This window comes from Heloderma suspectum, chromosome 10 (assembly GCF_057233095.1).
Source record: "Heloderma suspectum isolate Gila_16-S chromosome 10, 16-S_ref, whole genome shotgun sequence".
NCBI lineage: Eukaryota > Metazoa > Chordata > Lepidosauria > Squamata > Helodermatidae > Heloderma > Heloderma suspectum.
This window is the reverse complement of record NC_139467.1, coordinates 24,775,918-24,899,590: the sequence shown is the minus strand read 5'-3', so window position 1 is coordinate 24,899,590 and position 123,673 is coordinate 24,775,918. Positions and strand designations below refer to the sequence as shown.

The window sequence follows — 123,673 nt, the reverse complement described above, 5'->3', positions numbered from 1 at the left end:
ATCCTGGTGGTACCTAAGATTTTAGAAGTCTAGTCCATCATGGACCAAAATAGGGCCTGTAGTGTCATAGGACATACCCTCTGAACTCCTTACTACTACAAATTAGACAGGCACTGGGGTTTGGGCGCCTCCTGAAAATATATTTATTTACTATTTATATTTACTTACTATGTTTTGAATCTGTCCAATAGCTAGGTGGATTACAATCAGTTAAAAGACTACAATGTCATACAAATAGTTCAAAATATAAACAACAATACAAATATTTAAAAGAATAAAATACAATGCAATGCAAAACAACAAACAGCTCAGGAACTGATAAAACTGCCCTAAAAAATCTATGTCTCGTAAATGCCTGGGAGAAAAGAAAGATCTTTTTCTGGCACCAAAAAGATAACAAAATAGGTGCCACATAAACCTCTTTGGGGAGGTTGTTCCATAACTGGGATGCCACCACTGAGAAGGCCCTTTTTCTGATAGCCAGCTGTCTAGCTTCCTTTGGTAGGGGCACCCAGAGGAGGGCCTCCAAAGATGACCTAAGGGTCTGAGCAGGTAGATTCAGGGGGAGACATTCCTTTAGACATTCTGGTCCCAAGCCATTTAGGGCTTTAAAGGTCAACAGCAATGGACTGGAACCCAGTGCAGCTGTTGAAGCACTGGCATCAATCACATAATCACATTGGCCAGTCCCAGTTAGTAACCTAGCAGCTTTTTTGACCTAACTGAAGTTTCCGAACCATCTTCAAAGGTAGTCCTTCACCAACAGGCATTTCCAGGAATGTAATCTTGTCCTTTGTATGATGACTGTCTTTGGTACACCATTTAGAAATTTCTTTAAATGGAAGTGATTCATAAATATCATCTAATAAATAAATAAAGCAAGCAAGCACCCCCCCCCCCTAGTTTCAAATGCTTCCTGAAATTTGTAGATCACCACACACACTCACATACACACACACGGGGTCTGATGACCTCCAGTTAAGAATCCCTGGTCTCTCCAATGATGAAAATATCATCCTGATTTATTGTTGGGGAGAGACATCTAAGATGGGGAGTCAGCCATTTGGGTTTTCTTGGCTGGAGGAAGATATTTATTTTGGTCTGTTCTGGAAGTCAACATGGAGTAAACATGTGCAAATGAGCCTGCCACTTGAACGTGAGTGGAAAATAAAAGCAATTAAAAGCATCTGGGAAATTCCATAACCCCTTAGGTATCTTGGTGATCTTTGGGGACTGTGCAAGGCCTTCTTCCATTATCTCAGCTGCTCTGCCACAGCTGTTGGGAATAATGTGTAACCATGCTCTATCACTCCTTCATGGATCACTGCCTTGTTGTGGCGAAGGGGCTTGCATAACTCAGTGAAGCCATAAGCTATGCCATGCAGGGCCACCCAAGACGGACAGGTCATGGCAGAGAGTTCTGACAAAATGTGGTCCACTGGAGAAGGAAATGGCAACCCACTCCAGTATTCTGGCCAAGAAAACCCCATGGAACGTATCACAAGGCTAAAAGAGATGACGCCGGAAGATGAGCCCCTCAGGTCAGAAGGTGTCCAGTATACTACTGGGGAAGAGCAGAGGGTATTTCCAAGTAGTGCCAGAAAGAGTGAAGCGGGTGGGCCAAAGCCGAAAGGACACTCAGCTGTGGATGTGTCTGGTGGTGAAAAGAAAATCTGATGCTGTAAAGAACAATATTGTTTAGGAACCTGGAATGTCAGATCAATGAATCAAGGTAAGCTGGAGGTGGTCAAACATGAGATGGCAAGACTGAACATCAACATCTTGGCAATCAGCGAACTAAAATGGACAAGCATGGGCAAATTTAATTCAGGTGACCATCATATCTACTACTGTGGGCAAGAATCCCTTAGAAGAAATGGAGTAGCACTCATAGTCAACAAAAGGGTGGGAAAAGCAGTACTGGGGTACAATCTCAAAAATGATAAAATGATCTCAGTACGAATCCAAGGCAAACCATTCAACATCACAGTAATTCAAGTCTATGCCCCAACCACTGAGGCCGAAGAAGCTGAGGTTGATCAGTTCTGTGAAGACCTACAACACCTTCTAGAACTAACACCAAAAAATATGTCCTCTTCATCACAGGGGATTGGAATGCTAAAGTAGGAAGTCAAGAAATCACCGGGATAACAGGCAAGCATGGCCTTGGTGTACAAAATGAAGCAGGACAAAGGCTAATAGAGTTTTGCCAAAAGAACACGCTGATCATAGCAAACACGCTTTTCCAACAGCACAAGAGGTGACTCTACACATGGACATCACCAGATGGTCAATATCGAAATCAGATTGATTATGTCCTTTGCAGCCAAAGATGGAGAAGCTCTATACAGTCAGCAAAAACAAGACCTGGAGCTGACTGTGGCTCAGATCATGAGCTTCTTGTTGCAAAATTTTGGCTTAAATTGAAGAACGTAGGGAAGACCACTAAACCATTCAGGTATGACCTAAATCATATCTCTTATGAATATACAGTGGAGGTGATGAATAGATTTAAGGCATTAGACCTGATAGACAGAGTGCCTGAGGAACTATGGACAGAGGTCCGTAACATTGTTCAGGAGGCAGCAACTCAATCCATCCCAAAGAAAAAGAAATGCAAGTAAGCCAAGTGGCTGTCTGATGAGGCTTTACAAGTAGCTGAGGAAAGAAGGGAAGTGAAAAGCAAGGGAGAAAGGGCAAGATATATCCAACTGAATGCAGAGTTCCAGAGAATAGCAAGGAGAGACAAGAAGGCCTTCTTAAATGAACAATGCAAAGAAATCGAGGAAAACAACAGAATGGGAAAGACTAGAGATCTTGCCAAGAAAATCAGAGATCTCAAGGGAACGTTTTGTGCAAAGACGGGCATGATAAAGGACAAAGAAGGCAGGGACCTAACAGAAGCAGATGAAATTAAGAAGAGGTGGAAAGAATACACAGAAGAACTATACAGGAAAGATCTTAATGTCCTTGATAGCCATGAGAGTGCAGTCACTGAACTTGAGCCAGACATCCTCGAGAGTGAAGTCAAGTGGGACTTAAGAAGCATTACTAACAACAAAGCTAGTGGAGATGACAGTATTCCAGCTGAGCTATTTAAAATCCTAAAAGATGATGCTGTTAAAGTGCTGCACTCAATATGCCAACAAATTTGGAACAATCAACAGTGGCCACAAGACTGGAAAAGGTCAGTTTACCTTCCAGTTCCAAAGAAGGGCAATGACAAAGAATGTTCAAACTACCGTACAATTGCGCTCATTTCACATGTCAGCAAGGTTATGCTCAAAATCCTACAAGCTAGGCTTCAGCAGTATGCGAACCAAGAACTACCGGAAGTACAAGCTGGGTTTCGAAGAGGCAGAGGAACTAGAGATCAAATCGCCAACTTTCGCTGGATCATGGAGAAAGCAAGAGAATTCCAGAAAAACGTCTATTTCTGCTTCACTGACTACGCTAAAGCCTTTGATTGTGTGGATCACAACAAACTGTGGCAAATTCTTAAAGAGATGGGAGTACCAGACCACCTTACCTGTCTCCTGAGAAATCTGTACAAGGGTCAAGAAGCAACAGTAAGAACCAGACATGGAACAACCGATTGGTTCAAAATTGGGAAAGGAGTACGACAAGGCTGCATATTGTCGCCCTGCTTATTTAACTTATATGCAGAGTACATCATGAGAAACGCCGGGTTGGATGAATCACAGGTCGGAACTAAGATTGCTGGGAGAATTATCAACAACCTCAGATACGCAGATGATACCACCCTAATGGCAGAAAGCGAAGAGGATCTAAAGAGCCTCTTGTTGAGGGTGAAAGAGGAGAGTGCAAAAGCTGGTTTGAAACTCAACATTAAAAAAATGAAGATCATGGCATCTGGCCCCATCACTTCCTGGCATATAGAAGGGGAAGAAATGGAAGCAATGACAGATTTTATTTTCTTGGGCTCCAAGATCACTGCAGGCGGTGACTGTAGCCGTGAAATTAAAAGACGCTTGCTCCTTGGGAGGAAAGCTATGGCAAACCTACACAGCATAGAGAGAAGCAGAGACATCACCTTGCCGACAAAGGTCCGTCTAATCAAAGCTATGGTTTTCCCAGTAGTAATGTATGGCTGTGAGAGCTGGACTATAAGGAAGGCTGAGCACCGAAGAATTGATGCTTTTGAACTGAGGTGCTGGAGAAGACTCTTACGAGTCCCCTGGACTGCAAGGAGGTCAAATCAGTCCATCCTAAAGGAAATCAACCCTGAGTGCTCATTGGAAGGACAGATACTGAAGCTGAAGCTCAAATATTTTGGCCACCTAATGCGAAGACAAAACTCTCTGGAAAAGACCCTGATGCTGGGAAAGACTGAAGGCAAAAGGAGAAGGGGACGGCAGAGGATGAGATGGCTAGATAGCATCACCAATGCAATGAATATGGACTAGAGCACGCTCCAGGAGAGAGCGCAGGACAGGAAGGCCTGGCGTGCTATGGTCCATGGGGTCACAAAGAGTCGGACACAACTGAACGACTGAACAACAACAACATGCTCTATCAAGCTGGATAAGCAATGAATGGGGTTGTTGTGGGAGAGTCACAGGGCGGGGGGGATAAGAAGAGTGGATTCTGCCTTAAAAGCAACACCCCAGACATCCAATACAACAGCTACGAGATGCTAGTAGAGGAGACCCACACCAATATTGACACAGGCGAGGGGGCGGAGGTCACGAGAACAAGGGGTCATGTCAAAAGAGATTCACTGAGTCACACTGAGGCAGTAAGAGCTCATACATTTCCAAGATCATGAAAGAGATAGATGGAGAAATCACGAACCATTAGTGGACTGAGTGAATACAAAGTGAGGCCTTGTTTTAACTTACTTGCTCTGCATTTGTTGGGGTGGGTGGGGCTTAGAGCTGAACCAAAGAAGACAATTTTCAGCTCAGATATGAGGAGGCATTGAAATTCCTAAAGGGGGGGGGGATTTCATTAAATATTCTCTGGTAGAGGGAATTCTCCAACAGATTCTTGAGGGAAGGGCTCATAATTAACAACAATGGAAGCACAACTTCTTCCTTCCTTTCCCTAACTTCTTTTTGCTGCCACGACAAGTGGCAGCCATGGGGACAGCAGACCTCCCATACCATTGGCCCAGCCAACATTTTGTATCCCCCAGAATGCCCCAGACATAATGCCATTCCAAGGGATTGTGGGAGGAAATGGTAGCTGCGATGACCATCAGCAAAACCTAGGCATCCAGGTTCAGGGCTGAATCCAGGAGTACAACCAACCTGAGTTTTCAAGGGGAGTATAACCCCATCCAACACTTGCTGAATCCCTGTTGCTTGATCTGCCTTTCAACTGTCTGGACTAAGCTTCAATTGGTTTGCCCTTGTCCAGTCCATTACTGACATCGGACACTGGTTTATAACTTGAACAGCTTTCTTGGAGAGAAAACATAGAGCTAGGTGTCATCAGCAATGAATCCTAAAACTCCAGGGTGACTCTCCCAGCAGCTTCATCTCTATGTTTAACAGCTTGAGGGACAAGATGGAGCCTTGAGAGATGCCATAGACTAATGGTCACAGAAATGAACTGGAGTCCTCCAGTACCAGTTTCAGAAACTGCACTTCCAAGAAGGAGCAGAGCCACTTTCAAACAATATCTCCAAGTCCCAACCCAGCCAGGCAGTGCAGAAGGATACCATGGCTGATGGCATCAAAAGCTGTTGAGAGGTCCAGCAGAAAAAACAGGGACACATGCCTCCTGTCAAGAGATCAGTTTTCTTTTTGAGATTTAGCTGCCTGTAGAAACTCCATCTTGTGAAGCTGGGTCTGCACGCACTTGTCAAATCACCTGTGTGTGTGTTATTGTGTGTTGTTTTAGTCTCCAGGCCTTCAAGGTCAGAACTGAACACTTGCCAAGTTAGGCTGAATGACTTCAGCAGGGTGCTGTAAGAGCTTTTCGCCCTCCCCTCTCCTCCCTGAAGCCTGAAGAAATTATTCAGTCAGCCAGGGATTGGCTAAGGAGGCTCACCCCGCATTTGTCAAGCTAGAGCAGCTAATGCTGATCTTTGGCTTCATTTTGGTCTTCACTCTTGTCTTCATCTTCATGCTCTAACAAGCTTATATGGGCTTGTGAGCCTTTGGATACAGGATTGTGCCTTGTCCTCTTGGGAGACCCATGGTTAGGTAACATTTGAGCTGTGCACAAATGGCCTCTTGAAATTCTCCACCTTACTTGTGGACAGAGAAATTTGGAAGACAATTTCACTAAATTTCTTCATGGGGAAGAGAAATTCTCAACAGTTTCTCACAGGTAGGGCTCCCCATTGGCAGGGCTTGTAGCACAGCCTCTTTCTCCCCCCCCCCAGGGTTTTGGAGGTTTCTGTGCTGCAACAGCATCAACTATCTTGGCAGGCTGGCCCCCAGTTTGCATCATCCACTGCAATGCAGGTGAGGGCAATGTTGTGTCCAGCTCCAGGGATGAGGTGGAGTTAGTGCTCTGCCAAAATCTGTCCTCCAATTTCCTGAAAGTTTTCTCCCCACATGAAAGAGGCTTCCATGGTTCTGCCTCATTCAGGATATTTTATAGTTTATTTTGTGGTGTTTTTGAGCTCCCCTAATCACAGCTAGTCTCCCAGGCTGCCTGCACCTCCTGATGTGCAAAAGCCCTAACAGAGGGATTACCTCATGGTGCCTTAAACCGGGCTTTAGTTGAAGTGTGGGAAGCTGAGGAGGCTGCAGGCTGCTGGAGAGATGATTGTACAATGAAAAACAGGACACTTGTGCTCATTCCTCAGCCACCTCCTAAGTAAGGTAGGCCCAAGAAACCCAACCCCAACCCATGAAAATTTCTCCAAAATTTCTTCACTATTGAATTTCTTTTCAAAAGCAATTTCTCTTCTATCAAATTGAATGAGAATGGTTGAAAAAAATGTGGGAGAAATTTTTGGCACAGCACTAGGTATGATATAGGGTAAAAGCTAGTTATTGTTCTGTTGTTTTCACCTGGAACATTGTTCCAAAGGCTTTCTTTGGTTCTTGTACACCTTTTTATCCCTTTCCCTGTGTAAATAAACTCAGTCTCTGCCTCTAGAGTTGTGTGTGCTTTCTTTGAGGTAAACCTCAGTACTAAAGCCTTCTGCTCCTGTTTAACGTTTCAGGCTTGGGCTTGAAATAGAGGGTGCCAGCTTGGGCCCTTATTTCTGAACCCGAAGTGTGTCATAAGAGGTCTGACAGTCCCCTGGCTCCAGCTGAGTTGGATGTAAGGGGCAGCGGCAGTCTGCCTGGGCAATTGTTTGTCCTTGCCTACACTGCAGGGAGTTTGGGCAAGCCCTCTCTCTCTTTCCTCTTCCCATCTGGTTCGTGGTGTAGATCATCCACCAAGGCAACCAAAGCAGTCTCTGTCCCATAATCAAGTTCAATATTTTGCATTTCCAGATCACAGGATCAGGTGTCAGTTGATGGGAAGTCCTCTGCTAGCGATCCTGTGATAGTCAAAGCAGACATCGCTGGGCTTGAAGGGCCAATAGTCTGACCAGGTATAGTGGCGTTCTAACAGGCCACCTTTGAACTGGGACATAAGGTGCTGTCAAGAATTCGTCTCTCTGAGGTAGAGCCCATCGTTTGCATGCAGGAGGTCCCAGGTTCAGTGCCTGGCATCTCCAGCCAAAAGGATCCAGGAGCAGGTGAAAGGAAAGACCCTTCCCTGCCTAAGATGCTGGAAAGCCACTGCCAGCTGAAACAGCATATACAGAGCTAGATGAACCTGGAATCTGACCAGGTACCAGGCAGCTCCCTACGTTTGCCTCTAAGGACTGTGTCCCTCCCCATGGAGCTACCTGCTCACTTAGGTCACCTTCTGCAACCCTTCTTCATATACCTGGTGGAGGCTGGTGGCTCTGATTTTGGTGGGCCTGTGAATCCATTCTGGGTTTTAGTCAGAACCAGCCAGAACTCTCAAGGAATTATCCAAGGTTCTGAATCTATTTTGTGGATTGGGTTCAGCACTTTGGATAGCTCCTTTGGCATCCTGGCTGGTTCTGACTGAGTGGCGATGCAAGACCAGGCTTTCTCAGTGATAGAGCTTAAGCTGTGGAACTCCCTTCCTAGGCGAGCCTGCCTGGTTCCTTCATCAAGGCCATTCAGACAGCAGGTTAAGGCTACTAGGGCACCATCCTATGCATGTTTAGACAGAATGAAGTCCTACAACTCCCAACATTCCCCAGCCCGCCATGCTCTTTCTGTCTTGGCATTCATAGGGTTGTGCCCTTACCCTCCCTTAAGACTATAATGGGCAGCCCACCTCACTGGTCCAGCTTTAGTTTTACTCACAGTAGACCCATTGAAAACAATGGGACTAAAGTTATTCATGACTACGTTGAGACCCACTGATTTTGTGACTTAACTTAGACATGAATAACTTTAGTCCCATTGGTTTCAGTGGGTCTACTCTCAGTGTGACTAAAGCCGGATCCAGCCCAGTGAGGCATTCCTGTGACCTACCTGGCTCTCATTTCCACTGGATATTGCTTGATTTTTGCAATGTTCTCCTCATTGGTTTAGACTGAGACTCAGTTCATCACACTTCAGTCCCCTGGAAAATCAATATGAAAAGCTACATAGTGTCTAACTTGAGTCTCATCAGTTCTGATGAGATCCAAGGGCGGCCGACTTAGTCTGCAGTCCAAACTTAGTCTGGACTGCAGACCAAACATAGACTGCAGTCCAGCCCAACGCATTTTTAACTGTATTGTTTTTCTGTCTCTGTTTTTCTACTTCACCGTTGACAGAACTGCCTTCTGGATCCTGATGGACAGACAAGCAAGGAGTAAATGTTTTAAATGAACAAGTAAATAAATAAGGACAATCCCTTGTCGATTTCTGCAAGGCAAGGCAGCGTACAGTCAGAATTGGATTTCCCATGCTCTGGGTTTTGTTTTGCTGGCTGTGCGTATTTGCATGAGGCCCACATGAGAGTCACACTGCATTTTTCATAAGCTGCCAACCTGATTTCACGGGGGCTTAGAGGCATGATCTCCCAGGAGTGTCCCCTGAGCATCTTGATGCTTGGGATGTGCTAATGTTTGCTTTGTATTTCTCCATTAGCAGATCTCTGGGCAATGACATCCATGCAGCCTTCCATCTGTCAAACGTCTGTGGTGTGGAGGTGTCTGCTGCGCATCCCCCCCTCCCCGCCCACCACCCCTGCTTCTCCCTCCAGCAGTGGGATGGAATATCACTTCTGTTTGACATGGGCTTAATTTTGTGAGCTGCCAGACAGGAAAAGCCAAGCTCGCGACCAGCATGTCTAGTACCCGTCTCCTGCGGTAGATCCTCTGGGACGAATGTTGATAGACTGTCCAGTTTCTTCTCAGGCCTTTAGAGAGTTCAGTGTGGATTTGTCAATCCAGTAGTTGAAGGAAACATTTTTATTTCTATTTTTGGTCACAGTTTAATTTCCATGTCGCTCAAGAGGGTTGTCACTTGGCTTGTTTCAAAGGAGCCAGATTTTGACAGGGTGTGTGAGTTAAGGAGTGGGGGCTGAGGAGGCAGGGCGGAGAGACAAAAACATTGCCATCTGTCTAGATTCCCCCCCCCTTTGGCTCAGCCTCAGTACTAGACAATAGGCAATTTTCAATGTGACTTTGCATCCGTCGTGGATGGCTGAGATGCTGCGAACAAGTCATTGAACCAAACTATACACTAAATACATGATCATCTTTAACCTGCCTGGTTTGTCTTTCTTTCTTTTTTTTATGAATAGCAGCCACAGAGGAGAAGGGGAAAGTGGTGTAGTTGTAAACTGTGAAGTGCAGGCATTCATCATGACAATCTCCATAGCCACACCCTGAAGGAGAGTCTGAAAATGTAGGCAGCTGTGCAGTTCCAGCAGTTTTATCTCCACCAGGAGTAGGTCTTTTGTAAAGCTAATGGGTCTTAATTGCCCATTCAAGACCAAGCCACCCCAAAATACTTTGCACTACAATAGAGATAGCTCACGACTATATATTGTTGCTGGGAAATCCCCCCACACACACACACACACCCATCCCCAGGTACTGGAGGATCACAGCTAAGCTCAGAGCAAACACAGAAGTTGAGTTGGGGTTGGCAGATTGGGGTCAGCAGCCCTTTAAATGAAAATGCGCTGGTGCTGCACCCCTATGAGCCCTGGTTCCACTATACCACTGGGGGGAAATCAGGGTCGGGACCATGCAGCCTGGGGAGGGAGGTTAACTCTGCCTTGTATCCTGAAGCTATTTGTTGTGGATATCAGCGCCATTAGAAGTTTTGCTCTTACAGCATATAGCAGCTTTGGGGGAGCTGTTTTCTTCAAGGCCATTCATTGCGTGTGTGTGTGTGTGTGTGTGTGTGTATGGCAGTGGCGTGGGGGAGAGGGTTAAATCCCACTCACTGTGCGGGCTCCTTCACACTGGGCTTTTATCCTGCGATTGAGATGGCTCCTTCATGGAAGTTTTCGGGCTCTTTGCATGGTGCCACAATCATCCAAGGCATCTCCTGCACTAAATGCCCTTTGTTCTGCTTTTAAATAGATCGCAGATAATGAACTATCAAATTACCCCGTTGTTTCCTGCTTCAGCTCCCTCCATGAAAAGAGTTAAAGCAGCAAGAAGAGGAGTGAGATCAATGAAAGATATTGGAAGACTCAGATAAGAGGAAAAGGAGGGAGAAAGGGGAGAGGGGAAAGGAAGCACATGTAAAAGGGAGTTGTTGTGATGCTGCATTTAAAATGGAAGCAGAAAGCCCTGTTTTAAATGCAGGATTTTAGGCTGGTATAGAGATGCCCTGCATGCATCATGGTCCCAATCTCAGCCCATCCTTCCCCCTCCCCTTGGTTTATTATGTAAAACACACACACATTAAATGTCATCACACATTCTCCCAGTGGAGGCTGGTGGCTCTGATATCAGTGGGGCAGTGAATCTGCTCCGGGTTTCCGTCAGAACTAGTCAGAACTCTCCAGGAGCTATCCAACATTTAATTTGGCCCCTGGAGAGGTGGAGATCCAAGGTGTTGATACACTCCCTGAATTAATTCCCAGAAAACTAAATTCACTTCCTAGAACTTCAAAACTCACTTCTGAACTTCAAAAACATTCCCAGAAAACATTCCCACTTTAGAATCAAGATAAACATTTAACCTTAATTTTGAATGCCAAAATAAGAGTCTTTGTCAGATAGGAACGCATCAAATATTCTCTTGTTCCAGTTTTTCACTGTAAAAATGTCTGATTCAGCAATGTTCAGAGGTACAAGATAGAGTAAAAACTGGCCAAAAGATTCACAGTACTGATCACCTTACCATGTTTTGCTAGTTCATCGTACCTTGCTGTGCCACCTCCAGTTTTTTGAGGGCACTCCTCCCTCAGTGAGTCTATCTTCCCACCACCATTGTCACCAGCTGCTCTTCCTCCTCCTCCTCTTCCTCATCATTGTTTCAACTTGCTTGCTTGACAGGCAGAGATCCAGTGAGCAAGTAGGTGGTGGCATCTGCTCCTCTTCCTTCTCATCTCCACGGTTGTCTGGGCCAGAGCTAGAGACAGGGGAACAAGTGGGCTGGAACTGTGAAGAGAAGGAGCAAGTCAAGGGGGCTCTTGTCAGTGGGCCCCTGCTGGGGTGTGGGTCCTCAGCGGGTGCCCGACTATGCCTAACCTTCACACTGGCCCTGGTGCCATGTCACTGGAGCTACTACTGGTTGCACTGACAACATAGAAGGGATATGCTCTGCCTTCATCATTGTGGAGCTAATGGGAAGGATGCTGACCTGGACACAGATTAGCCCTTTTCCAAGCCATGGTTTCCAGATGTTGCTAGTCTGCAACCCTAGTCATCCCCAGCCACTGGCCAGCCTGGCCGGGAGTGATGCAAACTGTCATCCAACAACATCTGGAAAGGGCTGCCCTACCACTTCCCTGGGCATTCCCCACATTCAGAGTTAACAAGCAACCATGTCAAAGTATTTGTTAGGTCAGGAGGCCTCTTGGCTGGAGGGGAGATGAGGCTGACGGAGCTGAATGGCCAAACAAGCTCCAAAGGGCAAGAGCAATTGATTGGTCTGAGTTTTCCTGATGGATGGATAGAGCTTCTCCCCTGCGAGCATTTTCTCTGTGATGATTGAACACAGCAGGCCAGACAGAGAAGCGGCTTCATCTTCCTCTTGCAAGATGAGTGGGTAGAAGAAGCGAGTTGGGATGCTACCCCTTTTTAATAGACAGGGATGTTTTAATTGCTGCACAACTGGTTAAAATGTAACCATTGCAGTCCTTGCCTTTTTGCACCAGTTGCAATGTTGACCATCACTATGTTTCTATGGCAGGAAAACCCACATGTCACCCAACCGTTGAAGAAAAACAATAACTATGTAGTGTAATTGAACATGGATACATGGGAAAGAGATCTCCAGATGACAAGATTAGAAAAGAAATGGAAGCGGATGTGGAAAATGCCCCCCCCCCAAATACTTAAAATAAGTGAGACACTGAGTCAGTGAGACACAACTCTCTCTCTCTCTCTTTCTCTCAATAGATAGATAGATATGTATGTGTACATGTGTGAGTGCATGCGTGTGTGTCTGTCTGTCTATAATTAGGAATTTGCATGAGATTGAGATAAAGCCCAAAGCCCTAGCTGAATTGGGAGCCATGCAGAGTGGCTGGGTTCAGACAACACAATAACCTACACTCAAGGGTTGAGTGTGGGTTATCGTTGAACTGTGGGTTGTTGTTGAAACATGGGTTGTCATTAAATTTTTACTCATTGGTATCATCCCCCATGGACAGTGGTGCAGCTAGATAATTTTAGACCCTGGACTCAACAGTCTTACAGGGAGCCCTTACATGGCCATGTGTATTATTTCAGTTCTGAAGCACACAACAAACATTTCTCCACTCCCCGTCTTCAACCATCCCATGCTTTACAACTGCTTCGACATTCCTGATCTTTTCGCAGCAACAAAACAAACAAACAAAAAACCTGTTTGCCAGCTGTGATAAAAAAAGAAATACTGGCTGGGTTCAGGCAACACAATAACCCATACTCAAGGGTTGAGTATGGGTTGTGTGTGGGTTGTTGTTGAACCATGGGTTGTTGTTGAAATGTGAGTTATTGTGTTGTCTGAATGTAGCTGTGAAAAGAAACCATGATTTTTTTAACCACAAACAACCTACAGTTCACAACCCAACAACAAAGCATGGGTTCTATTCATGGGTCATTCATGGTTAACACCATGGTTTTAGTAGTGTTTCTGGGTTCAGACAACATGATAACCCATGTTTCAACAACAATCCACAGTTCAATGATAACCCACACTCAACCCATACTCAACACTTTAGTGTAGGTTATTGTGTTGTCTGAACCCAGTCACTCTGTGCATGGGTCCCAATTCTGATAGGTCCTTGGGCTTTATCTGAATTTCATGCACATTCCTAATTGTAGACACACACACACACACACACACACTTTTCTATCTATCTATCTATCTATCTATCTATCTATCTATCTATCTATCGAAAGAGAGTGTGGATGGATAGATAGATAGATAGATAGATAGATAGATAGATGATAGATAGATGTGTCTCACTGATTGAATGACTCACTCACAGAAGCATCAATATTCCTGAGGTATTGCTTGATGCACTGGAGCCCTGAAATTTGGTACATGTGTATTCCAAGAACAACACCTTTTTTTTAGTAGGAAGACAACTGAGGAAGACATTGTTGGCTTCAAATTATTCCTTCTCCTGGTGGTGTTCTTTTGCCCAGGAAATGTGCTTGACGATCAGCAGAACCTGTTCTTTCCTGCTGCTTTCCTTTTAAAAAATGTATCTGCAGAGCAAAAAGTTCATCTGAAGAGGCCTAGCAGAACACCAGTAATGGCACTGGGGGACACAGAAGGCACATCGCTGCATTGTTGTGATCCATGGGGAAGCACATCATGGCCCAGGTACCGATGTTTTTACAAGCAGAAGGAGCTCATCTTCCATGACCTGTGGCTTTCCAGGCCTGGATTTCCTTGGCCTTGTTTTTCTGACTTGTTTTTCTTTTCAATATAAAATATGGGCCAGAAAAAGGGATCCCACAAAGTCTGAAGTCAGTGACTCAAAAAAGTTGGGAGTTACCAAATAGGTAAGGAGGGAAAAGGCAGGTGGTATGCATATTTCTCCAAGAGAATGTTCTCCTCCAACCATAAAGGGAGCCTGTGGCACACAACCACCATCCATGGCAGCAATTCACGTACTGTGCACATGGGAACACTAGTGTGCTGAGAGAGACCCACTAATGTGCCATGAGAAACAAAGTAATAAAGTCATGGATGGCTCCTGTGAGCCCAAAGTTCCCCTCCACAGAAGCAGGCCATGCAACCCACTGCATGGGCCTAGAGTTTGCCCATGAATTATCTGGCCTCTTTGCAAAATGTAGCAGCCAGAGTGTTGGCTGGGGTCAGCTTTGCAGAACATATTACTCCAAAGGGATGTGCTCTGCATCGGCTTCCGGTGCATTCTGGGCACAATTCAAGGTGTTGGTGAATACCTATAAACCCCTAAATGGCTTGGGACTAATTTGCTTGAAGGACCATACTCTACTCCATTGTTTCTCAACCTTTTTGTATCTTCTATCCCACCAATCACTCCATCAAAGAAGCTGGGTCCCACCATGATAGAAACACAGAGCCCACTTTTTCTGAGAAGGACATTTATATGTTTACAGGCATTCTGTTACTATAATTATAATTTACGGTAAGTTTAGAGGACATAAAAAATTGCAATAGTATTTTTGGGAGTAAATGTTATTGCTATAGCTTTAAAACACAAGCAAAAATAATGATTCAATTAGTAATTAAAAATGTAGTACCTGTTCATGGCAGGTACTGTCAGCAGGAGATGGCATGTCACAGGTGGACACAGGGATTGAAGGAGAGTGAATTCATAATTGTTATGAAAACCACACATCTATAGGACCACCTAGTCTACTTCTGTGTACCTGGCTCTATCCATTCTCCCTTGCTGGTCCTTACTCTTGGAATTCTCATCCAAGGTATTTGCAGAATGTTGATCCAATTACTGTTTTGAAATCTCAGTTAAAAAAAAAATTTCTCTTTTCCAAAGCAACTGGAATTTTAGTTTAGATTTTATTATTGTTGGTAATGTTGACTATTCAGTTTTGTAGTGTTTCCCTGTGCCTGTCTGCTGCATTCCCTTCCCCTCCTTTTGGATTTATTTTGTAATTTTATTAGAATGTACTCCTTTGTGGCAGGGATTTCCTGTTTTATTGTTTTATTCTGTACAGGGCCATGTGCACTGATGGCGCTATATAAATAAATAATAATAATAATAATAACACCAGTTGAGAACTCTATAACTCAGCACACTAGGGCTGGCCCAGGACATTTTGTAGCTGGAGGTGGAACAGCAAATAGTGCGCGAGCGCGCACATGCACACACACACACATTGCTGGTTTGCATGACTGAACAGTCCACCATGGCTTACTTAAGCCCTGGTGGGCTGCAGTGCATGTCAGTGCATACATGAGGCCATTTTGAATATTCAATGCCCGCTGAGGCTTCTCATGTCATGCAAACCCAGGCGCTGGGGGTTGTGTGAGGGTTAAACAACCCGCACATAACCCAAGAACAGACCATTGTTTAACCCTCGCATAACTCCCACCTCCTGGGTTCACATGACACTACAAGCTGGGCGTTGAATATGCAAATTCTGCTTGCCACATGCTGCTATGCGCCACAGCCCACCGTGGCTTAAATAAGCCATGGTGGGCTATTTGGGTGGTGCAAACCAGGTCAGTCAGTCAAAGTGTATGGTAACCAAGGGCAGGCCAATTATTTTGGCACTTGAGGCAGAAAATTGCACAAGTGTCCCTCTCCCCTGCATAAAAATGCAACCCTAGACAATTAAATAACCAATAATTTCATTGGCACTTTCATGACACTTAAAATTGGCTGCCTCACTCTGCCTAATGGTAGGGCCAGCTCAGAATTTAAGCCTTGCTCCAGGTCCATTTGCCTTCAGAGGGTTGGCAGCCTAGGACGTCTGACAGGGCCTTCTCAGTAGTGGCACCAAGGGCATGGAACCTCCTCTCTCCAGCAGCTGATGACCATGGTGGTGAAAAGGTAGACCCACTGAGAGAGGGGGCCATTGAGGGTAACTTGCCCAATCGAGCGTGTCTTGAGCGTGTCTTGCTGAAAAACACAAAGCTGGCACTGATCCCGAAGAGCAACTCCTCTAGCAATTCATGCTAACAATACATTGTTTATGGAAATTGCTTTTAGCTTATTAAATTGTTTTAAATTGTGTATGTTAAAAAAAAAAAATCAGACTATGTTTTATCATAATGTTGTATTATGCAATGTTTTATAATGTTGTTGTTTGCATTTTTTGTGAATTGTTGTGAACTGCCCAGAGACCTTCAGCTATTATATCCAGAAATAATAATAATAATAATAATAATAATAATAATAATAATAAAATTTTGCCGAAGGTTCTCCAAAAGCTAAGTACTGGGACAAAACAGGGACAGTGATATCCCCAAAGATGGAGCCAGCAACTAGGGATGGTTTCTGGTAAATGGACAGTTGGAAGGTATTCAATCTGTGTATTGCCAGCAGCTGCCCAGATGCCTTTGAAGGAGGCACATCGTAAGACGTGAACTGGGCACGCAGTGACTGAGCCACAGTCACAGCTTTTATCCTCTTGGAGAGGCAAGGAGATAAAAGGCTTCCTCTTCAAGGAACATCTCTCTGCAACACACGGGCAGTTTATGTAGATCCCTGAGCAGATTTCATTTATAGGGGAGTAGCTCTTAAGCAAATGTCTCCTTTGAAAGCATAAAGCTGTTTAAGAAAACAATTTTCTCTGCTCTGGGATTACACCCAGAACACTTTGCTGCTGTAATGCCCTGGAGATTTGCTGGGCTGCTGTTTCAGATGACTGCCGAGACATATCTTTGCTCCCACAGACTGCCTGCTCTTCACTTCACTCCAAGCTCAAGTGAGAGGAAGCCACACTGGAAATGAAGGCACCACGGAAGAGGGTGCCCATTCTTCCGAGGAGCTGGTGGTCCTCCTAGAAGGGTTTGATAAAATAGAGACACTGGGAAGAAAGCCTTTGAGATCTGAAGTGATAAGCAAAATCATCTAATCCTGCATTTATCCACTCCTCATACCACTTCCCCCAATGGCCCCCGCTCCAGAAGACTCAAGGGCATGAACACATATGATGGTGTTTGGGAAAGCAGTGTCAAAAATAACTGCCCAGACTGAAATTTGCCATTACTTTCCGAAACACCCTTATGGCTGAAATAACGGAGGTGTGGTTTTTCTGTTTTGTTTTGGTGATGTATACTATAGAACAGCCTCCTCCAACGTGGTGCCCTCCAGATGTGTTGACTACATGTCCCATCAGCCCCAGCCAGCATGGCTGACACCCACTGTAGCTGGGGATTATGGGAGTTGCCATTCAGCATGAAGGGCACGAGGTTGGGGAAGGCGGAAATTCCATAATGGTTAAAAGCAGGAGGCCTTTTGACACTGAGTTCAACAGGGTGTAGATTTGCAGTCACAATCACTATGAGGGACATTGTGAGGCCCTGAATCCATTCCTCTGTGTCCCGAATGTCAGCCAGCTGCTGCTGTGTTGCTCAAGGCTCCCAGACGCTTTTTCTTTTGCCAGGCACGCTGTAGCCAGTAGCTGGCCTGCCACCACCAGACAGAGTCTGGGTCACGTGGGGAGAGGCCTTATAAGAGCCTCCCCAAATCTTGCCAGAAGTCTTGTGAGATTTGGAGCGAGACTTGGGAGGCCTATATATAAGGCCTCTCCTGACGTAGCCCAGACTCAGTTAGTGGGCGGCCGCTGCCAGGGTGGGTGGTCCAGCTGTTGGCTTGCCCAACTTGGTGCCAGACAAGGAGTACCTGGCTAGACAGCGTAGTGGTAGCTGCTTGGAGCTCTAGATCTTTTGAGTAACTAGCAGTGACCTTGCTCACAAACATGGCCAAAGTCAGCCCAAGACATTTTGCTGTCTGAGACAAAGGAAAAGATAGTGTTCTCCCCCATTCCATATATAGCTGCCAACTGGACCGGCAGTTGAATCTTACTTCAACAATAGGGATGTGCGTCACCAGGAAATCCGGTCCTTTTGGGGCTCATCGGATTTTAGTGGCACCACCGACTCGGCCTGCATTTGCGAGCTGAGCTGCAGGTTTCTTCTGGAAATCCAGGAACTTTTCCAGGTGTTTGGTTTTTTCTTAAATAGCATAAATAGCAATGTGCATGATTTGTGCAAATTTCAACTGAAATTTGCACAAATTATGCATATTGCACTGGCAATTTGCACAAATTGCTATCTATGTGAATACGCCCCCCCTAATCCGCAAACTGGTCCGATTCGATGCAGATGGAGGTGGGCCAGCTAGCAGGAAAATTAGATGAATTCTGGAGGGTGGGTCGAGCTGATGAAAGCTCAGAGAGCTCCACCCCCTGGAGGGATTCCGCCAGCGTCCCTGTTCAACACTGGCAATGGGACAATGCACCTATGGTCAGCCCCCATATTGTGGACTGATTTCCCCTTGGAGATCCGACACACCTATGGTTCAGGCTGCTCTGCTGACTAGTAAAAACTATTCTTGCAAGCGCTCCTGGGCACTGATTTGAGCACTGACTTTAATTCTGAATATTTTGTTGTATGTTTTAACATTGTTTTATTGTATCCATTTTATTTTGTAAACAGCCTTGCTATCTTTTATTATGAAAGGTGGGCTATCAATAACTTTAAGAAAGGAGGATAAATCGGGCAGTCGGAGGTTTTGGGATAGATCTTCACTGACTGGGTGCAACCTGGACTGTGGCAGAGAGTCCTTCTGCTGAAGCTGTTTCTCCTGCTCAGCAGTTAATTACCCCGGCGGTCCCTGTCCAGGTGATTTAATTAATAAGATCCACACTGTTCACATTTTATTGTTTAGTTGTTATGTTTTTATATTGGGTAATTACTTGTAAAGGCAGCTGCCTTGCAAGGGCACCCTAGCAAATGAAGGATCCTGTCTCAAGGGCTTCTTTCCAATGGCACGGCTAATAAAGCTGAATGCGGCTACAGGCAGAGCTTATATTTCATGTGAGCTTTTACTCCCGCCTCAGAGTGTATAAAGGGATTGGCAAGGACACACAGGCTGAATATTCTTGAGGATAAAAATAGGTGGTATAAAATTATCAGCCATTCCCTCCTTGTCTAACTACCAGGGTGGGCAGCTTTTTTTTTTCTGTTGAGGGCAGCATTCCATCACGGTAATCTGTGGGTGGCTGCATACTGGCAGTGGGAGGAGTGAAAGAAAGTGGTGGGTAGGGGCACCCCTTCTCTCTCCCTCACTCTGTTTCTGCCACCTCTTTCTTTCTCTCTCTCTCTCTCTCTCTCTCTTTCTTTCTCTCTCTCTCTCTGCCTCTCGTTCTCTCTCTCTTTATGCGCCATCCCTTCTTTCTCTTTCTCTGCCACCTCTCTCTCTGCCACCCCTTCTTTGTGTGTGTGTGCGCACGCACCACCCTTCTCTCTCTCTCTCTCTCTCTCTGCCACCCCTTCTCTCTCTTTCTCTCTGCCACCTCCCCCTCCCTCTCTGCCACTCCCTTCTCTGTGTGTCTCTCGCTCTCACTCTCTGACATCCTCTTCTGTCTCTCTCTGGCATCCCCTGGCCTTCCTTCTCTCTCTCTTCCTCCCCAGTCAGTGGGCTGCCAGAGAAGGGACACGTCACTCTTGCCAGAGGTCTGAAATGATCACTTGCAGAGAGCTTTTGAAATTACACCAAGGATCAAATTAAATTGGGCCAAGGACTGCGTGCAGCCATAAAACTGCAGGTTTTCCACCCTTGCTCTATCACAAACACCCACTGTGATCTGAGTGGAGCAGACTTTGAGCATAGATGCTCTCCAACATTTCAGAAACAAAAATATGGACATGCTTATGCGCCTGCCTGAGCCCCTTCCATGCTGTTGCATATGGCTGAAGGCTCTGATCCATTTCCTGCATTTTGTATTCATGTACTTGACAATAGCCTGACTTCTATTGATTTAAAAGCTCATGTATTAAAAAAGAAATCCTACACATGAATAGCAAAGTAAACTGCTGAGTGTCAATCCTTTTGTAGCCAAAATGGCACTATCCACAAATGGGGAGGGGGGATCAGCAAGCTTGGGGAAAACCCCAAGGTTTGAAGAAGTACAAAAAAACCTTTAGGAAATAAACCCCTAAGGAGTGGGGAACCTCCCAAACAATCCATAGAGGACTGAGCATGCTCAGTGGGCACAGAATGCTGACTTATTGTTGTGGGTTGCGGGGTGGGAATGGAATGGAAAACCACGGAAGTGGAATGGAATGGAATAGTGTCGAAGAGGGCATGGCTTGTTGGAATTCTAAAGAGGAAGACTCCATCCCGCAAGATTTTGTTGCAGATCTCATTGGTCATGAATGGACAATATTGTATCACAGCTAGTATTGTTGTTGTTGTTATATTTATATCCCACCTTTCCCCCAATACTGGGACACAAGGCAGCTTTACAACATTAAAACTTGTACAATTAATACCTATAAATAGAAGTATAAATAGAAGTATACAAAAGTTAAACGTATAATTAAATCATCAATAATATTAAAATTGTATAAAATATCAAAACATTAAAAGACAACAAGAAATATAGTATCCATCCGTCCTATTCTCACAGGTCCAGACTAGCTATCCTCAAAGGCCTGCCAGAACAAGAAAGTTTTTACATGCCTGTGAAAACAAATCAAGGAGGGTGCCACTCTCGCCTCCCTGGGAAGGGAGTTCCAGAGCCTTGGGGCAGCCACTGACAAGGCCCTCTCCAGCGTTCCCACCAGATGGGAGGATGTGATGGTGGTGGGACAGCTATACCTCCAGAGCTGTTGTGTGAGAAACAGCAGTGTGGTGCATGGTGGCATTGTGCACCTATTCTGTATTGTATGTTCCTTCTTAACGGATTTCTTTCTGGTAAGAAAAGAGATGGAAAAAGCAGTGGAAAAACATGGGAAGGTTCATACAACTGAAAGACAGTGGCATCAAGAGGAAAACACACACACATGCAGGCTTCTGTAAAATTCCATGTTTGAGGCAGGACAAAAACCTTGTCTCCAAACACCCTTAGTGTTCATGTGAGTGCTTTTAGAAACATGAGCACTGGAAACAAGATGAGTCCTCTGCTCCAGAGATGTAAGTTCTAGAGATCCTGGAGAGGAAGCTGAACCCCAAAGGATGACATGCTGTTCTTAAACCATGCACAATTCAAAGCGCCTGCCATTCACTATAAAGCCCTGAATGGCTTACAACCAGGCAACTAAAGGCACAATTCTATGAGTGTTTAGACAGCAAAAAGTCCCACAACTCCCAACATTCCCCAGCCAGCCATGGCTGGCTGGGGAATGCTGGGAGTTGTGGGACTTTTTGCTGTCTAACCATGCATAGGATTGCATCCTTAAAGAACCATCTTCTTCCGCGGGAGCCTGCTCAACCCCTTTTTGTTAACCTGAAACCCTTCCCCACCATCTAAATTTAGGAGATGGTGACCAGGGAGGGACTTCTCACAGCAGCACCTCAAATTTGGAATGTCTTCCCGCAGGAGGCTCACCAGGCATCAAGTTGGCTCCAGCCAACTTTTTAAAAAATTGCCCAGGCATTCCAACAAGTTGTAGTGGGTCTTCGTGTTGTTTATAATGCTGTTGAATTTTAGTGTGTGTTTTAATTATTTAGTTTTATTTATTCATTATATTTCTATACTACCCAACAGCCAAAGCTCTCTGTTGTTGTTGTGCTGTTGCTGTGGCTTCTTTGATTTCATTGGGTTTAAACACACACACACACACACACACACACCATTTTCTTGTATTTGTTTTTAAATCATACGCCACCCTCTGAGGACATTACTGAAGGGCAGTGTATAAATAGAAGAAATAAAAAATAAATAATAATAAGACTGAGCACTGCATAGTGCCTTAATGTTCATGCACGCACATTTTAGATTTCATGACAGCTTTTATATATAGTGATACCTTCACTGCTCGTTGTTGGGGGCAGGGGGTGGGATTGCATTTTATTATTTTAGCTTGGTGTTATCCACCCAGAGAACTTTTCTTAATGGGTGGGTTTAAAATAAAGTAAATAAATAAATAACATTTAGACAAACTTAACAACCTTTAGTGACATCATGATTATATTAACAGCAATCTCAATTCTCTGAGTGCTGATCATTATGGGACCAAAATAGCACCATTCACACACAAGAGAGAGAGAGAGCAGTAGCCTCAGGGGAACCCCCAAATTTGCAGAAGTACAAAAAATCTTCAGGGAGCAAAAACCTGCAGGGGGTGGATAGAACTCCAAAATAGCCTAAGGAAGACAAGGATACTCAGTGGACTCTGACTACTACTTGTTGGGGGGAGAGGATGGAAAACCGGGGCGGGGGGAGATGAATGGAATGGAGTGTCTGGAATTCTGAAGCACTTCACTTTGCAACATTTTGTTGCAGGTCAAACATTTTAAGTTTTAAAAAATCAATCGTCTGTCTGTCAATAAACATGTAGACAGGGGTGATCCAGTAGACTTCCAAAAGGCTTTTCACGAAGTCCCTCACCAAAGACTCCTGAGCAAACTTAGCAGTCATGGAATAAGAGGCCAGGTCCTCTTATGGATCAGTAACTGGTTAAAGAACAGAAAGCAGAGAGTAGGAAGAAATGGTAAATTCTCCCAACGAAGGGAAGTAAATAGTGGGGTCCCACAGGGATCTGTGTTAGGACCAATGCTTTTCAACCTGTTCATAAATGATCTGGAATTAGGAGTGAGCAGTGAAGTGGCCAAGTTTGCGGATGACACCAAATTATTTAAGGTGGTTAAAACAAAAAGGGATTGTGAAGAGCTCCAAAAGGATCTCTCCAAACTGGGAGAATGGGCATCTAAATGGCAAATGCGGTTCAATGTAGGCAAGTGTAAAGTGATGCATGTTGGGGCATAAAATCCCTATTTTAAGTATAGCCTGATGGGATTTGAGCTAGCGGTGATCGAGCAGGAAAAAGATCTTGCGGTTGTGGTGGACAGCTCAATGAAGATGTCAATCCAGTGTGCAGCCACTGTAAAAAAGGCAATCTCCATGTTAGGCATAATTAGAAAAGGAATTGAGAATAAACTGCCAATATCATACTGCCCCATACAAATCGATGGTGTGGCTACATTTGGAATACTGTGTCCAGTTCTGGTCATCACACCTAAAAAAAAGATATCGTAGAGCTGGGAAAAGTGCAGAAAGGGGCAACTAAAATGATCAAGGGGCAGAATCATCTCCTTATGACAGAAGGTTACAAAAGCTGGGATTGTTTTGCTTAGAAAAAAATGGAGGATAAGGGGAGACATGATAGAGGTGTACAAAATTATGCATAGTGTGGAGAATGTGGATAGGGAGACATTTTTCTCCATCTCTCAAAATACAAGAACCTGGGGGTATCCCATGAAGCTGATTGGTGGGAGATTCAGGACAGAGAAAAGGACTTCTTCTCACAGCACATAGTCAAACTATGGAATTTGCTACCACAAGATGTAGTGATGGCCACCAATTTGGATGGCTTTAAAAGGGGGTTGGACAAATTGCTGGAGGAAAAGGCTATGAATGGCTGCTAGTCCTGATGGCTATGTGCTACTTCCAGTACCAGAGGCAATGAGCCTATGTGCACCCATTGCTGTGGAACATGGGTAGGAGGGTGTTGTTGCGCTCAAGCCCTGCTTGTGGGTGCCTGGTCGACAGCTGGTTGGCCACTGTGTGAACAGAATGCTGTACTAGATGGACCCTTGGTCTGATCCAGCAGGGCTCTTCTTATGTTCTTATCTATCATCATGATCATCATCATCTGGATCATTGTTTGCAAGTAGTTCCTAGAAATACGCAACCCTCTTTGTCTTTCAGAGCCACCTGAACTCATACAGCCCACACACTGGTCTATCACCTCTGGGAGAATTAGGCCGCTGTCTCCCTGGCACAGCCATGCAAATCCAAGCGCAGAAAGGCATAGCCTCATGCAAATGTGCCTCAAGCTAGTTTTGTTCCCCTTAGTTACCAATATTCCTTACTAACATGAAAATCTTCTGTAGAGCCACAATGCTTCGGCATATCTAGGTGACACTGTCATCTCTGATCAGCATCCACCAGATCCTCTTGTCTTTTTCACTCATTAGTCTGCAGCTGAAGCAGGCATCTTTAGAAAGCATGCTACTTGCCAGTGATTAACAAGCAGGGTCCCTCCCTACACTCCCTGCTCTTATTTCCCTTAGGATGTTTCTTATGGGGGATGGACAAGACAGCATCCACGTGGCTGCCATGAATGCATGATGCAAATATCCTTTTTTATGCAGTGGGTGCCTGTTCACTGTAAGGGGAAGAGTGGGTTGGGACCAGAGCTGCAGGCATTTTAGTATGTTAAACCCTCTCAGCAATTAAAAGCCCTTGGTCCCAATTCAGTTCTAGTCACATACAAGTCACATATGACAACCATTGGGCTCAGATGGAAATGCAGATCTCTATTGAAAGACAGAAACCAGAGTCATCAACCAGCCCTTGATGAGCATCACATGCCCTCCACCATTTCACAGGCAAGAACAGGGACACACCTGTGGCCTATTTTCAGACCAAATTTTTATTACATTTCTATACTGCCCCATAGATGAAGCTCTCTGTGTGGTTTACAAACGTTAAAACATTAAAGTATCACGACCTAAGGCTTTCCCCATCAACACCACACATTGCTGAAGGCTCTACTCTACCTGCTTTGTGATGTATTTATTTACTTGGCCACGCTGTCTGAGAATGATGGGGCCATAGCTCAGTGCACATGCTTTGCAAGCAGAAAGTCCCAGGTTCAATCCTCAGCATCCCCAAGTAGGGCAGTAAATACTCTTGCCTGAAATCCTGGAAAGCCGCTGCCAGTCAGTGCTGGTAAGACAGGTCAAGATGGGCCAAGTATATGGCAGCGTCCTATGTTCCTACAATATGAGCCACTATCCAATACATCTGGAGCGTACCAGGTTGGGGAAGTCTGGATGAAAGGTTCATCACATAGAAAGCAGCAATTTAACAGTACCCAATGTCATGAATTAGTACAGGAGTGGGAAGAAGCCACATATCCAGAGGTTTTGGACTTCCAACTTCCAGCGTTCCTATTGACCATGCTTGGCAGCGGCTTCTGCAAGCTGTAGTCTAAAACAGAGATCTACCTTCTGCCGCTCTAGTCTTCACCTTTCTCCTGAATCTCACCTGGTCCATCAGCCCCAACAGCCTTTTATTTACAGGCATACATGCTGCAGCCAATCCCTGAGAAAAAACAGATTCTAGATTTGAGGTGTGTATAAAAGTAACTCACACACTCAATGTGGCGAGAATCCTTTTACTCGCTATCTAAAGACAGGAATGTTTCTGTCACTGACCGAAGAGACAGTTTGGTAGAAACCTTTCAAAAAACTAGACTAATCGGCTCCTACATTTTCACAATTAGAAGCAACTTGTAAGTCTTAGAGGGTTAAAGAAAATGCTTCCTGAGGGTAGTGAATTCAAAACAAAGCCAGATGGTTTCCCCACACATTCTGATGGCTCAATCTGGCCTGCAACTCACCATCAGGTATACACTAAGACAGATTTGTCAGTTGTCATCCATAAGCTGGTAGAACAAATAGCTATCTTATTTCAATATACCAGAGCTCTTACACTCAATTCCATGAATGTTTCAGACACTTTTGCCTCCATTGATCTACATTTGTTCATTTCTCTCTCTACCTCCTTCCCACCTGCCCAGTTTGTCAAGTTTATCTGATTTGTTGGCAAAGTGGAAGAACAACTATTTTCTGCAAATGTGTTTTGTGTTTTTGACACCTCATTTGTAACTGTACAAGCACAGCAAGTTCCCTAGCGTATTTTCCCAAAGTTAGCTTTCCAAATAGATGTTTATATAAGTTTATTCTCTCAAAGGGAAAAGGAAGCTCTGATTTTTTTAAAAATTCAAAGTAGTCTCATAAAACAAAAAAAGTCCTACCCTTCAAAACAATTTAAGAAATTGATGTAGTTTACCCAAACAGAACCAATTCACCTTCTAAGTAAAACTATGTGAGGTTCCATGAATACAGCATGTACTGAAAACACACACTTTATCACCATCCCTCCTCAGTGCCTCAGTGAAGCAATATTTAAGTAAGTGAGGCACATCCACTTTCGGACACAGAAGAGCTTCGGTAATTCAATGGACATGTGAAGTTATCCTTTGGATCAACAAAATTTACAAATATCAGGGGTGCACACTAGCTACAGGAAACAGCCCAATTTGGCTCAAAGTGATTTGTAGGCTGCCTGACTTGACTCTGGGCCAAATTTGAATCTAGATTCAGAAATCTGAAGCTTCGTATCTTCTACATCTATTAATTATTCAAATTTGTATGCTGCTTTCCACAGAAGTATCAAAGCAGTGAACATAAAATGTAATACAATCAGAACAATGGAAATCAAACTACAGCCTTTTTGCTGTTGGACAGAACTGAATGAAATTCACAAGCATAATAGCCCCTTGTGAGGGGATGAAACCTTTGAAATTGCAGACTACCAAGTGCAGGGGCTTTTGTACTTGATACCTTTAACATTTTGATTTAGAAAAAAGTAAACTGCCAGTAGCTTTTAAAATTTCTTGGTACAGCTGGACAAAAACTACAGGCTTAGTTGCCCTTTCTGAGGGGATGAAATCTGCCAAGTGTCAGATGAATAGGTTCAGGAACTTTGTGCAAGAGCAGGCTTTACAATTTTGGGTTATTTTGGGTTGGGAAGGATGCAGCTACACCCCTATGTTTGTTGAGGGCATTTATTATGAAAATGCAGTACAACATAGAGGTATACCTAGACAAGAGACAACTTACAAAATTTCAGACTGATAGGTGCAGGGGCTTGGGAGTTATGATGAATGAAACAGTTTAATGCTTTTTCTTTTCTGATTAATTGGCACCAAAGTCACAGAACTGCAATAGGACAAGCATGGAGGTGGACCATACAGTGGCATACGGACTTGACCATCCAGCACTTTTCTAGCCATTACCCAATGCTACACCCTCCTATGTCCCACAGACTTTAAAAAAAAAAACCTTTAAAAAAGTACCTGCTTATAGAAGAGAACCAGTCCCGTAATATATTACTTCAACATCCCTGTCCCAAAACAGCCTTAATAGAACCATCTACTGTGATTAGAAGCTAGAGCCATCAGTGCCCTGCCATTTTCCTTTCAGGGAGAAATGTATACATTTTTACAAAAACACTGTGTCTGGATCTCTGTGTCCCTTCAAATCAAAAACCAAGTTTCAGGATGGTGCAGATACAGAGGAGCCCTGCTTCAACTTCTCCAGAATCAGCTCAATTCTATTCAGGATTTACTCAAATTCTAAGTACAGTGTTAAGAAAATACAACCCTGATTACCCTTTAAGAAATATGGCCAGTATACCACTGCTCTCTGAGTTACTTATTTCATACTGTTTGTGCAATTGACAATTCCTCCCCACTCCTTTGTGTAACCTTCACCCCCACCACCCCCGTTTTCTTTGTTGACATGCTCTCATGCAATGGAAAAAAAGCGTATGTAGCAATAAATTTCACCCACGCAGTTTTTACAAGGTATTACATTTTTTTTCAGTATAAAAATGACAAACCAACTTGATGCAAAGCATACAATATTAAACATCCCTCCTCCATTTACAATTGTCAAATGATTTCAGTAATGAACCAAAAGCACATTTTGCAGCTAAAACAAGACATCTGTACATCCATCTCAAACCCTAATGACTCTAGACCGCAAGCTTTTTTAATCTTCTGTATACGTGGTCAAGACTTCAGCAAGGGATCCTCTAAAACAGATGGTTAATATTTAACTCTGTATGTGAGGGGGCATTGTTGCAGTCTCTTTATCTTCCATTGTACAGAGCAATTCAAATTGGTTAGAACGAATCCAGTTCTGCAAATCCAAGCGCTAAACATCACAGCCATCTTCTGCTCATCCTCATTGGATCTCTCCCATATACAGTCTTTTGTCACTAGATGCAGAAAGTACTGATGGAAAGAAATAAACTTACTTTAACAAAACTGGAAGGATTAATTTAGACATATTGTTCTCTCTCTCGTTTCCAAAAATCACTTCATAACCAAACTGACTCCCTCACAAGCATTTCTCGGCTAACTAGCAGATAAATGCTGCATGTTCCTACCAAAGATACCTAATTTTTCTAACTATAATGAAAAAATGTTGTATTACCCTTCTGGCAGTTGGATTGATAATTTTAATTTTAACATTATTGCCACTGTTAGAGATATGTATTCTCTAACAGCAGCAATACCATGGCTTTCTTTGAAAAACAAGATGCTAGCACTCTTAATACTGGACATTAACTACTAGGGGATGTAGCCCGCACTAAAGAATATTTTCCACCAAAGAAATAGAGCCAACCAGGCAGTCCCCTCAATTCACAGAAGCTACTTTCAATCAGATCTAAACTGTACCTTTGAAAGCACACAGCTCCAGTGATTGTATTTATTTATCTGCAACATTTGTATACTGCTCCACATCTAAACAGATTCCAGAGTGGTGAACAACAAGAGATAAAGGAAGCCAACTGAGATTTTAGGTGAGGAGGGGAAACTTCTAGCAGTGGACTGCTCTGGCCACAATCCTATGAATGCTTATTTGGGAGTTAAGTCCTGCTGAACTAAGTGGGATTTACTTTTGAGTAAACATATGTAGGCTTGTGTTCCATCTGTGGAAACACAAGGAAGGGAAATATGTTGATTTGAACAGAGCTCACCCTACTGTAGCATAAGGAATTGGTATGGTGACTATTCTGGGGGTGGGCAGGCATTAATGTGTCTTGTAAGAACAAACAGAACTGTGAAAGTCTTCAGCTTACAGCCACTCATTTGGTCACCTGGGGTAAACAAGAACCTTCCCCAAGCACCTAGATAAGGAGACCTTTGTAAACTAGGAGAATTGTCTCTGTTCCACTGAGGTCTTCAATGTGCCATGCATAACTTACATGAGAGCGTATGCACTGATGGGTAAGTAGCTGAGGAGAACTTATTTTCAAAACTGCATTGACCTAGGCCAGGGGTGGGCAATTTGTGGGCTTCCAGATTTTTTGGCCTCAAACTTCCATGATCCCTCACCATTGGCTGTGCTGGCTAGGGATGATGGGAGTTTTAAGCCAAAACATCTGGAGAGCCACATGTTGCCCCCCTCTAACCTAGGCACTGAATTGTCTTTCTGCCCAACAGGAAAAGGGCAGGAGCTTGGGCTAGATTGGCAGTTTAACCTTTTGAGAACAAGAACCCACTGTTAGCCACAAACTGCAACATGGGCCCCACTTTTTTTTTTTTTTAACTGTATGTGCCCTTCTTCCTTTTTCCCTCCCTCTGTTTTTCTCCTTCACTTTCTGTGTCTTCATACCTCTTTGTTTCCTATTCTGTCCTTTTCTCATCCCTTAAGAAAAACGTAAATAAGCAAAAAGGAAATGGTAGTTGTGGTTTCTGGTGTGACCCATCTGGGCCGGGGGGGACGGGGGATGGACGATGACCCAGTTGCAGGTCACAACCAATCAGCTGAAGATCTAGATGTTCCATGCACACCGAGTCCTGTTCCACTGTCCTTCCCATTCTGATTCTGTAATTTGTATTTTGTGGATTTTTCTTTGGGAGGTTACTTAAACACAGTTTAATTGAATCCTTACAATATCCTACATTGGAAATGTGGATTGAAGGTGATGCGTATCAGGTGAGCAGAAAAGGTTGTCCAGGAGGACTTGGCTGCTACAGCAATAATGGACAAGGACTTTTTGGAAGTTGTAAAACCTTGAGAAACCCAGGAGAAGACACATGTTCCCAGCAGCCTCCCTCAAAAAAAGGAGCACAGCCAGTAAGGAAAGAAGGGAAGGCAAGACACCCCCCTCCCCCCAATTACATTGGAGATACAGTGTTGGTCTGGCAAGCACAAGGTATTTTTATTATCAATATTATTTTTGAGGAAATGCAAGCATGTTCTTAAATCTGCTTCCATCCCACAAACGAGCCAAAGGTTCTCTGGAAAGGAGGGTTGCAACTTACTTGGGTTCAATTAAATTTCCTCCCCAGGTACATTTTATTTATGCTGCTTTCATTCTATGGCATTATTACAAAGGTAAACAGTACAATCAAAAGGACCAAATAGGAGGGGCGGGGGAGGGAGAGGAGAGAGACACCTTCAGGGTTAGTTAACAGATCCTGTTAATAATGAAGATGTCACAGAAGTCAAGTTCTCCACTTAAAAAGCACACACTTTCACATTTCCCAACAATTCAAAAAAGACTTACTAATTGGTTCCTCTGGATGAAAAGCTATTTCATTTATTGAACCAGCATGGCCTGGCAGCTTGTAGAGGATTCTTCTGGAGGTTGTATCCCACACATAAACAAACCTGTATGATACAAACATGAATGAAAGCCTTCCAAACAGAATACACGATAAGTAAAAAAGCAACTCCTATTTGACCCAGTTCAGGATTTGCTGCTGGGTAAGTCAAAGTTTTGAGCTGCTGGGTAAGTCAAGAAATTCAGTTCAGTTTTATTTGTATAAACCAAGACAAGCACAGAGTCCTTCTGTTATATCTCGATCTGTGTTTCATAGCACCCTGTTATATTACAATTGAAAGTTAACATGCGGACAGCATGACCTTAGTTTGACATCACCTGCAGCTGACTTTAGGTAAGTGAAAACCAACAACTTGATAGAAATCCTGGATTTGGAGTCACTGGGTCTGAATGTACTGTTGCAATATTGCCCCAGGTGAACAGGTGGTTATTCACTTTATGACCTACAGATCAGAAGACTGTTATGCATATTATGACTCACAAAGCAAAACTGCGCGTAGCTTGAAAAAACTGACTTGCATAATTTAGTGATACTTCGGAGTATAGATGTTCATAAGAAATTAGTTTTCTGCCATGAGTCACACACACAGCATGGATTAATCAGGCATGTGTGTTGGTTCCAGTGAACATTTGTGAACATAACAATTTCCAAGAAGGTTCTGCAATTTCTGTCAGTTTAATAGCAGCATATTCTGTATCCTGGCTTTCAATGAGGACAAAGCTACTTTAGCTCTCTACATTACAGCTGGCATCCCACAAGAAAGGATGAGCAAGATTTCGAGGAACTGATTTCGTAAAACCTCTACAGGGTATAAGACACTAAGTATTTCTGCTCCATGTAAAAGATGGGCAACAACTCTCCCAATGAAGATTTAGTCTAACTAAACTTCCCCTTTCCTCTGTGATAATTTAATAGCAGCCTAAGGGAAGAAGAGGAGTGGCAACACTGAGAACAATCCTGACCATTTCAAAAAGGGGCAGAGATATACCTGCTAAAGTGATGCAATGCCCTATTTGTGTACAGTGGATCCAATATTTAAGAGCCAGGAGATAGGTGCTCAATCTCTCCCTTTTTCTTTCCAAAGATAAAAGCAGTTGTGAGGCCCCCAAACCAGGCTGGAGCATGTGTGTGTAACCACTGCCCCTGATCTGAACTCCCCACCCCACCCTCATCAGATATTAGCCCTGTGGGGCAAAAACACACTGACACCATATGAATACTTACGTTTTTCTGTACAGGGCAAACAGCGGTGGGAAGGGGTGGAGGGAGAAATGGGAATGGATCAGGGGGAAATGATGTGGTGGGGAGGGTTAATGCCCCCGCCCCCATCTCACAGTAGAACAGAGCCGATCCAGGCTCCCTGTGGCTGCTTTTACCTTGTGCAGAAATGTGAGACACCTAATCACAGATTTGCAGAGATTCTATCAAGTTTGGCCCTACCTTTCAGGAGTAATACAAGGTTTAACTAGTGCATTTAAAACTGATTCATGGTTTTAAAGGTGAAGACAATGAACTTGAAATAGAACATGTTTACCTGTCTGCAGATCCAGCAGCTATTTTACTTCCATCTGGTGACCAGGAGCATCGCAGAAGATTCTAACGAACAAGAAAACAACATGTCACCATTCCAGGCACATCTTCATTTCCGTTTTTGTTTGAAATACATCACCAAGGCTGTAGATATTAACAACAGAGCAGTAATGGTTTTTCCTTTGAAAGCTTAGTCTACAGCTATATACTGCATTTTATTGCCAGAAATATCCAGTATCTTGTTAGCTTACGTGAAATAGATTGTGAATGTCAAGATACTTAATTTATAGACAATTAGAGCTGCACTTCGGGGGTGGGGGGGATTGTGTTGCAGCAGCTCTAATTGGAATTTCACCTCACACATTAATCTCAGGCACAGCCCTTGTTAAAGGGTTTGGGGCCATTTGAAATTTTAAAAGCCATTTACTTACGGATTAATATTCTGCTGCCATCCATAAACAGGAAGCAGTTCAGATAACACCGCACTCACCTTCTCAAAATTATGCACATTCCCTTGGAGTATCTTTACACATCTCTCCTTAGGGGCAAAGGGCCGAACATCCCAGATACGAACTAGAACAAAGTCCATACAAGCAGTTAAGAATCAAAGTAACTAGACAGATATGAGCCCATAATACAGGTTAAACTGCTAGAACTGTTATCTTAATAGAAAAAATAAATAAATAAATCACCCAACCACAGGTTACAGCTGCTGGATTATCTTCTCCATTCTTATCAATTACCAAAATTATGCTGTGATAACTTCAGGACAAATACTCAGACACTACCACACAAGGCGATACTCCATCTCAAGATTATCAGACCACTTGCAAGAGGCAGGAATGTCAAGTCATTACTTTGCAAATGTTGTGACAAAGGCCTTGAGGAAGGGAGCCCAACCATACAGTGATCATTTCACTTTAATGTCTTGAGGGGGAATTGGTGGAACACTTTTATACTGGCAAAGTGAAGAACATAAGCGCAGCCCTGCTGGATCAGACCAAGAGTCTATCCAGTTTGGTATCCTGTTTCCAGCAGTGGCCAGCAAGATGCCTCCAGGAAACCCACAAGCAGGCCATGAAGACAACAGCTCTTCCTTGTTGCTTCCCAGCAACTGGTATTCACTTGCATACTGCCTCTTGAACACGGAGGTTCTGTATAGATATTGCCATAACAGACAAATTCATGGTGAATAGGTTTATTAATGGCTAATTCCTTTGAAAGCCATTTAAGCAAGTAGCCATCACCCCCTGGCAATGGATTCCATAAATTAATTATGCATTATTTGAAGAAGTAGTTTGTCCTGAATCTACTGCTTTTGCTTCCATTGGCTAAGCCTGAGTTCTAATATTATGAGAGAAGGATAAAACCTCTGTCCACTTTGCCCATTCCATTCATAACTGCATAAATGTCTAGCACAGTCATCCCCAATCTAGGTTCTCCAGCTGTGGGCCACAGCCCCTTCGTTCCCAGCCAGTATGGCCAATGAGGGATGATGGAAGTTGTAGTCCAACATCTGTGGATCCTAAGTTGGGAAATGCTGTATCTCTCCAATGTAGCCATTTTTGTTAAAAACTAAAAATAACAAACACTTTGAGCCATTTCTCATATGGAAGGAACTTACAAAAATAGGAAGCTGTCTTAAACCAAGTCAGAGCATTGGTCCATCTAACCCAGTATTGTTGACACTGACTGGCAACATCTCTCCAGGGTTTCAGGCAGGATTCTTTCCTAGCCCTACCTGGGGATGCCAGAGATCGAACCTGGGACTTTCTCCACATAAAGCTCTACCACTGAGCTACAGCTTTAGCATCCTGATCATTTTTGTTGCCCTTTTCTGCACCATTTCCAGTTTTACAGTAACCTTTTTGAGATGGAGGCAACCAGAATGACACACAACATTATAGATGTAGCTACACTATGAACTTCAGCCTCATACAAGCAGCTTCTAGACTGTGGCATGACTGCAAATTCTCACAAAGAAAACTTCCTCCATTATCCTCAACACATAAATCAAATTATTCAGAATCTAGAAGCAGGGCCCCAAAACAACATGTTGCAGTGTATCCCTAATGCAGATATGTTATTTGAGCTTGTGGCTGAACCCCCGCACCCCTCCAAAATCAGCATCAAAGACAGGAGTCCCTTCTCTAACTTGGTTTTCATGAAGTGCATTTTTAAAAGTTTTTCAACATTTAAAAGTGCAGTCAGCACGCAAGTTAACAGAGCATTAAGCTTCTGAATGCAACTGAGTGCTTGATTTGCGCCCGTCCTGTACCTTTAAGCACCCGTCCTGTACCTTTAAGGGTTTCCCCCCCTTAGCACAGCTTGGCATTCCCCTAAATCTGCTGATACCTTCTTCTTATGCATGGGTGCTGCAGTTTTGGCTACCTAAGACTGGGCACTCTCCCCAGTGTGGAAGCAGAAAATAAGATATTGCATTATGGTGGTGGCAATGACGTCTCCAATCCTGATTGACTGAGCTGGTACAGTGGCAAAGAATGTTCAAAGAACGTACCCAAAGACTAAGAAACTTTTCATCAAATGCACCAAGTTCTGACACACTGGCCACTAACTAGCAATGGCTAACTAGCAAGGGCCTTCTCAGTAGCTGCTCGCAGGCTGTGGTACTCCCTGCCAAGGAAGGCTAGGTTGGCTCCCTCTCTTCTGTCCTTCCGCCAGGAGGCAAAGACGATTTTATTCAAGCAGGCCTTTGGAGTGTAAGATCTGCTTGATTGGGTGCTGTTTTTATTTTGTTTTTGTTATGTTTTGATTGTGTTTTTAATGCATTTGTTTTCTTATTGTCTCAATGAAGTTTTTATGTTTGTCTTTTCATTCCTATGATCATTAGCCACCTTGAGCGCCATTTTCTTGGTAAAAAGGTGGGGTACAAATCAAATGAATAAATAAACTGCTGAAATCATAATTCCTGGTATACATTTTGCTTCTCTTGAAATCAAGGAAAAAGAAGTTACCTGTATTATCCATTGCATTGGAAAGCAAGTAAGAGCCTTCTGAACTGAGGCTGAGACCTGTGACAGAATCTGCATGTCCTCTCATTGTATAAGTTAGCTTGTTCTGACGAAGGTCCCATACCTTTAAAGATACATGAACACATGCCTGGTGTGTCACACTTTAAAGACAAGGAACTGAAAAGGCAATTAGCAAGAACAAAATAGGATCATTGAAGTTTTTATAAGGAGCTTAGCCCACACCTCTGTTCTATGGATGTAGATTTGTTTGTTGGTGATACGGTGCGCTATATTTAGCTTCCAGTATAGATTAGGTAGTGAGATATTAGCAATATTGTGCTTGTGAAACAACCATCACTTGTTCAAGAATTAATGCCAATACCACACACACTGGACAGAAGTTGTAGGGAGACAGGCTAAATGGAACATTCAGAAAGACATTTAGCCTATACTAGGTCTTAGAAAAGACTAAAATCCCAGAATCTGTTTGCATTACCCTTTTAATGCAAGGAGAAGACACAGAACATGGCCCTCTTGAGCCTTCTATTCTCATACGTGGCTCATGTTCCTGGCAAGGAGAGAACTGGCACTGCCCTCTCATCCTCACAGCAGAAACTTATTTTTCTTTCTCAGAGAAAACTAGGAAGACATCACACCATCTACTCTTCTTTCTACCTCTCTCTGGTGCTGGCTAAGGGAGCAGTCCTTTGTTCCCTAGACAGCATCTGGGTGACATATGATTTTTCAGTTTCCTGGCTCCAAGCTCAAAGACAGGGCTCTGAGATTGGAGTCCAGATACTGTGCTTCTGGCCCCCTCCTCCTCATAGCCAGCACAGAGAGAACTGCCAAATGCCTGTCCGCACTCAGTAAACAGAGCATGCAGATGGTGGAAAGGGAGCGTGCCTGGGGACGGGAAAGGGAGGAGGCTGGGGTGGCTGGCTTACACCTTTTCCTATTGCCACTGCCCCAGCCTTGTTCCCTCCCGCTCCCCAAAGCCTCTGCTAGACAGGCGAAATTGACCGTCTAACTAAAATGCAGAGAAGGACGCTCGAGGCACCTCCTACTCTGCATAGGAAACTTGTAAATCTCTGAGTTTGGGGGCTTATGAGTACCCAGGGCGCAACCCATAGGATTTCGCCCTAAGTGTTTTAGGAAGAGAGCAGAATAATTGTTATGAATCAGTTTTAAAGTATGTGGACTTCCTGTGGTTATTAGATCAAGTCAATGTACCTTGATATCATTGTCTATGCCTCCAGATATTATCTGATCACTGGTATCATTGAAGGTCACTGCTAATACTTGATAGGTATTCTGAAATGTCTGAACAGCAGCTTTTTTCCTGATGTCCCATAGCTGGAAGGAAAGAAAAAGTTTCAGGTTCTCGTTTTTACGCCCTGCAAATATTTTGACAGCATCAATAGTACAGCAATAGCAAGTCACTATCAAGATTGTAGCCCCCTTCATGTATTAACTGCAGGAAGAGTATTAACGTATAGGAACATCTCTGTCCCCTAGGTCACGAAGCTTCCTTGTCCCCCCCACAATGCCCAATGCCTATGGGTGTCTGACAAGTGTCTGACACTTGTAGGCTTCCACAGATGCTGGAACCCTGTCTACATTCAATGTGTAGATGTCAGGAGTCGGGGCAAGGAGGCCACACAACATCAGGGGCAGGGCCAGCAGCATGGGGTCTCATTGCCCCTTTCTTGTATTAATCACGGAGAGGGAGTCCACACATAGAAAGGACTTACAATTACTCCAGTTTGCAACTGTCAAGAGAACTTAGCCATGATTAAAAAAAAGAGAGCAAGGACTCTAAAAGAAAAGGCTGCAAGTCACTTAAAGTTACGACTATCCATTTCTATACCACCACCCCCATCAGCAACCAGCACCAGGCAAATGTAAAAGGAGTGTCTGGGACATAATCGGTTAAGACGGAAGTGTGTGTGTGTGTGTGTCTATCTAATGCATTCCTCCTCTGACCCCAATGGAAAGCATTAGTAAAAACAAAGGCAAATTAAGTATGGTTGTGGGCTCATAGGATTGCTGCTGCTGAAATTCCAAGATACACACGTTTCCATGAAAAGCTACAGCAGCAGCTTTCTTAAACATGGTTTGGCTTAGAATAAGCACCCAGTGCGTGCGTGCGTATGCATGTTTATATGGAGGTAGGGGTGGCAGCACCCTTCAGGAGGCCCAGGGGCTTCCAGTAAGTAGCCAACTCATTCAGCACTACCATAATGTTGTCAGATATGCAAGCAGCAGTACAGCAACACTTAGAAAAGCATAACAGGTTTCAACTCAAAAGGGATATGGAATACTCCTTTTCACAACAGGATACATGTTTAACTGAGCTCTGCACTCTGAGGGAGAAACATCTAGAAAGACAACTGCTTATTGATCATGTAAACTTGTCCTCATTTTCGACTGTTACTTTGCAAGAGAATAATATAAACACTGACCTTTACTGTCCCATCATCACTGCCTGTACAGACCAACTGAGGCCCACGTCTTGCTGGGTAACAGGAGTTCACAAATGACGTGTGTCCTTTGAGTCTTTTCACTCTCTCTCCAGTCTCACTATCCCACACTGCTACTGTTTTATCCGTGGAGGCAGAGAATAGCATGCTAGGAGAAAAGACAAGTTTTATGAAGCCTAAACGCTGGTACTTCACACATATTAAAACGTAGTCAACACTACAAAATGGCCAACCAGGTAACAGACAGATACTAGAGATGAAGACAAAAGCTGACAGTCAGCACCTATCAGCTGTCAGCGTTGCCCAAACTTTGCCAGAGTGTTTGGGAAGCCAACTTGATATCGCCTGCAGTGATGGAGGAGGGGAAGACAGAAATACTGCTTTTGTCACTACCATAGATTGAAGCCTTAGTCTAGTTATGCTTAATCATTTCAAAAGAAGCAACATGTGGCTTTTGTGGAGTATGCGGTGTATGCGGAATGGAGCCTAAAGACAGCTGAAAGCTTTGAGAAGATAATCCCAGAGCAGCAGCACTTTGTCTTTTACCCCTATCCCCTAAAGGATAGCAGTTGGGCTTCAGAATGTGTGTTTCCCTTCTATCAACAGGCTTGCAAATCTGCTTGCTCCTAATTTCCCCAAAGCAGATACAGAGACAGTTATATCTTGTGTCACCATCTTTAACACCAATTTACAAAACCTGCTACGAGTCTCTAGGCCAGAGCTTTCCAAACTGTGTGCCGCGACACATTAATGTGTCGGCGGCAGTGTGTAGGTGTGTCGCGCGAAATGCAGAAAATTGTGTGGAAGGGCACCGCGCAGCTCCCTTACTCGCGTTTGCTTCCCTTGGCCCCTCCCCCGGAACTTCCTAAAGCAGCTAATGTTAAAGCAGCTAAGGCTTAGCTGCTTTAAAATTAGCTGCTTTAGGATCATGTGGCGTCTTGACATGGGACGCATGTGATTGGTGGTGTTGGAGCAGTACAGCGAGGTAGAGGTGCGGGGCGAAGAGAGGGGAAGGGAGGCGCCACCCTGGGGGGAGAGCTTGGCCGACGCCAGCGTGGAGAAGTGGCAGCGGCCACCAGCCCTGCAAGATTTTGAGCGCACCCTTCGCAGACTTCTGCACCGTGCTTCTGTGCGGCCAGGCCAGAGTAGCGCGCAGGTGGAAACGCTGCCAGGGACTGCACCAAGCAGGCCGTCCACCATCTTGGCCAGTCAGAACGGAGGCCAGAAGCCTCAGAATCAGTGTGCTCCCAATCACCCGGCTGTCACCCAGTCAACCCACCTGCTGCTGGCTGAAGGGAGGCCACTCCCCCAAACCCAATGTGGCAAACAGCAAGCCACCCACCACCTGGCACTTATAATTTGTTTTCTGCCATTTATTTTAATTTTTACTCTGCTGTAATTGTGGATTAACCACCTACCGGCAGTGTACCACTGGAGAATGCTGGAACTGGACTCTGGACATAGGCACTGCAAATATTTACAGCAATATAGCCTTGTAGTGAGACATATATATTTACACCATTTTTGTTGGACTTTTGCTTCTCTCCTTCATGTGTTTTTGCAGCTGAGCTCCTACCTGGGCCTATGTGTCCTAATATGTATTGTAAATACTTTAGTTAATTTTGTTTATTTTTCACATTTTCTTGCACATATTTACATATTGTTACTCATAAATGACAACAATGTATGTTATTATCTTACAAATCATATATTTTAAAAAATATAAATGAAAGGTTTTCATGAGATATGTTCTATCCCCATACATTTTGTTATTACAATTTATGTATGTGTCCATATGGCTTATAACGGGTTAGTTTAACCTCCAGTTTGCTAGTAAAACTGAATTACCGTGTCACGAAATGATGCATGTCTAAAAAGTGTGTCACCAACATGAAAAGTTTGGAAAGCTCTGCTCTAGGCATGCAGCTATATGCAACTCATTCTCATGGATCACTCTGTTCTACCAAAGTAGCCCTGCCCAAGCCCCGTAAAGACTGTTGCAACCCCTGGCATGATACTCAAGGAGCTGTTTGGAAGGAAGTAAGAAAAGCAACAGGGAGCCATGGTGCAGAGCATATAGCTATAATGAGAAGCTAGTCTCATTTGCCTACTTTCCTATGCAATTTTGTTTCTCAAACCATATAGAGTTCACTTCTTGCACATGCTTTCAAAATATGTTGTCAATTATTTTGTCACCACCAATTAAAACATGAAAAGCATCAGTAACAAAAGTTTCAGTAGTATGTTTTGAATGACCACAAAATTGCCACTAATCAGAGAGAAAAAAATCAACAAAACAATGAGGTTGTTTTTTTTGAAGTACTAACCTGCCATCAGTGTTGTAATGTAGTTCCATAACTGCTCCGCTATGCCCTTTCAGAGTGGCATAATTATCACAGTCACCATACACATTCCATAGCACTGGAATCAAAATGATATCAAGAATAAATACTGAAGACATCATTGCATTTCACTGAAAAAACTGTAATGCATCAAATGCCCTTTTCAAACCTAAGTCTTTATAAGTGGCACTGGAAGTCTTTAAGTAGGTGTGATCATGAGAAACAGATGGCAAAAAAAATGTTCTCTCTCTCTCTCTCTCTCTCACACACACACACACACAATATTAACCTGGGGAAAATTTCCTTCTTGGCTTACAGGATTACAACAGTGTTGTACAGTGAACAACAACTACAACAGTGAAGAAAGCCCATTCATAATCTCCTCAAAGAAACTGTATTGTATTATGAACACACAGAACCCTGTGGTTTATCAGCTAAATGCCACACAGATGTGGGGGTAACCCCTTCTTGACCCAGCAGACCATAAACAGCATACCTGGATAAAAATCCTACAAGCATATTTGACATAAAGTTATGAACAGGTTACTGATGTCCACAACTTCCTTAGGTTTTCCATACTAAACTTGTTAATGGCATTTAGAGCCATGGATTACTGTATACACTGCTGTTTTCTTATCCGAAATCCTCCTTTTCTCTTAACCTCTTTGATAGTCTCATCAGAGCCCAGTTGTCACAAACTTTTTCATTCTTTTATCATTTAAGCTGTTGTTCCTTGCAACCATTCAACATACTTTGACAGCACAAGTGAATGTACTGGACATGATGTGCCATATGTGGCACTAACACAGGGTTGAATCCCGACTAAGTTAGCTCACTTAGCTGCCACTGAAATCAATGGGACTTCACTTAGTCATTACTAGCTTTTCACAACTGATTTAATGGGATCTAGGTGCAATTAACTTATTCTGGATCTAACCCACTGCTTTGTACAAGGAGGTTAATATCTATAGCATTAAACTAAGCTGATAACATATTGGATAACAGATAGAAGCACAGAATAAACCAACACAAAGCCAGAGTTTTAATATTAAACTAGGGCTGTAAACGTTAACTGATTAACATAACCGATTAAAAATCTTTAATCAATGAAAAAGCCATCCCCAATTAATCAAGCCACATATTTTTAAAAGGTTACTTTTTCTTTAATAGAAATCCTTCTAAGAACAATAGGTGACAGGTACCATCTGAGAAGAGGCATGCCACTTCACTCGCACCTAGGAAGGAATGCTTCTTTACAAGCACCATTTAAAAAGCATGCCTTTTTTCTTCAAATGTATGGATTTGGTCATATGCAGTTTGCTTAAAATTTGATGATTTTTTTAAAATCAGGTGATAATCCTAATTTAAACCAGAATATTAGCCATACCAAGGATTTAGCCATATTTAAGAGTAGACCCATTTAAATCAATGGGACTTAAATTACTTATGACTAACGCATGGGACTTAAGTGAGTCATGACTAACTTAAGCACCATGATTTCAATGAATTTACTTTAAGTATGACTAAATCTGGATCCAACCCAATATGTTTTAAAGAGTTCGTAATGCAGACTTACGTATCAATCTGTCAAATCCAGCTGATGCTAAGGTGGCTCCACTGGGATGAAACTTGCAACAGTAGACTTCTCCTTCATGCCCTGAAAGCAACATTATGGGTGCCTGGAGGGAGGAACATCTCGGAGGGCCCTAAAATATGAAAAAATGCAAATAACCAAGAAGATATAAGTGAGCATGCAACTGTACATGCAGAGAAAAATATTCCTTTTCTTAAACAGATGAGAACAACCCATCAGTGTTTCTTGAAGTGAACTACAGGCGTTTAATTTAATGCCTTCGAAAAAAACAATAGGCATTGACCATTCCAAATCATTTAGACATGATTAAATATTATTTCTAAAGGCTGTAACACAAGTCAATTGCTGCTTCAATGGGTGTAATACCCCCCTTTCAACTAATAACCCATGTGATATAAAAACTCAGAACCAATAGCGTAAGGACTTTCATCTTACACTTACTGCTCAGTGGCCATTCTTGCAGCCCTGTTGTGTTATTAACCTTGTCCCACGATTAACAGTCACCCCCCACCCACCCCATTTATACTTGGCACAGTTTGCAGTACTCGCTGGCTAGCTTGAGTGCTAGTAAAGGGAGAAACAGATGGGAGAAAGAAAAGATATAGTCTGATGCTTTTATGCATGTTTATTTAGACAGAATTGGGCTAGCTAGCTTGTCTTCCTCACAGGTCAACACATACTTACTCTACGAGGCCAGGGGTGGGGCATCTTTTTCAGCCTAAGCACCAAAATCAATTTCAGAGATGTTCTCAGGGGATGCATTCCAGTGGTGGGCGTGTCCAAAGGTGAAAAGGGATGCATGTTTTAGCTTAAAGCTAAATTCCAGCATATTTTAGCTTAAAGCTCTTACTGCTGGTATATAAGCCTTAGGAGAGGCATTTGAACCTTTTGGAACAAGGAAAAACCTGCACAAAAGCTGGGAAGCCAGCAAATGATCAATGGTCAGCGGAAAGGGGGCAGAACCAGAGAAAGGTGGCATGGCCTTCTGGAGAACCCCAGGAGAGTACAATTTGGCCCTTGAGCCTGAGGTTACCCATCCCTCTGGTAGGCAATACATTAAGGGAAAAACATCAATTCCAAGATACATAGAAAGCTGGCCAAGAAGAGCACTGCTGTTTTTAAACTAAAACTCCTAAGACAATAAAAACGCCTTCACGTGGCATCAAGCCTACATCAGAGCAGGCACCAGGAAGCCTTTCTGGGGAGAACCATTCTAAAGCTGGGGCACCACCACTGGGGCAGCCTTCTTGCCAATAGCCACCCACTGCACTTTAGATTGTCATACAGTTTTAGGGAGCAATCCTATGGGGATAGGTGGCTGCCTCCGAACTCAGAGGCGACTGCCTATCCCATGCGCAGCAGGAGGAACGTGCAGGGGATCATCCCCTCCACATTCCAGCCACCCTCCGTTCGCAGCTAAGTGGCCGATTTTGGCTGTCTAGCCACGGGACACTGGAGCGCGGGGTGGGGAGGCCGGACGGCACATAAGAAATGTCGCAGCGGCGCTTCTGCACTCCGTGCCCCCGGGAACGCCACCTTTTGCCCCGCTCCATGCTGCTCTTACAACCGCGGGGACGATCCGCACCACCTACGAGGCAGTGGGGGAGGGGAGGCGGTTCCTGGAAACCGACCGATCCGACGGCCGTGTAGCCGCTGTCTCGCAGCCACAGGATTGCGCCCTTGACTTTTTTTTTTCCTTATTGAAAGCTGCCTTGAATAGAAAACAGACAAGCAAGGCTGAAGTTAAATAAGGATGATGACGGAAGATTACATACAGGAACGTAACTAGAATTAGAGCCATGGAAATGATTAGAATAATGTGTGGGCTTAAAAAAAAAAGAGCAGAACGTTATGTGAGTCAGAGAGAAGGGCCTAGAAAACAAGCACGGGACCGGGGCCAGACAGCGACCGTGGCCCGGCCCCCAGCTCTACCAGCAGCGCCGAGGAAGCGCTCACCGCCTGCAGTAAGGCGCCCGAAGGCTGCTGCCCGGCCCCAGGGCCCGGCCCCAAGATAAGCTCGTGCCGGGGCTTCTTAGCCGCGGACGCCGCCGCTACCAAAGCCATATCCGGGCCGGGAGCCTTCCGTTTCTGCGGGTCGATCATCGTTTCCCTCAGAAGCGCCTCAGGAGAAGCATCCGCGAAGGCCTCGAACGGCAGCCCGAGGAGGACCACGCTCTCTTCTTCCTCATTGGCCGCTCAACCCCCACAGCCCGCCCCCTCGCAACGCCGATTGGCGGACGCCCGCCCGACGAACTGCGGCAAGATAGCGGCGACGGCGTCGCGCTCTTCCAGTACGGAGCAATCTGATTGGTGAAGGCTGGCGTTCGACCCTGCGTTGATGCTGCGTGCCGATTGGCGGAAAGGAAAGGAGAGTGGCGGTGCGGTGTCGCGGAGCGTGGCGGGTAAATAAGGCGGTGGTTGCTGTGAGGATCTTTTTTCTACAAAGAAATAATTGTTAGTGATATAGAGTGGAGGGGGCACTTGTGACCCTTCGGATTTTTTGGCCTACAGCTCCCATGATTCCTCACCGTTGGCTGTGCTGCCTAGGGCTGATGGGAGTTGTAGGCCAGAAGTCTGGAGGGCCACAAGTTGCGCACCCCTGCCTTAAGTTATGGCAGTAGGAAAACGGTCGGTGGGTGGGTGCGTGGGGGGAGGCTAGCGGGGATGGAAAAGGGAGGCTAAGGCCCCAATCCCGTGTGTGTGTACTCTGAGGCAAGGCCCACTGAGTTCAATGGACCTTACTCAGAGGAAAAATGTAAGATTGGAGCCCGGGCATTGCTCCTATACGTGTCTACTCCGAAATAAGCAGTTCATACTGCATCCTCTGCACAATAACTGAGTGCAATAACTGAGGATTTCAATGTGTAAAACAAATAGGGTTTCTACAAACCTGCACTTGGGGTTTGGGAGAATTATTAAGCATTTAAGATATTAGCGTGATGATAATGACTCGAAAAAAAGAAGCTAAAAACATCCTTCTGGGTGCTGCCTGTATTTGGATATTAGTCCTAATGTGTTTCAGTTAGTGTTGTTTGATTGTATTTCAGTGGAAAAAAATTGTTGCCGAGGGATAACGCAAACTGTACCGAAGAAAAGCTGGCCAGGAGACATGTGTGAACTTCTCGTAAACTGCACAGCTTAGGGCAATGGAAGTACTTCCAGAACTCTATGATGTTTTCCAAGGAGAGGTATGTGCTGAAACTGTTAATTTTCAGTGATAGGAGAGAAAGTGTTTTGCTTTTTAATTTGACAATTGGCAAAATGTCACTAATAAGGCTGCAATCCTAAACACACATTTTAGCGAGTAAGCCCGACCGAACATAGTGGGACTTACTTCTGAGTAAATATGCATAGGATTGCACTGTAAGAGAACCGTGAGCCTGCCATCTATTTATTCCTAAGTAATTCCATTATGTACTTTGCAGCCAAAGATGGAGAAGCTCTATACAGTCAGTAAAAACAAGACCTGGAGCTGACTGTGGCTCAGATCATGAGCTGCTTCTTGCAAAATTTCGGCTTAAATTGAAGAACGTAGGGAAAAACACTAAACCATTCAGGTATGACCTAAATCATATCCCTTATGAATATACAGTGGAGGTGACAAATAGATTTAAGGGATTAGACCTGATAGACAGAGTGCCTGAGGAACTATGGACGGAGGTCTGTAACATTGTTCAGGAGGCAGCGACTAAATCCATCCCAAAGAAAAAGAAATGCAAGAAAGCAAAGTGGCTGTCTGATGAGGCTTTACAAGTAGCTGAGGAAAGAAGGGAAGAGAAAAGCAAGGGAGAAGGGGGAAGATATATCCAAATGAATGCAGATTTCCAGAGAATAGCAAGGAGAGACAAGAAGGCCTTCTTAAATGAACAATGCAAAGAAATCGAGGAAAACAATAGAATGGGAAAGACTAGAGATCTTGTCAAGAAAATGGGAGATCTCAAGGGAACGTTTTGTGCAAAGACGGGCATGATAAAGGACAAAGAAGGCAGGGACCTAACAGAAGCAGGTGAGATTAAGAAGAGGTGGAAAGAATACACAGAAGAACTATACGGGAAAGATCTGAGTGTCCCTGATAGCCATGATAGTGCGGTCACTGAACTTGAGCCGGACATCCTCGAGAGTGAAGTCAAGTGGGCCTTAGGAAGCATTACTAACAACAAAGCTAGTGGAGATGACAGTATTCCAGCTGAGCTATTTAAAATCCTAAAAGATGATGCTGTTAAAGCGCTGCACTCAATATGCCAACACATTTGGAACACTCAACAGTGGCCACAAGACTGGAAAAGGTCAGTTTACAGTCCAATTCCAAAGAAGGGCAATGCCAAAGAATGTTCAAACTACCGTACAATTGCGCTCATTTCAAATGCCAGCAAGGTTATGCTCAAAATCCTACAAACTAGGCTTCAGTAGCATGTGAACCAAGAACTACTGGAAGTACAAGCTGGGTTTCGAAGAGGCAGAGGAACTAGAGATCAAATCGCCAACATTCGCTGGATCATGGAGAAAGCAAGAGAATTCCAGAAAAACGTCTCTTTCTGCTTCATTGACTACACTAAAGCCTTTGATTGTGTGGATCACAACAAACTGTGGCAAATTCTTAAAGTGATGGGAGTACCAGACCACCTTACCTGTCTCCTTAGAAACCTGTATGAGGGTCAAGAAGCAACAGTAAGAACCGGACATGGAACAACCGATTGGTACAAAATTGGGAAAGGTGTATGACAAGGCTGTATATTGTCACCCTGCTTATTTAACTTAAACGCAGAGTACATCATGAGAAACGCCGGGTTGGATGAATCACAGGTTGGAATTAAGATTGCCGGAGGAATTATCAACAACCTCAGATACGCAGATGATACCACCCTAATGGCAGAAAGTGAAGAGGATCTAAAAAGCCTCTTGTTGAGGGTGAAAGAGGAGAGTGCAAAAGCTGGTTTGAAACTCAACATTAAAAAAACGAAGATCATGGCATCTGGCCCCATCACCTCTTGGCATATAGAAGGGGAAGAAATTGAAGCAGTGACAGATTTTATTTTCTTGGGCTACAGATTTTATTTTCTTGGTGACTGTAGCCATGAAATTAAAAGACGCTTGCTCCTTGGCAGGAAAGCTATGGCAAACCTAGACAGCATAGTGAGAAGCAGAGACATCACTTTGCCAACAAAGATTTGTATAATCAAAGCTATGGTTTTCCCAGCAGCAACGAATGGCTGTGAGAGCTGAACTATAAGGAAAGCTGAGCGCCAAAGAATTGATGCTTTCGAACTGTGGTGCTGGAGAAGACTCTTATGAGTCCCCTGGACTGCAAGGAGGTCAAATCAGTCAATCCTAAAGGAAATCAACCCTGACTGCTCATTGGAAGGACAGATACTGAAACTGAAGCTCAAATATTTTGGCCACCTTATGTGAAGAGAAAACTCCCTGGAAAAGACCCTGATGCTGGGAAAGATTGAAGGCAAAAAGAGAAGGGGACGGCAGAGGATGAGATGGCTAGATAGCATCACCGATGCAATGAATATGAACTTGAGCACACTCCGGGAGAGAGCGGAGGACAGGAAGGCCTGGCGTGCTATGGTCCATGGGGTCACGAAGAGTCGGACACGACTGAACGACTGAACAACAACAACAAATTCCATAGGCTTGAATTTATTATATCTGAAATAAGTACTGTACCTTTAGGGCATTGTCCTATTGATTGCAAGCTTGTTGATTGTAAGTCCCCAAACTTGGAGGCTTGCAATCATCCTATGCAGGGCAGGAGGAGTGGTGGAGGCGATGTTTGCCTCTACATCTTCCTGCCCTGCATTTTTCACTAAATGAGCTTTTTTGCGAAGGCAGGGAGGGAAGGGCAGAGTGGCAGAGGCTCAGGATAGCTCATATCCTGGCCTCTCTGGTGTCCTCCCCTCCCCTCCCCACGAAACACTTCCCCCGCCCCCAAAGTTATGTTCCTGACCTCAGAAGCCAGCTGTCATGGTTATTTCCGCATGGGCTGTGAGGGGATGGGGAGGGGTGTTGGATCTCCAATTTCCACTTCTGAGGTTGGATGCTGTCTCCAACCTCAGAGGGGGGAATCCAAACTATCCTATGGCCCCTCAGATGCTGTCTAGGGGTCGTAGGAGTGCTCCCTATGCTTCCTAGAGAAATATTCAACTTTCAAATACTGCAGCAGCTATTGTTCGTTGGATTCTGGGTATCTAACAGAGATGAATAGAATTTATTCTATTTATTGAGTCCAATAGAATTTATTCCCAGGTAAGTGTGTATAGGATTGCAGCATTAATAGTGAGAGCAGACAATACTGGACTAGATGGGAGCTTCCTATATTACTATGGGGAAGTACTGCAATGAATGTCAGTTTTTTGTATCAATAATAGTATTTTTTTCTTTGTAGGTTGCTTCTGTGACAGAATATGGAGCATTTATAAAAATTCCAGGAACGAGGAAACAAGGTTTGGTTCTTTATCAAATGAGTTATATGGTGGTTTGGTTTGCATTGCTTTACTAATATGGTAAATGATTGGAAAAGGCTTTTTAAAATGGTTAGCAATCAAAATTGGTAAATCTCTTCATAAAGCATTGGTACTCAGTGTTATCTCATTTTAGGAGACGTCAGAAATTTCTTTTTTGCTGATCTCATCCGTCAGAGAAGACTACTTAGCAAATTATTTCCTCTCATATTTCTTCTTAGGCCTTGTACACAAAAGTCACATGTCGAACTGCCGGGTGGACAAACCTTCAGAGATGGTAGATGCTGGAGAAAAAGTATGGGTGAAACTTATAGGAAAAGAGGTAAAATTGTTGCTGAGAGTCTGAGAAATAAGGATTTCACAGTCACAACAAATTGTAAGAATGTGTTTATTGAGACAGAATTACACCATAGTCCTACACTTGTTTACTTGGAAGTAAGTCCCATAGATTCCAATAAAACTATCATGCAAAGCATGCAGGCTAAATCCTCTTGTGAGCCCTACTAATCCATGGGGGATTTTAAATGTACATATGATTGAACTATGTTCCAGATCTTTGAATGGTACTGCTTAGAGTAAACATATTATTAAAAGACTTTTCAAATGGAAGGTTCCAAAATGCAATTTTTGGTTGGATATAATAAACTGTTTACTCAGTGAGGAGTTAACCTTGACCGCCTCCTTCTAGTCTTTTGTGGCATTTGGTACATCCACAAAAAGGGCAAATTATTAGGAAAATGTGTTTATGACTTAGTGACCACCTTGGTGAACTTTGCAGGGAGTAACTTCATGTACAACTAGTACAACCTTCCCCAAACTGGCACCCTCCAAATGTTGGACTGCAACCCCCATTATCCCCAGCTAGCATAGCCAATGGTTTGTGAACAGCTGTTTAAGAGGGCCTTGAAAAACCTTTTATTTGGATTATCTTTTGACTGTTGAATATGCCAGTTAGAGCTGCAGCTATTCAGAATTGTTATTAAACTATTTTATTTACAACCACTGCTGTTTTGGTGACTTTATAATTTCTGTCTCATTAATTTTGCTGGTCCTCATCTTAGAAATATTTTATTGAAAATGTGTATACAATGTTATATAAACAAATAAATAATAAAAAAACAAGAAAGGAATCACCAGATGGTGCCATTTCACTGCCTAACAAGGTTCTTTCCCCCCACCCCCCAAATCCACATTGCTTTCCACCATCTTAAAAATTATAATTATATATATATATATATATGGTTTGTGGTGATGATTCCTCTGGGGAAGCTGTAAATGCAGCTAGGCTTCCTCTTTGCAAATATATTTTTTCTTGTTATATTGCTGCCTTCTAGATTTGAGCTGCAATTTCTTCAAAAATATTCACTCTGTCTTACCCTGACAGTAAGCTGTTTGGATCTACTCTGCCAGCCCATATGCTTTGCAGATGTGAGGGCAGCAGTCAAGAAAGACTTCTTTGCCACTGGTATAGGAGGATGGTATCATTAGGCCCGTGGAAAGCCCAGGGTTTGCAGAAGTACAAAGGAATACTTAGGAAGGAGACCTATAGTGACAAAACAGGAGAAGATGATGTTCCTGGGAGTTTCTGTGGTAATTAAAAACTTCTATGCTGCAAGTAAATGTGACAATCAGCAAAATTAGTGTGAATGACCAATAGAGTTCTGTAATGGCTTGGTTTTGATATCTCTGCAAGGCATACCTAACTTAGGGGGTCCATGATCACAAGAGGGAAGTAGGAGTTCTTCTTTTTAAATGGTAGAAATGTAGTGTGGGATCGTCAATTTATTCGGAAAAGCCCTGTGGCTGTCACAAAGGCTAAGACTGGGTCTCTCCATGGTTTATATGGTCACATTCCACAAAATAAGGTCTGAAAGGCCCCAACACAACTTTTGGGACCAGCGTGGATAACTCAGCCAGGGTGTTGGCAGTGTATCAGGCAGTTGCAATTCTGTCCTGGACTTCTGCTGCCAACAAGTGCGTTCCATGCTGGATGAAATGGGCACTGGATCTCTTCTGTAGGGTTACTGCAACTCTGTACCACCATTATTATAGCCAAGGGTCCTTAGATGCTGCACAGAATATCCAACCTGAGACATCTGAACAAACATTGGCCCAGAACCTTAGCTAGCCAAGTTCTGTAAGAATGCTAGATATCCAGAGTCTTATCATAGATGGCTGGTGTTGTATTTATACTAATATTGTATTAATGGTGAAAGATAAAATGAGAGAGGTGCTGCCAGCTGGGGTATCCTCTCCTTTCTTTCCTGCGGTACTTTATCTTGCTTATCAGAACCCTGCTGTTGGTTGAGACCTGAGAATTGCACCAAAACCTAGAATCTTGTTTTTCAGAAGAAAGATGACAAGTTGAAACTGTCTCTTTCCATGAAAGTTGTTAACCAAGGAACTGGAAAGGACTTGGACCCCAACAATGTTGCTCTCGAGTAAGTGGAATTCGTTGCACTCTCAAAAATAATAACAAGAAAACAGTTTCTGCATGCCTTTTATTCTTTCTCTTTTTTCCTCTGTTCCAAAAGAACAGTGTGGATAGTAGTAAGAGGCACTTGGGTTTTCCTAACGCTGCTCTCATAAGGAAAAACATCTGAGCTTTTTGTCCCTCTTAGGTTGTGTTGAAAAGACTGAGAATATATTGAGATAAATACCTGTGTTATGCCTCGTTTTCTCTCCTGGTAGAAGGTATATTACTATATTTGTGATGAGACTTCATAGAATTTCCAGGGTGTTTCCAAGTCTGGAACAAACTAAACTCACCTTTAACCTGCTGAGTGGTAAATGAACTAGTGAACTGTTTTCAGAAAAACCATTGTTAATCCCAGCACAGCAAACTGTATTACAGTGAGACTGTAAACAGTCAGCATTCTATACCCATACAGCATGCTCGGTCCTCATTGAGTTGTTTGGGGAATTCCCTGCACCCTTTGAATTTTTTTCCCCTCAAGATTTTTCTGATTTTTCTGCAAACCACAGGATCCGCACTGAGGGAATGAGTTTGCTGTTTATGTGTAGGATGGTTTGGTACACAAAGCAGTGTGGCCCAATATCCATTTTCTGACAGTGAAAGTGATAGAGAAACTCTAGCAGAGCATAAGCCTATCCTGAGAAGTTGGTGATAGTATGAATTTTCTCCTCTTTCCTCCAAATCAACAAGAAATCAGTTGAAGTCATAGAGAATGTTTGCAGGATATTCAGTGCAACATTACAAATCACAACTATGGCTATAGGAGCCACCTTTAATACCTGACTTACTAAGAGTCACTTAGAGAGAAATCCTATGGCCTGTAGACAGCGTCTGGGGGGCCATAGGGTAGTTTGGATTCCTGGATCCAAATTCTGACCTTGGACCCAGGAGTCCGAGCTCCCCTCCCCTTCGCAGCTGGCACAGAGAGAGCCGCACCGGTCACAAAGGCGACCTTGGAAAGGAGGCAGTTCTGCAGGTGGGGACTGGGGAGGCTGCCTTACAAAGATTCCTCCAGCCTCCACAGCCTCCTTCCTGCCCACTCTTCCGAGCCCCGGCTAGATGGATGAAAAAACCTGTCTAGGAAAATGCAGAGTGAGAGGAGCACGGAGGCAAAGATCACCTCTGCACTCCTCCCACTCTGCATAGGATGCCCGTCACCCTCTGAGTTTGGAGGCTGACGGGCATCCTGATAGGATTGTGGCCTTCGAATTTGCCATTGGCTTGAGTGGATCCAGGGTTTTCCCCTACTGATACAAATGGTGGTGTCTGTGATTGAAAATTCTTGTGTCCGCCCACAGTCAAGATGCACGGAAGAAGCGCTCATTCAAAGACTACACCAGCCAGAAGATCACTCTAGAAGCTGTCCTGAACACAGTTTGCAAAAAGTGTGGTTGCCCAGGTATGTGGAGATCAAATTCCTGTTTTTAAAAATTATATTGTGTTACTGTGTTTATGTTGGAAATCTTTACCGTCACATTTTCAAGCTTAACTGTGCAGCTGTGAAGGTTAGAAATATTTGGTCTCTTTAAAGCAGAAGTTGGAATTGGGCTACTTCTTTCTGACTTGACAAAACATTTTGCGTTACGAAGCAGTTGAGTTCATAATCAAAAGCCTAGTCGTCCCACTTGATGGCAACTTCCAGGGTTTTTTAAAATCAACATATTTAGGCCATAAACATATTGAGGTCCTGGATCATAAATCCCATTTTCAGTGGATGTGGAAACCAGCATTTTACAATCTCTGTCTAAATCTAATGTGATAATTCACACATCAGTCATTGTCTCAGATATATTGTGATGATCCAGATCTTGCAGTATATTAAACAAGAACTGATTTGCTGAAGATTACAACCATAATCCAGTGCATTAGGACACAACTCTTGGCTCATCTGTGGCACTGGCCGTGTTGGAAGTGGCACACAAGCCCTTGCAGTTACTTCTAACATGTTAGTGAGAATGTCGTACTCTAGCATCCACTGTGATGCTGTGGAAAATGCTGGGGCTCAGACCTTAGCTAGATCATGGTGCCAGACTTACAGGAAGCAGCAAGTTTGCGTGCTGCCCCAGTGTGGCCAGTGCTGCACACAAGCTTTTTCTGCAACATCAGAGTCTGAGGAGGAGGAGGACTTGTCAAGTAGCAGGAGCTGAAGATTGCTTCTGGCATCTGGCTCCCATGATGCAAGCTGGGTTTACAGGTGGTAGAAAGGTTGAAGACCACTGTGTTATGTTACTTTAAAATGTTTAAGTGAAATATTCATCCTGGACAAATGTATTATTGTAATGGGGTTGGGCAGGGTGGCCTTACCAACCCAGAATATTGCCTTAACTTTGTTTTATAAATACTGTGTTGAAGGTCATTTTGCAAAAGATTGCTTCATGCAGCCAGGAGGGACCAAGTACACCCTTATACCAGAGGAAGAAGAAATCCCTCCAGAAGATGAAAAGAAAGCATGTCAATCGGGGGATTCTGTAAAGAAGAGAAAAAAGGTAAAACATGGGCTTGTTAAAAAGTGACATGGCAAGTGTGACTTGACAGACCTGAGCCCTCAGTCCCAACCTCTTTGTTTTCTGCGTTCACCCTACCTTTCCTCCTTCAGTCCCCAACACAAGGCAAAGTTCAGCCACCACGAGTCCTTCTCCTACCCTGCAACTAACTGAAAACACCTGCTGTCCAATCAGAATGGAAGTGGCTGTGTATAGCAAAGGGTCAGCAAGGAACAGAAACCAAGCAGATTCGCCACACAGGCTGGGGAGCTTATTTTAGTTGCTTTAATATATAATAAGCAATCAGGAATGGAGGGGTGTAGATAGTATGGTGGGCTTTCATGGCAGGCCTCTGGAGGCATCATGTCAGTGACCTCAGGTTTAACATTTGGATAACATGCTAAATTGTGGTTAATCTATAATAAAAGAGGATGTGTCTGTCAGCACCACAGCTCCAAGACCGTGAAGTCTAGATACCTGAAACTTGGCATGCATACTAAGAGGATCTGATGGGTTTGCACCTCAGGGTTATTTTGTTGTTGGAACACAATAATTAGTTTTAATTTATTTAAATGTGTCCATGCGTTTGAAGCATGCAGTACCATCTTCAGTCACCAGGTGGCAGACTTCCCTAGCCAGCGCATAGCTTTGTAATCCAGACAATTTGAAGCTAGGGGGAGTAGTTGGAGGGACAGTTATACGCTGGGAGTTGTAGGACATTTTTTCTGTCTAAACATGCATAGGATTTTGCCTTTAAAGAATAAATCTTGTTTGGTAAATATTTTTATCCTGATTCTAAGCTGTCTTGGATATTCTATAGCAAGGTAGGATAAAAATGTTGGCAATATATAATCAAATAAAAAACTCCCCATTTTTTGGTCTTTGGGATGCACAACACCCGGCATATTGTCAGTTGATACTGCTTTAGCATCTTGGGAGAAAGAGGAAGCACTGTAACAGATTTCTGTTTAGCTAGCTGAAGAACCTATTTACATATTAGAGCCTTACCTTGTCTAGAGGACAAAATGTAGAGCAAAATTAAACACTGCTGTGCAAGTTAATAGCTAGATTTTATGACACCAAGGCAATAGGCTATATTGCACCATGAACTATGTTATATTGCAAGCAGTTGTCTCTGTTTCGGGGGGGGGGGGGAGCATTGTTGTTGCAAAATGCAGCTTAATCCATAAGTAAGTATCAGAGAAGTATTTTCTGAGACTCTCTGACAGGAAAACCTCTGTTGGCTCTCTTTTAACAGGAAAAAAAGAAACACAAGAAACACAAGAGCAAAATCTCTTCTGAATTGGGGGGTTCTGACAGTGGTGATTCAGACGGTGGTGTTCAACCAGCCAGGAAGAAGGCAAAACAGACTGAAAAAGCCAGTACATCCCAGAAGAGGAAGAAGAAGAAGCACCATAAGAAGAAGCACAAGGAATGAGAAGGAGATGGTAGACAGCAGGCCCTGCTAATGCAGCATATTCCTCCCACCCCTCTGGCCTCCTGTAATCAGTTGGAGAAAAGAACAGCTGAGTTAGCATGACTTGCACTAAGTCAAAAGGTTTTTCCTTCTTTGCAGCGTCGTGCCCTGTGAATTTTTACAAGCCCCCCCCCCCCCGCTTTTCTCCCACAAAGAAGGAAAGAAGGAGCCAGCTGCAGTTTGGTGTTTCTTGGCCCAGATGTTGCACTCATGCGTGTGAAACTCTTCTCATTCTCTCGTTCCGTTTCTTCTGGGCAAGGTGCCAAGACTGCAGCCAGTCCCTTTGGAACAATCCTGAGCTATCTGCCAGAAGTGTGCATGCCATCCACAATCAGTGCAGTTTCCTTAGACAGGATGACAGCCATGCATTGATTCAGCATCTGACAGTTATTCTCTGCACACTAGCAGAAGGAGCAGTGGACACATCTGATATGGGCTGATTGGTGCAGAACAAATCATCCTACCACATCTCATTGTCCCATTTGTCTGTAGTGTTGAAGAAGGGAAAATTCGTCCACCAGTGGTACTCTTGGATTCAAAAATGGAAAGTGAGCCAGGTGGTTAACTTAAGTTAGGAAATAAAGGGTTTCCCCCATGATTTAATCCATTTATTTTGGTCATGAGGACAGGTGGTTAATTCAAAGGAGGCTTTCTAACTGTCTTTTCCTCTTCCAATTGGATACAAAATATTCTTTAGGGCATAGTTATTTACAGATTTGCTTCACTTCTGTATTAAACTCATCTCTACATGATTGGTTTGTTTATTTATTACAGTTATATCCTGTGTTTCTGCCATCATGCGAGGCAGCATACATATGATTCTCAGGTGGTCTTCCTTCAAGGCACTGCCCCAGGCCTGCTTAGTTTCAGTAAGGTTGCTGTATCCTGTGTGTTCAGATTGTGCCTTTGGACTAATACTGGCTCTCAGCAACGCAACAGATTCTACCATTGTTTTGAGTGGCCAAGAGCTATAGTTTGCCCAAGGACGTATTCATGCCTGTACTGTGATCAAATGCTCTTCTAAGCTTTCTTGAAAACAATTGCAATACCATATTTTCTCCCTCTGACATTGACACAAGGAGATCTGGGCATAATCTTATAATGTGCCATGTTGTTAGCACCTGCAGCACAGATTGGAAAACAACCCTAGGGATGAGTGGCAAGCAGCCTAACCCTGGGAGCCTACAATTTTTAAGCAGGGCTGAGTACTGTGCCCAAACAACAACAAAAATTTAAATTCTGCACTAAAAGTGAATTATTTTTGCTTGTTATTTTAGAGTCTTGTCTGCTTCTGACTGGGATGGGCAAGAAGGCATGCAGGATAAGAGTTCCCTACTTGTTGGCCCCTGGAAATTGTATTTAGCAGTCCTTCTGGGATACACTAAACATTGCTCAAATGCTGTTTGTTTTATTTCTAGCCTGCCTTTTGATCCAGAAGGGGATCCCCAAGGCAGCTTACATAGAGTACACTACAGTACTACCAGGCAGAGCTTGGCCTACCTGTAGGCGGAGTGAGGCGGCTACCTCAGGCACCAGATTCTGCGTTTCGTGAAAGGGCAGCCAAGTTGTTAGTTATTTGTTGTCTTTTTACTGTTAGGGGTGCGATTTGCTGCTCACCTCAGGCAACAGAATGTCCTTGCCTGGCTTTGATATTGGGACTTCTTATATCCCCCCAGCACATAGTTTACTGCTGGGATAGCATATCCTCCCTCCACCCCTCCCATATTACAAGTCTTTTTATTGTCCAAGGGCAGAGAGGGAGGACACAAGCTCAGCAGCTGTTCAATTGCATGTTAAGTCAATCTTCATAAACATCCTCTCACATCCATTGCGGAAAGGCAAAACCCATGATTACGAACATCAGGTCTAAACTAAATCTGGCTTCCTCACTCTTCGTGGGGGGAAAATCCATCTAAAAAAAGAGTCCCTGATGTCACAGGGAGCAGAGCACATTTACGCTTCTTTTGATTCAAGTGCCAATGCTCCAGAAGGAAAGCGCAAACTTCGGCATCTATAGAATACACTCCAGGTTTGCGTGACAAGAGATGTAAGTGTGGTGGACCACCGCCAGCAACAGTTCTTCAGGAAATTTGTTGTGGAAGTAGGCCTCCAATTCTACCTTGGTGAGAGAGATGCTGGGAATGTGTTGAGGCAGGTTACACAAGATCAAGAAAACTGACCCAGATCTGGGCATGGGGTGGTTCCTTCAGTGCAGAAAGCACTTCTGCTTTCTGCAGGAGCGTTCCATTGAAAAGTCATCGATGGGAATCATTCAGGCCTTTCGCAGTTAGGAATTGCTACAGACTGACTAGGAAGTCTTGGCCAAAGCATCAGTAGGATGCTGCTCCAACAAGTGCGCTAAGCAAATGGTGCTAGGCATGTAAAGCCAGAGATCTTGTGATAGTCTCAGGAATGATGGGATGCTTTTTTGGGCATTTCTTCCTGGCTGCTTTTCCTAGTTGGATGGAGAATTAAAACTGACATACTGTAAATTTCCATTTGGTTTCAAGTGATAGAAAAGCAGGCAGTCCCACACCCAATCGTTTGTTACTGGGGAAACCCACTCTGCTCACTGATTCTTGCAGGATCCACTGTGGTTATTCGTTGACATGGCTTGTGGGCAGCTGCTTGATTTCTTCTCATGAATTTAAACCCTTTGGCCTTTTTTCTAGGCCAGTTTATATTTTTTTAAAAATAGTCAAAATACAGATCTAGAAGCATAAAAACCAACCACTGCAGCAGCAAAAAAACAATTACAATTTAAAAAGCCTGGGGGAATAAGCATACCAGTCCTGCTGCTTAAAGATAAAATTTTGGCACCAGGCAAGCCACTCTGGAAAGGGAATTCCACATGTGGGGTGCCACCACTGAGGAGCCCTACTTCCTTTGGCTGCCACTTGCCCCACCTCGTGGTGGGGTCTCCCAGAAGGCCACCTCCAAAAATCACCTCAGTGCATGGGCAGGCTGTGATAGGAGCAAGTGATCTTTCAGGAAGTACCTGGGTCACAATAAAAGTAGCAAGTGCTCAAAAGTGGACCAAATGCCAACGAAGTTCTTTATGTATTGGCCAAGTATGCTCCCAACAACCAATCCGAGTTAATAAGTAGTTGCTACTAATTAAGGTTCTTTGGGGGCTGTCTCCCTTATTGTCGCCTCTGTCTCTCCTCTCCCACCCCTCCACGCACCCCTGCTCTCTGACCATGAGATTGTCTCCAAGTGCTGTTGAGGTTTCTTAAGAGTTTCACAGTTTCCAAGAAACTGAAGTGCCGACTCAATCTGTTAGGACAGGGCTGCTCCTGATTTCGGATGATTTTAAGCCCTACCTTTGACATAGGAGCACATGAGTTAACCCATTCCTACCATCCCATCACTAAAACAGCATGGGAATTCTGCTTAAATCCTTTTTAAAAAAACCCAAAAACAAAATAAATGAAGAGTGGGATTCTCCGGAAGGTTAATGCAGTGATTAATAAAACATTCAATGCTTTTTCTGTGCTTGTGTAGAATTGCAGAATAGACGCAGCACCAAGATTAAAAGCTTGGCCCTCCTCCATGCAATGAATGAGCTTTGCTTTGTAGGAACAAAAAGGAGTCAGCTGCAAAGCAGACACTGCTGTATTGTCTTAGCAGGCTGCTTTGTCTTGTCACATGTAACACATTTGAACTTGCTGTCTGCTACTAGCTGTGTGCTCTTTTGACTTCTGATATTCAGAGTTAAAATTCCATGGATGTGGGGATATATAATTGTTTTGTAGGTGTGTCCAAGTATCCAACACACCAGGGTTTTCTTTACTGGGGTCTCCAGATGAATAATACTTGGGGCAGAAGCACAAATCATTTGACCACAGCCTAATATTCTCCAATACAAGCCTACAGCTGGTGTGTTTCAAAGCTGTACATATAATTGGTGTTGATGCATTTGCAGAGATTGGGTAGAGGTTTTGCACGGCCTGCATTATGTTGGCTGACGTTACTCTCTAGTCAGCTGTATTGACATAGATTTTTAATCAGTTAATGTTCTGGCTGTTATCTTCTAAACAATTAACGACTCCAGGTCTTGATAATTATATACATTGGGGTTTCGTTCCTTCTGATTTCTGAGCCTTGCTTATGTTGCTGTGCTGTTGGACACCAGCTAATTTCAGTAGAAAAAGCAGTCCAGGTTTTCATAACTGGATCAGCTATCCTAACACAAAGAAAGATTTGCTTGTGGGCAGTGTTCCAACTAGGATTGGAGCTTGGGGCCAAAGTCCAGGGGCCCACAGGCCAGGGGAGCCCCAAAAGACCACCCAGAGAACAGTAGGTTATGAGGGCATCAGAAGCAAATTCTATTTTTTTCCTGTAGTCATGAGCTTTTCTACACAAGGCATCTATTGTGCGATCATTCCCTACTCACAGTTGATTACAGGTTCTTTAAATTATATCATGACCCTCCACTTTCATGTCTGTTTTTAAATAGCACTTTTGACAAGTTGTTTTTAGGGCAGGGAAAATACAGTATTATTTGTGAAAGTGAAAGGAAACACTTTTCCACTGTGTAATTGCATTATTCCACTATACCGCAGTGCCAGCTAGAGATTATGTAATGGAAAAGCAGGAAAGGAAATGCTCATTGTGTAGTTCTCGGATCTTAATTCTGCAACAAAACCAAAAGTGGATACAGCAGATTAACAGCATCATGTAGAAAAGCTCTCGGTCTCCAATGTGGTGCCCGCCGGGCTCCCCACCCCTCTTGATTTTTGTCTTGTTTTGCATTTTTGGAATGAATTATTTTTTGACTGAGCTGCTTTCTAGCACCATCTTTAACCACAAAAAAGCATTTGTGTGTGTTAGAGCTCAGACTCCACCTCTGCCTTGTACTTAGTTTCTTGGGAAAATTATTTTCTTGTAGTCTCACCAGCTTGCCTTCTGGGAAAGGAGTGTTTTGTGACCGGCCATACCCCACCTCCCATGGCAGCCATTTGATGAATGGGCAAGCTCCACCTCCATGGCAGCCATTTTTGTGATAGCACCCATGAAACTTTCAAAATTCCAAACATGTCCCCCAACCTAAAAATGGTTGGAGACCCCTGTCTTATTGCAACAGATGCCCATATGCCCTATGCTGTGTTTTATAGGGCTTTATGCTGACAAACTATATCTGGTTGTGGCATTACTGACAGCAGTGCAAATAGGCAGTTTTTGCCACCTCCACTGAAAGTGGAATCTGATCCCAGGCAAGCTAATGTCCTACAGCCTCCATCTCCCATGAGCACAAGGTAAACATGCTCTCAAAGGGAAAGTTAGATGGTTCTTTTGCTGATGTACTTATATCATATTTAAAAATAAAAACCAGATTAGATGGCCAACCCACCTGCAAAGGCCTTATCTATGGGTTGCCCAGCAATGCCACTGCAATTCAACTCCACCCTGATTGGGTGCAGCTCTCAGATGAGACTTTTACAGCTTTACCTGGAAATGGCAAGGGCTGACTCTGGGACCTCTTGCATGAAAAGCATGTGCTCTGCCACTCACGTTACGGCCCTTCAGATGCAATAATGATTAGTCAATTTGATTTGCTCTGCATAGAGATCAAATTCCAAATAGCATTTGTGCCAGTGTATCCCTTCAGATTCTTGTTTTCTAGAGATCAAGAACTGGGGAAGCCTGCAACAAGATATGTTTTCTAAAACATGCCAGTGCTGTCTGCTAATCTTCAGGATCTCCTTAATGAGAGAAGTATACTTGAAGCTGCAAGCAATTATAGATAGTGGTGTCCTGAATTCATTCTCCAACACAACGCTTCTCTTCTCCTCGAATTAGCAGTATCACATTCTAACAGATGCTGGAATTAGGCCTTAGAGGTGATGTAGCAGCCTCACGTGTCCATCGCCTTGTCTTTGCTGTAATGTGCAATAATGTGAAATGTATGAAGCGATATAATAAGTATCATCTTTATCCTTCTTGTTTTGAATAACTCTGGGAACTGGAAGGCAGGAGGAATCACACAGCCGATTTTTTTTTTAAACCCCAAGAAGTATGGTGTGTACCTTAATTTCTGAAGACAGCTACACCTCCAGCCAGTAAAGCATTAACTATGCTACCTCAATTCAAGAAAAACCAGTGGGAATGCCTAGGGGTATGAACTATAAGAACAAATCCCACCTCCCAGTTTTAAATGGCTGGTGCTCAGTCATCTTTCATCTGATTGCTCTAAAACTTGGATAACTAGTGTCACTCACCCAAGAGACTTTCTGATGGGACAAATAGACTGCAGAATGGATTTTTGACATAATGCAACATGCCTTACTATAGAGCTGGGCTCTCATGGCTCAGAGTCGAATGCTGGGTTTGCACATAACACTAACACATAGTATGGGTGTTCAATTCTGGGCTGTTGTGTGCAAATCCAGCGGAGCTAGCAAGCCATGGTTTGTTAACCACAAATTGCCCAGAAAGAGAACCTGTGGTTTGTTGTTGGGTTGAGAATTCTGGGTTGTTTAAACCATAGTTTGTCATTATGTGTGAACCTAGAACTGTGGGTTGTTCATGGGCTGTTTTGGCAGGCTACAGAGGCAGCAGGGCAAGAGTGATGAAAAAAAATCCCTCTAGCTGCTCTATGTGCTAGTACTACAGCACCACAAAAGCATTTGGGGTACAGGAAGAAAGTGGGCAAAGGAGGAGGGAAACAACTAACTAAAGGATTGAGAACACAAACCATGCTTTGTTAGCTTCTCTGCCAGTCAAACCCTGGCAGCAACAAAACATGGGTTAAATAAACCATGGGTTAGTGCTATATGCAAACCAGGTTGTTATCAACTGTGTTGTCTTGATTTTATAAACAAAATGTAACAGCAGCAAATTGTGGGTTAATTTTGAATATTCTACCCCCAATTGAGCCAAACCTGGAAACTATAGGTTAATTATGGATTCAATAACCTACAGTTAACTACTAATTGTAGGTTAACTGTGGGTTGTTTAACTCATGATTAACCTATAGTGTCCAGGTTTGGATGTCACACAGCAACCCCCAATAGGACAAATTGGGGGTTGAACATTGAAAAAGCCTGCAAGATATGCCCAGCATACACCATGGCAAACTGTAGGTTAATTAACTCGGGATTCTGTGCAAACAGCCTCTTTGTCAAGTTTTGTCGGAATGCAAAACACAACTGTAGAGTTGATCCCATGCCCCAATAGTACAGTTACTATCACTGTCTAACCTGCAGACAAGGGTGAGGCTATTGAATACCCCTGCTTTACACATCAGTGAAGCAGATAAGCAAATCAGAGACCCAGCATTTTAACCACCTTCAGCATCGGAGCCAGTGTGGTGTAGTGGCTACAGTGCTAGACTGGGAGTCTGGAGATCCGGGTTCTAGTCCCCACTCAGCCATGGAAGCTCACTGGGTGACTTTGGGCCAGTCACAGACTCTCAGCCCAACCCACCCCACAGGGTTGTTGTTGTGAGGATAAAATGGAGAAGGATTACAAGGTGTACATACAAGGTGTACACCACCTTGAGTTCCTTGGAGGAAAAAAGGTGGGATAAAAATGTAATAAATAAAAATAAATAAATAAATAAATAAAAAAGGTGGTATATTTTTAAAAATAAACATTGCCCATTAGTCATGCCATCAACAACAGGCCCATCAAAACACAAACAGGCAGACCATTATGTGACAACTGCTTCACTTTATTTTCTGCATTGTTCCCCCCCCCCAAACTTCCTTCTTCAGTATTTAAAAAAAAAAAAGCCAAACCCAAAGATCAGGGTGACTGGCAGTTGTGAAGAGAGCTCAAGTTGGATACTGAATGGGTTCAAAAGGTGCAATAATTATACAAAAACACTGGGACGGGGGAACACCATGCAGGCAATTTGGCAATGAATTTGGCATTGGATGATCAGTTGTAGAAAACAGGTGGAAGCTCTATCCTGCTTTTTGGTAGGTACGAGTGCAGATCACATCACCCATTGTCAGAGTCTGAAAAGGCAAACAGACATGAGCATACATAAAGCTGTCAACCGGTTAAAAAAAGAAATCATAGTTAATTATATAAGGGTTAGGGCACAGTCCTATGCAAGTTTAGACAGAGAAAAGTTTTACAGTTCCCAGCATTCCCCAGCCAGCATGGTTGTCTGGGGGATGCTTGGAGTTGTAGGACTTCTTTTCTTTCTAAACATGCATAGGATTGCACCCTTAGTTGATTACATCTGTATAAACTTATCTGGAGATGGGGAATAGTATTTAGGGGGGAAGCATACTTTGTTTTTAAATGCTGCATGTATCTGTTGCAATAGGCATCATGTTAGCAGACACCCCTTACTTATTTACAGCATTTTTACCCCACTCTTCAGCCAAAAACAGCTCCCAAAGTGGTTTACATAGACTAATAATAACTCACTTGCTGCCCTCAGGCTTACAATGTAAAAGACACGACACAAAACGAAAAGGGATTGGGTGGGAGAAGAGGCAAAAAAAGCAAGCTGTGGGTACCAGTTCTTTGTTTCAAAGTCCTCATAGCTGTTATTTCTGGCAAGGAAGGGCAAAACAAGCTCCTTCTCCTGTTCTTTCTCTGGATGACGGATAAGGCTAGATTGGTCTCCCCTTTGCCATGATGTTTATCCTGGGAGGTAGAGAGTGCTGCTTCCCAGTGGTTCTTGGTTCTCTGGGTGATGGATAAGACCAGAGTCTGCTGTCCCAGGGAACTGACAATTGGAGCTTTGCCATTACATGGGAGGGAATGCCTCTTAAGATAGTTACTTGTATCAAAAACAATTTAAGAAAGTAACCATCTTCTGCCTGATTAAGTGGGAGAACCTCTTCTAGTTAAAGTGTTTTTCATCATTCCCTCCATCTCCAATCTTCAGGTGCAAGGACCATTGCTGATGTAGCAGAAACAGCATCCTGAGTTTGTAAAAGTATAAGAAGTCTTTTAGGAAAGATACTGTCAGGGTGGAAACTGAGCCGACAGAACCCCAAAGAAGTTCTGATTCTGAGGAGGATCAGCAATCCGTGGGAGAGGAGCCAGCTCATCCCTCACAGGCACAGCACCTGGCAGAGATTCCTCCTGCCAGCATTCCTGAGATAGTGATCGTAGCAGTGAGAAAGTGCGGGAGGGGGGCTTGCTAGATGCTCGATGCAGACGCAGGGAGCAATGAGCGATGGAGGGCATGGAAAGACTTCTGGCGGCCTTTCCCCTCTGCAAGGGTGGGGGACCTATTAAAATGGTCCGCCCCCGGAGATTAATGGATTCTGATGGATTCCAGAGGGCTCTGGGGGATTTTCCTGCTGGTATGGCTGGTGCTCCTGTCGAAGCCCAGGTCGCTCTGTGGAATGCAGAGATGACTCGGGCGGTTGACACGATCGCACCCAAGCGCCCTCTCCCTCTGAGCAGAGCCCAGCCAGCTCCTTGGTATACACCTGAGCTGAGGGCAATGAAGCAAGAGGGGAGACGGCTAGAACGCAGGTGGAGGAAAACTTGTGCTGAGTCTGACCGAACACAGGTAAGAGCCCACTATCGAGCCTACTCTGTGGCGGTGAGGGTGGCAAAGAGGCAGTTCTTTTTCACCAGCATTGCATCTTCTCAGTGTCGTCCGGCGGAGCTTTTCCGAGTGGTTCGCGGCCTGTTACATTCTGGGCCAGGGAGAGAGACGGTGGAACCCTCGGTAGCACGCTGTGACGAGTTTGCGCGGCACTTTGAGGATAAAGTCGCTCAGATTCGTCATGAATTGGACACCACCATTAATGCAGTTCCATTGGTAGAGGTGTTCAGAGCACCGTCTGGTCCAGTTTTATTGGATGAGTTTCAGTTACTGAGGCCTGAGGATGCGGACAAGGTGCTTGGCCAAGTCTTGCCCTTCATGGCTTATTAAATCAAACAAGGAGGGGTTGTCCGGCTGGGTCCAGGAGGTTGTAAATTCCTCCTTGAGAGAGGGAGTGGTGCCTGCCGCTTTAAAAGAGGCAGTAATTAGACCACTCCTGAAAAAGCCTAACCTGGACCCAGAGGATGTTAACAATTATAGGCCAGTGGCCAACATCCCCTTCCTGGGCAAGGTGCTTGAGCAGGTGGTTGTAGGACAGCTCCAGGCACTCTTGAATGAAACGGATTATCTAGATCCATTTCAATCGGGCTTCAGGCCTGGTTTTGGAACGGAAACTGCCTTGGTCGCCCTGTGGGATGACCTCTGCCGGGATAGGGACAGGGGGAGTGCGACCCTGTTGATTCTCCTGGACCTCTCAGCGGCTTTCGATACCATCGACCATGGTATCCTTCTGGATAGGTTGTCTGGGTTGGGAGTTGGAGGCAGTGCACTACAGTGGTTCTGCTCCTACTTGGATGGTCGATTCCAGAAGGTGGTGCTGGGGGATTATTGCTCTGTGCCATGGCAATTGTGCCATGGGGTTCCACAGGGCTCTATTTTATCCCCCATGCTGTTTAACATCTACATGAAACCGCTGGGGGAGGTTATCCGGAGGTGTGGGCTGAGGTGCCATCAATATGCGGATGACACCCAGCTCTACCTCTCTTTCTCATCAAAACCAGGTGAGGCAGTGGCTGTTCTGAACCAGTGCCTGGGCACGGTAATGGACTGGATGAGGGCCAATAAACTGAAACTCAATCCAGACAAGACGGAGGTACTGTTAGTGGGCGGTTCGTCTGCCCGGCTAGGTGATATTCAACCTGTTCTGGAGGGGGTTGCACTCCCCCTAAAGGATCAGGTTCGTAGTTTGGGGGTGCTCTTGGATCCAGAACTGTCACTTGAGGCACAGGGGAACTCAGTGGCACGGAGCACTTTTTATCAGCTTAGGCTGGTATACCAACTACGCCCTTATCTGGACAGAGATAGCCTAGCTACAGTTATCCATGCTCTGATAACTTCTCGTCTGGATTACTGCAATGCGTTATACGTGGGGCTGCCTTTGAAAACGGTCCGGAAGCTTCAGCTGGTCCAAAATAGGGCAGCAAGATTGTTAACAGGGACTGGCCTGCGAGCTCATATTACGCCAGTACTTTTCCAGCTGCACTGGCTGCCAGTCCATTTCCGGGCCCGATTCAAAGTGCTGGTGTTAACATTCAAAGCCCTTAACGGCTTGGGGCCAGGTTACTTGAAGGATCGCCTCCTCCCATATGTGCCTGCCCGGACCTTAAGATCATCATCAGCGGCCCTTCTCCGTGAGTCCCTGCCAAAGGAAGTGAGGCGGGTGGCTACTAGGAGGAGGGCTTTTTCTGTTGTGGCACCCCGGCTCTGGAATGAGCTCCCTAGTGAGGTTCGCCTGGCGCCTACATTGTACTCCTTTCGGCGCCAGGTGAAGACCTTTTTATTTTCCCAGGCATTTTAGCTTTCTAAATTTTTATCTTTGCTGTTTTAAATCTGTATTTTAAACTCCTGTACTGCTGCTAGGTTTTATTGTGGTTGTATTGTTATATTGTGGTTTTAATGTTCTATATATTTTAAATTGTTTTATTGTGTGTTGTTTGGTTTTAGTTTTTGTGAAACGCCCAGAGAGCTTCGGCTATTGGGCGGTATAGAAATAAATAAATAAATAAATAAATAAAGGAGGCGTAGCGCCCGTTTGGTGCGCAATCAACGGCCGCCTCCCGCGGACCCAAGGGAAAGAGGGAGGATCTTTCCCTAGCCCATAAGTTCAGGGCTTCCCGTGATTCTCCTTCAAACGGGGACCAACTGCCTACTCGGAGCATAGGCTACTCTGCTGTTCATTGCTTAGTCACTGGTGATTAGCATCTGAAAGAGTCATTAAGTTGTAAAAGGATTAAAGCCTTGAAAAGAACCCTTTCATCTGTGTCTTGAGTAGGCTATTGGAGTGTACTGAAAGAGGCTGCTAGGGTGGTCCTGACAGATACACTAAGAAGGGGACCCCCTAAACAGCCTAAAGACTACCTAGTGGCTATGGAACATCAATGGACTGTTGGGAAGAAGAAAAAATGGAAAACTGGGTGGGAGTATGGAATGGATTATCCTAGAAGAGGGCACAGGCAACTGACTGGGACAGTGAACAGAACTAGTCTGTACTGCAACATTTTGTTGATTGCTGTAACTGGTCAATCTACTCAATGCCAGAGCACTAATCACAGAAGAAAGTAAAGGAAGAATTCAGAATTCCCACTTAATCCAAGTGGCTTGCTCATTCTCCAGACACATGTTGGTGTGACTGAGATGGCTGGTTTCTGTTTGCGACCGATTTCCTAGCAGTTTTCTCCTCAAATTTTTAACTTGCCCATATAGGCCACAGGTTTCAGTAAACAGAAATGTACTTTGACCGTCTTACCAAAATTAGTTTTCCATCCTTCAGTTCTCGGACAAGTGAGGTCTCCTTTCCATTCCATTTCTGCACATGAACAAGTTTCCCTCCATCTAGCGTCACAAGGGACTAGAAAAAGAAATCACCAAGCTCATTAGATAGCCCCAGAATTGGAGATTATAACAGTTGGACTGCCTTGCCCCCAGCTCCAACACATCAACAGCCATGTGGGAAAGAAAATGGAGTGAGGGAGGCAGGAGTAAGCACAAGGAACATCCAGGCCTGCTGTGGTTGGACTGCCCCACACCCTAGGAAATGAAAGGGAAAGCAGCTCCATTCCATCAGCCCTGGGCCTATCTTCATGGGTAATTTGCTGTGGATCAGGACCATTTGGCCAGTCTGCAGCCACCCTGGAGTTTACCTGTGAGGAAGCTGCATTTTTGCAGAGTACTTTTACTCCATTTTTTTTTCTTTAATTCAGCTTCCCAGCGGTTCAGCTGCTGTGTGCCCATTCCTCCTCTTTAAATTCAGTATGATCAGGCGTTCCTAGGAGTGTGTCTTTCACCTGGCTGTGCCCTTGGTGACCTAGGTAGCTAGAGTAACTAGCCTGCCTTTCCAACTCATCAAACCGCTAGAGCGCTCTTCTGTGCCTTCAGCATGTACTTCCATGCTGTACTTCCTTTTTGCCAGTGGGAGTAACTAGCCTCCATTGCCCAGCTCATCCCCCTTGAGAGCCTTCTCTGATGCTTGTGTAACCTTGCTGCTTCTCTGCATAGAGGCAAAGGGCTGGCTGGAATTACCTCCCTCTGCTAGTGCTGCTGCCGCCTCTGCCCACCTCCTCTTCCTCTCCTCCCTTTCCTGTATTCTTTAGTTTTCACTGTATCGCCCTATCAATACAGCAAAATAACGGGGCTGCGGGCTTCCGCTCCTGGACACCTCCTGTCTAGACAGCTAGTACTTGAAACAGTGCAGCACTGATTTTCTCAATGGGATGATGACGCTACAGATTCTCAATGGGGGGGAAAGCAGGCTACAGAGGCTGCAGACTGAGAGTGGGGCCCCATCTACACAAGCCTTTTACTCTGGGGTGGCTGTGAGTTGAGGTCCCGTGGCACAGACGACACAATCACCACTTCTCAGCCATCCATGGTTTTCTCCTGGAAAATGCAGATTTCCAAGGAGGCATTTTGCTGCGATGTTTTTCGTTTGCTGTGGGTTTCCCCATGGTTGCGAGCCGTCTGTCCCTTCCCCAAACAGACTTCACATTTTGCAGTGGGCATGTCATAGGTGTGTGTAGTGCTTTCATCACTCTGTGACACCCCTTTACTCCCCCCCTCCTTTCGCAGCTGCGCAGTTACAGAGGCACAGGGAGGCGTTTCCATCTATTTAATCACACTTTCGCACATTTCTGCAGCTTCGTATCTTCGCAATGGTTGCCTTTGGACTCAGTGTCCAAGGGCTGGGGGGGGGGCATAGGAGAGGACCAGGTTTGGCCACCATTTCGGAGCGATGGGTAGGCACATACTGCTCATGCTTGTGAGTGTGAACCATTGCGAGGGTCTCAGGCTGGGGAACTGACAAACAGCGTGGAAATGAAGGAGCAAAGAACACCCACTTTTTACCTAACAAAGGATGGAAAGACAGAACAGAACCCCTAAAATAGCCTCTGAAGAGTCACACCCCCATGCTCACGAGACTGCAAAGCTGTGCATTAAAGTATAATGGCAAAAAAGAGGGGTGTGGCAGAGTCTGTTAGGGAAGCCCACAGTAAATCATGAGTGTATCCCAACAGAAGCTAATTCAAAGCTGAAACGCTGCACAGTTGTGATGGGGTGAAAGGTGAAAGTGGAGCCATGTAGATGGGACCCTGGTAACCCAATTGCAAGGAGAGAGTAGGCATGGTTAGGCACCTGCCCAGGGCCCACACCCAGCAGAGGCCCACTGACAAGAGCCCCCTGGATTTGATCCTCCTCTTCACCCTTGAAACCTGCTTGTTCACCGACCTCTTGCTCTGGCCCAGACAACGGCAGTGATGAGATAGAAGAGCCATTGATGCGGCACCGTACCATCTCGCTGGCTCTCTGCCTGTTAAGCAGACAAGTGGTAGTGACGAGGAGGACCAATAACAGTGGATGGCAATGGTGGTGAGGAGGTAGATTTACCGAGGGAGGGGGCCTATTGAGGATGCCTTGCCCAAGGACCCTCAAAAATCTGGAACTTGCACTGGAGAGGGTGTTACAGCTTTGGTTCAGCACCCTCTTCTCAAAGTGGTCCACCATTTGTTGATTGGGGCCCCTGATGTACCCTCCAGCCTCTGGCAACCTAAAATAGGGATATGCTTCTAGTACCCCAATACTCTTGGCAAGGGATCATTGCACAAGCTCCATCTCAGCTATTCTGCATTGCTGATGGCTCAGCACCACCTTCTCTGTGCAATATTCTTTTATTCAGCAATTACCTGTCTTCCACCAATTTTTGAAAGCAAGGCTAGGGAGAGACCCGTACTCATTGGCAGGTTCCCTTTTGTGCCAATGTCTGCTTTTCTCCTGTGCCAAATAGCTGGCTTCCGAGTGGAAGAGGGCGGCGGGGATGTTGTCAGGACCATGGCATGGGAGGAAACAGTTTGTTGCTCTTCCTGGGTACCTGTAGGGATTGGGCCCAGCACCTTTGTGGAGGCAACCCAAACAGGCATGAAGGATTCAGAGTCAAAGGGGGAAGCAGCGGAAGGGTTTGCTGAAGTGCCAAGGTTGCAAGAGACTAAAAGTCCCAGAGTGGAGGTTGTCCAAGGGCAAGCTAATCAGTTAGAAAGTCAGGACCCCAGCCTGAGACCCTCGCAATGGTTTGCACTCACAAGCGTGAGCAGTATGTGCCTACCCATTGCTCAGAAATGGTGGCCGGAGCAAAGTTGGTCCTCCCCCAAGGACCCCCACCCACCCTTGGGCACTGAGTCCAAAAGCAAGCACCGCAAAGATACGAAGCTGCAGAAACGTGCGAAAGTGTGATTAAATAGATGGAAACGCCTCTGTTAACTGTGCAGCTGTGAAAGGATGGGGGGGGGAGTAAAGGGGCATGACAGAGTGACGAAAGCACTACATACACCTACGACATGCCCACTGCACAATGTGAAGTCGGTTTGGGGAAGGGGCAGACGGCTCGCAAACCTTGGGGAAACCCGCAGCAAACGAAAAACATCGCAGCAAAATGCCTCCTTGGAAATCCGCATTTTCTGGGAGAAAACCACGGATGGCTGAGAAGCAGCGACTGCGTCGTCTGTGCCAAGGGACCTCAACTCCCAGCCACCCCGGAGTAAAAGCCTTGTGTAGATGGGACCCAGGTAAGTCTTTTTCACCCCCAACCATTGTCCCCCCACTCCCATACACACATGTTTTGCCACTGGTTTAGCAATTGTTTGGGATGTGTAGTTCCACTCTGGGAACTGGAGACACTGCCAGTTACTACCCCTTCAGCCTAGGGCCATCTGTCCAAAGTGCCACACCCCTTCTCTACAGCTGGACCTCTTGCAGGCCATAGATGTGTCACTCTAGCTATTTTGTCCTCTGGCGGCCTGCCAGTGGAGCGGATTTGCTTTGAAGGTCAAGCCTGCAGCTTGTCAGTAATTCACACATACTTCCTTCCTATAGGGAGCCAATGAGATATTTCCATTAGACCCTCATTACATTTTCGACAGGGTTGCTGTCCACCACTCAAGAGATATTTTTAGCAGATTAATCATGAGACTTTTATCAAGGATAAAGAAAACGGCACATGATCAAGTCCTTCATCTAGGTGCCTTTCTAAGGATAAGGGGAGTAGTGAGAGAATTTACAACTTAGTTGCAAAAGTGGCCACTTCAAAGGAAAGACCAGCATTATTTTTTTTCTTGTCCGTTCCCTGCTACGGTAACACACCAGAGCCAAAATGGATTCAAAAATGAAACTAGTGTGCCCTCCAATCACAGCCCCCCAATTCAGTTGATTCAATCTTGCAGCCCTTGTTTTAAAAAAATGTTTTACAGCACCATCGCACGTTACTCTTGCAAAGCTGAGCAGTAACGGGAGATTCCTCCAGTGAATCACAGCGGTACGATGAATGAAACAGGAATTATTCTGATAAGCGTTACGCTCGTAAAAAGAGTTATCACAAGGCTTTGGTATTGTAGCTGTCATTTGGAACTGCTTTAAAAAAAAACAACAAGCCAGTAGCCTTAAGAACAAACAAACCAGTAGCACAACTTCCTTTTACAGTTCATAAAGATCAAAGCCATAGCGCTGGAATAGGTTTATCCAAATCTGATAACAGTGTAAGAGAAGACTGGCTTCATGAATAGCAATCCAGTGTTCCAAGTTAAAGTTTCTATCAGTGCAAGCCTTTGCATATTTACTCAGAAATAAATCCCACAGAATTCAATGGGACTTACTCCCAAGTAAGTGCACATAGGATCCCAGCTTCAATCATCAGGCCCAAAAATGGGATGGGCAACTCCAGATGTCTGGCCTACAATTCCCATGAACCTTCACCTCTGGCTATGCTAGCTAGGGCTGATGGGAGTTGAAGGCCAAAACATCCAGAAGGCCACAAATTGCCCACCCCTTTCCAAAAGGGTGGTATCTCCCTGCATGAGAAGTTGGGCTGTAATATATGAAGGAAGATAAAAATCTACCAGTAGATCTCTACATGATTTGTAGTAGATCGGCAAGGATTTCTGACTCCCAATTGTTTAACTGTAGTGGCAACAAAATGATTTCCCCTCCACTGCCGTAAAGTATATTACTGAAATGAAGAAAGCTTGGGGTTAACTAGGAGCAAATTTTTGTGTTTAAGTTCTGTTGAGCTCCATTTAGTTCTGGTACTCAGAAAAAAAAATCCCGGCTCAGGTTTTTTTTAAAAAAATCTGAGTGCACATCATTTGCACTAGGCTCCAGTTCGAGTTCTCAGGGTTGTAGTAAAAAAACAAAAACCAAAAGTAGGTCCTGCAAGCCTGAAGTCTGTCTCATCATACATTAAGGATGCTTTACTTGTACAGGGAAAGGGCAAACAAACAGAGGTAATTCTACTTTGCATTTCACCATCAGACATTCATTCCCCTAATCTCAGGTCAGATCTACTACACATGCAGGAGAATGAGATAATGTTGATTGCATCGTTGCAGGATACCATTTTTCAATTATCCATGTTTTTTTTTTAAAAAAAAAAAAACCTCCCTGCAACTTAAAAACAACAACCTGATTCTAACTAAGTTTGCACCCGATGGTGCTAGTTTTCTACTTGCAGGCAGGATGAGATCATTTCTTTTTTATTTTCTTTATACTCATAGGAGAGATTTTAAAACGGGTGATCTTCTACTGCAGTCTGAAGCGATGAAGTCCATTCTATATTCTCAGAAACCTACCACCTCATTCACAAGTAGTAATAGTTCCACTTTATCCTGTACAAGTCAGACCTCATCTGGAATACTGTTTGTCCAGTTCTGGGGGCTGCACTTCAAGTAGTACATAGACAAATTGGAACAGGTTCAGAGGAGGTCAACAAAAATGGTTGCAGGTACGGAAAAGATGTCTTATGACAAGAGGTTGAAGGAACTGTGTATGTTTAGCCAGGAGAAGAGAAGCATGAGAGGGGGAACATGATAGCACTCTTCAAAAACCTGAAGAGCAAATACATCTTCTCTGCTGCTTCAGGGGCACCCAGAACAGGAACACTTCTTGCAGGCTCCACTTGTCCCAAATTAAAATCTAATTCAGCCCCACTGTGAAGCCAGAATGGCTGTATGCACGTCCTGCTTTACAGAGGAACCACAGATAAGATCTGGTCTGTTCAGATGCAATGGCTGTTCTATAGGAGTCATATCCTCCTCTTGGCAGGATCTTCATAGTAAGATCGGTCAACCTCGCTAATAACAAGCCAGCAAACAATCAACCATTTCCTGCTGCTCTGGGCTCCTTTTCTCATGCCATGTTCGTCACCTGACATTTTTTGCCCCTCCCCAGCACTTCTCTTCAAACTCCCAGGAGAGGGAGAAGAGGGAAAACTGGAATGGGTAGCCACCATTAGCACTATGCTAAACCCCAGGCATCCACAACTTAGCCCTGTGTCAAATGGGCTGCATAATACAGGTGTGGTGTTGCAGGGTGGTTTCCCTTGCAGACTCAAAGCTGCAGACAGAAACCTGATATGCAAACCTCAACAACATAGCCCTTAAAGACCATTATGTAGACTTCAGTCCAGGTTCTCTTTTATTGGCTATTCAAAGGAACTAGATAGGACTCATAAGCAGTGGCATAGCGGTAATCCCCATAGCCACGACCCCAAAGAGAGTCCAAAAATACAGACCGATGTGTCAATCCCTCCCTCCATCCCTCTCTCTTTGGGCCAGATCACATAACCGAACAGCAGTGCATGCAGGCAGCCATTTTGAATATTAACATCACAACCACCCCTTCTCATGTCATGGCTTCTCAAACCCAGCGGGGGTGGGCTGTGTGAGGGTTAACCAACCCTCGCATAAACCTAAAACAGGCTATGGGTTATGTGATGGTTGTTTAACCTTCACACAACCCACCTCTGCCAGGTTCAGACAACACAACAAGCTGTGGCTTGAATTTAAAAGCTGCCCGGCACATGCTGGAAAGCATCCCAAGCCACGGTGATCATCTGAACCAGGTCAATCTCTCTCTCTGAGCAGGTTCACACGATCAATGCAGCCTACAGTGGCTTTTTAGCCATGGTGGGTTGCAGCACCCATAGGTGCCAGGTTGGCAATCCAAGTCCCAGCCACTGCAACCTCTTGTGTATGAAGCCGGCAAAGGTGGGTTGTTGGAGTGGTTGACAAGCCACCCAGAACCCATGGCCTATTTTAGGGATTCATGTGGGTTGTTAACTACCCCAGCAACCCACCCTCACCAGCTTCGCACATAATGAGAAGCTACAGTGCACCCTCACTACCCCCTGAATATTCAAAATGGTGGCCCCCACCACATCAAGAAACCCTGTGGGGAAATTCACTCATGGTGGCTTCTTGTTATATGAGAACCGGGGCTCTCTCTGGATGGGTTTGCAAGATCACCAAGGGAAAATAAATCACAGTGGCTTATTTTCCTTCCCTGTGCATGCTGGTCACAAGCCACCTAATTAGCATAATTACCCTTGCAAAGCGCAGGTTGTCATGACATCAGGACCGGGCAAGGATTGGCAGCTGGGGTGGTTTGAATCAGCTGTGTTGATCCATGTCAACAAAGCAGTTCTAGCAGTTTTCATCTCCACCAGGAGCAGGTCTTTCGTAAAGCTAATAGGTCATTCAAGACCCCCCCCCCAAAAAAAACACTTTCCATTGCAACAGGGATAGCTCACAACTATATTTTGTATTTTAATGTGTTTTATTGTTTTAATCTATTTTAAAAATGTCTTAGTAAGCCACCTTGCCTGCCTTTTTTATTTATCGATCTATCAAATAAATATTGTTGCTAGAAAAATTGTTTCCCCACAGCTACCATAAGGATTGCAGCTAAGCATGGAGGGAACAGCAAGGCCTGAGGGAGATGGCACATGACGTCAGCATCCCTGCTCGTCAGAAAGTCCTGGCGGTTCACCCTGAGAGCCCTGGCTCCACTACACCACTGCACGTAAGACCAAGAGTCTACCTAATCCAGCATCCCTGTTTCTAGAAGCAGTCAGCCAGATACCTTTATGCCCTTCTTGTTGGCTTCTGGATCTATCAGCTCTTCCCAGCTGTTTGTTCCTCAGCACTGACTCTGAACAAGGAAGCATCATGGTCAATGGCTGCTTATAGTCCTATCCTCCATATATTGGTTTAATTGTCTAGTCTTTAAGGCAGGGGTAGGCAACCTGGTGCTCTCCAGACACTGTTGGACCACAGCTCCCATAATATCCAACCACTGGCCATGCTGGCTGGAGGTGAAGGGAGTTGTAGTCCAGCAACAGCTTGGAGGATTCTGGATTCTTACCCCTGCACTAGATGGATAGTAGTCTGACTAAGGATGTCTGGATTTTTTGAAATCCATCCTGTATGTGTTTCATGGATTGTATGGTGTCGTTCTTTCCAGCGTCCATTCAAAGACAGATTCAAATTATTATTTTTTCATTATGAGGAAAAATACACAAATAATTCCATAAGAGGATCTGCAACAATTTCCGTAATTTAATTAGTACGTAATATTTAGCATATTGTCCATTCAACTTTTCCCTGCATATATTTTCCAGGATGGCATATGTCTCAGCAGAAACTTGCATATTTTCCTATGAATAAATTTGTGTAAATTTTGGGAAAGTGAAAAAAAGATCTGAAAGTCTGTGGACTAGTCCACAGCAGATTCCACAGGCTGGATTTTTAGAAATCCCAGCTCATTTTAGTCCATGTCAAATTTCTCCAGCATCCCTAAGTCTGACTTCCTATAAGGCAGCTTTGTATATTCTTGTCTAGCCCATTAGTAGCACCTGATGAGACCATGAAGAACTGCTGTCAAAGCTTTGACTGGAACTCTTACCTTGACATGTCTGTCATCCGCTGTGGTCTCATCAAATTCTTTTCCCAGTTTGAATCTGATCTCTGTGCTCTTGAATGTGCTCTGGGTCTTTAAGGTGATCTCGTCACCATTAATCTCTATAATGGTGGTGGGTTTGGTCATGTTTGCAATCTGTCTTGTGGCAAAGCCCACCTCTGGAGGAAAAGACAAGGAAACCAGAAATAAAAATCCTCAAGTAATAAGGAGCCAAAAAATCTTGGAGCAGTCAGTCACGACAAATTATTAACTGTTGCAAACTAACTGTGGGGCTGTTGAGATCTGCTTACTCCAGTTGAAGACTGGGGTCAAAGATACTCTTCCAAAGTTCTCTAGAAACTTTTGAAAAGATCTATGAACAGTTGCATGAGTTCTGCTGGAACTGAAGCAACACCAAAGTACAGAGTGGCTCTGGGTTAGGGAACCTGCAGCCACCCAGATCTTGTCTGTCACCCCAACCGTAGGTCCTACCGGCTGGTGTTGGTGGAAGTGGAGTCCAACAACCTCTGGAAGGCTGTAGCTTCCCCACTTCTATTTTAGGAATTTCTCTACCTCATACATATGAACAGCCTAATTTCAGTAGCCTCTCCTTCCAGTCTGCTGCCTCGTGCCATTTTTGCTTATCTCTGACCACACCAATTACCTAGAAACCGGTTCACATGAGTGTGAATTGTCATTGAACTGTGGGTTGCGTGACCCCAGCCGTGCTAAGAAATCATGGTTTGTTAACCACAAGCAACCTGCAGTTCACAACCCAACAACAAACCATGGATTCTCTTCATGGGTTGTTCGTGGTTAACAAACCACGGTTTGTTAGCACGGCTGGGTCTGCACATCACAATAACTCACGATTCAACAACAACCCTCACTCAACCTGTACTCAGGCTGTCATGTTGTGTGAATGCAGCTAACGTGTGATACAAGAGTAACCAAAGCAAAACTTCTGGTTGTCCTTAAAAGCTAAAGAGAGAAGGGGAAAAATGATCTTCTGAATACTGAACCACAGCTACAAAGAAGGTGCCTTTTCTGATACCCATCTCCTACCTCAATAGTGGGAAAAATGTGTTTTTTAAAGTAAACATTGAATTTAAAGTTTCTACAAGAGGCAGTTGTTGCTAGTTTGCTTCTATGGACAGGCTGCCCTGGGAAAGAGGTACAATGTTGCAACGTGTTCTGCAACTACTCCGAGCAATCTACTGTTTAGAAACACAAGAGAGGCTGGCTTATATCAAATCAGAACCACCACCAAATGCTCAAGACCACACAATTGCTATAATTAAACAACAGACTCTAATATGAATCCAAAAACTTTCTATACATTTTATTGCAGAGCGTACGCAATATGGAATGAGGGTAATGTTGCCCATGTTGAACACTAGCCAGCCAGCAGACTTTAGTTGGTTATCTACAGGCATTACGTTACTGGGGAGAACATCTGAGAAGGCGTTCCAAGAAAATGTTGGCTTTTAGGCAGCTGATGGTCCTTTTGGAGGAAGAACTGAAAGAAGCGTGCAAGGAAGAATCTTGGTTATTTAATGGCAGTGCCTGATGAAGTTCAATGAAATGGGATACTGCCGATTCCCTGGGGCTTTACTGCCTTTGTCAATGTGTTATTTCTTTTAAAATATAGTTACCCATTCAGGATTTTAGAATGTAGCACCTTTCATTCCAGTGTCACATCTGCACATTTTAGTGGTTGAATCTTTTAAAGAGGCTAAAAGCTCCGGGAGAGAGCGGACAGGAAGGCCTGGCGTGCTATGGTCCATGGGGTCACGAGGAGTCGGACACGACTTAACGACTGATCAACAACAAAAGCCCCTTTAGGCATTGAATATTTAAATCTTATTCCATGTATGAAACATAGGTAGGTGTGTGTGTGTGTGTGTGTGTGTGCGCGCGCGCGTACATACACATAATAAAATGTATATACGATGGTTGTATGCATTCAAAACTTTGTTTGGTGGTTTAGGGTCTAATGCTATGCATGTTTAGACAGAAAAACAATCCTACAACTCCCAGCATCATCCACAGCATGGCCTGAAAAGGTTGAAGGCTTAGATGGACCTTTGGGGCTTCTTCACACGGAGCTTTTATCCTACTATTGAGATTGCTTACTCCTGGAAGTTTGCGGGCCCTTTAGATCAGGGTTCCCCAACCCCCAGGCCACAGACTGGTACCAGCCCGTGGTCCGTTAGGAACTGGGCCATATAGCAGGTGGTGAGTGTAGGGGTGTGCGAAACCCCCTTACCTTGGGTCTGCTGGGGGGGAGGTGATCTGTCTCCCCCCCCCCAGAATCCTCACTGGCCCCGGCTGGATCTGCTCTGTGGCGAGTCCACGGAGCTGCTGGCTGGCTCCAGCCACTTGCAGACTTCCGGCCGCTGGGACGCAAACGGCGTCCACATAGTGGACGCCATTTACATACCTATTCTTCAAGTAATAGGCTATGTAAATCTTTACGTAGCCTATTACTGCAAAGAACACGGACGCAAATGGACCCCCCTGGTCCGTGGAAAAATTGTCTTCCATGAAACCGGTCCCTGGTGCCAAAAAGGTTGGGGACCGCTGCTTTAGATGATGTCATTAACCTCCAGGGCCTCTCCTGCACTAAGAGCACAATCCTATGCATGTTCAGACAGAAAAAAGGCCTACAACTCCCAGCATGGTGCTGGGAATTATAGGCCTTTTTTTTTTTTTCTGTCTAAACATGCATAAGATCGCACCTCAAATTACCTTTATTCCATTTGTAATTAAATTGGGGATTATGAGATATTGAATCAACCTACTTCAGTACCCTCCAAGAAAAAGGAAAAGCCACAAGAAGAGAAGCTGAATCAATTAAACATATGGAAGACTCAGATAAGGGGGAGAAGCGGGGGGAAGGGGAGGCAGAAAAGGAAGCACATGCAAAGAGAGTCCATTGTGATCCTGCATTTAAAAAGGAAGCAGAAAGCCCCATTTTAAACGCAGGATTTTAAGCTGGTATAGAGATGCTTTTGGTGTGATCCAGCATTCCTCATGGGTTCTGCTTGTGAAACTGCTTGGATAACCCCTCCCACCAACCCCCCAAATTACCCCATTTGTGGAACTCCCCTGCCCCCAGGGGCATATGACTGGCCCTGTCAAGTCTGGCCCTAAAACAGGCTTTGAAGACCCCATTATTTCAAACTGCAGTTTAGCAGAGATGCTTTCTATTTAACATGTGGGGTGGTTTGGGATTTTTAAATGATTTTATGTGGGATTTTATGTGTGTTAATGGTTTGATCCAGTTTAGGAACAGCTTAGCTGGATTTCTTTATGTTTTATTAGTAACTGCTTTAAAACTATGGTAATACTGAAATTGTGGGCTGAAAATTTTCCAAATAAAAAACAAAGTTTTGCTCTTCATAATCAAAACAGAATCAAACTGAAGGTAGAGCTTGGGAGAATCCTGCAGTGCTGCCCAAGATGGGGAAAGTCAGGCCTCCTCAAATAGTCCTGGATGAGAATTAATGCAGTGGCTTTTTTCTGGCACATTGACACTCAATAGGGAGGCCTGAAAAGAGGTCTAAGTGTTTGCATATATAAGCTGCAAAGAGAAGCTCTCCAAGCAGGATGTACGAGTTCAGGGCTCCTCTTGAACCTAAAGTGGGGTGAGGCTTTCTTGATACTTGCATTCCTTTTGCAAGGTGGACTTTCCCACATTTTGCTGCTAATCCAGTTGATATTTTACATCTGTTGGTCAGAAGAATGACTGCCTATGCATGGGTGGGTGGACCTTTTGGACATCAAAGTCCAAAACATCTCCTGCTGTTTTGGACTTCAACTCCCAGCATTCCTGACCACTGGTTATGCTAGCAGAGGCTTCTGGGACTTGAAGTCCAAAAAAATCACAAGATCTATCTTCTGCGCACCTTTGGCCTATGGGAATCAGTAGCTCCTCTGAGCCGCCACCCATCCACAGGGAAATGCTGGGCACTCTAGCCACCATGAAAGATCACACCCTACAGCCAGCACCCTTGCTGGTTTTTATAGATCTGAAACTAATTGAGGTGTGGTGGTTACAGAGCAGACTTCCCCAACCTGGCACCCTCTAGATGAGTTGAACTACAACTCCCATCATGCTGGTGGAGGATGATGGGAGTTGCAGTCCAAAACATCTGGAGGGCACTAGGTTGGGAAGGCTGGGGTAGCGTGTCAGACAAGGGCTGGGGAGATTCAGGTTTGACTTCCCATGCAGACCTGAAGCTCATTGGGTGACCTCTGACCAGTCCCTCAACCAAACCTACCTTGCAGGCTTGTTCTGAGGATAAAATGGTGGTGGGGGAAGACAACTGATTTTTTTTTTTTTTAACATTACATTTATAGCCTGCTTTTTTTCTCCTGCAAGGAATGCAAGGCTGCTCTTACACAATCCTCCTCCTCCTATTATCCTCTTCTATCAAAGTATGGCAGTTTGAGCTCCTTGGGGGAAAAGTGGGGCAATAGACAGTTTTAAAAGGATTATTTTGATGGGATGGATGGCTGACAGCCTTTGGGGATGGCCTCCCCACCTCCCAGAGACAAGAACTGCCAGCAGATCCCACTGGTTGTGAGTGGGTGGACGCGCTTGGCATTCCTCACGCATGCCAACTTTGCTGGAATCACATTCCTGTACTGGGGGACTAGCAAAGCTCTATGATGAAACCTGCACAGAACTTTGTTACATAGGGACCATAGCTCAGTGGTAGAGCACCTGCTTTGCATGTCAGAGGTCCCAGGTTCCATCCCTGGCATCTCCCGCTAAAAGGATTCCAGGTGGCAAGTGATGGGAAAGACATAATAGGGGGCTTCACAGACAAATTGTCTGAACTGGTATAAGGTTGATTCCTATTTTCCTTGGCTGTCACAAGGCCATTTACTTTGGCCTTTGAGCATGGGTGTACTTTTGAAGGCAGCGCACAGAAGCAGAAACATGGTTGCCTACAATAGGCAATAACAGCTCAAAAGAGCGAGCCAATGCGGTGTAGGGGTTAGAGTGTTGGACTGGGATTTGGGAGATCTGGGTTCTATCCCAGCGAGTCCATGAAGCTCAGTGGGTGACTTTGGGCCAGTCGCTGACCCTCAGCCTAACCTACCTCACAGGATTGTTGTGAGGATAAAATGGAGGAGGAAGACCATGTAAGTCACCTTGTGTTCCTCGCAACAGGAAAAAGGCTGGATATAAATGTATGTATGTATTTCCACAGGAGCAATGTGCAAAATGGCACCTTGAGCACTGCATGGTGCCTTAGTGTTCATGCATATGTGTTTACCTACATAGGAAACTGTCTTATGCTCAGTCAGACCCTTGGTCCATCTCTCCCAGTATTATTGACACTGACTAGCAGCAGCTCTCCAGGGTTTCAGGTAGCCCTACTTGGAGATGCCAGGGTTTTCTCTAGCCCTACCTGGAGATGCCAAGAATTGAACCTTGGGCCTTCTGCCTGCAAAACATGTGCTATACTAATGAACTATGGCCCCTCCCCAAGCGTGCATAGCAGACACTTCTACCCACCCATAAACAATAGCGCAACACAGCCAGGGCTCGCAGACAATGTTTTATGAGCAGGGACGCTGCAGTCATTCCCTCTGAGCTTAGCTGAAATCTTCACAGTAGCCTGGGGGAAAATGATTCCCCCCCCCCCAGCAACGATGTATTTGCACAGTATTTTGGGGTGGCTTGGTCTTGAATGGGCAATTAAGACCCTTAGTTTTACAAAAGACCTGCTCCTGGTGGAGAGGGAAATGGCTAGCACTGCTTTGCTGATATGGATCAACACAGCTGCCTGAATTTTTGCATCCCCATCGGGGAGGAGAGGGGTATGGGGATTGTCATGATGAGTGTCTGCACTTCAAAATTTTCCATGACACCATCACCCATAAATTGAATGTTTAGACCACTCAGGGAAGGGGCTGACCCTCCATATGCCCCTCCTTCCTTCACCCTCACCCCAGCAATTCTGCCTCCCCACATCACTGTTTCCTTTGCAATTCCTCTACCCCAAGATCCTTCTCTTGTTAATGTGTTTCCTCCCTTTCCCACAGCACCACCACCACCACCGTAAGATAATGCAGGTGGTGGCTCATCATCCTTCCCCCCCCCCCTTTCAGAAAGTGTTTATTTGAGTAACTGTACATTTTGCACAAAAATAGTAATTTAAATATCACGATTTTACAAAAAGCTGGTCATCTTTTTGTAATGCAGGCCTGTAATGTAGGATCCAGGCCTGCTTACCAATGGATAGCCAACACTGACTACAGTGACCTTTAATTCAAAAGGGAAGACACATGGTAGCGTAAAGGAAGGCAGAAGGAGGAACCATGATTCAAACCAAGCCACTCCTTGGTTGCTGCAGGATTGCAAGGCCCAGGTCACCATCCCCCCCCCCCCCGCAAGCCAATGAACAAGGAGGGCCATGGGTGGGGCATCTGGGCCTGCCCAGTGCACCACTGTAAAAGGAAGGAGGTAAAAATGGAACAGACATCAAAATGAGGAAATAGGTCTCCTGGCCAAGTCTCTATCCCGTATGCAGCAATCCTACACCCAACCTGGGAGCAAAGCCCTAACGCTCATAATAAGGCCTAAGTAAACGTGGGATGTATAGGACTGCGCTGTTCATGAGCTGCTGCTCTAATTCTCAACACACAAGAGGGGGAAGAAATAGGGGAATCTCCATCTGCCTCGCAGGGGTGGGCAGCTGCAGCTCTCCAGATGTTTTGGCCTACAACTCCATCTTCCCTAACCGTTGGTTATGCTGGCTAGTGCTGATGGGAGTTGTGGCCCTCCGGACGGTTTGGCCAAGTGGCCCATCTCAGGGCCGGCAAAACACACAAAGCGGGGCGCGTCTATCCGGCACTTAGAAGCCTTGGCTCTGCAGCGAGAGCCAGAAGGGCGGGGGCCTCGCTTGCCCCAGCCGGGGTCGCGGATGCCCCAGCGAGGGATCCAGAGCGCAGGCGGCACCGCCGCTGCTGCTGCTGAGGGCTCGGCCCCAATGGCGTCTCCTCGGGAGAAGGTGCCCCGCCTTCCCCTTCCCGCTGAGCGCCCTGACCTCGGGCGGGGCCTTTCGGCGCGTCGAGGAACAACGCGATCCTAGGTGCATCTACCCGAGACTCTTACTGAATTCAACGAGGCTGACTCCCAGGTAAGCGGGCTGTAGGGCCGCCCCATCGAGCCAGCCAGCGGACCCCCACCCCACGGTGTATAACGACACGTTGCGTCGCCGGGGTAGCGTGACCTAGTCTGCTTAGCAGTCTACTGGATCAGTAAAACGCACGTGGGGCGTCCCAACGCGCCTCCCCCCCCCCGCTCCAAAGCGGCTGTTCGAAGGGAGGAGTGGAGAAACGACAGATCGGCGAGTGAGCCACCGGCTCCCCTTCGTCGACTCCGCAAACGCCGTCCGCAGCCGCAGCGATCCGGATTACACCTCGCCGCTCACGCAGAGGCGTTCGTAGGGAATCGGATGACCTAGCGCAGCTCCGGCCGCCCCTCGAGCCTCTCTCTCTCCCTCTCCCCGACCGTCGCAAAAGAGAACGGGGGGCGGGGAGAGACACACTCCTTCATTCAAAAGCTCCCCACGTGGCTCGCGGGTTAACTACTCCAGGGTGGGGAGAGATTCCAGATGACCCTGGAGGAAGGGAAGGGGAGTAAGAGCAAGAAATGCCCGCGTATCAGGCAAGCATTCCCAAGCAGCACCCGGGTCTTTCACACCATGCAATGCCATGATCAAGCAGGGCGAACGTTTCTCCCTCTCTGGCCGCGGTGGGGTGGGGAAGAGATTGGAAAGAGAAGCAGAATCGGAAGAAAGGGGGAAAAAGCGGGAGGAATCTCCGCAGCTTTGGGTTGCAATTTCAGCTGCCTGCAGGGTCGACCTTGATATTCTCCAGGGCGATCGCTGAGAAAGTCTTGCTGTAAACGCGGCTTTTAAACCCTTACCGATCGCTTTCATGTAACCGTCGAAATTGTGGCTGTCGACCAGGTTCCAGACGCCGGCAAAAGCTTCAGCCATGGCGGGCGGGCGGGCGGGCTTCTTCGGGAATGTACGTGCAGCGGTGGAAAATCGGGGGAGGAAGAGAGAGAGGCGCGCGCGCTCTCTCGCTGTGTCTCTGGCTAACTGGGCGCTCTTTTTATTTTATTTTTGCAGGCGGGGCCGGCCTCTTTAAATAGCTCGGTCACGCTGGATCACATGAGTGGAAAACGGCGAGTGATGGGCTTTTCTCGTGCCGTCACGATATTTTTCCCACCCTTGCAGGTGAAAATGTCAGACCAGAGTCTGTCTTGCTAAGGCCCAGCCGCCCATTGGCCGTCGCGCTTGCTTTAGAAGCCTGCAGGCACGCCTCGCTGGTGGAGCCACTCATGTGGGTAAAAAACCCGAAAAGAACCCCCCCCTCACAACTTCAAGACAGGCAGGAATTCAACAGGTGCAACGGTTTGCCATCGCTGCGTGCGCAAGCCGATCCAATGGTAGGCGGGCTTCTCTTGGTGAATTTCTGTGTGTTTAAAAGGAACATGAGTTCCACCAAAATGAGTAAAATTAATACAGTACAGTAGAAGTGGCAACCCCAGTGTCACAAACTGTACTTTGAAAAAAGAGGGGGGGCTGTTCATGGTTCTCCCCCCTCAATTGTGGCTTCACAACATCCCTGTGAGGTCGAATGCCCTGCAAGAGAGAGACAGGTTCCATGCACTAAGGGTGCAATCCTATGCATGTTTAGGCAGGAAAAAAGGCCTACATGCTGGGAGTTGTAGGACTACCCCCCCATGCTGGCGGGGGCATGCTGGGACTTGTAGGACTTTTCCCCCCATGCTGGCAGGGGCATGCTGGGACTTGTAGGACTTTCCACCCCATGCTGGCAGGGGAATGCTGGGAGTTGTAGGACTCCCCCCCCCCATGCTGGTGGGGGCATGCTGGGAGTTGTAGGACTCCCCCTCCATGCTGGCGGGCGCATGCTGGGAGTTGTAGGATTTCCCCCCATGCTGGCTGGGGTATGCTGGGAGTTGTAGGACTGTTTTCCCTATGGGGGTTATGCTGGGAGTTGTAGGACTTTTTCCCTATGGGGGGGTATGCTGGGAGTTGTAGGACTTTTTTCTGTCTAAACATGGACAGGATTGTGTCCTAACAGTGCCATCTTACACATGTCTGCTCAGAAATAAGTCCCACTGAGTTAAAAGAGACCTGCTTCCAGGTAATTGAGTATAGCAGGGGGGTGGGCAACTGGTGGCCCTTTTGGGTGCTGGACTCAAACTCCTATCATCCCCAGTCAGCATGGCTGATGGTCAGGGACGATGGGAGTTGTAGCTCAACACCCTCTGTTCCCCACATTCCCCACTCCTGGAGTATCAGATTGCAGCCTGGGTTCCCTCCACGGCCAAGTGTGAATTCTTAACCACTACATCACCATGCTGGTTGGTTCTCACCTTTGCATGTCATTGCCTCTTGGCTTCATTGTTTACATTCCCTCACTCAACTCTATGTGCAAATATGTATTGGTCAACTGAGGATAACTATTCATGCTCCTACTCCACAAAAGCTGATGCCACCATAAATCTGTCAGTCTTCATTTAAGGTGCAGGTTTCAAGGAGGTTGCAGGAGGAGGGGGAGATAGGAAGGCCCTTATTGAAATCCAGAGGCCCCACACAAACCTGACACCTACCAATTTTGAGCAAATCATGCTCTCCCCTCTGCAGCCTTCCAAGGGGGGTGGGGGTGAGAATCATGGCATCCTTGAATTCTCATGCACAATCCCTTGTGTATATATGAACACCAGAAGAGCCATGCTGGATCAGACCAAGGGTCCATCTAGATCAGCATTCTGTTCACACGGTGGCCAACCAGCTGCCCATGGGAAGCCCACAAACAGGGCATGAGTGCAACAGCACCCTCCCACCCATGTTCCCCAGCAACTGGTGTACGCTGGCATATTGCCTCTGATACTGCAGGTAGCATATAGCAGCATGTATTCTTCCCTCCCCAACCATGTGTATACACCCTTTCATTAAAACAGCCTTCCTCAAGTTGGCGCCCTCCAGAGATGTTGGAATGACAGCTCCCATCATCCCCAGCCAGCATGAGTGATGGGAGTTGTAGTCCAACACGTGTGCAGGATGCCAGCATGGAGAAGGCTGCGTTAGAACAAGGGCAGGCAGACTTCAGGCTTGTGAGCTCTGCTTTCGTTTTTACTGGGTCCACCAACCAGAGCCTGGTGGGAAAAAACAGACACTTAGAACTCAAGAATTCCGAGCCCAAGAATTTGTTCTGAACTGAACGGAGCTCACAGTCCTTCTGCACAAGAATGCACTTCTAGTGACACAAAGCTTTCTTCACTTCAGCAGTAGAATTTCAGGCAGCAGGTGAGGGGTGGGGGACGTGTCATTTCGCTGCTGCTGTTGTTCACTAATGGGGAGTCAGAAATGCTTGTTGATCTACTTCCAGTCACTCGGAGGTCTACCAGGAGATCCTGATTTACCTTCTCCCACCCCTGATTATTCTACTCATTCCTGCAGTCCCCCTGGGCTGTTTGCTAGGGTCATGTTCTAGGGCATGTTCCTTTTTCCCAGCAAGGTCACTTTGTGCTGTTGACCTGCTGATCCCTCCTAGCACTGCTCGCCAAGTGCTGGCTCTCCGCCACGATGGAACGAGAAGCCAGATGGCCTCAGTCCATATCTACTGATGACTTCTGCAGAAGCCATGCTCTCTTCCTGCCCCGGAGCAATTTTGCCCCTCGAAGAACTTGGTTCCTTTCAGCTTGGGCCCATCCTGATGTGACTCAGCACTTGGGTTTGGGCTCTGGATGACGGCTCTTGGATCTGACTTCGTTGCTGAAATCTGAGCTCTGTGGGGCCAAGGTTGCATGGGACGTAGTCTATGCAGCAGTACGTTGAATAATGGTAAAATGATCAAGGGGCCGGAGCAACTCCCCTATGAGGAAAGGTTACAGCATCTGGGATTGCTTAGCTTAGAAAAAAGGCCAGCAAGGAGAGAGATGTACAAAATTATGCATGGTGTAGAGAAAGTTGATAGGGGGACATTTTTCTCCCTTTCCCATAATACCAGAACCCGGGGTCATCCCATGAAGCTGATTGGTGGGAGATTCGGGACAGATAAAAGGAAGGACGTCTTCCCATGGTGCATAATTTAACTATGGAATTCACTTCCACAAGATGTATTGATGGCTACCACTTTGGATGGCTTTAAAAGGGGATTAGACAAATAAGTATCAATGGCTATTAGTCCAGTATCAGAGGCAGTGTGCTTATCTACTCCAGTTGCTGGGGAACATGGGTGGGAGGGTGCTGTTACACTTGTATCCTGTTTGTGGGTTTCCCATGGGCAGCAGTTTGGCCACTGTGTGAACAGAATGCTGGACTAGATGGACCCTTGGTGTGGTCCAGTATGGCTCTTATGTTTTTACTTTAACTAATTCAAACTAAACTAACTTTAACTAACTAAAACTAACTGTGGTTCATGCTTACAATTGCCCGACTCTCTTTTGTGTTGTCCAAGCTCCGATAAAGTGCTAGAGGGCTCAAACCAGAGATTTAGGCAGCAGACAACCAGAGTAGACAACCAGGTGCCCTTCAGATGTTATAGACTACAAATCCCATAAGTCCTAGCCAGCATGGTGAATGGTCTGGAATTATGGGACTTGTAGTCCAAAACATTTGGAGGACACCAGGTTGCTAACCCTGGCATTACTCCCTGCACTACTGGGTCAGGTAGAGGGAGTGATTGGTCTGGTCTCTACAGCTCTGCAGCATCACCCATGCAAGGGCAGAGACTGGGTGTCTCTACATTAAGTCAAACCCCTGCACCATTACTAGGCTTTCTTCTTCCAGAGTCTTTCCTATGATGGGCTCCTATAGACAGTGAACACATGAATTGGAATTGAAAACATCCCCTCTTGGCAATGCTCTATACGTTCAATGAAACAGCACCATCTAGTGGTTGTGTAAAGCCCAACGCCGGCTTTACACATTGCTGATATAGCGGCATTAAGGTTTATTTCAGCTTATCTCTGATCTTTTAAAAAATGAGCTTTTCCACACCGGGCTTTTTATCCTGCGACTTACTCTGGTTTCTGATTCCAGATTCTTTGCAGGATTAAGATCAGCTTCTTACATGGGCTGACACAGGCTCCCCCCCTCAACTTCCTTTGTCTGCAAATTCTACATGTTTCACTATACAGCCACTAGATGGTGCTGTGTTATAGCAGAACTATGCAATTTCACATGGCCATTAAAGTGGAATTACATTTATGACTGCATTATCCCCAATCTTTTAAAAACTGGGATAAAGGTCAGAAAGCGTGGGAGACACCCTGGAGGTTAACAAAAGGACCTGCAAACCTCTGTGAGTGACCAATCACAAGCATGCCATAACAGCCTCATGTTGAAATGCTCTGGGTAAGTCAGTTCTGCACCCCTGGAATTCCTCACCATTTGGAGAAGTGAGGGGGAGTGGAGCAACGCACTTTAACAATTCCTCACGTGGGGAGAGGATTTATAGTGGTAGCCAGGACCTATGCAGTCTGGTCACTAGACCCTCCTAGACAGGAAGGATTATAAGAGGGCTTCCTGTTCCTGGGTAGCAGGGTCTTCTTGAGCTTTGGTGACAGTGGAGGCTGGTGGCTCTGATGTCAGTGGGGTGGTGAATCTGCTCTGAGTTCCAGTCAGAACCAGTTAAAACTCTAAAGGAGCTATCCAAGGTGCTAAAACAATTTTGGGGATAGGGTTCAGCATCTTAGATAGCTCCTTTAGAGTTCTGGCTGGTTCTGACTGAAGCCCACAGCAGGTTCACCACACCACTGACACCAGAGCCAGCAGCCTACACTGTTTGGTGTGTCCCTATAGCCTTTGGGCTGCTCCCTACACTACAGCCATGCTGTATAGTGGAAAACATACTTGTGCCTGTATGCTTTCCCCAGTGGGCAAATGAGTGTGTGTGTGTGTGTGTGTGAGAGAGAGAGAGAGAGAGAGAGAATTGATCAGAGAAATGGTGTGAGGGGAAAGGGTTTTTTAATTTGTTACATTTATATCCAACCTTTCCTCTAAGGAGCCTAAGGTGGTATTCATGTTCCCCCTCTCCATTTTATCCTCCCAACAACCCTGTGAGGTAGGTTAGGCTGAGAGTCAGTGGCTGGCCCAAAGTCACCCAGTGAGCTTCATGGCCAAGTGGGGACTAGAACTCGGATCTCCTGAGTCCTAGTCCAACATTCTAACTACCACACCACACTGGATTAATCCCACCTCCCTAGTATCATTTCCCTGATCCAGTCCTCCTCCCCCTCCCTGCCCCACCCAGCCCCGGCACTTTAAGTTAAAAATTAAAACCCTGGAAGGACTGATCACAGATCTCTTTCATCCCACTTGGGCTTTTTGGGGGGGGGAGGGTCGGTCAGTCATGTTTTTCCTGCCAGCACCGCCTCTGCCGAATGCCATCCCACAGAGCTGCTTTTGAGTTTTCATGAGATGATAACCTTGTCCTTCTGCATATGCCGAGAATGACTCTGGACAGGCCATTGTGCCACGGTTGCTAGGCATTGTACAGATAAAATCTGCTCCCGGCTGGATGCTGCTGTTTTGATCGGTGTCTGACCCTACCACGGTGCCCGTAGTAGCTGCTTATTGCAGTTGCTCGGCACAGATCCAGCAGGCTGTTGCCTTAGGATACTGGCACGGTACATGGAGCAGCTGAGCCAACCAGATCTGAGCAGGGGACCATAGCGCAGCGGTAGAGCAGATGGGGAGGATCCCAGGTTCAATCCTTGGCATCTTCCATTGAAAGGACCAGCCAGCAGCTGATGGGAAAGGCAGCTGCCTGGAACTTTGGAGAGTTGCTGACAGTCAGATTACACAGTACTGGCCTAGGTGGAGTTACAGTCAGTGCCTCTGTAATGCAGCTTCCTTCTCCACCTCCATTCCATCCCCTTGCACCCAAGTTTTCAATTCCCCCCCCCCTTCTCAGCAGAATGCTCTGGCCGCTGAACATGCTTTGGGGTGATTTCCCTCACCCCATTTTTCCAAATGAATTTTTAAAATACTTCTGCTAACTTTGAGACTTCCTCTCTTGTTTCTGCATGGCCCCATTTCGGCTACACTCCTGTTGGCACTCTCCACCAGAGTTGGCTATTGGAGGGAGTAACAAACTCTTAACATAGCTCCCTGGAAATTCTCCTTAGATCAGCCTTCCCCAACCTGGTGCTGACCAGATGTTTTGTACTTCAACTCCCACCAGCTCCAGGCGGCATGGCCTATGGTCGGAATGCTGGGAGTTGTAGTCCAAGACATCTAGAGGGCACCAGGTTGAGGCTGGCTGCTCTATTGGCTTATTAGCTACCTAGGATGGGCTTCAAGAGGCTTGAGTGCCATGACATTTTGGAGCGAACCTGTGTTTGCAAATTCAAGTCCTTTGAAAGGGCCTTTGGCCTCCTCTGATGTAGTTACTTTTTAACATGGCTGTTCACTTGAACAAGATGATTACACAATACAGCACCTTGAGCAGCCATTTAAGGCGCAGCTAACAAGGCAATGGGGTGGCGTGGAGAATCAAAGGGCCTTTGGACTATGGCAGGAGGTCCAAGGCATTTCACTGCAGGAGGTCCAAGGCATTTCATTGGAGCCAGTGTGGTGTAGTAGCGAGACTGTTGGACTGGGAGCCGGGAGATCTGGGTTCTAGTCCCCACTTGGCCATGGAAGCTCACTGGGTGACTTTGGGCCTGTCACAGACTCTCAGCCCAACCTACCTCACAGGGTTGTTGTTGTGAGGATAACGGGGAGAGGAGGAGGATAATGTAAGCCGCCTTGGGTTCCTTGCAAGAGGAAAAAAGGTGGGATATAAATGCAATAAATAAATAATTGCTCGGCACATTGCCCACTTGTTGGGCCAAGATGGTTTGGAGCCTGGCCAAAACACTGCTGGGATTTAGGGTGGCCACTTACCCATCACCTCAAAAGAGGAAATGCATCACCAAAAAAGGAAGATACAGATTTGCATAATTTTTGCATACGTTAATATATAGGCACAGCTGCAAATCTGGGAATAATGACTATAATTTAAATAGCGTACCACTCACCCTAGTGGGACCTGAGTTCCTGCCTGCTCAGTGTGCTGTTCACGTGCTAACTGTTGCTGCTTTCCCTTCTTAGGAGGGGTAGTGGCTCAGTGGCAGAGCCCCTGCTTTGCATGCAGAAGGTCCCAGGTTCAATCCCCGGCTTCTCCAGGAAGGGCTGGGAAAGAATCTGGCCTGAAACCCTGAATAGCAGTCAGCCAGTGTGGACAATACTGAGCTAGATGAACCGATGGTCTGACTCTGTATATGGGAGTTTCCTATGTTCCTTTTTAGGGTTCTTTATCTTTATCTTTATCCCCTTCATCGATCACTGCCTTCTTGTGGAGAAGGGGCTTGCGTAACTCAGTGAAGCCATAAGCTATGCCGTGCAGGGCCACCCAAGACGGACAGGTCATGGCGGAGAGTTCTGACAAAATGTGGTCCACTGGAGAAGGAAATGGCAACCCACTCCAGTATTCTTGCCAAGAAAACCCCATGGAACGTATCACAAGGCTAAAAGATATGACGCCGGAAGATGAGCCCCTCAGGTCGGAAGGTGTCCAATATGCTACTGGGGAAGAGCAGAGGGAATTTCCAAGTAGCACCAGAAAGAGTGAAGCGGCTGGGCCAAACCCGAAAGGACACTCAGCTGTGGATGACACTTTCCAACCTGAGGGGCTCATCTTCCGGTGTCATCTCTTTTAGCCTTGTGATACGTTCCATGGGGTTTTCTTGGACAGAATACTGGAGTGGGTTGCCATTTCCTTCTCCAGTGGACCACATTTTGTCAGAACTCTCCGCCATGACTTGTCCATCTTGGGTGGCCCTGCACAGCATAGCTTATGGCTTCACTGAGTTACGCAAGCCCCTTCGCCACAACAAGGCAGTGATCCATGAAGGGGCATGAAAAGGTAGTAAATAGATATTTAAGTTCTTGCTGCTGCTGTTGCTTCCACCACAGAGAAAGGAGAGGTGTGTTTGTGATTTTTCTGCCTTAGATGCCAAAACAACTTGACCAGCTTTGTCTTGGGCCAGCCCCGCTACACACACACGCATGCACACACCCCCCCCCGCTCTGTTTATTTACACAGGGTGAAATGTGCCACTTTCCCTAAACTCTGATGGCTTTCCCATTCTGAACACTCCAGGGAGATGTCTGTGTCAAGGAATCACATTTTAAAAGAACTACTAAAGACATCCATTTGGCATCCGGGTCATTTAGGAATGTCAGCATTCTTTTCTTTGTCAAATCCACTTCTGTGATCCGGCCTTATTCAACTGATCCTCTACATAGGATTAACAACTGTGTGAAAGGGAGAGCAGGGCCATGCCTGCTGCCACACTCCTATGTCTGCCCCACCCATTGCAGGGCATGCCTATAAAGTGGAACCGGCTCTGTGCAGAACCCTGTGATTGTGCATGGTTCTATACAGTGGAAGCTGGTGGGTCTGCTTTCGGTGGGGCTGTAAATCCATTCTGAGTTTCACTCAGAACCAGCCAGAACTCTAAAGGAGCTATCCTAGGTGCTGAACCCTAGCCCCCAAATAGGTTCAGCACCTTGGATAGCTCCTTTAGAGTTCTGACTGAAACCCAGAATGGATTTACAGTCCCACTGAAATCAGAGCCACCAGCCTCCACCGGTTCTATATCATGGGGAGCATACGTGCATAGAACAGGATGTCCTCTACATGTGTGGTGGAATGGGTGTGACTGGTGGAGTCAGGGCCCCATTCTCTCCCTCCTACAATGGTAAGTCACTACCAAATAGGCTATAGTAACATTCAGAACAATTTGCTCATATGTCCATGAGAGGTGAAACAGTGCCATGGCCCCAATCCAACTTACTTTCCTCTTGTGGCTGCTTTTAACCAAAGAAAAAGATGCCGGAGGGCTGTTTGGCCACCAAACCCTGTAATTTGAATCTACCTAGTAAGGCAGCCTTCCCCAACATGGCACCCTCCAGATGTGTTGGACTATAGTCCCCATCATCCCCAGGGATGATGGAAGCTGTGGTCCAACACATCTAGAGGACACCAGGTTGGGGAAGGTTGCTATAAGCTGTAAGGTAGCCTCCCCCAACCTGGCGCCCTCCAGATGTGTTGGATGACAATTCCCATCATCCCCAGGGATGGTAGAAGCTGTAGCCCAACACATCTGGAAGGCACCAGGTTGGAGAAGGCTGCTATAAGCTTTGAGGCAGCCGTCCCCAACCTGGCACCCTCCATATGTGTTGGACTACAATCCCCATCATCCCCAGGGATGATGGAAGCTGTAGCCCAACACATCTGGAAGGCACCAGGTTGGGGGAGGCTGCTATAAGCTGTGAGGCAGCCGTCCCCAACCTGGTGCCCCCAGATGTGTTGGACTACAACTCCCAGCATGCCCCAGCCAGCTACCCCAGCGAGCTATGCTGGCTGAGGCATTTTGGGAGTTGTGGTCCAACACATCTGGAAGGCACAGTGGTGTGGAAAGCTGCAGTAAGGAGCCTGACTGCCTTTGCAGTCAGCGCGCTAACTCCTCCTTAAGGCCCTCATGCCCCTGTGATTCTCGAGGTGAGATGGCAAACCAGAAGCCATAGGTTCGGCAGCGCTGCTCCCTTTTCAGCTGAGGGATGGGGCTTGGGCAGCTACCAGGAGTGGGTTGACCATTGCTCCCTTCTTGGAGTGACATCTAGAACATGCTACACGATGGCTTTAAAGCGTTAAAGAGCGTAATCCGGAATATGGAACGGCAACGTTAATTGCAAAGTGCAGGACAGAAGATTTGCTGGCCGGTCCGTTTCTTCTGTGTCGGGTGACCGTTGGAGCGTGCTTGAAGAACAGTGCCGCCTATTGGTTATGCGGTGGCACAACACTGCTCTGCTGTTTGTTAAATAGACTGGGCACCCAAATCACTTGGGGTCAAACAACACATGAGGCAGGAAATCCATGATTGGACCTGCGTTCCCTCTCCTGTGGGGTTAATGACAGCTCTGCAGAGCGTGTGTGCGCGTGTGTATGCACGTGCACGATGATTCAGAAAACAACACGGGGAGAAAGAGTTAACCCCTTTCCTCCTAGATTTAGTGGTGTAGTGGTAAATTTTGAAGTGCACGCACTCATTATGGCAGTCCACATAGCCACGTCCCTAGGGAGAGTCCAAAAAGGCAGGCAGCCATGGAGATGATCCATATCAGCAAACCAGTTCTGGCAGTTTTCATCTCCACCAGGAGCAGGGCTCCCCCCCCCCACTAAAGCTAATGGGTCTTAATTGCCCATTGGAGGCCAAGGCATTCTGAAGTACTGCGCATTGCAACAGAGATTGCTCACAACAATATACCGTACTGTTGTTGGAATAGTTCATTGCCCCCGACCCCCCAGTTGCTGCGAGAATTGCAGCTAAGCTCAGAGGGAACAAATAAGCCTGAGGCAGAGTGGCAGATGACATCATGGTCCCTTCCAGTCAAAAAGTCCTGGCACTTTGACCCTGCGGCTCCTGGCCCTACTATAACACTAGTCACACAGCTGCCATTTTCAGTGGCACCCATGCATTTGGTGTCGCATCCGGTGGTGTAGTGGAGTCAGGGCTCAGGGGGTTGAAGAACTGGGAGTTTTTGATTAGCAGGGATCATAGAATAGTAGGGTTGGAAGGGGCCTACAAGGCCATCGAGTCCAACCCCCTGCTCAATGCCATCATCTCTCCCCCCCACCCCCTCCCTGTTCCTTCTGGGTTTAGCTGCAGTCCTTACCGTAGCTGGGTGGGGTGGGGGTGGGGATGGATTTTCCCAGCGACAATACATTGTTATGAGTTATCCCTATTGTAATATAAAGTATTTTGTGGTTGCTTGGTCTCAAACTCTCCTCGGAGGGCATTGCTATGGGGAGCGTCATAATTTGCTCCTGTGCTTCAAAATGTACCAGTTTTTAATGAGGGGCTTTCCAGATAATCTTTTAAAGAATCAAATCAGTGTGCAACCTGCCCCATACCATTCACATGTATTTCCCTAAAGTAACCTTCCCCCGAACAGGTGCCCTCCAAATGGGGACAAGCCCTTCAGGGATCAGAGATGATGGGAGTTGTGGTCCCAAATATCTGGAGGACACCAGGTGTAAAGAAGGCTGCCCTAAAGATTGTGTTTCTGGCATGGAGCATTTTCACAGCATTCACACAGCAATACCTTGTTCAGGAGGAAATTGGGGGTGCACGTTTGTTTTGTAATGGAATGTAAACCTGAAAACCAAATAGGCTCCATTCAGTTCAATTCTCATTTTGTTACAAAATGCATGCTACCCTAACAAATGGGGCATTTTTAAAAGATCCTATTCAAATCCATTTGTCACTCATGGGGTGGGGTGGGGCATTTATCTCAGGGGTCTTCACTACAAGGCCCAAGGGCCATGGGTGGCTTCCAGTCACCTCAAATGCTCTCCACCTCTCTCTCATTCATTCACCCTTTTTTGCAGTAGTTGCTCACTCTCATCAGGGGCTTTCGAGCATTGGCTTTTTTGTTTGCTTTAGCAGTGGGCCAACTGCTGTGCTCTGGGCTACTGGAGGAGGCTTCAGGGGTGGGGAGTCAGGAGACCTCCCATTTGTCAGCTGCAAGGTGGGTGGGGGTAGGTGGGGGAGAGGAGAATGCAGGAGCAATTAGCTGGGGTGGGGAGGAGCCCAAGAAGCAAAGAGAAAGGTGATTGGCTAGCTGCAGTGATGCACTGTAATGGCTCCAGAGGTGGAGGGAAAATGAAATGCTTCCATCCCAATCCAAGGACCAAGGGAATGTGTCAGAATTTGCCTGCTTAGTGACTGGCTGATGAGGCCTTGCTTGAATTATATGGAGGGGGCTGGGGTGGCGAGGTCAGAAAAGGCCCCCAACTAAGTCCAGTGCATAATATCACCATTTGATGCGGGGTGTGTGTGTGAGAAGACCTCCCCCACAGCTTCGGGAAAGGCTTCCAAGTAGCTTCGGTGGCAGTGCCTGGAGCCAAAGTGGCTCCTGCTCAAAATATAGTGAAGGTCACTGGCTTGTCTCATCTGGTAGTTGTCTCCTAGTGGCTTGTCATTTTCATTTTCTGGGTGCTCTGGATGTTGTATTCAGGACTGTGTGTGTGAGTGAGTGAGAGAGAGAGAGAGAGAGAGAGGGCTGATTGCCAACCACTACAAAATAAAAATAGTGGCCACCTGGTGGTTAAAAAAAAAGTTTGAGAGAGAGAGAGAGAACCCATCTGGCCCCCCAAAACTAATGTGAGTAATGAAACCAAGATGACTTGGATGAATTCATCATGAGCCAAACGCAAATGGCTAATGAAAATGAGTGAGGTCTTTAATAAAGGCAACAAATGCCACTGCTAAATGGAAAGGGGGGAAAAAATCTTGCACACCCCTACAGAAAATGTGATGCTTCTTCTCCACGCAGTGAATAAATTGCTGTTAGGATTGCTGAGTGGAATGTGGTTTTGAATGTGGAACGGACAAGCTGTTGATTGGGAGGCGACTGCTGATGAGAAGGGCTATGCAGAAAAGTGCATCTGTTATTGCTGCTGCCTTTGGGGAGCAGAGGCTCATGTAGCAGTCTCTAATTCAGGAGTTTGGGGAGAAGCAGGGGAAACCTTGTCTTCAGACATTTTCAGCAAGGATGTACCATGCTCTTTGACAAGATCTCTCTCTCTCTCTCTTTTCATTTTCTTCATTGCTTGGGGTCACAGTCAGAAAACCTAAGCAGAAGCCATGGTTGACATCAGTTTAACCCTCCTTGATGTTCAGTTGTCAAGCCATCCTGATGTTTGCTTGCTTGCATCTTCGGCCATTTCTGCAAGAGGCATTTATTGTGTACTCAAGATTGGTCATTCGCAGAAGTTCGCAGGTCCTATACATGATGTCGTCATCCTCTGGGGCACCTCCCACTCTTTGCAAATTTTATCACGTTTTTTTCTTTTTCTTTCATGATGACAAAAGTCGGGCATTTTCCCTCCTCCCGCTATGAACCGCAGTAAATCTATGGAGTACTGATGAAATGCAGAAATGGTGCTTTATTGAAGTAATAGCACAGCACCATCTAGTGGCTTTATAATGAAACATACAGAACTTGCCCAGAAAGAAATGAAAACGAAAACACCATGTGCAAAGGAGCGGATCGTAATCCCACAAGGAATCCAGAAGCAGAAGCCCCAGTAAAGTTGTGGGATTTTAGCTTCATGTAGAGAGAGCCTTTCTCTCTCTCTCTCTCTCTCTCTCTCTCCTTTCTTAAACTGATATCCCACCTCCCCACTAAAGTAGCCCACCCTTGCTTTATTGTATGCATTTTATGATATTTATGAATCACTTACATTAAAGACATTTCTAACTGATGTACAGTGGAAAAGATTAGCTTCCTGAGCATGTCTGTTGGAAAAGGTATGTTTTTAGTAGATGCTAAAAGGGTCGGCACCTACCTAATTTGTATTGGTACGGCGTTCCAGAGAGTGGGCGCTATGACACTAAAGGCATTATTCCAAGCTATGATGGACTGAACCTCCAAAATTTTGGGTACCCCCAGGAGGTTATCTCTTGATGAGCACAGCAACTGAACAGGCCGTTAGGGGGTCAGGTGATTTCTTAAATGTCCTGGTCCTGAGTTGTATAGGGTTTTGTAAACAAGCACCAAAACCTTAAACTTGTATTGCTCATGTCAACTTGTGTGTGTGTTTAATGTAGGTTGTTTGAACTTTCAGTGTTCCCCTCCTTGGGCTCATTGAGGAAAGGCAGGGTATACATATTTTGAAAACCATAACAAATAATATTCTAGCAAGGAATACCTAATGATTTATTTTGAAAAGCAAGTCCGCAAATGGGGGTGCTACACTATGAGAAAGAAAGAACTCACGTGGACCATAAATTACCAAAGACAAATGTGTGCTGGAACTGAAATGAGACAGTAAAATTTGTCAGTGATCAGAATGGTGGAAATTTAATCAGCAGCATGAGCACAAACAGATCCTCACTAGACATGAGTGCCTGATAACTCTACAAACTGGGGCAATCCACTTTTGCAAATTATGTCTGCTGCATTTCTGAACTCTTGGATAATCTTTGCCCTAAAAGGAAAGCAGTATAATGTCTATCAGTGCTTCCAGACAGGGCTTTTATTGTGCAATTGCCCTGCCCCATTCACAGAATTTTACCGAGTGTGGGGAGGGATCTACATTGTCTTCCATTTGTAGCCCAGCCATGTATTTACTGCCACTTCTTCTCTCTTCTTTTTCTTTCCGCAGAAAATTCTGTTAAGGAGGAAAAGACTGAATAGCTGCATACTATCTTTTGATTGTTACTACTAGGAGCCCTCCATCTGGATGCACCCTTTAACAGAGGTGTGTGAGTTGAATGAAAACCCATCAATAGGCTGGATTTGGGTGAGATAGATGAGAAAAAACAAACAAGACAGTCTATCATAGAATCATAGAATAGTAGGGTTGGAAGGGGCCTACAAGGCCATCAAGTCCAACCCCCTGCTCAATGCAGGAATCCAAGTCAAGGCATCCCCGACAGATGGCTGTCCAGCCTCGCCTTGAATTACCTTCCGAGGTAATTGGTTCCATTGTCATATTGCTGTAACGGTCAGGAAGTTTTTCCTGATGTTCAGCCGGAATCTGGCTTCCTGTCACTTGAGCTCATGATTCCGTGTCCTGCACTCTGGGATGATCGAGAAGACATCCTGGCCATTCTCTCTGTGACAATCTTTCAAGTACTTGAGGAGCGCCATCCTATCTCCCCTCAGTCTTCTCTTCTCAAGGCTAAACATGCCCAGTTCTTTCAGTCTCTCTTCATAGGGCTTTCCAGTCCCCTGATCATCTTTGTTGCCCTCCTCTGAACCCTCTCGAGTTTGTCTGCATCCTTCTAGTCTTTTCAGGCTTTGTCTGCATTTACATTCCCTTGCGTAGGAACCATTGTCAGTGCTGTTTTAATACAATGGTAAGTACTAATCTGGTAGAGATAAGTGCCTGCCATTTTTAGAGATGGCAGCTGCAACATAATCAGGATGAGACTTCTGTGCTTTTCAAATATATATCTGTGAGAACTGGAAACCTTTCTGAACCTCCCTCCTATAATTTCAATAATTTATCTCAGATGCTGCCCACACCTTCTCAGATCCATCCTCACAGCAATGCTCAAATTATGGAGGAAAAAGTGCATGTGTGTGTATGGCTCTTAATGAGAGCCATTTCCCCTGATACCCTCCCTACAATTTTAGCCAAACATACCCTTCCCATTGCCTTCTAAAAAGAGTACCTAAGGGGATTGTCACAAAAGAGAAGGTGGTGGAACCCTTCTTCCATAATTTGAATGTCATTTCCCAACCATAAGAGCTAGAAACATGGTGTCCCCTGCTCCTCTGCAAAAGAATGCTGAGATTTTAATTCTGAGCTCAATTGTTGTTGTTCAGTCATTAAGTCGTGTCTGACTCTTCGTGACCCCATGGACCATAGCACGCCAGGCCTTCCTGTCCTCCGCTCTCTCCCGGAGTGTGCTCAAATTCATATTCATTGCATCGGTGATGCTATACGCAACTCCAAAATCTATGTAGCCCTGATAACCTCATACCACAAGGAACCAAGTAGTCTCTATGACAGGAGTAGGCAATGGGGGGGGGGTTCTGGACAACCCCCCACCCCTGCGATCCAAACTCTACTGGGCATTGTGGAGTCCAAGGTGTACTGCAAAGGGGAAAAAAAAGACGGTTTGTCACTGACATTTGGCAGCAAACTGCAACAGACTATTGAAAGGCTCAGATTTCACTTGTAGGGCTAAAATGGCTGGTTCCCCCCTTTTTTGTTGCTGCCATATTTGGTGTTGTGGGGGCCACATGTTCCCCACCCCTGCTCTAAGATGTAACAGGATGTCTTCTTTTTGGGTGCAGGGGTCATCTTAATTTCTGTATTCTAAATTCATCCTCTTGAATATCAAGCGTCTTTGGTAAGAACGCTCACATTTATTTCCTTTTTGGGGGAAATCAGGGTCACTGGATTCTACAAACCACAGCATTTTCCAAAATATGCAGGCCATCATTTCAAAAAAGAACAGCCCTCTGGGGAGGGAGCACCCAAGATAGAGGATGAGTTTGAACAGTTGATCTCATGTTTAGCATCCTTGCCCCTAAAAGTTTCATGAAAAAAAATGTTGGTGAAACAAACAGACGAACCCCAAACAAGGAAGTCATTTCACCAAACATCACAGTGAAGAATGCACTCTGTTAAGAAAATCACCACCATCAGCACCCGTGGATCCTTTAAGAACTGCTGTGTTCCTCTCATTGATAGGAATGTACAATCAGGGAAGGGGCGTGGCTCAGTGGCAGAACATATGTTTTGCAGGCAGAAGGCCCCAGGTTCAATCCCCTGCCTCCCTGTGCAGGGCTTTTGAAAAATAATCCTGTAGGAAACCAGGGAAAGCTGCTCTTGCTTGTCAGGGTAGACAATATCAAGAGAGATGGACTGATGGTCTAACTGATATAAGGGCAGTTTCCAGTGCTCTCTTGCCTAGTGCTGTTTTGCAGCGGAGGTGTGGAAAACAAACCCTCCAACAAAACCCTTCCATTTCTCCTTTCATTCTCTCAAGTCCCTCCCCAACCCAAAAAGAAATTGGTCCCTCAAGGTTCCACCCTTGTCATTGTAAAATGCCTGGCTGCTTATTCCCTCCATCTTCCACTGTCACTTCTCCAGACTGAGGGATGAAAGACAAGTCTTGCCAAGTAAGCCCAGGAAACTCCAGGCAAATGTTCTTCAGACATTAGCAAGCCTTTTCTCTTCTGGCGAGCTTTGCAATGCCTCCATGAGGATGGGTTAGGAGGTATCCTTCAGCTCTGGACTTTGGGGTGCCTGAGGGGGCACCTCTGTGGCTGGGGACTGCATTTCTTGGGATCTGTCTATTAGAGGGAGAGACAAACAGATATAGAGACAGTATAAATTAATGGGAGGCTGAGAAACTTCATTTGCATTTCCTGAATTCTTAGGGATGGTTCCAACTTGGAGGGAGCCTATGCCCTTTGGTGGGCCCCTTCCTAGCTTACCTGGGAAGGGTAGGGCTGTACCTCAGTGGTAGAGCACATGCTTTGCCTGCCAAAGGGCCCAGGGACAATCCCTTCCATCTCCACATAGGGCTAGAAAGATCCTTCTGAAATCCAGGAGAAGCTCTCGGGGGCTGCATTATAGTGGTGGGTGGGGCTGAAGGCAAAAGGGGAGGGACAAAAAATACAAAACATACCAGCATATTGTAGCTCAAAATTCTCACTGTTGGTAACTAACCCTTAGGAGAGGCATTTCTACCTTTTAGAATGGGGAAAAAGTACACAAAAGCCAAGGAATGACCAAATGATCAGTGGTCAGGGGAAAAGGAAAGGGGGTATGGTCATCTGGAGAACCAGATTTGGCTCCTGGGCCTGAGGTTCCACATCCTTGGTGTACATAATACTGAGCTAGATGGAGCATTGAAATGTGTATTTTGCAGACCTGAGAGCTGTTGCACAGAACTGAGGTGTGCATTATGCAGGCATGAGACCTGTTTGCACACATGAGACTGGGGCTTACTCCTGAGTAGATTTGCTTAGAACTGAGCTGGTTTTTTTAATGTTTGGTGGGAAATTGGAAAGAATTACATCTGGCTTGGCCCACTTTGCTTTCTTTGTCCTCAGACCTGTTGTTATGCTTAGTCCCACCCACTGCTGGAATGTGGCCCCAAGGCTGTTCCCAAATTAGAATTCAGCCCCCAGTCTAAAAAAAAAGTTCAATACCCTTGCTATAAGCCAAGTTGATCAATTTCCATCATTGTGGTCTTATTGTAGTGAATTTACAGTTTTGTTCATTCTTAGCCAAAATTTTTATAAAACTGATGTGATGATGGAAATGCTATGATTGACATCCTTGGTTCTAACTGTAATCAGGGCTGAAATACTGTCCAAAAAACATGAATTTATGGTGGTCATCTTGGGATTCCAATATAGCAGCCTCACATGTTATTTGCTAAATGGGCAACACAAATTTTCTGACATGACTAGATTATAGGTACTTCCAGATGGATGGATCCTATCATGTTCTCTGGCCTCATTCCCCCCTCTGGCTCAGAGGCCCAAGAGGGAAATGAGGCTTCATGCAGTAACCCATAATCTGCTACTCCAGGACCTTCCAGGGTGGAGAACATGGCTTTATCAGAGTTCTTGAACTCAGAAAGCACCCCTCCAATGCAGTCCTCATTGCCTCCATACCATAGGGCCAGTGGCTGCAGAATCAGACAATGGCCATTGTAGAAGAAGTCACCTCCTCGGAGGGGACAGAGCAAACAGCAGGTCCAGACCTGCCAACCTTCAAAGAAGGCTTCAGAAGGCCTCTGCTTGTTGCTGAAACAACAGTTTTTCTTGAATGCGTTCCAGCCAGTATAGGTCTGTCCAGGGTCCTGAAAGGCCAGGCCAGCAGTGGAACTGCTTCAGATTGGCTTCCCTGGGAAACTTGAGCTGAGCTAGACAGGACATCTTCTAGTGTTACCAATCAAAAGATACCACACAGCAGCTATTCCATCTTTCCTTCTTTAACAATTTTTTTGTCGACAGAAAAAAGATGGAAGAAGCCATGGGAAACATGGGAGGGTTACAATGGAAGATGTCATCATCTGGAGCCCCCATAGAATTTTGTGTTTGAGGCAGAATTCAATAAAAGCCTCATCTGGAGCACCCAACCTCTAACTGAAGCATATATTTACTACTTGGGGCCATGGGTCCCCTATAAGGTCTTCTACCTCTTTTGCCTTCTCATTTCCCCTACTTGTAACAGCAGGTGAGGTGGTAGCTGAAGGATCTCAGTCATAGCAGCTTCCATGGCTGTATCTTTCCAATACATACCTCAGAGAAATTGGTCAGCACTGGAAATGTCCAGATCTACTAAGTGTAAGTTGCTGTATCAATGTCTTTGGGAACGTGCCATATGGGGAAACAGATCATGTAACTGATGTGGCCGTCCAAGGATTTGAGCAGATACCTTCTATACAAAACAGCGTCCTTTCATTTCTTGTGTAAACAGGAAACCTACTATATGACCTTCTCCCTTTCATAAATCATTGGTGAGCAATCTCATTACTGAGTAGATTTTGGAAGTACCACCATTCCCCATCAAAGCCTCAACATGCGGGTTGCCTATCTGTCTTCAGTCCCCAAAGAAAAACATTACAAATTCTTCCACCGCTGACCTGGGAAGGTTAAGAGAATAAGGATCATATCTACCTGAGTTTAAAGACATTTCTGCCAATTTCAGTGGTAAGTCTGTAGGACTGACCCCTGCTGGTGAGCCCAGAATATCAGGTAAGGCGTTCCTTCGGCCGGTGCGCCCAGACGATGCAAAATCCAATACAGGCTCTACCTCAGTCATACTTCCCCTGAAACAGCACAGGAAGCTCCAGGTTAGGCAAAGCTCTCTGGTGACCTGGCTACAAGGCAGGAGAGACAGAGAGAAAGCTGATGTGGGTTAAGTCGCTGCCCCATTCATCAAGGCCATGCAGATCTAAAAGGCACCTCCAGCATTTCCTGGCTCTGGATATCAGCTCTTGTTAGTGGGGACATTTGTCCTAGATGGTTCTGAAAGCCAAGGAGTCTGAAAACTCCAACTTCCAGAAAGAAACATAGGAAGTTGACTTATACCAGGTCAGACTAGCCCAGTTTTGTCTACTCTGAGCAGCAGTGGCTCTCTGCTACCTGATCCTTCTTTAACTGGAGATGTTTGGGAATTGAATCTGGGGCCTGCTGGCAGCAATGCATGTAGTCTACTGCTGAGCTATTGTCCCTCCCAATAACACCGAAGATGCCATGATAGGAATATGGGACACTTCCCAGATTATGTATCCATCTAGCCCACTATTGTATACTTTGACTGGCAGCAGCATCTCCAGGTTGGGCAAGGAAAGACCCCTGTTTGAAAGCCTGGAGATCAGCTACCAGTCAGTCTGGGCCAGTGTTGGGGAACCTGTGGCCCTGGAGATGTAGTTGGCCTACAGCTCCCATCATCCCTGGCCACTGGCCATGTTGGTAGGAGTTGGAGTCAAACACTCTCTGGAAAACCAGAGAGTCTCTGCTCCTGAATTAGATGATACTGAGCTAGGAAGGACACATGGTCCGACTCTATATAAGACAACTTCCTATGACATGCCCCTCTTAGAAGGGGATGGTGTCCCCAATGTCAGATGCATGAAATGGTATACTCAGTTGGTAAGTACACGCACATGGCATGCATCTGATGAAGTGGGCTCTAGGATGCAGGAAATCTTAAGCTAAAGTTCCTAAGGAAATCCTAAGCAAAGGGTACAGTCCTGTCCATGCTTAGACATGGCTGGCTGGGGAATGCTGGGAGTTGTAGGACTTTTGTTTTTCTGTCTAAGCATGTAGAGGATTGCACCTTAAACCCATCAGTTGGAAAGACATCCCACTTCCTGGTAACTGGTTCCATTGTCGAACCCATCTTATCACTAAGACGTTTCTCCTAATGTTCAAACAAAATCTACCCTTCTGCAACGTCATCCTGTTAGATCAGAAGTGGGAAACTACTTTCAGCCTGATAGCCAAATTTAATTCTGAAGAAGGTCCTGAGGGCTGCATTCAAGTGGTGGGTGGGGCTGAATGCAAAAGAGTGGAGCCAAAATGCAAAAGCATATTGTAGCTCAATACTTTTCCTGCCAGTAACTAAGCCTTCAACTGGTTAGAATGGGGGAAAAACTGCATGAAAACTGGGAAACCACCAAATGATGGGTGGTTGGAGGAAAGGGGGTGAGGCGTCCTGCGGTACCTGGAGGGCTGGATTTGGCCTCAAGGAAGGTGCGATGTGGCACATGTTCCAATCTGTGTGCATCATCCTTTGCAGCGAGCAGATGAGCTATCACAAATGAATTTTGCCAGAAAGAACTTTCATATTGCATGATGTCAAGTCAGGCACGAGGCTTTTAAGGGGAGATAGTTCATGTGTCTGGTTGAGAGTTCTCAAATGTTGACGAATCAAAGTGGTAAAAGATCAAGTGATGTCCAGGCATGTGTGACTTAGCCCTTAGAACCAATTTAAGCATCAAAGAGGCCACATGGCATAGGCTTCCACTGATCCTATGTACCAAGGACAGACCATATTTTCTGGTACCTGTTCCTGATGAAGCATTGTCCTTATTTTGCCTTCTGGGGAGATGTCGGGGTGCCTTTAATCCCGTAAATATTATTTATTTGTTGATTTGTTACCTTTATATCCCACCTTTCCTTCAAGGAGGCTGTATGATCCTCCTCCTCTCTGTCTTAACCTCACAACAACCCTGTAAGGTAGTTTAGGCTGAGAGCCAGTGACTAGGCCAAAGTCACCCAGTGAGCTTCATGGCCAAGTGGAGACTTGAACCTGGGTCTCCCAAATCCTAGTCCAACACTCTAACCTCTACACCACACTGTCTGTCATGTGTACTAGAATCCTTCAACCCCCTCTGTCAGATCTCTAGATGTTAAAATCTCTGAAGGGATGGATGAATCTGCTGTTCAGTTCTGCTCATGTTTTCATTTTTCCAACATTAAGTTCGTTCTGTCCCATTTTCTGCATCAGTTTGCACTTTCCCCCCTAAAATGTCCACATGAAAATTCATATGTATGTTTGTGAGCATTCCTCCTAACATACATTTTTACACACTTTTTCCATATATACACATTTTTTCAGAGCGATTTCCTTACTGTTATGTGTTTTGTGTGTGCTCTTTTCCTTAATATGTGCATTGTGTGTGCTTTTTCTCATAATATATTTATTTTGTGTACCCTTTCCACTATTGAACACACTTTTGTTTACATTTTTAAATTTGTGAACTGCATCGCAAAATTCAGAAAAGTGTGATTATCGCCATATAACTGTGTTCCATTTTCTGTACAGGTTTGGGAAATGCAAATGCGGTAAGTTCGCATTAAAAATGTGAGGCCAACAAATTTCTCACCCATCCCTGTCCATGACACAGGACAGTAGTGCTGGACCAAACTTTGGCAGGGCAAAGATTTGGCCTGAATTTGCAAAGGGGCTTCAGCAATGAAAGGGATTGTCTTTCTCCCTTTTGCATTTTTGTGGGGTGGGGTGGGAAGGACAAACTCACTAGCATTTCCTCTGGGTCATTACTGCTGTGCCATCTTTCATTTTTAACTGTTGGGCAGAAGTAGGGCACAGGCTTAGTTTGGGCAAAAGCAAGACACAGGTGGGAGGGTTTGTGAAATGGGGGGTTCTGGTACAATCCAGGGAGTGGATCTGGGTGTTGGATCATGTGAGCCTAAATGAGGTTGGGCAATTCGATTGTGATGAGTTACCAAGAAAGACAGTGTGTGTGTGTGTGAGAGAGAGAGAGAGAGAGAGAGAGGATTAAATTGAGGACATTTGATGGGTGCAGTTGCCTGTCTATATAAACTCTGAAAAATGACACGGATTTCGTTGAAATGATGCTACCACCAACCCACCTTTGGCTCTGTTGCTACAACCCCTCTTTGTAGTCACCTCAACTTTCCAACCTGCTGTTCCAAAGAAGCACCTGGTCACAGATACCCTCCCTCCCACACCACCCTGAAGCCAATTTCTGAGCTCAGTGCAACCAAAAGACCCTGCCTCTTCCAAATACGTACAGGAAAGCGCCGATGCTTGTCTACCAGACACGCAAGCCCAAACTTGCCACGCCGATCTTGCAATCCACACTCGTGATGCCACCGTGCAATTTCTGAGGAAGCAACTAGAAAAGAAAGGAACACCTGCTCTTGCTCACGCTTGTAGCGCTTTCAGTTGGGCTTCTCATCTCATCACCATCATCATTACCCCAACTGGAATTTCAGTCCTTCTATTCGGAGAGGGGAGGTTGTATATGCAATACAGGTATAAGCCCTAGTAATGCACACACATGGCCATGAAGATGGAAGCAGCAAGCGAGCAAAATGTTGCATTTTGGAAAGTTTGGATGCCTTGCATTGTACACCCATGCTTTCCTATGGAAGCCAAGCACATCTATTTCTCTTTCTCTCTCTCTCTCTCTCTCTCATCTCTGTTGTTCTTTAATCTCCAAGGAACATTCACTGACTACCTGGATGGATCAGGAATGCATTGATTCCTTTCTGCATTCAGCCAGCTGGAACATCTCCAACAGTAGCACCCAGAAAAGCCACCTGTAACATTTCCCTTCCTCCCCTTCTTCCATCCCTCCCTCCCCTCTTTCTCCACACAAAAATCCAAGCCTCTCCATATCAAGGGCAGGGACTGCAAGCTGACACACTTACCAGCTGAACTGTGGAGAAATGGAGGGGGCTGGTCTCCAAGGAGGTGGGTCTCCAAGAAGATGGAGAGGAAGAAAGCTAGGAAATGGGTCTTCACGGTGCCCAGAGAGTCTCCACCACCATGGTCTCCCTCCCCTAAAGCATTTCCCTCTCCTTGGCTGAACTGATGTCAGGATGCTCTGGGTATCAGCAGACTGTTAGTTGCCTGCCTGATATGCCTGCCGGATCTACCAACCGCTTGGAACAGGGGGGAGACAGGCATACATTGCAGCTTTCTCCCTAGCCAACACAGCCTAGCACTGGGCCATTTCCTTTCTCTTCCACGCTGTTTAGAAGTAGGAAAGAAGGCTTCTCCCTCTCATGCAAGCCCTGTATCAATCCCATTTTCCACCCCCCTGACTTCCTCCTGCCCTGCCTCCCGGCTGGCCCAAGACTTGGTACCTGCCTTTTTACACATGGCTGTTCTGAGCTGCCAGGGTTGTGGATAAAGCTTTTCTGGCAGTTCTGTTTGATGCAATGGCAGCAGCTTTTATCATCCCTTTGGCTATGTGCTGTGTGTTTCTTTCCCTGTCTCTCCTCTGCCACCCCCTTCCCCTCCCACAATCCCCAAGCAACAGGTCATTTTGTTTTTATTTTATTTTCATTTTTTAGTTATTTTCACTGAGAAGCCAGATATAGATTGCTGGGCATGGTTCCTCCCCCCCTTCCAAACTGCTCTACAGTGAATGGAAGCAGAGATGAACATTTCTCTAGCATTCAGAACAGCCTTCCCTAACTTAGTGCCTTCCAGATGTGTTGAACTCCAACTGCCATTATATCTTGGACTGCAGCTCCCATCTGGGAGTGATGGGAATTGCAATCCAGCACATCTGGAGGGCGCCAGGCTGGGGACAGCCGATCTAGAATTTCCAGGGAGCTATGTTAGGAGTTTATTACTCTCACTGATAGCAAAATCAGGTGGTTGAGTGCCAACAGGCTTGGAGCCAAAATGGGGCTATTGAGAAACAAAGGGTATCAGCAGTGGAGGCTGGTGGCTCTGATTTTGGTGGGGCTGTGCATCCATTCTGGGTTTCACGCAGAACCAGCCAGAACTCTAAAGGAGCTATCCAAAGTGCTGAACTCCACACCCCAAATAGTTTCAGAACATTGGATAGCTCCTTTAGAGTTCTGGATAGTTCTGACTGAAACCCAGAATGGATGCACAGCCCCACCAAAATCAGAGCCACCAACCTTCACTGGCTATCAGCATGCTTGGGTGAACCTCAAGGTCTTTAAAAGTATAATGCACCTTAAAAAATGGAAGGGGGCAATCCCCCCCCCACAATCCCACACACACACACACACACACACCAGTGGGCCTGTTCGCACATAATGATAACCCATGGGTTAAACAATCAGCATGCCAGCCACTTCTGCTTTTAATCAACAACCTACGATCAGCCTGTTCATAGGTTGATGAGCATTGTTAAAGCTGAAATGCTGGGTTGTTTAGGGGTTAACAACACAGGGGTTAACCCAACATCAAACTATGGGTTCACCATTGGGTTGATTTGCTCCTAAACAACCCAATGCTCCAGGTTTGCACATCACGCTCAACAGTGTATGACCCAGCTGATCATAGGTTGTTGATTAAAAGTGGAAGAGGTCAATGAGGAGAGAGCATGCTCAGTGTCCTCTAGAGGCCATGGACTATTGAGTGTTAGTTGGAAAAGAATAATGTAAAATGAGGAGTGGAAGAGGGAATGGACTTCCTTGGGCTCCCAACAGTTTATGTTATCCTGGAGGATTGTACAGCTAGCTGGCTGGCTGGAAACCTGGGCAGGAGCCCTCTGGTTAAGGTATGAGGATACACTGAGACTCTCTCTCTCTCTCTCTCTCTCTCTCTCTCTCTCTCTCTCTCTCTCAGATCTTACTTGTTATTAAAACACTTAATACACAAATTAAAAAAGAACAACACATGCCCTGCCTGTACAACCTAATAGATATGATACAAAAGGAAGAAGGAACAGGTGGAGAAGAGAAAAATAAGTAAACCTGGGTACCTGTTCTTATGTGATGTGACATCATTGCTATAATGACCAGATGGAATAGTGGAGGCCCTTGGGCTGAAAGAGATTCGACACCCCTGTATTAGAGCCATCTTAGAGTAAGGTGACTCTAATGCAGAGGTGTCAAACCAATACCTTGATGAGCCCATACAATCTGATAATGTTCTGGACACCATTTAAGTATAGTGCAATTACACAACAGCCATCTAAAACACGTTATATACTGAAATGGCAACACACTGGCTCTATCCCTCCAGCCATGATCCAGGAAAGGAAAGGTTCCTCCTGTGCAAGCACCAAGTCATTGCTGACTCCTAGAGGGATGCCACTTTTGCTGGCGTTTTCATGGCAGACTATAGCGGGGTGGTTTGCCCATCACAAAATTCACTGACTGACTTTATACCACATTTGTCAAAATCTCTCAATTAAAGGCCTTGCAACAGACAATGTTGAATCTGCCATCTTCACTCAAACTGAAAAGATTGATTGACATCGCCAGACTCAAGACCATCTATCTACCCAGAGCATCTATTCAAAGCATCCATCCATCCACTCCATCCAGAGCATCTGTCTATTCAGAGCCTTTATCCAGTGTGTCTGTCTGTCTGTCTAATCCAGAGCATCTATTCAGACTCAAGACCATCTGTCTATCCAGACTCCGATCCAGGGAAGATCAACTGGACCTTGCTGGTACAATATCTCTTTTGACCAGCTGCTTGTCTGTGTTCACCATCTCTAGCAACCTGGCTGTCTTAACAGCCTTCTCCTGGAACCTACCCTTTTTGCTGCTGGACAGGGCAGTCATCTTCAACCTTTTAAGGAGCCCATCTGCGCCATCTCCCTGCAACATGGAATCTGTCACAACCCAGATGTCCAGCAGCAACTGACACAGAGGGAGAAGAGCCAAGTGACATCAGGAGAACTATCCATAGAAGCACTGGATATGGTCCCTGACACCACTATGCCCGAGTCCAGCAACTATGGATCTTTAAGCCCAAGACCCCCAAACCAGGAACCCCAGTGGCATTAGGCCCTGAGCCAGACCCCACCAAAGGGCCAGCATCCTTGCCTCGAAGGCCTCATGTGCCACTGAGTCTGAAGTGCAGGGATGACCAACACATGGCCTTGAGTGTGTGTGGCCCTGATTTGGGTTGCAACCACTGTACACTGGGAGGGGAAGATTAAACTCCCTACCAACACCACCATTCAGTGGAGGCTGGTGTCTCTGACATCAGTGGGGTGATGAATCTGCTCTGGGTTTCAGTCAGAACTCTGAAGGACCTATCCAAGGTGCAAAGGGGTGAGATCCCCAGTTTTAGGGAGAAGGAGAGAGGGAAGGTGTCAGAAGGCCAAGGAGAGAAAAAGTCCTGCACAGAGAACATAAGAGCCATGCTGGTTCAGAGACCAAAGACCTATCTAGTCCAGTATTCTTTTCCCAAAATGGTCAACCAGAAGCTCATGGGAAGCCTACAGGCAGGACATGAGCAAAACCCTCCTGCAGCAACTGGTATTGGGAGGCATACTGCCTCTGACAGTGGAGGTAATATATAGCCATCATGACTATTAATAGCCTATTGCAACCCTTCCATGACAGTGGATGGCCAGTTCCCCCAGTAGCTGGGCCAGGAGTTGGGGGAATGAGACACTTTTGTTATGGCAGCCAAGAATAATTATCTTCATTTAAGGCTTCCCCGACCTGGGTCCCTCCAGATGCTGTTGGACTACAACACTCATTAGCTCCTGCCAGCATGGCCAATGGTCAGGGATGATAGGAACTGCAGTCTGGAGGGGACCCAGGTTGGGCGAAGGCTGACCTAGAGCAAGGAAACAGCAAGAGGGGAAGGCACTTATGTGTCCCAGAACAGAGGAGACCTTGGATAAACCTTGGATAGCTGTTTTAGAGTTCTGACTGCTTTGGACTGAAACCCGGGGCAGACTCACTTCCCCACTGACCTTGGAGCCACCAGCCTCCACTGCCACCATTTGCTTCCCCAAATCCCCCCCCCCCACCCCCAGGCTAAAAAAAGGGAGAGAGAAAAGGCCTCCGTTGATGCCAGTGGAGATGATACTTGCCCTTTGTCTCTGACCCTGCTGGGCCCTGACAATTAGTGAAATTGACATATTACATGTGAAATAGACAAGATCCTTTAAGAAAAGACCCTTTAAAAAATAAACAACACAGTATATAGACCATTTTTGAAACACTGGATGACTCAACGCATCAGTATTACTTCATACTGAGCAATATTGAGGTTTTATCTGTTGGAGCAGTTTTCAGTTGTCACTTTGTTAATTGTCTGTTGGTCTCTTGAGTTTGCAGTGGAACTGTGCCATTTTTTCCCCTCAGTCTCTCTGTTTTTATATTTTTATTTGTTAGTTCACACTGGCTATATATAGCATTGCCAGTGGTAGGAGCTATGACATGTATTTAATTATTATTACTTTTTAAATGAGTACAGTTGAAAGCACAGACACATACCCTCCGATGTATCCTGATTCTCACTTTCCCCAGTGGGATTTAATCTTACTCCTTCCATGGGATTCTTGTCTCTCAACAATCTTGTTAGGTGAGTTAAGCTGAGAGAGTGAGTGATTGAGAATGGCCCAGGATCCCCAGTGTGCTTTTGAACTGAATGGGAATTTAAATCTGCATCTTCCTACTCTGTACTCTTTGTGTTTGTGGGCATCGAGATCTATTAGACTGGTGGACATGAGAGACATGGCCTTTTCGGTGGTGGCCCCATATTTGTGGAAATTCCTCCCTAAGGAGATATGTAAGATCCCTACTTTACTGTGTGTGTGTTTTTTTAATTGATCTTGAAAACCATTTTAAAAAATCAAGCTGCCTTTTAAAATATGTAATCATCTGTATTATTTTAACTGCTGCTTTTGGATGGTGTTTTTTACTGGATGTTTTGATTATCTGGGCATTATTATTTTGATGTAAGCTGCTTTGGGTGGGTTTTATCTGGAACAAGTAAATACATAATAGACCATAGTGGTTCTTCCACTGGTAAGCGCCACACAGGGAATAGCTTGGAATCCTGCAACCCTTTTCGTGATGGCTGTTTCATTCAGGTTGAATTTGATCTGGGACTCACTACATATTAATTTTCAAAGCTTAGGCTTCAGTCCTGGAATCTGAAAGGAAATAATAAAGAATGGAGTGCTTCTAACTATGTGCAAAGCAACCTTTTCCTCACTATCGGGTAAACCCAACTGGCCCTTGCACATCTGAGATGAGGCAAAAGAAGGTTCCAGGCCTCAAGGTGTTGCTTTCTGGCAAGTTGGAGCCCTGAGACCTAAGCTGTGCATGGATGTGTGTTGCTTGACTGATCCTGCTGTGGATCTATACATACCACCTTTGGACAGACGTTCAGCCTTCCTAAGAGAACAGAGCTAAGGAGCAACCAGTTCCTTCTGTTTCCAGCAGAACATGGCTTTGAACAGTGTTGGCTGGCTGGCTCTCATAGCAGCATCAGCTTCAGGGTTTTTTGGGGGGTGGGGTCAAGCAAGATGCTCTCAGTGGGAAGTCCCCCCTCATCACTGCCATTACCCACCCACTCATTCACCCCCCTTGTCCTTTGGTTCTAACGCCTATTACAGTGGCCACGTATGAAGTACCAAAAAAGAGGAAATGCATCACTCCTGCACAAAAGAGGGCAGCAATTTGCATAAAGTTTGCATGTGCTAATTTATATGTAAAGATGCAAATTTAAAAGTTATTATTATCATTTAAATAGACGCATATTACATCTCACTATAGCGTGGAAGACCGTGACTAGGTGACCTGTGTGTCTGCCTGCTCAGTCTCCTGTCCAGGTACTAACTGTTGATAGGCAATAGTTCTTCTGGTTCATTAAACTGGGTTTTGACAGGACAGCTCTTCAAAGGAAGGACAGTTCTTTGGCAGCCCTTCAACTAGAGGACTGCCCTCTGGAAAAGAGGACACATGGCTGCTCTAGCCCCCATCACTACCCAGAGGGAAGGGCAGGTGAGTGAGCAGGTAACAGTGAGGGCTGCTCCTTCCCTTCACTTGCTGGTGTTCTCCCTCCGTGCCACAGGGAGAGAGGGGATGAACAGATGCTGATGGAGGAGGAGGAAGAGGAGCAGCAGGGCCAGGTGGTCAGTAGGGAGTGGCCCCTCAGAGGCCTTGGCAGGTGCCTAATGAAGCTGCCTTCTGACCCCATCTCCAGCACTCACAAAGCCATGCCCCTCGGTCTGGAACAATGCTTCATGTTTAAAAAACAAACTGGATTGGCTTTCTCGAACAAAGGATACCAAATCAATGTTGAATCGGAAAAACATGCTGCATGGCTCTTTGCTTGCTTGCTTGCTTGCTTGCTTGCTTGTTTTTCAAGAAATTAAAAGCCTGTGTGAAGGTTGAGGAGAGAAATAAAGATCAGTGTGGGATTCGGAATTGGATATGTGTCAGCAGAGGAGCGAAGGTGGTGGAAAGCAGAGCTCTCCTCATGCAGCAAAGAATGCACTTGCTTCTGTATGGAGGTATAAGCCGGCCCCACCATTAGGCAGGGTGAGGTGCTCAGGCAGTTCTGGAGGATGGAACTGTGTGCACCAGGCAGCCTGCTCACCCAGCTGGCCTGCTGTCCTCAGGTGTGATGGAGGGTGCTGTCCCACAGTTTACTGGTATATTAAAGCAAGCAAATTACAACTAAAGGTATTTACAGAACAGAGCTGAATGATACAAAACACATTAAGAGAAAACAAAAGTTGCAAAAACGCAAGTACCTCTACCTTAGCTGCACTTAGACTTCTCCAGGCTGCTTCTTCCTGCTCCTACTTCGTGCTCTGCTCTCTCTGGCTCAGCTCTTCCTGCTCTGGTCTTTCTGACTCTCTCTTTTTATACCATCCTCCTTCAAAACCTGAAGAAATGAAACTTAACTGGGGAAATGAAACTGAATTTTAACCAGGGAAATGAAACTACTCCTCTCAGGGATACCCCTCCCAAAAAAGTCCAGGCTTCTAGGCCTGACCTTTTTCTTTTCCTTGCCACTGTAGCCCTCAAACCTTCACAACCACCATTTTACAAACAGAGCTCTCTTGTTTTCTTAAGAGAATGTTGTCCAAATGGGAAGGGAGGAAGCCCAACCTTCCCAATGCTCCAGGACTCTTTTCAGTTTTAAATGATGTCATGGTCTTCCATTCCAGATTTTTAGAACTAAATTTCTTACCTTTCCCTGCTAATCCTGCCTGCCCAGTGGTACCCATCTTAAATTATATGTTCCTCAGATGGAGGAGGAGGAGGCTCAGACCATCCTGTAGATGAAGGGTGTGGGCCTGCAGCTCAGTAGTAGAGCACGTGCTTTGGATGCAGGAGGTCCCAAGTTCAATCCCTGGCATCTCCATATATATAAGATCAAGTAGCAGCTGATCAGGAAGACCTTTCCTTGAGCTCTTGGTGAGCTCCTGCAAGTTAGAGTAGAGAATAACTGGCTTAAATAGGCAAATAGTCTGACCTGATACAAGGCTGCTTCCTATGTCCTTGCACTGAGGAATAGGCCACTAAAAATAAAGGGGGTATGGATGGCACATGCTACATTTGGGTATCAAGGAAGCTGGATAGAGGAAGATTACTGTTTTCCCTGCTTGTTTCTCCTTGTTGCCCCTGGATGCATGGAACACAGTCTCTGAACATGTACTTTATGCCATCTCTCTTCCTTTCTTCAAATCCCGCCTCACAGCTCAACTTCTACCAATGGACTTCAACTTATCCTCTTAGAGTTTTTCTACATGAAGCTGTTAATCAGCTGTTAATCTGCTGTATCTACTTTCGGCTTTGTTGCAGAATTGAGACCCAAGCCACTACACAAGAGCATTTCCTTTCCTGCTTTTCCACTACGTAATCTCTAGGTGGCACTGTGATATAGCGGAATAGCGCAACTATGCAAGAGGAAATTGCACTTTCTTTCACATTCACACTTAAATGCGTTTTCCCTGCTCTAAAAAAACAGTGAAACTGGAGGGTCACATCATCATCTAAAGAACCCATAAACAGCCATGTTTAGGGAATGATGGGTGCACAATAAATGCTTAATGTAGAAAAACTCTTAATCCTCATCCCCAACTGTAATCCAACTTTCAGCTCATGGAACTGCATTTGCCCATAATCATTCTTCCCTTCATTTCTTTTCCTCTGCTGTTTTCCCCAAAATCTCACCCCCTGACACCCCAAAATGGTAAGCTCCTTGGCAGCAGAGACCAGTCTGCCTGGATATCTGTTTAAAGTGTCATGTACACTGACAGTGCTGCATAAATAAATTAATAACAATAATAATAGAACAAGTGAGACCTGCAACATGCTGCAGTGTGGAGTGCACTTGTTCAGGGTTCCACACAGCCAGCGAGCCATGCCCTTTTCTATAATACATCATTCCACCACCACCCCTTTTAGCGTTCTCTGGCCACTGAGCTTGTTCAGTCCTCATTGGGCTGTTTGGGAGCTGGTTTCCCCTCCTAAGGTTTTTTTTCTCTCTCTCCCTAACAGCTTTGTTGTTCTTCTTCTGCAGACTATGGGTTCCTCTGCGCCTGCTGACACCTCCTTCTTATGCATGGGTGGTGCCAGTTTGGCTACACAGGAATCATCACCAAGACCATTGAGCTCGCTGTTAGTATATAATATGATGATGAACAGAGACGGGTCTCACTATGATTAAAACAGAGGAGAGGGGGCTGTGAATTTTATAAGATGCCACCCTGCTATTATTTTTTAAAAACATTTTAAAAGATTGACAGTGTAATTCTATGGAATTAGCAAATTCTATGGAATTTACTACCACAAGATGTAGTGATGTCCACCCATTTGGACGGCTTTAAAGGGGGATTAGACACATTCCTGGAGGAGAACGCTATCAATGGCTACTGGTTCTGATGGCCATGTACTACCTCCAGTGTCAGATGCAGCATGCCAATGTACACCAGTTGCTGGGGAACATGGGCGGGAGGGTGCTGTTGCACTCATGTCCTGCTTGTGGATTTCCTGTGGGCAGCTGGTTGGCCACTGTGTGAACAGAATGCTGAACTAGATGGACCTTGGTCTGATCCAGCATGGGTCTTCTGATGTTCTATGCATTACTCAGAAGTAAGCCCCACTAAATTCAATTGGATAAAGAGATAGAAAAGGAGAAAAAGGTTGTGGGGAGCAAAGATCCATTGCCTCCCATGCCCCAACCCTGGAGTTAACTTTGGGAGTGGAAGAGAGCAATAATGTTTGCAGTGCTTCATTAGGAGCATTAAGGCCAGTAGTATAGTTAGATAACTTAATACTCTAGTCTTTAACCTGCCCCCATTCTTAATTGTCTTACACCCCTCTCCCTTTAGATAGCATTATTTCATTTGCTTCAAAATGTGGTAGCCAGCCCCGCTGCATGTAGGCTCCCTGCCCTGCTTGTCCTGCCAAGAGGGGCCCTAGACATCTGCCCTGAAGTCCTGTCCTGAGGGCACCACTGATCAAGGCTATTGATATGGGAGAGGTCAGACCTGCTTTTCAGACTGTGCAGTCTGCAGGGTAATAGGAAGGAGGAATGGCTGCAGCTCTCCTTCCCCACCACCCAGCCCTGAAACTGTATGGGTCTTCAGCCTCTCTTCCAGTAGAGAGGAGAGGCCAATTCCCATGTGAGTGACATATCCAGCCCAAATTGGAATCAGAGTCTGCTTTTGCTGTGCATACCACCCCGCCCGCCGCCCTGGCTGCCACCAGCACCCAGCTCAGTCCAAAGGATTTACTTAAAGCTCTTGGTTATTTTTTATCCCTGACTGCTGTTACACTGACATCCTCCGTGTAGATGCTCTGTTGGCTCTAGGCAACTCGCTAACCTCTTTCACAGGGATCTAAATATAGTCCCAGCAGCTAAGCAGAATTCACTCAGCAGCCTGGCTGTTTGGGGGAGTGTGTGGATCAGCATGGAACAACCTCCTTTTTGGGCACAGTGGCAGGTGGGGAAGGAAACGATACCACCCGTGCAGGAGAAGGACCAACTTCAGGGTAAACTGGCATTCCCCTGGGTCAGGTCTCCTCCTTCTACTGTGCTCTTATTTCAAATCCTTCAACACCTTCCATTTGCCATCACATCCAGGCCTGTAGGCAGGCTAAAAATTTTTTTGGGGAACACAAAAAAGTAGGGGGCAGGTCATCTGCTTTGCATGCCATTTAAAGACACAATTATACACTGTGTTTAAATTATTTGTTCGTAAAAAAGGGGGGGGCAGAGAAAATGTCCCCCCTAGCCCACCCTTGGCTACAGGCCTGATGACATCCCCTCCTGCTTTCTGCAGATCTTTCATCCTCCCTTTCCTTCTTTCGTAGCATCTGGTTCTGCCAGGTCTGTTCCAGTTCAGCTGGGGTTATGTTTTCATCAGGGCTGGATGCCCCTGATCTCGTCTGATCTCGGAAGCTAAGCAGGGTCAGCCCTGGCTAGTACTTGGATGGGAGACTGCTTGGGAATCAGGCTTCCTGCAATGAGCAGTGGGTTGGACTCGATGGTCTTGTAGGCCCCTTCCAACCCTATGATTGTATGAGTTATATGATCTCTGATGATGCCCTGCTGGAGCATTTTAAGACAGAACAAGTGCTGGAAAGATGCCTTGTGATACATTTGGAGACAGATAAAGGGTCCCTGAGGAAGGAAAGTCCTTTCTGAAACATGCTGGGCAGATTAAACGTTTCTTTCCAGGCACTGGAGAAAATTTTCTCTTCTGTGTGGGGACACATAAGTGCCTTCCCCACTTGCCTTCCCCAACCTGGATCCCCCTCCAGACTATAACTCCCATCATCCCTGACCACTGGCCATGCTGTCAGGGTCTGATGGGAGTTGTAGTCCAGCAGCATCTGGAGGGAACCAGGTTGGGGAAGGCTGCCTTAAATGAAGAAAATTCCCTAAGTCCAGCTACCCAGCTACTGGGGCAACTGGCTGTTCACTGTCTCCATGGAAGGTTTGCAATAGGCTATTAATAGTCATGAGGGTTATATATTACCTCCCCTGTCAGAGGCAGTATGCCTCTCAATACCAGTTGCTGCAGGAGGGAGCTCTGTTTTGCTCATGTCCTGCTTGAGGGCTTCCCATGGGCCCCTGGTTGGCCATTCTGAGAACCAAATACTGGACTGGACAGGCCTTTGGTTTGATCCAGCATGGCTCTTCTTGTGTTCTCTGCGCAGGACTTTTTCTCTCTCCTTGGCCTTCTGACACCGTCTCTCTCCCCCACCCCTAAAATCAGGGACCTTGCCCCTGTATCTGAGGTCCTCAGAAAGGCTGGGTGAGCCTTTGCATCCCACCCCATTCCCTTAGATGAAAGGAATAACCTCTGCTCTGTATTCCGCCTTGTGTTCGAGTAAAAACTCCGAGAGCAAAGAGTAGATTTGTTTCCATTGCTGTGCCCCATGCTGTAGAACACTCTCCCAAAGGGGACCCATCTAGCTATTTTCCCATTGTCATTCTGCCAGCAGGTTCACATTGTCTTCTCATTAAAAGCCTTTTCTTGGCGGCCGAGTGAAAATTCTGTTCCATAGCCACTGTTGAGGTTACTCTCCTCGAACGGTGCTGCCTGCTCGCCACTGCTGCAGTTAGAGAAGTGATTTTTAAAAGGAATTCTAGTGGTCTTTTGGGGCACAATCCTACATTCGAGATCCACCAGACGAGCATTTCTAGCAGCCTCCCGCAACCTGGTGTCCTCCAGACTCCAACTCCCATCAGCCCCAGCCAGCATGGCCAGTGGTCAGGGATAATGGGAGCTGTAGTGCAAAACACCCCACCGTCTCTCCTTCTGCCTGTTACTGTTTCCCTCTGTGCCCTGCCCCCCTTTTAAAACACATCTCTCTCACCGGCAGGCAATAATAATCACAGCTCTGATCAAACCCAGACAGGCAGGCTGAAATAAAAGCACTAAACATGCAATCAATCCCCTCGCCGCTATCTCCAACCCCCTTTTGGTGCCACCAGCTTCAGCTGGTACAGCAGCTACGGCCTCTCCTGGGCAGGGATAGCTTGGCCACAGTGAAAGTAACCTCAAGGCTGGATTACTGTAATGAGCTCTGTGTGGGGCTGCCCTTAAGGTCGGTCCAGAAGCTGGAGCTAGTGCAGAATGCACCAGCTTGGCTGTTAGCAGGAGCTGCCCCATTTCAGCATACAACTCCTTTGCTGAGGGAAACGCACTGGCTGCCTAGTCGCTGCTGGGCCAGGTTTAAAGTTTTGCTACTGGTGTATAAAGCCCTAAACAATTTGGGACCAGGATACTTGAGAAAGCATCTTCTCCCTTATCAACCTGCCTGGTCGCTGAGGTCAACAGATGGGATGGGCGATTCTGCACAAATCTATGGCCCGATTGGCGTCCACCTGCGTAGTGGAAATGCGGAAGACCATTGTATATCGAGGAGAAAGTGGTCCACCTTTTCTCCTCCCCATGTCTAGAGTGCCATTGTGCCTGTTTGTTGATCTCATGGGGTGGGGTGGGGTTCTAGCTATGCTAGTTCCCAGAAAATCACTTGTTGATGCTCTATTCATTAGAATGTAGATAAACATCTGGCAGAATCTCAAGGTTAGCTATTTGTTGCTTAGAATGGCTGACAAGAATGCTTTCTTCTGGGCTGGCAGCCTGCCCAGTGTCCCCCCCCCCCCGGCAGAATGTATGATGTCATGAGACCATGTCCAAATGGGAGGGGTCAAGGGGATAGTATATGATTCCCTGGGGCCCTCCCAATGCAGAGTCTTGACGCAGCCTGATCGTGAAAGTGCTGTGTACAAGCCAGGCTGATGGTTGGCATACATTTGCTGCTGGAAGGGACTCCCAGTAGCTGGAGGGGCATAAACGCATTAATCTTGCCTTGTAATTTCTTGCTTTATTAGCCTATTTTAGCTAAATAAACTTCTTTCCTTCACCCATTGGTGTATTTGTTGCCTCTGAATACCCCCCCCCCCAAGAACCATTTCCTATGGACAAAACAACCCCGAGTAGAGCCTTCAGTGTGGTGGCTCCCATAGTGTGGAACTCCCTGCCTCTGGAGGTCAGGCAGGCATCAATGTTGCATTGTTTTCGGTGCCTGCTGAAGACATATTTATTTCAAGAAGCCTTCCTTGATTGACCAGACATGGTTTTTATTGGTATTCGGCTTTTATGTTTAAAAAACTTTTAATGTGGTGTTTTACTCTTTATGTGTTTTTAAATGGTGCTTGATTCTTTTTATCTTTTGTTGCTCACTGCTCCAAAATCCGTTTGAATGTGAAGTGGTATATAAATGTTATAAATAAGTAAGTAAATAAATAAGCATGCCTGGCAGTAGGCCCTCCACTATGGCAGCATTCCTCGTTATGCCCCATCTCCAGGAAGCTGATGCGATAGGGTGCAACTTGGCAGGTAGGAGTTTGAGGGCAGGAAGTGCTGAGCCAGGGGGCTGGTTCTGTGAGGAAGCAGCATTCTCTACTCCCAGGAGTCTCTCTGGGGCAGCACAGGTAAGCAGCAGGTCTCAGGATAGCTCTGTGAACTGGCAGCCTACCTGGAAAAGTGGCCTCTCTGTCTTCCTCTCCAAGGACACGGTGCTAGTATTCTGCTTTGCAGATGTTCCTCTGATCTGCAGGTGATCCAAGGTGTTTCAGATATTGCTTTTAGTGGCATAGCCACAGCCATGTTGTCTGATTAATTTCAGTGAAACCTCTGTGTTTCTTGAGAGTGCCTTGTGCTTCATTGTAAATTATTTATTTATTACATTTATAGCCCATCTTTTTTCCTTTTGCAAGGAACTCAAGGCAGCTTGCATGACCTTCCTCCTCCTTCTCTCTCATTTTATCTTCACGAGCCCTGTGAGGCAGGTTAGGCTGAGAGTCAGTCACTGGTAGGGTTGGCGGAGAATTTCTCCCCGAAACTTCAGGGGGCCGAGCGCCAACGTGTTCGGCCCCCCGAACAAGTTTCGGGGAGAAATCCTCCGAACCCCCCCTGCCCCCCGCACCCCCCCCAGGACGGGACTTACCTTCACCGAATGTCCCTCCCGGTGGCTGGTCCGGCCGGCGGTTCGGCGGGTGTTCGAGCGAGGCGGGAGCGGCAGCCGGTCTTTTGACCGGCTGCCACCGCCACCATTGCAATGAAAGAAAAAAAAAAAACGCCCCCTGATAGGCTACGTGACGATTCACGTAGCCTATCACGGCTAGATTTGCAAAGTCAGCCGTGATAGGCTACGTCAATCGTCACGTAGCCTATCACGGGTGACTTTAAAAAAAAAAAAGTGTGTACGGATAATGGCGGCCCCCATAGGGAGCCGCCATTCCCGTTCCTTATTTGGTCGCCGTAGTCTACGTAAACATTTACGTAGACTACAGCGACTAAATAAGGAACGCGAATGGCGGCTCCCTATGGGGGCCGCCATTAGCGTACGCGCTTTTTTTTTTAAGTCACCCGTGATAGGCTACGTGATGATTGACGTAGCCTATCACGGCTGACTTTGCAGATCTAGCCGTGATAGGCTATGTGAATCGTCACGTAGCCTATCAGGGGGCGTATTTTTTTTTTTTTTTAACTTTCGCGTTCGTGGCCGGGCGAGGCGGGAAGCCTCCCCCCCGGCCTGAATTTCGGCCGGGCAAGGCGGGAAGCCTCCCCCCCGGCCTGAACTTCACGGGGGAGCAGCGAAGCGCCTCCCCCCCACCGCGAACGTCCTTCAAGGACAGGTAAGTGACTTTCGTCCACCCCTAGTCACTGGCCCAAAGTCACCCAGTGAGCTCCATTGCCAAGTGGGGACTAGAACCCAGATTTCCTGAGTCCCAGTCCAACACTCTAACCGTTACACCATACTGGCTCCCTGTGTACAAGTTGCTGTACAGAACATTCAGAAAATGCATTAAATTATGCATGGTAGGTGTATGGAAGAATCCACCTGTATGAATTCCAGCATGCAACGAATTCCAGCATGATGGGAGGCAGGGGTGCTTCCAGATGGATGACTCCTAGGCACCATCAGTCCAAAGACATTGTGCAGCTATTCTGACTGTTCCTCAACAGATTCTTTTTTTCCTGGTAAGCCAAAAGGTGGAAGAAGTGGTGGGAAAACATGGGAGGGTTACAAATGGAAGACGTCGTCATCTGTACACCCCATAAAGTGCTGCGTTTGAGGCAGGGTGATTGCAAGATGAGGATGATAATTTATTGGATTTCTTAGGCTGCAGTCCTATGCATGTTTAGACAGCATGGCTGGCTGAGGAATGCCGGGAGTTGTAGGATGTTTTTCTTCTAAACGTGCATAGGATTGCACCTTAAGGGAGCAATCCTACTGCCGCTAGACGCTGTCTAGAGGGCCATAGGATATGCTCTGTTCTGGGAACCGACCTCGGAACCGACCCCTGGAAATCTGACCTCCCCCCTCATCCACACTGCCTCGGAGGCAGCATGGAGAAGCCCCGTCCTCTGCGCTCGTAAGAGGAGTGCGGAGCGACTGAAAAGGGGCGGGGCTGGAGGGCGTTCTGGGGCGGGGAGAGTGGAGCTGCGCATACGACACATCCTATGTGTCGGACAGCAGCTTCCACTCTCGGTCGCCCCCCCCCCCCCATATGTATTTTACCTTTCTATTACACATTGCTTTATTTTTCTGTAGCCTCCCTGGCTGCCTGCACTTCCTGGTCTGCAAAAGCCCTATGGGAGGAATTACCTCATGATGTCTTCTCCTGGGCTTTAACTGAAGTGTGGGAAGCTGAGGAGGCTACAGGCTACTGGAGATATGATTGTATAGTGAAAGACAGGACACTCATGCACAATCCCTGGCCATCACATAAGTAAGGTAAGCACAAGAACCCAGAACCAAACCCATGACAACGTCTCTGAAATGTTCTTTTCCTTTTGAGTTTCTTTTCAAAAGCAATTTCTTTTCTATCAAATTGAATGAGAATGGCCCAAAAAGACGCAGAATAAATGTTTGGAACAGCACTAGTGCAAACACCCAATAGATTCTAGTAATCCATTTAAAATTCATTTATTCAGATTTCTTTTATCAGGGGCTAGCCCTAAGAGGAACATGGATTTATCCAAGTGGAGGCATCTGTGAAAAGATTCTCACACACCCCAATTGGCTGTTGCACTCCACACAGCGGTGCAGCTTGTTAATTTTAGACCCTGGACTTAATGATCTTGGGGAGCAATGCTATGGCCACTAGTCAGTGGCTAGATGGCCACAGGATATCTGGTTTTCCGGGAACCGACCTTCCCCCCCTTCCGTGCTGCCTTGCAACAGGGGACAGCCCTGTGCTCTGTGCTTGGAAGAGGAGCATGGAGCGGCCAAAATGGGGCGTTCCAGGCGGAAATGCTAGTAGGACACATCCTATGTGTTGTTCGGCAGCCTCCTCCCCCGGTCTGCCCTCCCACAGCTAGATAGCCGCAATCGGCTGTCTAGCCAAAAATGCAGGGCAGCAGAAGCGCGGAGGGAATGATGCCCTCTGTGCTTCTCCTGCCCTGCATTGGATAGGCAGTCACCTTCGAGTTCGGAGGCGGCCGCCTATCTGCATAGGATTGCGCCCTCGTAGCATGACCCTTTAGATAGCCATGAGCATTACTTCGGTAGCTAAGTACACAACTTACATTTCTTTTCCCCTGCTCCAAATGCCATTCTATGCTTTATTATTATTATTAATAATAATATGAGAGCCAGTGTGGTGTAGTGGCTAAAATGCTGGACTGGGAGTCGAGAGATCCGGGTTCTAGTCCCCACTCGGCCATGAAGCTCACTGGGTGACTTTGGGCCAGTCAGACTCTCAGCCCAACCTACCTCACAGGGTTGTTGTTGTGAGGATAAAATGGAGAGGAGGAGGAGGAGGAGGAGAATGTAAGCCGCCTTGGGTTCCTTGCAAGAGGAAAAAGGGCGGGATATAAATGCAATACATACATACATACATAATAATTATCATTGCATTTCTATACCACCCCACTGCCAAAGCTCTCTGGGCAGCTGACAACTGCTGCTGCTTCCTTGCTGTGTCATTGCAATACACAAAAGACAGTTTTGCCAACTAAGCTATATTAAAATAATAGTAATACATAACAATTTTAAATTCACTTAAATCCTCGCTCCATCATGACAACAGGAATAAAATGGGAGTTTGCGTCTGGCATCCTGCTGCCCTCACCTCCTGCCACACTCTGGGCAGTCATTTGCCCCCCCCCCCAAGCTGTGGGTGCCTGGAGATTTGGCCCCAAGGTCCGGCCCAAGCTGCACCACGGGCTGCATGAGGTGGCCTTTGCAGCATTCCCCAGCTTTAGGTGACCCTCAGCCGCCTCATGACCATAGGTCATGAAGTGTAGATGACCACAGG

The 123,673-nt window shown here is 45.7% G+C and overlaps 4 protein-coding genes across 8 annotated transcripts; 1 reads left to right on the top strand and 3 right to left on the bottom strand.

Moving 5' to 3' along the window:
* Positions 1 to 25,985: 25,985 nt before the first annotated feature.
* On the bottom strand, positions 25,986 to 43,590 carry SNRNP40 (small nuclear ribonucleoprotein U5 subunit 40). Its single transcript, XM_084815570.1, has 10 exons — positions 43,342 to 43,590; positions 41,368 to 41,497; positions 39,777 to 39,870; positions 37,432 to 37,597; positions 36,200 to 36,322; positions 34,973 to 35,093; positions 32,488 to 32,570; positions 32,002 to 32,063; positions 30,410 to 30,513; positions 25,986 to 28,124 (listed from the first exon to the last, which is right to left on the bottom strand). The coding sequence occupies exons 1-10, from the start codon at positions 43,486 to 43,488 to the stop codon at positions 28,075 to 28,077; spliced, it is 1,080 nt and encodes a 359-aa protein (XP_084671696.1). The 5' UTR covers positions 43,489 to 43,590; the 3' UTR covers positions 25,986 to 28,074.
* A 149-nt stretch (positions 43,591 to 43,739) lies between these two features.
* Positions 43,740 to 55,558, top strand: ZCCHC17 (zinc finger CCHC-type containing 17). 5 transcript variants are annotated; one of them, XM_084815572.1, is made up of 8 exons: positions 43,740 to 43,787; positions 44,433 to 44,573; positions 47,777 to 47,834; positions 48,074 to 48,174; positions 50,202 to 50,293; positions 51,627 to 51,727; positions 52,681 to 52,814; positions 54,070 to 55,558. In XM_084815572.1, exons 2-8 carry the CDS (start codon positions 44,532 to 44,534, stop codon positions 54,247 to 54,249), a joined length of 708 nt encoding a protein of 235 aa, XP_084671698.1. In that variant the 5' UTR covers positions 43,740 to 43,787; positions 44,433 to 44,531; the 3' UTR covers positions 54,250 to 55,558. The 5 variants fall into 5 exon arrangements, with proteins under 5 accessions (XP_084671698.1, XP_084671697.1, XP_084671699.1 ...); XM_084815571.1 differs by having other exon boundaries at positions 43,754 to 43,808; XM_084815573.1 differs by having other exon boundaries at positions 43,754 to 43,839.
* Positions 55,559 to 61,850: 6,292 nt separating this feature from the next.
* FABP3 (fatty acid binding protein 3) lies at positions 61,851 to 83,145 on the bottom strand. Its single transcript, XM_084815569.1, has 4 exons — positions 82,980 to 83,145; positions 75,035 to 75,207; positions 66,561 to 66,662; positions 61,851 to 62,252 (listed from the first exon to the last, which is right to left on the bottom strand). The coding sequence occupies exons 1-4, from the start codon at positions 83,050 to 83,052 to the stop codon at positions 62,199 to 62,201; spliced, it is 402 nt and encodes a 133-aa protein (XP_084671695.1). The 5' UTR covers positions 83,053 to 83,145; the 3' UTR covers positions 61,851 to 62,198.
* A 15,868-nt stretch (positions 83,146 to 99,013) lies between these two features.
* On the bottom strand, positions 99,014 to 102,452 carry LOC146337980 (cAMP-dependent protein kinase inhibitor beta-like). The gene is made up of 2 exons (XM_084814395.1): positions 102,307 to 102,452; positions 99,014 to 99,963 (listed from the first exon to the last, which is right to left on the bottom strand). The coding sequence occupies exons 1-2, from the start codon at positions 102,449 to 102,451 to the stop codon at positions 99,881 to 99,883; spliced, it is 228 nt and encodes a 75-aa protein (XP_084670521.1). The 5' UTR covers position 102,452; the 3' UTR covers positions 99,014 to 99,880.
* Positions 102,453 to 123,673: the final 21,221 nt, after the last annotated feature.

Coding starts and splice junctions, on each gene's coding strand:
- LOC146337980 (XM_084814395.1), bottom strand. CDS start 102,451: ATGACTGAGGTAGAGCCTGTATTGGATTTTGCATCGTCTGGGCGCACC. Junction 99,964..102,306: donor AGAAATGTCTTTAAACTCAG/GTAGATATGATC, acceptor TCCCTCTAATAG/ACAGATCCCAAGAAATGCAG.
- ZCCHC17 (XM_084815572.1), top strand. CDS start 44,532: ATGGAAGTACTTCCAGAACTCTATGATGTTTTCCAAGGAGAG. Junction 47,835..48,073: donor TCCAGGAACGAGGAAACAAG/GTTTGGTTCTTT, acceptor ATTTCTTCTTAG/GCCTTGTACACAAAAGTCAC. Junction 48,175..50,201: donor TGAAACTTATAGGAAAAGAG/GTAAAATTGTTG, acceptor CTTGTTTTTCAG/AAGAAAGATGACAAGTTGAA.
- SNRNP40 (XM_084815570.1), bottom strand. CDS start 43,488: ATGATCGACCCGCAGAAACGGAAGGCTCCCGGCCCGGATATGGCTTTG. Junction 35,094..36,199: donor GCATAGACAATGATATCAAG/GTACATTGACTT, acceptor GTATCTTTAAAG/GTATGGGACCTTCGTCAGAA. Junction 32,571..34,972: donor CAATGCAATGGATAATACAG/GTAACTTCTTTT, acceptor ACTTTGTTCTAG/TTCGTATCTGGGATGTTCGG.
- FABP3 (XM_084815569.1), bottom strand. CDS start 83,052: ATGGCTGAAGCTTTTGCCGGCGTCTGGAACCTGGTCGACAGCCACAAT. Junction 75,208..82,979: donor CGGTTACATGAAAGCGATCG/GTAAGGGTTTAA, acceptor CTTTTCCTCCAG/AGGTGGGCTTTGCCACAAGA. Junction 66,663..75,034: donor CGGATGACAGACATGTCAAG/GTAAGAGTTCCA, acceptor TTCTTTTTCTAG/TCCCTTGTGACGCTAGATGG.